The 144,179-nt window shown below is 42.4% G+C and overlaps 2 protein-coding genes across 5 annotated transcripts; one reads left to right on the forward strand and one right to left on the reverse strand.

Annotated features, from left to right (window-relative positions):
• Positions 1-8,971: 8,971 nt before the first annotated feature.
• On the forward strand, positions 8,972-70,917 carry Pfkp (phosphofructokinase, platelet). 3 transcript variants are annotated; one of them, XM_051194787.1, is made up of 22 exons: positions 8,972-9,241; positions 23,000-23,073; positions 34,481-34,558; positions 36,867-37,056; positions 38,700-38,865; positions 40,195-40,239; positions 40,486-40,594; positions 43,703-43,798; positions 45,482-45,574; positions 46,138-46,263; positions 47,669-47,733; positions 47,979-48,048; positions 48,276-48,422; positions 48,849-48,919; positions 51,551-51,638; positions 56,999-57,151; positions 61,674-61,838; positions 63,039-63,100; positions 63,569-63,680; positions 65,728-65,827; positions 69,584-69,686; positions 70,476-70,917. In XM_051194787.1, the coding sequence occupies exons 1-22, from the start codon at positions 9,130-9,132 to the stop codon at positions 70,630-70,632; spliced, it is 2,382 nt and encodes a 793-aa protein (XP_051050744.1). In that variant the 5' UTR covers positions 8,972-9,129; the 3' UTR covers positions 70,633-70,917. The 3 variants fall into 3 exon arrangements, with proteins under 3 accessions (XP_051050744.1, XP_051050743.1, XP_051050745.1); XM_051194786.1 differs by lacking the exon at positions 56,999-57,151 and adding an exon at positions 52,563-52,715 and having other exon boundaries at positions 8,980-9,241; XM_051194788.1 differs by lacking the exons at positions 23,000-23,073; positions 56,999-57,151 and adding an exon at positions 52,563-52,715 and having other exon boundaries at positions 9,150-9,241.
• A 1,562-nt stretch (positions 70,918-72,479) lies between these two features.
• Pitrm1 (pitrilysin metallopeptidase 1) lies at positions 72,480-102,296 on the reverse strand. Of its 2 annotated transcripts, none has more exons than XM_051194785.1 (27): positions 102,194-102,296; positions 100,701-100,800; positions 97,811-97,917; positions 97,208-97,363; positions 96,114-96,224; positions 95,933-96,029; positions 94,888-95,048; positions 93,686-93,812; positions 93,349-93,437; positions 91,913-92,041; positions 91,195-91,308; positions 90,676-90,772; positions 89,285-89,419; positions 87,936-88,074; positions 86,382-86,498; positions 83,960-84,092; positions 82,766-82,886; positions 82,576-82,652; positions 82,183-82,348; positions 80,773-80,873; positions 78,411-78,531; positions 77,335-77,406; positions 76,640-76,752; positions 74,618-74,743; positions 73,877-74,022; positions 72,964-73,066; positions 72,480-72,834 (listed from the first exon to the last, which is right to left on the reverse strand). In XM_051194785.1, the coding sequence occupies exons 1-27, from the start codon at positions 102,247-102,249 to the stop codon at positions 72,741-72,743; spliced, it is 3,108 nt and encodes a 1,035-aa protein (XP_051050742.1). In that variant the 5' UTR covers positions 102,250-102,296; the 3' UTR covers positions 72,480-72,740. The 2 variants fall into 2 exon arrangements, with proteins under 2 accessions (XP_051050742.1, XP_051050741.1); XM_051194784.1 differs by having other exon boundaries at positions 100,701-100,803.
• Between the last annotated feature and the right edge of the window lie 41,883 nt (positions 102,297-144,179).

Here is a 144,179-nt window from a genome sequence, read left to right on the forward strand (position 1 = left end):
CCACATACACACCAACAACAAAAATGGGCTCAGCAGGTTGTATTTATATATTTTACACAAACATACATACACACATATATATGCATGTAACAATAATAATCAAAGAAAAGAAACTGTCAACTTGAGAATCAAGGAGAACATCGGAGGGGGTTGAGAGAGTGTAGCTGGGAAGGGGTGGAAGGGAGGGATGGGAAAATGCCCAGAGACATAACTTTATTTCAAAGAAAACTGCACTTTAAATTGTTTAAAAACCAAACAAACAAACAAAACCCAAAAACTATCTGCTGCTGAAGACAGTGGCCTGTGTTATTTTGTTATAGCAATCTGAGCTGAGTAACATAGTCCTGCTCTCCAGAGGTCTGGAGAAAAGGTTTTTACCTCCCATATAAGGAAGCCCAGCAAAAAATACAAGCTGACCTCGGTATCTCGATCCAGGCAGCCCACAGACAATGAGGCTGAAACCTCACCTATTACCAAAGCCCTAGGCCTTGCCTCTTCACTCATATTTTTCCTGTCATAAAAAACAACTTCAAACTTCAGGGGTGGAGGTGGGACACAGGTATATACCTGTAATCACAGCACCTGGACAGGAGGGCAATAAACTATAGGCTAGCCGAAGGTTGCATAAAATTATCCTGTCACAAAAACAAAAACAAACAAACAAACAAAAAACCCAGAAACAAAGCAGGCAGGCACCAGCATTGCATGCTTGGAATTCCAGCATGGAGGAGGCAAAGGGGATCCCTGGGGCTTGCTGATCCTTCAGTCCAGCTGAAGTGGAGAGCTCCAGTTTCAGTGAGAGACTCTACCTCAAAGAATAGGGTGGAGAGTGGTAGTAGAAAAAGACAGTGTTAACCTCTGCTCTTCACACTGGTGTGTGTACACACAAGCAAACAAGTATGTACACAGACACGGACACGCAAAAACAATAAAGAAGGAAGGAAATATACAAGATCAGTACTTGGAGGGGGAAAGCCTTGTAAACAGACAAAAGAGAATATTGAAACCATGTCAGGATTCTACCCACTCTTCATCTAGCATCATCTTCATGCCGCCACCCAGCCCCTACAGAAAACCAGGCCAACTGGCAGCTGCAGACCCCACCTCTGCAGAGCTGGCTTCCACTTCACAGTGCCTCTGCCAAGACGATGTGCAAATTCTGAGTCACGGGGAAGAGCAGCTGACAGTAGCAAGTTAGGGCTCAGACACTGGGCAGGGGAGAGTATTGCATGAGGATACTATTTAGTGCCCTTGCCACAGAAAGGCAGACATAGGAACAACAGCTTTGTGTGGACAGAAGACATATTCCACAGCGGTGAAGATACAAAACATTAGAATGAGAGGGTCCTAGGACATTGGAAGAGGATTTTTTTCAAAACCCATTTCTGAGTATAATAAAGAGAAGGGAGAACCCACCAGTAGACTCAGGGGTATCTTGTCTCTGTCCAGGTCAGAGCTCTACTGCTAAACACTTCCACATGCTCTGTCACTGTCTGGTTCTGTCACTAAGATGGCTCCATCATAAAAGCAGAAAACAGAACTGTGGGGAGGGACTAGAGACAGCTAGAGGAGGGACATAAGGAATAGCAGTGGGAGAGAAATTGACTTAGAGCAAACCATAGTGAAATAATGCTAGGTCAGAGGTAGAAGGTTTGTCTATATAATATATGATGACATCATGAAACTCATTACTTTATATGCCATAACACACACACACACACACACACACACACACACACACACACACAACCAAAATAACACGCGCCTGACAATGGTGGCACACCCTTTAATCCCAGCACTGGGAAGGCAGAGGCAGGCAGATCTCTGTGAGTTCTAGACCAGCCTGGTCTACAAGAGCTAGTTCCAGGACAGGTTCCAAAGCTATACCAAAAAAACCAAACCAAACCAAACCAACCAAACAAACAAACAAAAATCACAGACTGAGGATGTAGCTTAGTGGGTAGAATGCTTATCTGGTGATCCTGGCGGCCTGGATTCAATCCCAGGTACTAGATAAACTAGCTGTGTCAGCACAAGCCTTTAATCCTTGCACTTGGGGGTGGAGGTAGAGACAGGAGGACCTGGAGTTAAAGGTAATTCTCCACTACCCTTTCTCTGCAGCTACATGGCAACAGGATGTTGCCTTAACTTCTGTATCACTTGATAACAAGATGATGGTGGTGGTGGTGGTGATGATTTTGGTAATGGTGAAGAAGTAAAAATTATTAAAATCAAGAATTTATAGAAGGCTCTAAAATACCCTTGTTGCTGTTGCTAAAAGCAGGTACTGATCCTATCAAGCTGAAGTTACTGACAAAAACTGACACAAGATAATATTAGTAACACAGGGAACTCTGGTGTTCTTGCACGTGACTTAATGCGGGGGTGGGAGGCAGTGTCAGGACTCAGGAAACCTTCCAATTCTGTTGCTCAACAGCTGAAGGTCCATCTATCAATTAGTCCTTCTTGTGGGCTATGTGAAGTATGATGATCTTACTGTAGTCTAGAAGGACACCATGCCTTAAGTAGCAGCTTCAGCAGGGAAATCTGTGATGACAACTGTGTTAGGGACAAACAGGAAGCAGGTGTCAGGGATTTGCAGAAGGGAGGTATTACATCTCAGAAGCCTTTGGTTGAAGGGGGCAAAAGTCTTATTTGAGAATAGCTCAAGGTGATTTCTGTTCAGATTCTTTTCTCCAGACACTGTCAGTAGCAGGGATTCCAAGTAGCACTTGGATGAAAACAGGGATTCCAAGTGACAACAGGGACCTTGGGTGATAAATCTGTTTTCTGGGAGATCATGCAGAACCAGATGACTTATTAAGGCCTGGAAAGAAATGTGCAAAATAAAAGAGAGAACAAATATTGAGGATTTCATGCTATAGGACCAGGAGAAAGTCAGCTTACAACATTCAAGCACTCTGTGTTGTGTTTTGTTTTGATATTGGCTCTTATGCAGTCCAGGCTAGTTTTGAACTTATTGTGTAGCTAAGGATGATCCTGAGATTTTTGACCTTCCTGCCTTCATCTTCTATACCTTCTGAGTGTAAAGTTACAGGTAAGCACATCAGTTTTTAGTCATTGCTAGAGATCAAACCCACAACTTCCTGCATGCAAGCCAAGCTCTCTACCCAGACCAAGCTATCACCACAACTTGTGTTCTATAGTCTTGAAGCTGACCTCTTATCCACTGTGAATCTGACCAGTTGCAATACTTCAGTCCACATTCTGAAAGCCTTCCCAGGACATTAACTGAGCTTTGGGCTGGCGTGGGTCTCCAGTGGCCAGGTTATTGGAAAGAGCCTGTGTAGGATGCCTACTGAGTCCTGAAATACAGCAGGCTGCTGCTCCCAGTGTGTTTCCCAAATGAGTTTCTGTCCAGAAAGCTCTGGGAGGTGGGAAGTGGGAATTAGTAACCCAGAGTAATAAAAATAGAATGTATCAAGAAATTTGGTTTCATTTATGGGGGACTTGGGTTGGGAGAGAGTTTTAAGAGAGAGTATTAAGAAAGTATCGTGCAAAACTGAAAATCTGAGAAAAGAGTAGAAGCAGGTAGATTTTTTTTTTCATTTTACTTGTTTAGAAAATCTACTGATGGCCTGTCAGGGAGACATTTCAGAGAAGCTGAATTTAGGTGTTTTTTCCAGAGGTTTCAGTGAGACTATATGGAAGGAAGAAGAATTGATGACTTTAAAATATTTCTATTATTAGAAATACAAAAATAGAATGGAAACTTGATTGGGGGAGGAAATTCTAGGAATTTTTGCTCCCTCTGTCTTTCTTCCTATGTTTTCTTTTTTCCCCTCTTTCTCCTCTCCCTTCCCTCTCTCTCTCTCTCCCTCTTCTCTCTGGCTACACTATGCAAATTTCCTCTGACATTCAAATAAATGCAGAAATTGTCTTTCCCTCCAGTTCTTAGTATGATTGGCAATAAGGCAATACACAGTGCTGTATGCAGTGCCCATCCATGGTCAGAACAGGGGATGATTCACCTCCCAAATGGGCCAGGTTGGCCAGACCCTCTCATCATGACCTTAGGCTGTGAAAGAAAAGTAGTTTCCAGAAAGGTTATGGGTTCTATGGCAGGTAGACAGATAGAGGACAAATCACAGGGACTCCAAAATACATTAAGTGACAAAAGTGATCTACAATTGATCCAGAGTAGCAGTAGCTCAGTGTTACAGGTATAAAGCCCTGAAGGAATGGCTCATTGTGGTAGAAAGCTTGAGAGAGAGAGAGAGAGAGAGAGAGAGAGAGAGAGAGAGAGGCACAGAGAGACAGAGACAGAGAGACGGGGAGGGGTGTGTGTGTGTGTGTGTGTGTGTGTGTGTGTGTGTGTGTGTGTAAGGATCAAGATAATCTGTTCCCAAGGAGAGTTCAAATTAAAACTTCTTAAGCCATAGAAACAGATAGAGCTATGAAGTGACCATTTGTCAAATAATACAACTCAAGGAAAGACAGAGGGATGAAATCAGAGCATGCCTCCAGGATTGGCCCCCACACTCAGAACAGAATTGTCTCCAAATCCAGAACTCACCATGGCTTGGCTCATAGTCCACCAGCTCTGAGGCTACCAGGGCATCCTAGCCACTGACAGAGAACTGGGATGTCCTCACTTGACCTCCACCCCCCCCCCATGGCTGGGCATTTGCTCTGTCCATTCTTAACTTCTCCTTTCTCATTTGCCATTCTCAGCAGCAGCAGTGGACAAGTGAATAGGGGTTTTGGGCAGAGGAAGAAGACTATGGCTTCTCACAGAATCCCTGAAAGCTTAGACTGAAACATGTTAAAATCCCCAGCTGGACCCAGGTACACTGGCATGTACCACTATCAGGAATATACATTTCTATAGATTGAAAAGGTCCTTTATTATAGCTTCGGTTGAAAAAAATGTAACTTACTTTCCAATAAATTTTCACTCTGCATTTTCTAAGTAACACCAGTTATTACCAAAATACCCAGTAGGCAGTCCTGAAAGAGCAAGTCCCTCCTTTTTACTTTAACACCTGCTCACTGCTGCTTCCTTGTTTCACTGGGTGCTGGAAGAAAAGGTAGTCTCTGTTAGTTGACGTAAGTACTAAGGCAAAGAAAAAGCTATTCTTCAAAATAGTCTTTAGCACACATCACTGATGCAATGGCCTAGAGAAATTAAAATAAGAAATGATCAGATGCTTTACAAAAATAATGTGATGTCTTGATTTCCTTTCATTCCAATTTCTAGATATTGTTTCAGTGCATCATAGACTTGCTTGAGAAACATCCAAACACATAACTTAAAGTTTAACAACTAAATAAGATGCAGGGGTCTTAAAGGAAATGGGTAGGGAAGGAGTGGGTTGAAGGAAAAATTTCTAGACTAGCACATGGTTTCCTTTCTTCCTAAACTTCCCTAGATTCTGAAGAAAAGGGATGAGGACATGAGGAGGAGGGAAAGGCAAGATGCCAGGGAGAGTGCCTGTATGGTGTCGGCTACAGAGGGGTCAAAAGTCCACCAGATGGTTGGAAGAGGAGGAACCAGGTCAGCAGGGTGGAGGCACAGTCTGGTTCCTAGGAAGTCTGGCCCACTGATGGGAGGGCAGAGCTGGGAGCCAAGGGGACTCTCCTTAGCAACCATAGCCTTTTATAATGCTTGTGTGGCTTACCCATGTTTGATGTGCCTGCACTGAGGCATGCAGGGTAACTCAAGTGAGGAGGGGAAGGATGGTGTTGAAGAAGAGGAAGCTTTGGAGTCCTGCCCCACCCTGCTCTTGTCTTCATCCCATCCTACATCGATTCTTTTAACCTGAAATGATTCCTACGTAAGAGAATATGGTGGTGGAGAAACACAAGTGGAAGATTCCAAGACTGGAAACTGATGTAAAAAGAAAGCCAGAAGTATCCCTAAATGTGTGAAATATCTTTAATAGTCCATAAAGAGCCACTGCCTGTGGAATGTGGTTGTCAGAGGCACAGATAAAGCCACATGTTGAGAGAATACATCTGCTTCTGCCAGGTGTATGCCAATCTATCTCCTCAGCCATGACCGGTGACATTTATAGGTAGAGCACCATTTCTCCTTTCCGTGAGAGATAAATGCACTAATCAATTCATTCATTCACTCCACTCATTCATTCAACATATGCTCATGGGTTGTCTGGATCCTGTTGGAGGATCCAGGACAACAGTTATGAATAACAAAGTCCACTGAGTTCATAGCACTTGGAGTCCAATGGAAAAAAACCTGCCAAAATCCAAAGTAAGCAGGTGCAGTGAACAAGAGGTATACATGACTGGCTAACTGGTCCTTTGGAGGAAAAGAAAACAGGCTTCTGTGTTGAAGCCAGTTTCCAAAAGGCCTATCCTGGAAGACCTCACAATGAAGGTCACCTTAATTAAGGCTCCAAGGCAAGTGTGGGAGAGGAGAGTTTCTGCAACAGAAAAGAGCAGGTACAGAGGCTGGATGGGCCTCAGGGAAGAGCAGGGACTGAGGGTCTTAGAAGAGTAACCAGGCCAGCCAAAGTGTCAGTGGATAGGGAAGCTGGATGCATTCCCAATAGGAGGGAAAGCTCTCACTCTGCGTGAACAGGCATCACTGGATCATGGACAAGGCCCTGAGCTTATTTTAACAGACAAAACAAAACAAATTTTTGCAAGTGTATATGTGTGCATTTTCATATATGTGCAGTTGCATGTGTGTTAGGGCTACCTCTGTTGAGTTAGTCCCTAGGATGTCCTCCACTTTGCTTTGGCTGACTGTCCTGAATGCCACCCCCCCCAATCTCTTTATTTCAGTCTCCCAGAGCTGGTACTACAATTTTGTGCCACTGTGCCCACATCTTTTGCACTGTGCTGGGGATAGAACTCAGGTCCTCATGTTCAAAAAGCAAGCACTTTAGTGCATTATCATTTTAACCCCTAAATTACATTTCAATGGATGCATGTTGACATCTGTGTTGAAGATACACAGTAGGAAGGTAGAGGAAGGGCAGGATGTAGGGACCAGAAAGTAAGCTGCTGCTTAGACTGGGGCACTAACACTTGTACAGTCCAGTTGGTAACATGGCAATGAGCAGACCACAACACTCCATGATGTCCTCATAGTCTTAAATGCCAGAACTTTACAATTACCCCCCAAGGCTTTGGCCTGTATATCTGGAATAATAGAAACACCAGAATGGAGATGAGGAAGCCCAAAGAAGGGTGTATGTACTGGGTATGAAGAAATATAAGCTTAGTCATGGTCATCACAGGTGTGAGGAGCCAATACCCAAAGCTTGCAGAGAGGAGAGAAAGAAGCTCTATCTTACGAGAACACAGCCAGAAGCCATGGGCACCCTTTGGGGGTCAAATGTCTCTTTCATAGGAGTCACATATCAGAGATCCTGCAAATGTGATAGTTATGTTATGATTCTTAACAGTAGCAAAGTTACAGTTATGAAATAGCAAAGAAAGTAATTTTATGGATGGAAACCACCACATGAGGATCTGTTTTAAAAGGTTGCAGCATTAGGAAGGTTGAGAGATATTGATTTAGAGTGTTGTCTGCTCTAGAAAGGCAGGTTTTAAAATTCCTGTAGCTCCCCCTTGGGCCATGAGCTACACACTGCCTTTGGAAGGTCAAGGGCATCCCACACTGCTTTCAAGGCACCTTTTAGAATGATACTCAGGAACAATCCATTATCAAGCCATCAGATTTGTGCCAGTGAATTTCACACTCATCAGAGTAATCTAGAGAACCTGTTCAAATATATATTTCCTGGCTGCTTTCTCAGAAGTTGGAAAGTGAGAGGAGTGACCTGATAATGGCCAACTTCCCCTGTTGATGATGGGAGTTTAGGAATTGCTCAATTGATTCTGGAAGGAAGAGATCAGACTTTATCCATCCTGTGTACAGCTGATTGTTTTTCCTCTAAATGTTTGATGCTTAGAGAGTGAGTTGGAAGATATGTGTGTCTCCATTCCCCCTCCAACTCCCCCCCCAGGGTTGTCCTAAAAGTAAAAAGACTAATTTACTTTCCTTGCATTGTCTTTTGCTTAGTTTTGTTATCTTGTTTCCCGCTTTTCTATGTATTCAACATGTGTCATTTGCACAGAAAGGAGGCTCAGTGCTGCCACCTCTTCTGAGGGCCATCCAGTTTGGCTGCTTCTGAGCTTTTATTCTTGGGGTGACTGCTGAAGGAACCTGCATGCCTTTCGAGATTAAGCTCCAAGACAGCACAGAAATTAGCAGGAAGTGGACCTCCAAAACAACTAATAATCAACTACAGGTTGGATATATCTATATTTTAGCATTTGTAGTTTCTAGTAGAACCTTCAGGTAAAGCAAGAACAGGGCATCCATTGGATGAGAAATATCTGTCTTATCACACCTGCCAAACCTTTCTTGTTGCATCTTTTTTGGGTTTCTTTGGAATTATCCAGAATCCAGGCTTGCCTGCTGAGGGTGTGTCTAAGAATGGCCTTCTGACCCTTTTCTACACCCAGTCCCTTCTCTACCATCAGCGACACAATTTGATCTATTCACACATCTTTCCTTCCTCATTTTGGAAGGGAGGTGAAACCTGGGCGATCCTGTAGATTCCGGACTCTGAACAAAAAGGCTGAAGCTCCCTGATCTTTCAGGCCAGGGAAAAATCCGGATGGAATCAAGGCTCGTGCCTCAGTTGGTGGAAAAATCTCTGGGCTTCTTCAACCGCCACCCTAACAGCTAGAGCAGGTTGGGTAATGGGCCCGCCACGAGCCTCGGCGCCCACGTGGTGGGCCCGCCGGCTCAGCGCCCACTTGCGGAAGCATCTCCACAGCTGCGTTGCCATCCACCGGCTCTACACCGGGCGATGATCCCTCTATCCCCTGTTGAGAGATGGCACATCCGACTCCACCTCTCAGGGCCAGCGGCGCCGCATCCTTATCACTTCGCGGTACCAGCCTACCCTCCACGTCCATCCTGCAGCTTGCTGGAATCCTAGACCCTAAAGGCCCCGCCCTTGCGAGAGCCCCGCCCCTTCCGCCGCCTATTGGCTCTCTGGAGGAGCGTGGGTGGCTCCTACAGATGCAGGCGGGGCAGCGGTTCCAAGGCTGGCACGCGTGGGCCAGGTCTTCACTGCTTACTGAGCACCGGAGCGGGAGCTGTCGGCATCTCTAGATCTCGCCATGGGCGACGAGGACTCCTCCAGCTCCAGTATCTCCTTACCGAAATACCTGGAGCACCTCTCTGGGGATGGCAAAGCTATCGGTGTCCTGACCAGCGGCGGAGATGCCCAAGGTGCGCGCCTATTGGCTCTCTAGACTGCCTCTTGGGCCGGGTGGAAGGGGAGGACGAACGGAGAGGGCTACAGAAGAGGTTAACCCGGGTGGGAAGAGAGGGAGAGCTGGGGAGAACCGTTCGGTGATGTGGAATTGGGAGAAAAGAAGAGGAAAGGGTTAAAATGACGTATGAGAGCCGAGGCGAACCGGTGACCCTGAGCAGAACAGCTAGCCCTAAGCTAGAACAACTGGGGTGCCAGAGTAGCGATCATAGATGGTGGAGTCCCATTGGCGAGTGAGGTGCAGAGGATGTAGTATATGGTTGAAGGATTCTTCATTCGCAAGATGAATAATTTTTCCATCCACAGGTTTTTTAATTGAGCTAGCCAATGGGGTCGTCTAGACTCTGGGTCTTATGATAGAGGCAGGTGTTCTTTCCTGAAATTAGGTACAGGGCGACTACTCAGATGCCACAGCATTCGCCCCACCCTAGTCTCTGGGCATCTAGAAAAAGCAGCGGGGTCCCCGCAGCACCTCCTGTCAAGTCCCGCCTCCCACGCGGCGTCCCTGCTGCTGCATTGCGGGAAGCACGGTTGGGGGCGCGCAGGGGTCCCTTTGGGTGTGGCGTTGACCCTCAGACAGCGCCTCGTGTTTTCACTAGGGTGATCCTTTAAAAGGTTTTCTGTCGCCTTCCTGCTCGAGACAAAACTGTAAACTAAAATGGGTCACTAGGCCCTCCCCGCCAGCCTCCCCAGGAAGGGAAATACCAGGAAGCGGGGACTCCGGGTCGGGACGTCACCGGCACTCACTCGAGCACCAGCTCCAATCTTCCCTTTTGTCCCAATGGCGAGGTTAATTTCAGAACTAAAGAGACCAGATTCCAGGATGCGTGAACTTGATAAACAATATTTAAGCTGTAAATGCGATGGGGGTGGCCACATCAAGCTCCCCCCTCCGGCCTCTCGATCATCTTCGTACACTTGAGGGAGACTGGGGTTCCCAGGCAGTGGAGATTCCAATGCTGATTACTAGATGGGGACACCGTCTAGAAGCATAAATGCTTTTCAAGCCTTGAGGTTAGCACCTACAGCAGACAGTTCCCTGAGCTGTGTTTTGCTTTTGCTTTTCCGTTCTTCCCTCTGCCCTAGGTGAGTCCAAATGTCACATTTTATTTTCCCTGGTTCTAAGCCAGCACAAGAAGGAAGGCTTAGGTTGGAGCCCGTTTTCCTTGCCTTCCGCCCACCCTACGGGTGACCTTCAGTTCGCCCTTGAGCGGGGCGGGGCCGGCGCCGGTGCCGCAGGTTGGGGCTTAGGGCACCGCCCCGCCCGGCTTGGGAGCCTACGTGATGCTGGGCCCGTCGCCTCCGGTGTGCTTAGGTCTCCCACACCGGCTCACATTCCTGTAGCTTCTGAGGCTCCTAGGTTCAGACTCACTGGAAACTGTGTCTGCCCAGCGAGGAGGGGTCCCCAGTGCTCTCCCTCCCATTATTTTAAAGGCGCCAATGGCAACATCAGTCACTCTAGGCACCGCACCAATCCTTCCTCCCCAAAAAGCAGGGTTGAAGCAGTATTAGTATTTTAGTAAGGAGATCCTCGTTACAAAACTTCTTCATGGAGGGCCGCTTTCCCAGAGACAGAGAATGTTATGATACACCGGAGCCTGAAAAAACAGCAAATTGAGATGTCAGACAGCCTCACCAGAGTTACCCAAATTTAAATGCCGGAAGACATCCATCTGTGGGGCAGCCAGGACAGCTAGTGGTTAGCACCAAGATGGAAGGGCTTCAAAGGTACTTGCATCCTTACACAGAACCATGCTAAAGCAAAGCAGGAAGTACTTTAGATCTTACCCTAGGTACCCAGAGAAGAAACTGCCACTACAGGAAGAGGCTTATGGCCCCCAGGGCTGCAAGCTGAGGTGGTAAACGGTTTTGTTTTAGAATTAACACTCCGGATCAACTAGAAATGATGGCTTATCCTTTTGAAATTCCTGTCCAAAAAAACGTCTCCTGAAATATTTAGCTTGTGTACAACTGTGTGAAATTCTAGGGTATTTGGCAGAAACTTCCATTTTCTTTTCTGCTTATCTTGGATCTACCACAGTCGAGAAGTAGGGAATCTGATTTTTAAATTCATTTGCTGTCTCTTCAGTGGAAAAAAAGATAGGTTCAGAGCCAAATTAAACATCCCTGGGTTACTATAGTGTCAGGTCCATGGAACATGGCAGATCTCCACTAAGTAGGGACATCCACTGTCTTGTCACACTTCAGCTATTCCTCGAGTCCTAGCCAGTTGAATGGGTACTCTGCCTGTTTTTTCTTAGAACTGTGTAAACAGCAATGCTTTGTTGTGATACATTTTTTTCCCTGGAAAATTCTCCTGAGTTGCTCAGAGGACTTAGCATTGCTAGTCCTGGAATGGATGGTGTTTATTGTACCCTTATTCTTTCACAATTTCATCTTGACTTCATCGGTTCCTGATTTTTTCCTGAGTCAAGGGTTTGCTCTTAGGGAGAGGTCAGGGGGCAAATTTAAATCTTATACTGACAGAATGATAGTATGATTTTTGTGCTGAAATGGCCAATATTTAGCACAGTACATATTCTGTCTTGCAGTTCTCATTTCTGTGCCTCAAGACATGATTCCCAAGATACCGAGGTACAAAAAGACACAACTTTAGTAACTTAGGCAAGGCCATGGGGCTCATACCTGGTGACAGCAGGATTTAAATGATGCTGTATGAAATCTCATTCCCAAATTCTCTTTACTGGACCATGTCTTCATGGGATCTCAGTAAGACTGGCTGAGTTATTGCTCAAAAGTGAATAGAGCCCAGCTTTCTCAAAAGTATACAGTATCTCCTCTTTGGGCAACTTTGTTAACAGAGCAGGTAAATGCTTTTTTTTTTTTTTTTTTTTTTTTTTTTTTTAAACAAAACAGCAGAAGACTTTCTTTTTCCAAAGGAATTTATATTGTATCATTATAAAATGAAACTGAAAATTCACCATTAATGTCACAGTAGCCTAAAATGAACTCCACATTGCTAGATAGGCAAGTTTATGATGACCAAGTGGTCACCTTCAGGCAGTATTACTTCCTGGATAAAAATGATTAATGATTTTAGGTATACTATGGCAGGATGCTGAGATGGCTCAGTGAGTAAATATGCCTGTTGCCAAGGCTGGTGAGTTCAATCCTGAGTCCCACGTGGTGGAAAGAGAAAACTGAGGACCGCAAACTGTCCTGTCCTCTGACTTCCACATGTGCACCGTGGTCTGTTCACACCCCTCCCACATACCCAAATAAACTAACGTATTAAGTTTTAAAAAAATGTGGCCTCCTTCGTCTGGTGTAAGGTGGCACTGAAATCAGTCAGAATTTATGGTACCTGTTTAGGGTAGGCTCAGTGGTTTAATTGTCTAAGGCGACATCAACATTAATACAATATTTACAAAATACGGTCTGAGATTCTCCAGGCTCTGTGGAAATGACTAGCCTTTAAAGACTGCTTATGTGGTAGGCTGAAGTACTCTTGGTGCCAAATTAACCCCATCTGATGCATGAGCCATTGACATTTCAGATGAACTGGTTTACTGAAGCTCATAGAGTGTCAGGGCCAGAACTTGTGACTGTAGATGGGATACGGATACAGTGTGCAGTTGACATAGTTCCCATTGCAACCATAGCCACAACGTGTGGCATGGAGGGAGGCAAACAATGTGATATTTGCTGGCTGCCTCCCACCTGGAATTCCCAGTGGAAAGTGACAGGGAGTAAATTTGACTTGTCTTAGATAACTTAAACCCTCACCAATCAAGATTACTTGTCCAGCCTTTGAGCAGTACCTAGCAACAACTAGTAATTGCAAAGAATTTTAAAATTAGAAGCCGGAGATGCCCACAGACTTGGCCTAGGTCTTGAGTTGGTTCCTCTCTTTTACACTTTCTCTCTGCCCTCAGTATTTGTGGATTTCACATTTGCAAATGCCGTCAAACATGGCTTGAGCATGTATTTCTAAAATATCCCTGACCTTGTTTCGCTGTCATTACTTCCCAATCAATACAGCATAATAATAACCATTTGCATTCCATTTGCAGAGATGCTTTAAGGCGTATGGGAGGATGTGCAAGGTTGTGTAAAAACTTTTGTCATTTTTATAGATGGACTTCTGAGTTCTTGGACTGCTTTCTGAAAGACCTAAGAATCAGAAAATATCAATGCAAGTCTACATCCATTCGACACCCAAATGAGAGCCCTGCTTGGGCCCTTTCTTCCATAGCTGTGCTTGTATGGGACACCAGAATATTCAAAAAAGATTTTGTGAAAAGAGCTGTGACCTCACACAGCTGCATGTGTGTCTATGTGTATGGACAAAGCTCAGAAGCACATGTGCTTGCTATCCTAAAACTCTGCTTATATGCTCTTTGAGTGAATCCTCCCAGGTTAAAATAATCATTAGATCAAAAACATAGGTTGAGCCTATCATAGAGGAGGGGCTTTGTATGATAGTGTTTGTTAGCTTGTTTGTTTTCTTGGTGCTGGGGATTAAACCAGAGCTTTGCTCATGCCACGAGAGTGGTCTCAATTGGGTTGTTCCCTAAGCCCCAGTGTATCATTTTCTATAAGGGCAGATATTTTCTGTGACATATATTCCTATGACCTTTTGGAAGCTAGATATTTTTGTTGACTTTCCAGAAGAAGTAAGTAAATGACATAAAAACCTGAGGCATGTTTTCCTCTGGTTACAGTGAACTCAGCTTTTGGTTGTGAAGAAGCCTTTTATCCAGGGAGTGGGGCTGTGAAGATTTGATGTATAGATTTGCTGTCAGAAGCCATCAGAATTAGAAATAAGGTCACCACATGTTGAAGACAGAAGTCAGAATACCACAATCACCACACAGTCATGATCAGTAGAGCCACAGGGATGGAGAGCAGGTGGCTGGTTGGATTCAGTAAATAGCTGAGTCATGTTTTGAATACATTCATCAACAAGCTTTGACTGCTCTTATATTTTTACTTGTTACCAAGTCCCTCTGAGGAGTCTGGATTCTTCTTCACAACCGGGCTTTGACACCTTGTATTTTCTTTGGAATACAGTAATTGTGCCTGTCTGGATGGATGAAGCTTTAGATTGGCAGAACAGTCTCCCTAGACTCAGACTTATCTGTAGGCCCTGTCTTCTATCTACTAGAAAGGCAACAGAGGCTTTCTCATTTGTAAGGTGAAACAGTCAGAATGTTCCATCTCCTTTCCTTTCCATACCCCCAGTCTGTGTTCCCCCACAACCCCGTATCTGCTAACATCCTCAGGCAGAAGTAGGATGCACAGCCAAAGAGGAAAGGCTGGACAGTTCTGGGCTTCTAACAGCACTGCCCTGGGAGGACCCATTCACTACCTTGTCCATCCTTGGTGGGTGTGCTTACAGCCACCTGGAAGATGCTGTGAAGATGCCCATGCTGATAGAGTAGGTCTGTGAAAGGCTGGAAATGTTCCCTAATATTCCCTCCATCCCCAGGTGTGTTATGGACCACACAAGATTCAGGAATTAATGGGGCTGTTGCTTGTAAACCCAGGCTCCCAGGAAATTTCCTTAATACATCAGCCTAGTGATCAGCATTGTGACTGAGAGGATTCCATAACTTAGGGTCCATTATCTAAAGATGTGACTAGAAATAATTGAAAGGGGTGGGCATGTAGTTGCCCCAAGCAGTCATTCTGTCCGGTGTTTTTCAAATCTGGATTACTTATATTCAGATTGTTTATGCTCTTATATGACCATTCCATTCCACCCAGGGACAAGTTGTGGAATATGAGAAGCCTTAGGTAGAATCGTGGAGTCCTTTATATCATTGTGAACCTTGAACCAATGGTCTGTGTTCTCAGAGGCAGCTTCCAGCTAAGAAGGAGCCTATACCAGGATGGAGGCAGGAGTGTGAGCTTTTTTTTTTTTTTTTTAACAAAGGCCGGCAGAACTTTGAAATGCCTGGAAGGAGCCATCAGGAAGTAGCCCAAGGCCAGGGAGTCAGAGCCCTCTTGGGGGATGGGAAGAAGTGGTCTTGGGTAGGTACTATTCAACACAGGCTATGTGTAGATTTAGAACTGGGGAGCCATGATGCCTCTGATAAATGTCACTCTGTGGATTGGAGCAGCAGAGAGTTCAGTGACTCAGAAGAAACAGGAGCAAGTCACAGATCGAGGCTTGAGGAGGCAGGGCAGAGCATGTGACTGATGGGATGTTACTGTGGACACAACAGCCTAGGAAGGGAGAGAAGGACTTTTGAGTAGGTTTGGACACAGGTAGGTATAGGAAGGCTTGTGAGAATACATTCTTTTCAATGTACTTGTAACAGCAACAAATAAATGTACTTGTAACAGTAACAAATAAATTGGGAGAAAAGAAGTCAGTGAAAAATTATCCAGTGTTTAATAAGGACCTAGTTATATAGCACACATTAATGAGTAGGTTTCAAGAGCATCTCTGTCCATTAAGAATAAGGTTTGAGCTGGACAAAACAGCCTTACAGACTACAGCCAGGATATCTGAATCTTCTTCGAATCCCCCAAGACAGTGCCCCTTACCAGCAGGAAGTAGTTTGGAAAGAACGACGCCCAAATTCCCAAATATTGTGTTTTGAGCTGGACAAAACAGCCCTACAGACTACAGCCAGGATATCTGAATCTTCTTCGAATCCCCCAAGACAGTGCCCCTTACCAGCAGGAAGTAGTTTGGAAAGAACGACGCCCAAATTCCCAAATATTGTGTATAAATGTTTGTTTTCATTTAATTGGACTGTTATATAAAATTAAATAAAATTAAAAAAAAGAAGAAGTACTATTTTAAAAAAAGTAAATATTGGCATATTTAACAATAAAAAAAAGAATAAGGTTTGAATTGGTAGCCTATATTTTGTAGGTAATTGTTGATATAGTAGCCATGTTAATCAAAGTAATGCAAAGAGGTGAGATAATTGTATGCGTAATTCAGTATTTTACAGCATAAGTATTACATTGGTTATCGATGCTTTCTTTTCTGAATTAAGACTGGAATCTGCTTGTATTGCCATTATAGAGCACATTTAAATTTGGGCAAGACACATGTGACCAGAAGGTATGTCTCAGGGGAAAGGAGAGACTGGAGATGAGAGGGGTGTTGCAAACTGCTCTGGCAGTCATGATGAGCTATTGTACATGTGCTGGCCGTCACAGCGTCCAACTGCACAAGACATGCACAAGGGTGGGCCCATCTACATTACATCATCCATGGGAGTGCAGCTCATAAGTCCCCCAGAGGAGTCACAGGCAATGAAAGTGTGTGTGTGTGGGGGGGGTGGGGATGCGGCAGGGATCATATTCTTCAGTGTTATAGCTACTGATACTTTGACCTTACTCAAGCAAATACCCACCCATCCATGTTCTTACAGAGATCTCTAATTAAATTTATCACACATGAAAAGTAGGAAAGGGAACTTGGGAAGGGCTTTGGTGAGAGAGGGAAGAGGATAAGAGATGATAGTGGGTGAGTATAGTTCCTTTGATCAAAGGCACACATACACACACTAAATTGGGAAAGAACTTATTTTTAAAAAGAACTCTACATGCTTGTATGGAAGCTATGAGTATAAGCAGGGATCAGGTGACAGTGGTCTTAGTATTTGCTGTGAACACTGGGACAGCTCACACTCTCAGAACCCTCTAGCTTTAGGGCCTATGTATTTTCCAGCTGTCTGCTTGGCTAACTTCTTCCATTTCAGTTTCTTTCTCAAACATGGTTCTTGAGCAAAGATCCTGGTTAACCACTACTGTGCTTCCTGAACCTTCCACGCACCCAGTACCTGTACCTGTACCCTGTACCACTCTGCTTGGCAGTTTTCTCCTTATCATCTTTTTTTTAATAGTAGCTCTAATAGTAGCCTTTTTAATAGTAGCTCTAATGTGTTTATTTGCTACTAATTTGTTTATTCAGTGTGTGTGTGTGTTTGTCTTTCTTTATGTGTGCATTCATGTGTGGGTGCTCTTGCTTGTGTGGAAACCTGTGAAAGACAGGGATGGACATCAGAGACCTTATCTAATCACTTCTTTACTCTGTTTTATAACATACCTTGAGCTTACTGATTCAGCTAGACTGGCTAACCCACAATTCCCCTCCACCTGTTTTCTTGGGCACTTCCCAGCACTGGGTTTTCATATGCATGCTGTTGTGTCCATCCTTTATCCACAGAACCATCAAATCAGCCCCTCATTCATTTATTTACTCCCTTGGCAGGTCAAATGCAGGGTCTCCAGATTGTCCTCTCCCATGGAGCTGAATTCCCACATCCTGTTGGTGGGCACTGTTGGTACTTAGATTACTGCTCTTTGCCCCCTCCTGTCTTCACTGAGCTCTAGAAGGCCAGGATCCCCTGCTGTTACATCAGCAAAGTCTCTCAACAGACCCTGGCAAAGAGTAGACAATCAATCCACATGTATGGGGTATATGTGATGGCCAGACAGATGAGGACATCCTTATAGATTTATCTGAACTCTTATGAGGTTGACTCTTGGACTTGAGGCCAGAGTATCTCCCAGCTTGATAATTGAGGGAGCTAGGCTTTTCCTGGGTTTTGTCCCTCCATCCACACCCCTTCCCTATCAACAGAGCTTAATGAGTAACTACGGTAGCAAGAATAACAGGGCATGCTTTATGTTACTTTTTAAAACAGATCTTTCTGTTTTATTTCTGTATATGTGTGTGCCTATGTGAATGAATGCCATATGTATGTGGGGGGGTTCCTATAATGGCCAGAAGATGGTGTAGGATCCCCAAAGCTAGAGTTACATGGGTGCTGGGAACCAAAATTTGGTCTTCTGGAAAAGTAGTACTCGTTCTTAATCACTGTGTCATCTCTCCAGCCCCTCAAGTTCATTTCTTTGACAAAGTAGTAGCCATCTTGAGCCACTTGGCTTTCTTTTTCCCCAGAGGTTTTAGCTGTAGGAAATTAATAAGAGAATGACTGTAAATACTGTGGACTAGAAATGTGCTGTCAAAGACTTAAGCTAGGAGATTGGTGCTCTCTTCTGATCTCAAAGATGGTGAAAGGATGAGCCCAAATAGTTGGATTTTATTAGACAGATTGTTTTTCTTGGTCTTGATTAGTTTTACTAGGAGATAGTTAATGTTTGTACTACTTTATGGTACATAGGTTTGTTACTAGGTACCGGTAGATCATGGGCAATGGTTGAATGAGTGTGCCTAGCTCTTAATAGTCTTTACTATGACTCACAGTTTAAGTGTAGCCAGAGTTTCAAAGTCAGCCTTTGCAAGAGGGGAGGTTGGCCTCATAGCAGGAGGTGAATAAAGATTTACCTAATGTTTCCTTGCACGGCCTTTGGATGAAAGACTCTGGCCTCAAGAAGAAGTGAGCTTGCTGCTATTTTGTCTCCCCTGTCCTTTAGTGAGAAGCTGCTAATGACATGTCCTCCCTTTTTTTCCATTGCACCTCTGTTCAATCACACACCCCACCTCACAGCAACACCACTGTCTCTATGTTTAATTAGTTTCAGTTCTATAAGAACACTGTCCCTATTACTGCAGTTAGGGCCAGTGCCGGGCTCTGGCAGCCCTGACAAAGTAGGCTCTGCCACCAGTCTGCAATATGTCAATTAAACACAAAAAGTAATAGTGAAAAGCAGAAAAAGGAGATTTACTCAGTGACCACACCAGAGAAGAGAAACAAAATGTTCATAAACTGCCCCACCTTACCCCAAGTCTATTGTCCAGGTCCTGAAACCTTCGGGGTTTAGGTGAATTTGAAGTCAAGAGTTAAAGTCCTGGTGACCATCAGTGACTTACCACTGTCAAGGCTACAGTCTGTCCGGCAAGGTGTTTTATTTTATTTTATTAAAGATCTTCAAGGCAGGGTTTCTCTGTTAGTCCTGGCTGTCCTGGAACTTACTTTGTAGACCAGGCAGACCTTGAACTCACAAAGATCCACACTCCTTCTGCCTCCAAAATGCTGGAGTTTAAAGGTGTGTGCCACCAAGCCCAGCTACTTGCAAGGTATTCTGACAATTTCTCATAACTATATGCATCTTCTTTTAAGAGAAAGCCTCACTCTGTCTGGCACTAAGCTCCAGCCCTTTCCTTTTCCCAGCATGAAATTCCTGGGGGGAAAATCCAGTTCCTTAGGGGGTTCATTGTTTCAGTAGTCAAATAGACACAGGGAGGGACAACAGTGTCTCCTTAGATTATCTTAATGCCTGTTCTAAACCTTTGGAGGAGGACTGGGCTGGGATTAGATTTCTTTCCAAACACTGCGATTATTGCTTGGTAGGAAGATGACATTTCCAAGGTGGAAACACTCAGGAAGGTTGTTTTGAGTCCTGGTCAGACCATAAAACCTAAACAAATGATTGAATGAGGACTATGCTGTAACTGTTCTGGGAAAAACAGTAGGCTGAGTGTAAGTGGAAACTCTTGAATCTGCTCTTTGTCCCAAATGACCAGGTGGTTGAGGACAAGGACAGCCCTAAGCAAAATGAGGAAACACAGATGTTCACCTAGGAGACTATAACCCGCAAGTTGTAAGGATACATGTCTACATATTGGTTTCTTTGTTTCCTCCTTGAGCCCTGTTCACCTCTTCCAGAACCTTCCTGGGGTTCATCTCACTCTGACTGCATTCCTTCAAAAGCAGAGCCTAAAATCTCTGTAGCAGTTGGCTGGGAATCTGGCCCAGTTAGGCAGTCTTCTGAAACTTGCCTTCCTAAAGCACAAGGGAAGCTTAAATCGCACCTTCTCATTTAATTAGTTTTGTTACACCCTGCTGGGCCTTCCAAGCCCTGGCTTTCTCATTCCTCCAGAGAGGTGTCAGGGCCTCAGCAGGCTTCCCTAGGAGGTTTCAGTCCATGCCAGCACTTTCCCTGTTTGGGGAGTAAAAAAGTGCTGCCTTTGAGGCAGTTAAGGCAATCCCACTCAAGGACGGGTTGGATCCCTAGTGTTTAACATTTTAAGACTAGTTTGCTAGTGACTGAAAGCCTCCAGGACATAGGGCTGCGCCTCTTCCTTCTGTGGCTGGCATGAGCATGGGAGGAATGCACACTCTCAGCCAGTACCCAGGAAACTCCTGAGGCAGCCTACAGCTGCCTCAGCCTGCCTTGTGCCTAGGGTCAGCTGCTGGAGAGCAGTCACACCTCTTTCCTGGGGAGTTAGAGGTCATCATGATAATCTCTGCAGGGGCAAGTGGTTTCGTGTTTCTTTTCAATCCTGGTATGGACCAGATTCCTGTCACTCTCTATAGCACTCAGCTTTCTCTTTTTCTCATCAGCCCCAGCCTTCAGCATCCTTCAGACTCTTCTTTTACACACACATTTTTCAAACCATCAAGGTTGTTCATGAGATCATGTTTCTGCGGGGGTGGGGTGTTGGGGGGGGACAACAATAACAACAAAACAACAACAAACACTCGTGGAAATGAAATCTTCAGAGAGGAGATGAACAAAAGGGTACAGGGCATCATTCCTTGGGGTTCTGCATCAACCCATTTTCCAGGGTTTGTACAGTTCAGCTACCTAGTGGTCTATTGATTACAAGTGGAGGACAAAGCCCCAGAACCACAGCCATTCTGCAGGAAGCAAGAAGTGCTGCTTTTATCCATGCAGCTAAAATGGAAGGGCAGACACACAGCTCACCCTTCCCATGGAGAGATGCAGGGGTTAGTCACACATAGCTGTGAATACAGAGGGGTGGACAGCTGTGTCTGGCAGGGAAAGAGGGAGACTGGAGAAGCAGAACTAGGAAGTTAATTAAAGAAGGGCTGGGGGGAGGGGGAGAGTATGGGTGGGGATGTTCCACAGATGTCACAGGGATGTCTCACTGTCACCAACTAGTAGGAGAATCCTCAGGATATGGCCAGGTGTTCCTCCCTCCCCCATGCTAGTTTGGTTATCCTTCCCATAGACCCTTTCAGAGGAGAAGCTTGGCATATGTGTTTATGTACACCTTAGCAAAAATAGTCATTCTCTTGGCAGAAAATTCTTCAAAGATTTTTGAGTTCAAGAACAAGGGTGAGACTCTGTAGGACAGCCGTTATGTGCCTTACCAAGTATTCTAAGGGGTAGGGGGTCTTACTTAAGAGCTAAAGTCAATGATACAGGATTCTTCAGCTCTTATGCCAAAGGGTAGTACCCAAATTAAGTCTTTAGCTTCTAAAATAAGACTTCAATGGAAAGCAAAATTGAGACTGTGGGTTTACACTATAAAGGCATGTGTATATTTCTAAGAGATTTGCAGAAGTGAAAGTGAAGGAAATGTATGGACATGCACCCATTTCTTGGAGGCCAGAGGTCAGAGGTGGAGTGCCTTCTTTAATTGTTCTCCACCTTCTTTTTGAGACAGGGTCTGTTACTGAATCTGGAGCTCATTGACTTGGAAAGGATAGTTAGCCCCCAAGTCACAGCAATCCTCCTGCCTTCATCTCTTCAGGAGTACACGCACACTGCTGTGGTTGGCTTTTTACATGGCTGGCAAGGATCAGAACTCAGGTCTTTGTGCTGTGAGGCAAACACTATGGATGGAGCCACTGTCCCAGTGCCTATTTTATTTTTGTACTTATTTAAGGATGCCACTTGTCACCCCTCAGCATTGTAGCATGCCTACTTTTGATGTTTGTTTCCCAATTTCAAAATACAAGACGGGAGATTTGGAGAGAATAGTAGCCTGGGAGGAACCCGGCTGAAAGCTCAGTTGCTCTTCATTCTGAGGCTGAGGACTACATCCTCTCTTGCCATGGTTACTCCTGCTTGTCCTCTTCTCCTGCTGGGCCTTCAAGTCTAAGCTAAGATGGGACAAGGTTCTCCAAGTGTGATGCCACTGGCAGGCTACAAAAGCAAGCTTTTAGCTTCCAGAACTGTTACCTCTGTGGAAAGTAAACTTGAGCTTCTGGCCTTGTATTCTAAAACATTGTACACTGCTGTTTTCCCATTAAGTGTGAAAAATGTTCCCGGTCTATCTTGAGGAAGTATGGAGATTTCTAGTAGGCTGGGTTGTTTTACCTTCTCTTCTAACAGACATGCCATGATTTGTTTTGTAGTTAAGACCATTGCCCATTATTTATTTATTTATTTGTTTGCTTGTTTGTTAACGTTTTTTCTCAAGACAGGGTTTCTCTGTGTAGCTGTGTAGCTTTGGATCCTGTCTTGAAACTTGCTCTGTAGATCAGGCTGACCTTGAACTCCAAGAGATCCTCCTGCCTCTGCCTCCCAAGTGCTGGGATTAAAGCCATGTGACCACTGCCTGGCCCATTGCCTATTTCTTTTAATCTCACTGATAGGTAGGGTTGAAATAACTATCCTACTTCTCAAGCCACAGACCCATTGCCCACTTCACAATTAATTTCTTTGAATTAGGCTATCAAATTTTCTTTAGTGATATCTGGAATTGCCTAAAATTTTGAATGGCAGGGCGCACATCTGTCATCAGAGCACTCAAGAGGCTAAGGAGTTGGGAACTCTACCTAGCCTCAAGCTAGACTCAAAAAGAGGAAAATCTACTGCAAATTGAGCAGTGGTATTCTGAACAAGACCAGGCGGCGGGCGGAAAAATCTTACTCCTTACATCCTCGGCTCTTTTATAATGTGAACCCAATTTTAGGTGGACCCCCATTTGCCGGGTACTCTCATTTCCAATTGTTGTTTGTATTCACTATCCTTGAGGTATGGGTCATAGTCCTGTCTCAGGAGGAAACAGAAGCACAGGCTACCCTCAAGCTCTCTACTGACACCTCCTCCCATTCCTTCCACAGGTATGAACGCTGCTGTCCGTGCTGTGGTGCGCATGGGAATATACGTGGGGGCCAAAGTGTACTTTGTATATGAGGTCAGTGCTTGCTTCCCATTTGTGTTTTCTCTGACTCAGAGCCCTGAGCTCACAGGTCTTTTACTCCTGCTGCCTGCCTTGGCTGAGCACCAGAAGTGAGGGGGGAAATGAGATAAGACGGCACAAAAGTCATGCTGGTATCAATTTCCTGGCCTTGATTGCAGGATTAATGATACTGACTGTGTTAACTGTGATCTGATGTCAAAGTATAATATGAGAAATGGAAAGATAGCCACTTCGAGCTTCCCATCATTAATATGAAGCTGAGGCCACTCTCTGGTGTCTGCTCATGTTTTAGCTTCACAGCCTCAAGTCTGTGGGATAAATGGAATTTTATTAGTGCAAAAATAAAAATGATGTCATGCATTTGCCTGGAAATGGATGCAACTGGAATTATCATGTTAAGCAAAATAGACTAGACTCAGAAAGACAAACACATTTGCTGTCCTGCCGATCTTAGATTTTAATGTGTGTGTGTGTGTGTGTGTGTGTGTGTGTGTGTGTGTGATATGAAACTAGGAAGGAGACTGTGGCAGGAAGAAAACCTAAAGGGGTAGAAGAAAGAGGGAAAAGAAGGTGATAAAATGATTTGAGGACAGAGAGGAGATAATGGGAGGGGCATAGCAAGGGGGAGGTGTAAGAGGATAGGAGGGAAAGAAGAGAATGAATGAGAAGAAATATGTGTGAAAATGCCATAATGAAATCTATTATGTCCTGTGTTCTACTAAAACTTAAGTGACAATTACTAAGTAAACTGAAACTGCTCTTTGTCTCTTGTTGAGGTCCTGGCAACTTAGGAAATATGTAGTATGTGTAGAGGAACCAATCGATATATATTAAGCCACTTTATTTTCAGAAGTATGAGAGAAAGCATTTTTGTTGTTTTTTTTTTTCTTTTTTGTTTCTTTCTTCTTTTCTTTTCTTTTCTTTTTTTTTTTTTTTTTTTTTTTTTTTTTTTTTTTTTTTTTTTTTGAGACAGAGTTTCTCTGTAGCTTTGTTCTGGAACTCACTTTGTAGACCAGGACCAGGCTAGCCTTGAACTCACAGAGGTCTGCCTCTTTCTGCCTCCCAAATGCTGGGATTAAAGGCATGTATCACCACCACCCAGCTTATTTTGGTTTTACATCTGTAAAATGCAGCTAAAATGGGAAAGGATTGTTTTCTAGATGATCAGTTCAGGGTTGAGAAGATGGGTCTGTTGGGTAAGAGCTTGTATAGAAGTTTCAGGACCTGACTGTGAATCTACAGAAGCCTTATAGAAGCCACTGTGGTCACACACATCTGTAATCCCATTAGTCCTATGACAAGGTTGGAGGCAGAGACTGGAGACTTGGTCTAGATGCTTAGGGGGTCAGTGTTAATGTCACAACATTGGTCTGTAGATAGTAGCATCAATCAGTTAAAAGCCAGGACCATTGTAATGGATACCTCTGGCTGAAGAGAAGCATTTTCTGAAAGCCCTCCAACCCTAATTCTCAACCCCACCCATTCCAGAAGAGGTCACATCAGATCCCTGCAGACAGGGCTCTGAATGCTGCTAGTTGGTTGTCTTAGGGTTTCTGCTACTATGAAGAACCACCATTATATGATCATGGCAACTCTTATAAGGAGAAGCATTTAATTAGGGTGGCTTAGATTTTCAGGGGTGCAGTCCATTATCATCATGGTGGAGAGAATCACTGTGCAGATCTTGATATGCAGGCAACAGGAAGTAGACTGTGACACTGGGCTTATTTTGAGCACTCAAAGTTCACCCCCACAATGACATAGTTGCTTCAATAACTCCACACCTACTACAACTAGGCCACTCCTCCTAATTGTACCACTCTCTCTGAGAATACCAGGGCCAATTACATTCAAACTACCACATTGGTGCTTACGAAAGCATCTTTCATTTTGTGAAATATTGCACCTATATTCCTTTGCTCATGTGTTTATCGTTTGCTTGGAAAAGGTTTCCCTGACCTTTGTGTTTTAATTTGCTTTGCAAAATCTGTGCCTGTGTGGTATTTGTTTATTACATTTGGGCAGGCTGAAAACAATAGTTCTAACCCTTGGTCCATTCAGGCTGTTTTAATATTTACTGTTTGGAGCATGTGAAGGCCAAAATCTCCTTGTGAATTTCCATGCCTGGGCCTCCGATCCTGATCTTGCCATCCCTTGCTCTGCTCCATGAGGTGTCAGTATCAGTGCACATTAGGATCATTGCTACACAGAACATGAGCCCTCCTCCTTCTCCTCTTCCTCCTTGCCTTAGAGTTTGCATTTGTGTGTCAGGGTCTCCGGAGGGAGGACACTGATTTATCCATTGGGCTTCAAGGGTCACCACCATGTTTCACCTGGATCTTTCCATTGTTCTTTTTATTCCATTTCAGAGCTTGCATGTGAACACAGAGGTAGGTTCTCTCCCCCCTCCCCCACCCTCTCTGCTGCTCTCTCCTGCCTTGAGCCTTGAGAAAGAACTATGCATTCTGATCTGAGAGCAGTTCCTAATTAGCAAATGTGGCTTTAATGAGCTCTTTGGGGTTGGAGCAGATCCAGATGAGGTTTCTTGTTAAAATTAGCAGCAGTTTCAAATTTGCTAGCAACTTCAAGTCTATAGAATGCTCTCCCAGGAGCCCGTGTGATTTGCACACAGGCCACAGCCAGTGTTCTTTGCTCTTTCCGCATGCTGCTTAGCACCTACGAAAGGAGAAAGTTCCCCATGAGTCACTGCTTTGATCTTGCTGGTGGCTCTGGATGGTGTATGAGGTTAAGGGGGAAGTTACTTCTGTTATTTCATAGTCAAACTGAATCCTCCACCCAACAGTTAGTGTTCTCAGCGTCCTTTGCAGGGCCAGAAAGAGCTCAGCCCTGCAACTCCCAAGCCTAGCTGGGGGTGACTTAGACCCAAGGACATTTACCTTTTCTTGGAGACATTTTTGATGATCTCATTATTAGAGGGAAGGTTGTTCCTGACATCCAGATGGTAGATACAGGATCCTGCCTAATACATTTTAAACCCAATGAGGAAGCCCTTAACCTTGAAAAATCAGTTGGCCACATGTGTCAGGTCAAATAATGTTGAGAAGCCTACTATTCCTGAAGAGCCATGCAAAATGGAGGTTTCTCTCCCATCCACCTGCCAGTTCCAGAATAAACACTCAGAGGCTTAATATTGATTAAAATTGTTTGGCCAATGGCTCAGACATATTTCTGACTAGCTCTCACAATGAAATAAACCCATTTTTACTAATCTATATATCACCATGTGGCTGTGACTTACTGGTAATGTTCTTATCCTTTTGGCAGCAACATAGCCTCTCCCTGACTCCACCTTCTTACTGTCAGTATCTCTGTTTGGATTTCCTGCCTAGTTATATTCTGCCCTGCCATAGGCCAAAACAGCTTTATTCATCGGCCAATAAAGGCAACACAATTGGCAGCACACAGGACAAATTACATCAGAACCCACTCTGTTTTGAGTGTTAGCTGGGGAAGTTAGTTGGCGATGACATGTTGGCTGTGTGAGGTTTTAACCTGTGCTAGAGATTGATTAAAGCCCTAGTGCTTTCTCAGATGCTTCCCTTTGTGAAATTGTTGTGCATTGGGTGTCTGTCCTTTATTCTCATCCTGTCTTATGATTATCTGAGTTCTGCTGATAACTAGCTATCTCCAGACCTGTGTCTACCAAATTCTGCACATTTACAAATTAAAGAGCTGTTAGGGAGAGCATCTTATGGTCCTACAATGAAAGCCTTTTGATCTTTGAAGTTCACCAGATTCATGCTCTACACTATTGTTTTTAGAGTTCTCTAGAGAAGCAGAACCAACAATATGTAATTATAAGACAGAGCTTATTAGATTGCCCTACACACTCATAGGCTCCCTCTGGCTGGTGAGATGGAGGAAATGAGTAGATGTCCAGTCTAAGGAGCTGGAAGCCTCGGTATAAAAGAGAGGCCAGTGATGCTGTAGGCCTTGGTACAAATCTAAGATTCTTTCTTTAGTAGCAATAAGTATTACTGTAGTTAAATCAATTGGGAGTATAGATGTAAAACTTCTGCTTCTGTAATTTTAAAATCCAAAAAGAACTGGGAAATCTAAGATTTCACCTCACTTGCTTGACAGCAAAGTCCTGATGCCCTAAAACAAAGCTGAGTATAATCCCAGCTCAGTCTGCCTGGTGTGAGGGCTGTACCTTTTAGTCTAGAAACTGACACCTACAGGGATGGCCTCCACTGAGTCCCTGATCACCTCAGGTCACATTTGTGGTCTTACCCACATTGCTTTTGAGAATGCAAGAATCCTAGCATACCTCTTCCAGGGATTAGGTAAGGGATTGTGTATCTCCAACAGGCAGCCAGTGCCTGGGAATGAAAGAGTAACCCTTTGACCCTGTGTCCTCATTTGAGCTATGGGAGTAATTTTTGTGCTGGGTATGATGGGGACAGGAAAGCTTCAGGAGTTCAGAGTCATCCTTGATTACCTAGTGAGTTCCAAGCCACCCTGCGCTACATAAAATCTTGCCTCAGAACCCCTAAGAGAAAAAGAATTGGGGGTTGGGGGGTGGGATGAGGGTAGGGGGAAAAATAGAAAAGGAGGACGAAAACAGAAATCTTCTGTCTCTCCCTCACTGGTAAAAAATGTGTGGAAGAGCTTTGAGTACTAACCCTAAAGGGTCTGTTTGCTGGCTGGTTGCAGGATAAGAAGACACGCTTGCCTTTGACTCCATTAGTTTGTGGCCAGGCACAGAACTGAGGCATGGGACTGAAGTGTACTCCTGGGCTTTCTGGGAATCATGAGTTGTCTAATATTCAGGCTTCTTTATTAACCTCACTTAGCACTTTGAGTTTGGGATGGGTTATCAGGGGTGGGGAATGGGAGTTCTGCATATTATAGAACTGTACCCACTAGTTGCCAGAGGCACCCCTTCCCTTAATCATTGTCTTAATCTTCCCTTAAAGATTGTCTCCAGCTGGTACTGTTCCCTGGAGGCACAATCCCTCTCATTAGGGACTGCTATTCTCAACCTATTTGACTTGAATTTAAAAGGTGCCCGGTATTATGTTTTTAAGCCTCATTTAGTGATTCATAATAGCATGATTGTTCTTGTATACTCTTGTTTCTCAGTTTGTCTAGAACTTTCAGTGTTACCAGCAGCTTAGAACAGTTAAAGGATTAGTATTAATTAAACAATGGGTTCTCCTTCCCTTCCTTTACTCTCTCCTCCTGTTTCTCCTCCTTTGTCCTACTCCCCTCCTCATCTTCATCCTCATCCTCATCCTCCTGCTCCTCTTTCCCCTTTCCCCCATTTCTTCTGAAAATGTGTGAAAAATGTATGAACCTGAAAACTCTGGTATTTGTGGCAAAAGCCTGGCGCCTGCTTAGGCTGAGCTCTTTTGTCTAACTGCTATTTGAAGGCTTGTAGATCTGGGTCAGGCCTACGTGGAATGCATATGGAGCCCTTAGGCTCCAATCCAGGAGAGATGGGAAGGGTTGGTTGGTGGGTTAACCCAGTTTTTTTTTTTTTTTTTTTTCTTCTATGTAGTGAGCTAATTATTCATTACTTTCTTTTTTAACTGTTCTTAAGTGGGTTCTTTCCTTAACAGCCCACAGAAAGCCATAGTTCCTCAGTAGTGACAGGGAAGATTATACCCAAAGCAGGCTGCCCTGGATTAGGTGGGTCAAACCTAAGATGGGATAAAGTGAAATTAAACCTGTCCCTCCCATCATGGCTGAAGAAGACAGGCTTCTCGTTTTTTTTAGTTTAGTATATGGGTTTATTGTCCTATTGTTAAAGGTTTCCTCCAGGTTTTAAAAGAACCATTCCTAGAGATCTTTGCAAAAAAAGGTAACCTTAATGTCTTTTGTCTTTAAATAATAAAGGATTTAAAAGTTTGATATTGTACATGGGCAGCCATTTATAAATGCTGTCCAAGCTCATATCTCAGTCCTTACTGTGAACAAAGGCCAGAATTCTTACCTTTTTAGCAGCTAATCTTCTTGTTATTCTAAATTTTAATTCCAAATTGGAAATGTGTTAGATGTAAAGAAACAAGGAAGAGGAGAATTGATACTGCCATGTCCTCTCAGATCTACCCAAATGATACCTTTGTCACCTTCCCTGTGGCTCCAGAGGCCTGAGGGTCTCTGCTGTCCTTGTCATCTCCAGTTGACATGTCTATTTCTGGTTTCCACCAGACTGTCATTTTGGCTTCTCCTGTTTCAGGCCCTGAGCACTATAGCCTGACTTAATATTCTGGTAAAGGCAGTTTGGGGTTGGAATGTGGCACAGGTGGTAGAATGCATCAAGCTATCAAGCTTGACCTTTGGTACCCAACACAGCACACTTGGAAGAGTCCCTGTGATCCCAGCATTTGGGAGGTGGAGGTAGGAACAACAAGAGCTAAGGGCATCCTCCAAGTTCCAGGTTGTTCTGGGATGTAGGAGACTGTCCCCAAAAGAAATCATAAAATAGAAATATAAAAGCCCAGGGTATTAAAGGAAAGAAGGTTGTAGGGTAACAAGTTGGTTGGCAGCATTTTTTTTTTTCCTTCCTGACAGATATTTCTTCACACCCCTGCCTTTGCTAAAGGAATGATGACTCTTGTTCCCAGAAAGAATGCTCTCCCAACCCCTGGTGTTTAAAAGTGAGAAATGCTAAGCTGTGATAGAAAAATCCATGAAACCCTGGTCTAGCCTCTGCTCTTTTTTATGCTGAAGTGTGAGTTCTTGTCACGTGCTGTAATCTGGATCATACTTTCCCTCTTGAGATGCTTGGACAGTGCCAGCTGTGAAGATTCCTTGACTTGAAAACAGGCCACAGTATTAGTGCTGACTTTTTTTGAACAACTCTTGGTTGTTCATTGCTGTCATCAAACACCACTCTTTCTCTTCTGATGCTGGCTTCTACTTTCCCCACCAAAGTTTCAAAATTCAAGCAATGCTACCCCCCATGTCATTTAAGCACATCACTAGAATTTTTAACATAACTGTTTGCGTGCATTTGAACTTCCTGAATACCCAAACTAGTCAACCACTATATCTGCCTAAGACTAATAGCAGTGGCATTTGAGGGTGGAGTTGTGTTGCATCACCACATGCTGTCTCCTGTAGGCTGTTCAACAGCACACTGTACTAACATGCATGACTCTTAACTACACTGGTTGACTTACACTGATTTAGAGGCCAATTCATATGATCAGTGTTTGCTCCTTTCACGGGAACACTTTACAGTATGTCTTGGGTCATGATAATTATTGCTAAAGCTATGCTGGGTCTTACATTCAATTTACATTCCATTTCTGACCAGATAATCCCTACAGCCATCAATGTCATGACCACAGTTTCAGACAGTTTAAACTTACAACATTGTTAAATTACAAAAGAGGATGGACTCTCTCCACTCACTATTGCCATCTCCATTGTCACCATGGTAGTCACAGTGAGGCTGAGTGAGTTCCCACTGAGAACATTGGTGTAGAGTTGACTGTTATCCTGTAGGAAGGCTGACCTGCCTCCCTCTTGCTGTGACAGTTAGGTTTATAGTGTTCTTGGAATTGTTCACTGTTAACTTTGGCTAATGCCAGGGGATCAATCAGTGTATTAGGTGTTTCTCAGCTCCAGGTACAGGACTATACAATGGTTTGCCATGTTCTAACCTGTTTCAGAGCTGACCCAGCCTTAGCAAGAACAAGTTCTGTGCTTCTTTTTCTATAGGAATTTTCCATGAAGTAATTAACTCACTGAGCACATTTTTTAAAATGGGATGACTGTAAAGTTCTTTAGTTCAGAGCTTTGGGAGAGACGTGATCAGAGCTCTCCAGGTCCGGGAAGGAAACACTGTACATTCTCAGGTTCTGCAAGTGCCTTTCCTGTGGGCAAAATCAAGCCAAGGCCCTGAATTTGAAAAATCACTGGGGGTAACCCTGGAGTAGTAATCTATAATTCCATTGGTCAGAAGCTGAGACAGGAAGATACCCAGGAATCTGAGGCCAGCTTGGCCTCCAGACAAGTTTGGGCTGCAGAGTGAGATCTTGTCTTGGAAGAAAATGAGGGTGGGGCTAGAGAGATGGCCAGTACTTGCTTGTATGTGCAGGATTTCAGGACTGACCACATGGTATTGGATAACCAGTTTGGGAGCTCTTCCCTGGGGAAGACTACATCTACTTTCAGCACTCCTTAGTTGTCTATATATAGTTCTTTGTGTAGGGTTCTGGTCTTATTAGATTTCTCTCTTTTGTGGTAGCATGCCTATTGAAATCATATACACACTAGTATATAGAGGTTAAGCAGGTTATATTTATATATTTAAGGATATTCATAGACATACACACACATACAGACATCTAGAAAACAATAGAAGGGGTGTATGGGAAAGGTTGGAAGGAGGAAGAGGAAGGAGGAAAATGAAGAAATTGTAACTTATATGTATTTAAATTAAAAAAAAAACTCACATAGTTCTTGCTACTCTACTCTTACAGAGGGTTGCGGTTCAGTTCCTAACACCTACTCCAGTAGGTTCCCAACTGCTCTTAACTCCAGATGCAAGAGATCTGATGCCATCTTCTGGCTTATAAGAGTACCTGTACACATATGATACACACACACACATAAAAATAGAACAAAATCTTAAAAATAAAGAAAAATGATGGGCAGTGGTGATGTACACTTTTAATCCCAGTACTCAGGAAGCAGAGGCAGGTGGGTCTCTGTGAGTTCAAGGCTAGCCTGGTTTACAGAGCTAGTACCATGACAGCCAGGGCTACACAGAAAAACCCTGTCTCAAACCAAAAAGAAGGAAAGAAATCCGTAGACATAGAGAGCTTTTGTTTTGTCTCCTTTTTTTTTTTTTTTTTTGGTGATCAGCTAGTTTTGATCAATGAGTTTTACTAATATAAATATTTACTAATATAAACATTCATAGAATATAAAACTAGATAACCACCTGGAACCTCTCTACATGCCTACCTGCAAGGTTTTTGTTTATTTGTTTTTGTTTTGTTTTTTTTTGTAGAGAAATCCAGGAATTCATATTAAAACAGTACCCTGTAGATGAGATGAAACTGACCATAGATCTATCCAACAATAAGAAAAAGGTCCAGTTTAATATGAGATAGTAATTTCCCATATGGCCTTTTTATTTTGGAAAAAAAAAAAAAAAAGATCATTTTCAAAACTACCTGTGAGTGGGCCGGGTGGTACTTTGTTTTTTGAGGAGTAACTAAACATGGTAGCCACAAGGTCCCCTAAATATAGCACTGCATTCCTTCAGGATCAGTTGGAGCCACTGATAACCAGTCTGGCAATGTTCACTATAATTGAGAGCCAGTGACCTGTGTTTTCATGGGAGTGAATGACCTAATAAGAGAAGTTTTGGTGGAGGCTGGGTCTAAAAGAGCCAGCCAGGGGTCTCTTAGTTTTATTCTCCAAAGTAAAGTAAACAAAGCTGGTAGCATTTCCTTGGTTAAGAATTTAGTGTGACTTTAAAAGGTTCAGTGGTTTGCTTTTCTTAGGTGAGTCATAAAACTGGCTTTGAAGCTAGAGTACAAAATGGAATTTTAGAAAATGCTTTGGCTACATTTGTATTTTGCCTTCTGTTTCAATAGAGAAAAAAATGATCTAACTTTCCACATGATAATACATTAGTTCTAATTTGGTAATCTCTTCTTTTTAGTAAGAAGCAGCTTAAAACTGCAGGTGGCAGCTATTTTTCTGCTGTGATGTGAGCACAATGACTTTGCAAACTAAAGAATGAGTCATTTCCTAGCAAGTCACCACGTGTACGGTGGAGTGGAAGCTTCAAATGCAATAGTAATTGAGTCATTCTAATTTCATTTTTTAAAATTGCTTCCTTCACCATACATAGCTAGACTATGCAAAATATTTAAATTATTGTCCCCAAGTACTTTTAATTGGGTTAAGGCTTGTAGAACATTTTCCTTGTTTTCTAAAGTAGAAAAATTCTTTGTAAAAACAAACAAACAAAATTTAAAGTATCGCATCGTTATTTGGGGCTGGGCTAGCACATAGGAAGCCCTGAATTCAGTCTCTAGCAGCAAATAAAACTGGGTGTGCCAGTGCAGGGCACGCCTCTAACCCCCAGTACTTGGGGGCTAGGGGTAGAAACATCAGAGGTTGAAGGTCATTCTCAGCTGCACAGAAAGTTCAAGACCAATATGAGCTGTATTGGCCTTTGTATCAACAAACAAACAAAATATAATCTTTAAATTAAAACAATAAGAGGAAAGGGAACATTTTTGTTCACTGTGTGGCATAATTAAATAGTAAAACAGCCTGTAGTGGTTGGGAAGCAGTTCTGTCAGTGTGGATGCTGCAAGATTACTGTGGACTGTGATGCTACAAAACATTTACCGAATCCAGCTCTGAGACAGTCTCAGGATGCTTTTGACTTCCAGATATTCCAGAAGAAACATTGCCAAATTCATTTTATGAGACCAGAGTTACACAAACCAGGAAAAGGTGCAAGGAAGAGAATTACAGACCATTTCCCCTGTGGACATAGATGAAAAACCTCATGCAAACCAAGTCCAAGAGTACATCAAAAAGATCACCCACCATGCTCGAGTAGGCTTTATCCCATAGATGCAGGAATGGCCCAACTGAAACACACACGCATACATGATCATCTCATTAGATGCTGAAAAAGCCTTTGACAAAATCCAACATCCCTTCATGATAAAACTCTTGGAAAGATCAGGGATACAAGGGACATACCTACACATAATAAAGGCAATTTGTAGCACGCCTACAGCCAACATCAAATTAAATGGAGAAACTGAAAGCAATTCCACTAAAATCAGGAACAAGACAGGGCTTGTTCTCTTCTCCAGTGTATAAGCTGTGGCCATCTTCTCTCCTTAGCCCTCTTATTTTATCCTACCATTGAATGCCAGACCTTATTGCAATGGTCTGTTTTGTGGGAGCTTGGCCAGTCCTCATGTTACATTGTGTCAAAGCTCTTCAGTGACTCCCTGTCCTGGTCTTTTGAGAGTGCTCCTGAGTATGGCTTTGGCTCTGGCTACACCTTTCTCTGTTTTCTTTCTGGCTGAGAAGCTTGTGAATTTGGATGAAGACACTGGCTCTCTAGGTAGAATCCATTTCATCATAGTGGGAACTAGGATCTGACATAGACCCAGCATGCACTCAGGCTACTGTTCTACTTGCTTGTTTCCTTCTCTTCCAAGTTTTGTAGAAATGAAGGAAGTTTTTCTTTCTTTATTTTTAAACCATGGTTTACTACTTTTAGCCAACACTTGCATTGCACTGTCTTCTAATAGTAATGGTCACTTTGAAAACTAGGTTCATTGTCACATGTGTTTCTGTTTTATATAAGTTTGTGGGTCTATTAATGTATAATAAAGTATGGCTCCTTTTTAATAGATGTTTATTTTTCCTCACCCAGGGTTACCAAGGCATGGTGGATGGAGGCTCCAATATTGTTGAAGCCAACTGGGAGAGTGTCTCTAGCATTTTGCAAGTGGTAGGTGCCATACCGCTCTTTGTTTTTCTATATTAAGATTAATTTGAAACACTTTAATTTAAAACATTTTATGCTTAAGCCTCAGTAAGTTCTAAAGTGAGTTCCCATCCTAGCTAATTATAAATTATAATTAGTTCATTGTTTTAAACTAATTATAAAGACAGAAGACACCCATTGCTTACTGTGAACCATAGTTTTCTTGTCTCTGTGACAACTGTCTGATTGAAGGAACCCAAGTTCCTTCATTTGGTTCATGGTTCAGTGGATATAGTAGCTGAGAGGCTGAGTAGTTGAGTTGGGGTAGGGGGTTGCTTATGGCCTAGCTTGTAACAGGGAGATTCTTGCATGGCTTCTCACACCTTGCCAGATCAGAAACTGAGAGCTGGGGTCAGAAGCCAAGATGGTCATCACCTTCAAAGATTACCCCAGCAACTCACTTGGACTTCAGCCAGTCTCAAAGCAGTTACAATTCTTCCCAAGCATCACTGCTTGAGGACCAAGGGTTAGACCAAAACTGCCTGTGGGATATACTTCCCATTCAATCTACAATATGGGTCATTATTTTCTTTTTTAATTTTGTGTGTGTGTGTGTGTGTGTGTGTGCGCGCGCGCGCGTGTGCGTGCATATGTTTGCACCTGTGCACAGAAAATGATGTTGGATCTCTTGGAACCAGAGTGTCAGCTATTTTTTACAATACCTGGTTTGTTACATGGGAGCTTGTTACATGAGGACCAGAATCCTCATGATTATACAGCAAGTAGTTTTAACCACTGAGTCATCTTACAGGACCTTTCATTAAGTCTTAAAAACATCAACATGACCTTAACTCAGGAAGTATCCTTGAAATACAAACTTGTATGCCTCAGCCTCAGCTACTGTTCATTGTGTTACTTATGGTATTTTTTTTTCCCCAAGAGTAGAGGAATGTAGAGGTTACTTGGGTTTGCTAGTGCTATGTTCATTGGCAAATCTCTGTGCCCACTGGGTTTTTACATATCCCTTGGCATTGAATAAAACAAAGCTGGGGGAAGATTGTGCCTGGCAGCCCTTAGGGCTGTGGATTTAACAGGGACACTTCATCTGTGCTCTAGCTTGAAGCAGACACAGCTAATTTCTGCCTTGTGCACAAAGAAGAGGTAATTGCTACTTCAGGCAACACAGTTGCTTGCTTTGAATTTAAAAGAAATCTGTCCAGGGAACTTATGCCTCATACACTCCTGGAACATTTGGATTAAGAAAGGGTCCAAATTAGTTGAGAAATAAAGAGATGATGTAGGAAGAAAAGACCATAAAAAGAACTTTATTTTTGGCTTGAGCTCCTAAAACCTAAGGATTAATTTCTGACTCATCTTGTCTTGTCCTTTGTTTTTACTTAACTTTTTCCCCCCTCCTTGGGATTTTTTGAGACAGGGTTTCTCCATAGACCAGGCTGACCACTCACTCAGAGATCTGCCTGCCTCATCTCCTGTGTGCTAGGATTAAAGGCATCTGCCACCACCACCTGACTTGAATACTTTTTAATATAAGTAAACTTGGTAAATTCACTCTGAAGGTGCTAAGGGGGTGTGCACTGTAACAAAGTATCAAAGACTCTGAGATTGCTCTTGGGAATTTATTAGATTTGCTACATACCTGAAAAAACAGTGAAGGGCATTTTGGGCTATCCATAATTAGACAGAATAATGCTTTCAAGACTTCTACTCATTACCAACACAGGACATTCTCATTCTGCTGTTGTGATAGAGGTTGCAAAATAGGAAATGCTATTGTGGTTGTGAATGACAGGTTTACTGAGAGGCATAGGTTAACTCTCACCCTTGGATAGAGTCCTGGTCCTCCAGGGTCACTCCAGGACTATGAGTTTAAAATGAAATCATGGAAACTATACACTTTTTATATTCCTTTGGTTCATTGATCTGACTCATAGGACAGCCAGATCACTGTCAGGAGGCAGGACTGGTAATGGCTGATATCCAGTGGAGTGCTGACACATCTTTCCTTCTGTGTGTACCTGGTTCAGTTCCTCCCCTTTTGGGCCAGCTCTAACTCAAACAAGCTGCAGTAACCCTATAGACACTTGGGCTGTCCCTTTCAGCTGAAGGCTGGCATTAGTCTTCCATGGGCATCAGGCTAGTGTGTTTCTTCATGGATTTCCAGGGTGGAACTAAAGTGAGGGACTCAGGCTTTGACTGATGGCAGAGATGAAAATGAGGAAAACACGTGGAACGTTCTGCATAAATAGTGGATCCATGCCTGTGCTGATCGATCGGGCTTCCTGTCATTGAGCATGATTTATGTCCCCTCCAGGGTGGGACGATCATCGGGAGTGCCCGTTGCCAAGCCTTTCGCTCCCGGGAAGGGCGTCTGAAAGCTGCCTGTAACTTGGTGCGTTTGGGCATCACCAACCTGTGCGTCATCGGTGGGGACGGAAGTCTCACGGGAGCCAACATCTTCCGGAAGGAGTGGAATGGACTTCTGGAAGAGCTGGTTCAGAATGGTACGGTTTCTGTTTCTGTTTCCGCTGCCTTTCTCTGAGTTGCCTGCTTCACATTTCCCTGTCGGCACTTTTCAGGAGTGTTAGTGCCTTCTTTAAAAGAATACACTTCTTTAAAAAGTTACTTATAATTGGCACGGGCATACATACTTTTGAGTCAGCCTTTTATTTTTTATTTGAATTTAGTTTTTGAGACATGATCTCACTATATAGACCAGACTGGCCTTGAACTCACAGAGATAGGTAGACACACATGTACTGGCCTCCTGAATGCTGGGGATTAAAAAGGTGTGCACCACCACACCCGGTGCCATTTCATTTTCAGCTGTAGCCAAATTGTGGCTGTGGTTTTATTTCAGGATTTGGCAGCACAGGATTTAAACCGGCATCGCAGATGGGAGCAGTAATAACATCAAGCCCCATCTGTCCTCGGTCTATGGACTCCTCATGGCAGCACTCATGTACACCCTCATTTTCTAAATGAGGAGACTCAGAGGAAGCCAAGCAGCTGTGACCATGGTCTGGGTACATACCAGCCCTAGGGTGCCAATATCCACACTTCCAGCCATTACGCTGCATTCCCCCTGCTATGCTGGACGTTCCGGACTTAAGCTGTTATAAGAGTTTATTTAGAAGATGCTGATCTGCTTTTACTCATTTTTATTTTAAATCAGTGTTGTGCTGTTTAGGAATGGATGTCTGAGAACTCCATGTGAATTGTTGTCGCTATCTCGTTAATGCTGTTAATATATAATTCCAGTCCTATGTCAAGTATAACCAGCAAGAATGTGTTGCTCAAACAATAGCTCATGAACATTGGAAGCTTTAGATAAAGCATATGTCCTCAAATTTCATTTAAAAAAAAAAAAACCATCAAAATCTGTCTCTGTGAATTTGAACCTAGCCTGGTTTACAGAGGGAGTTATAGGGTGGCTAAAACCACACAGAGAAACCTGTCTCAAAAAAAAAAAAAACAAAAAAAACAAAAAAACAAAACAAAAAAAAAAAAAACAAACAAACAAATCTATTAAGGAAATAGAGCAGAGAGATCTTACTCCATGTTTTCATTTACCAGCCCATTGGTGACCGTGGCTAAAGGCCTAGAAACACTCCCTCACCCCAATTCTACTCCCAAACTATTCTAATTTCATCTGTGTAGAGCTACAAGACCAAGTGTATTTATCCTGTGAGGTGTGCTAGGTGCACAGGTACTAACTAGTTCCATAGGCATCTTTAAGAAATCAATATGAAGGTGACAATATATTTCTAAAGTACTTAATTATGAAATTATAATGTGTCCTCATTGAAAATCATTATCATCCAAAGCTACTGCTAACAAACATTTTAAAGTTTTTATCTTAAATTGAAAACTTTGGAGATTTATTTATTTATTTATTTATTTTTATACTTCAGTGTTCTTGCTTGATGTCCAGGGCCAATTAATATTTTGTGTAATTCCTTCTGTCTTCCCCTGGTTTATCTTTCCTTCAGTGTGCTGATTGAGGGTTCTGGGGGCAATTAATTAAAAAAACAGCTTAACAGACTTGGCATCTATAGCATAGCCATAGTCTTTTACATCTGGTGGGGCACAAGGAAGCATGGCAGCTTCTCCTGGGTATGACGTGTGCTTCTTGTCTCCAATACAGGGGAGATCGATAAAGACGCAGCCCAGAAGCACTCTTACCTCAACGTGGTGGGTATGGTGGGCTCCATTGACAATGACTTCTGTGGCACAGACATGACCATTGGTACAGACTCGGCTCTGCACCGAATTATTGAAGTTATTGATGCCATCATGACCACTGCCCAGAGGTAAAATGACTCACAGAAACTAATAGGTTATTGCTGCTGGCTCCTGCCCATTCCCTAGATAACACATTAGTGTTATTCTCCATGTGCTTATGGGAGAGAAACTAGAAAACAGAAAGAAATAATGATAATACCTAAAGCCTGCCCCCTCCCTCCAAGGGTCTTTTCATGGCATAATAACAAAAGAGAGATTTAGTGAGTTTGGCACAATTGTTGGTGGAGTGAGACATTACAGTGTCACTTAGGACTCTCAGCTACAGATGAACTGGAGTGTGAATAGGACATTAACAGTTCATCTGCAGTGATGTAGACCCACGAGGAGGCATCACTAACAACTTTCTAGAGCATCACTGAGCCCTGGAAGCCTTTTCAGTTAAATCATGTGGAATACTATGTTGGGCAGGTGCCTTTTGCTTTGTGAGTTGGTAGCTTGATGCTTGGAACACTGGAACAAGCATTTTTGAAGGAGGCTGGGGCTTCATGAGTTCCTTTGTAAATATGTCTGGTTCTGAGCTGTCCTCTGTCCACTGAACTCTGTGACACTGGAAAATCACATCATCTCTCCAGGATAGGAAGGATGGCTCAGGGCAATTGGGGTTTTCCATTGCAAGGAAAGACAGTCACGTGTTGATGGAGCTGGTTTGTAGCATTCATGCTTATGTGCTTATGTAGATATAGGCAGCCTGTGGCTCTATTTTTCCCTCCTAAGACTAGAACTCCCAACTTCATGGCCTCTCCCGTTCTGAGATTACAGATATGAGTCTGACCAACCCATGGCTTTAAGAAGAATCCAGCTTAGTTCAAGGGTAATGCTTCTTAGAAAAAGGCACAGGAAATCACCTTAATAGTATAAAGGAGTCTTAGGGAACAAGTGATGGATGTAAAATATGCCACTAGCAGCAGTACCGAGGATGTGATTTAGTTCATATTGTGCTTGCCTAGCATTCAGAAAGCCCCTCAGTTTGATTTCCAGTTCCACACAGCTGGAGGTTATGGTGCATGCCTGTAGTCCTAGCATCTTGGATGTGGAGACAGAAGGATCAGAACTCTCTGTGTACTCACCCTTGGCTACACAGAGAGTTCAAGGTCAGTGTGGGATATATGAGAGCACATTTCAAGAAACAAAAAACCCCTAAATGCAGTTATTGCTGAAGCCTCATTTCTCCTTAGGTCTCAAGCACTAGCAGTAGAGCTTGCTTTTTGTAGAAAATGAGTCAGCTTTTGGAAGCTTGGTGCCAGCCATAGTTGAGAAAGAAGGCATTCTGTCTCTCTTGGCTGTAAATACACTTTCTTGCTTTGAGTGGTAACATATATCCTTTACCGCTTTTCCAGCCACCAGAGGACCTTCGTCCTGGAGGTGATGGGGAGACACTGTGGGTAGGTATCTGCAGACACCATCCTGGCAGGTACAACCTTAGTGGCATCTGTGTGAGTGTCCTATATTGTGCTGTGCATCATGCATTGAAACAGAGGGCAATTACACAAACTCCAAAAAGCTCCTACAGGATATCAAGGTCCAGAGCTGCCCAAGGTTGATTGATTCTGAGCATGGGTGGCACACCCACCAGCTTCGTAAGCAGGCTCCGTCTTCCCTGTGAGTAAATGACTCTTTCTCCCACACAGTTACTTGGCCTTGGGGAGTGCCTTGGCTTGCGGTGCCGACTGGGTGTTCCTTCCAGAGTCTCCTCCTGAGGAAGGCTGGGAAGAAAACATGTGCTTGAAACTCTCAGAGGTAATTGGGAGTCAGGATGTGTTGCTTGAGTAAGGATCCGCAAGGCCTTTTAGGGTGGCCAATTTGAATGGCTTCTTTTAAACACTTACTGCTCATAAAATGAGGTCAAGCCTGTTGCTGAGGTTCTACCAGCATAGGCTGTTCTTTTATGGTTCTCTCTGTCCAGTGTTGCCATGGAGAAACAGTTGGAACTGTTGACTGTCTTTCATCAAGTGGCTCTCACATCATGAGATGAAATCATGGTGGTTAAATGAAGTCAGGTTTACAGAGAACACTCTTGTTTGCCGTTTAAGACTTCCGCATCACTGGACTCTGTAATTATAAATATTGCTCCTCCCCCAATATAGGGTGAGGTGTTGTGACATTTCTTTCCACAGCGTGGGGACTTTTAGGATCTTCTTTTTCCTAAATACTTTTATTCATTATCCATGCTCCTCTCTTCTCCTGTCAGGAGTTTGTTCTATGTTGTCTTTCCCAGTACTTATTAGGGTAGGGTGAATAGCCCCCTATGAAGGCCTAATACAGTGTGTGTGGGGAGCCTCTTAAGAGCATGCATAGCTTTCAGGGCAGAGATACTAATAAGGATGTTACTCTTCTCTCCCTTAGTTTTGAAGCAATCTTATTGTTCTACAAGAAAATTATGTAAGCATTATATCACAGACAATTTTATTTATAACCAGCAAGCATATATGTGCTGTCTAGGAAAGACTGGAGGGGTGGGGGGGCAATAAAACCTTGTTTCCAAGTAACAGTCAAGGAGGAAAATAATGCAAGTCATGAACCAGATAGGTTTTGCTGAAATAAAATCTTACGTGAAATGCTATTGATTGAAGTTATATCATAGTGGATGGCCAAAGTGCAGCTATTGCCATTGGGAGGGAGTTTCCTCTGCTTTGGCGCTGCCTGATCTGGGGGACATTGGCAATATCCTTAGATGCCTGGCCTGGTGAGATGATAGGTGGTATTCCCATTTACTGGGAATACCCAAAGACTGGATTATCGCCACACAGAACACCTCTACTTCCTTAGAAGTCATATCTTGTCCCCTCATGTCTTTTTCCCACTTGCCTCATGCTTGATTGCTCAGTGAATTGTGTCACAAGCCACAGATCCATGGGCAATGATTCAGAGAACTGGAAGACTATAGGAATTTGACTGATAGGAAGTACACAGTCCGTCTATGTGGTCAGAATGGTCATTCAGTTTCTAGATATTTTCTTTAAAGACTATTTCTTCATGTCACTCCATCTGAAAACCTCCATAGTCTCTAGACTTTATACACTGTGTTTTCCAGTAAGACAAGACCAGGATACATAGCTTTCTATTCCTGCAAGTTTTGGCTGAGTTAGGGCAGAAATGTTTGATATCTTTGTAGCTGTCATTAGTTTTTTTGGGTCACCAATACAATACTGCAAGATGTTTACCCAACATTTTAGAGATTACATAGCCTAAGAAACAATCTTTATAATATTCATTTAAGTGTAAATGTATACAGAATTCCTTTTCCTGGATATTGGCTGTACCACTAATAGGATAGCAAATAATCTCACCTTTCTTTGTCCAAAGGTGCTCCTCTCTTACATGGGAAAATTATATTCTTAGTGATTTGTGAAGGTCAGTGGATCAATTAATTTCAGTCTAGACATAAACATGGAAGCCCTCATTAAGTTGTAGTGGCATGATGCCTCTCTTCCTACTTAAATACTGAGGATTCCATTGTTGGTGTGTGCATTCCCCATGTATGTATGTTCCTGTGTGCAGGTAGACATATGTATGAAATTGTAGTTTGTTTCTCTGTTCCCATGGTGAAACAAACACTGGACCAAAATGAACTTTGGGAGAGAAGGGTTTACTTTAGCATACTTTGGCATGATCTAGTGGAGCTGGGGCAGAAACTCAAGGCAGGAACCTGGAGGCTGGAACTGACGCAGACACCATGGAGGGATGCTGCTTACTGATTTGCTTCCTCGGAATCATATTCAGCTATGTTTCTTATGTAGATCAGGCCCACCTGCTCAGGAATGTAAGGGATGTCATTGCCCACAGTGGGCATAGCCCTCCTTCCTCAACTAGCAATCAAGAAAATGTCTTTTGGTCTTGTTCTTCAGACACTGCCTACCTTTCTTTTTCCTTTTGGGGACAATCACTGATTGTTAAATCCTGGGGATCTACCTTCTGCCTCCACTTCCCTAGATCTAGAGTTACAAGCTTGCCCCATTAGTTGCCTCCATTAAAAAAAAAAAAAAAAACAAAAAACATAAACAACAACAACAAAACAAAAACATGCTCTCGGAATCAAATTCAGGTTCTTGTGCTTAAAAGGCAATTATTTCACCAAAAGAGCAATTTTTGCAGGTCACAGATCCCATTGTCTTTTAACCAGTTCAGAATACTGTGTTTTGTGGCTAAAGCACACCTCTTTAGCATATCATGTTTATCGGAATTGTCCTTCCAGTACTTTTTCAAGCAACGCTTTATACTTTTAAAAAGGTGTTTCATACCAGCATATTGTTCAAAGTATGGCACATTTCATAGCAATTATAAACAAGAGCAAAATCTTTATTTCTATATAGCCTTGGTGCCACATACCTCGGATCCATATCAGCATGTTACTTGCTGCCCCCTTCAGACACAGCCAGGGCCCCACACACTAATCGCTGACCTTGTCTAAGGAATCATATTTTTTGGTTGGAACTTTATAGAAAGCAAATCCATTGAAAATGAGCTAACCTACTGCATGATATAGTTGCCATGCACACTTTGGTTTATTTTAGCCTTGAGTGACCTTGTGAGCTAATGTATGATAGTGTTGTATTAGAGTGAGTTCATAAGACATTGTACTAGAGTGTGTCCATACACCCCACCTTAACTGGAACTACCTGGGGCCAAGTTCGAATGTGTACTTGTAATGTTCCTAGACTACTAACTCTCTCAACACTCACAACAGCACCTTTCACCTACTTTGGGGGTTACTGAGAAACACTCAAGTTAGGCAATGCTTTCTACCTGGAAAGAAGCTATTGGCATTTAGGATGAATTTCTCTGGGTTTGTTTTAATTAAAAAACAGATTATAAATTTTAGGAGTTTGAATTTTCTGTTTTCCTTAGAACCGTGCCCAAAAAAAGAGGCTGAATATTATCATCGTGTCTGAAGGAGCAATCGATAGCCAAAATAGACCAATCAGCTCTGAGAAAATCAAGGAGGTAAGCATGTGTGAAGCCTTACTTTTGCTCTGCTATCCAGCTGGACATAAGAGTTATCAGCATGATGGACAGGACTTAGATTTATAATATTAACTCAACTTTTATAGCATGGAGAGCATGAAGCTTAAGAACTCTGGACAGCCAGCATTTCTTGTGTCTTGTGGTCCTAATGGCTCCATAAGTAACAATAGAGGAAGGACAGTTGAGTGGATAAGCATGCTCTTGGGTTAGAAAGGACTGGCCCTTAAGCAGACTTTGTACTGAAGGTACTTGGCAGCCAGCACAGTCTGGGGAGAGCTTCACTGTTTGGAATGATAGACAAGGAGATGTCCAATTTTCCCTCTAGTTTCCTTCTAACCTGGAGCATCAGCTGATCACATTCCCATCAATAAAACTGCCTAGTTGGCTGTGAGTCACTGATTCCTCATGGCCCTGAGAAAAGGCAGGGTCTGGCAGGCTGCTGCTCTTCTACTCCTTCAGGCTGGTGCTTACCAGTCTCTACAAGACTTTGACATATCACTAGGATCTCAGAATCACTGAGGAATCATACACTAGGCTGTCTTGTTCCAGCTCTGAGTCAGGGCCCACAGGCATTAATAATCTGGTTTTACAAGTTTTCTTTCTTTCTTCCTTCCTTCCTTCCTTCCTTCCTTCCTTCCTTCCTTCCTTCCTTCCTTTCTTCCTTCCTTCCTTCCTTCCCCCCTTCCTCCCTCCCCCTCTCTTTCTTACTTTTTTAAAATTCTTTCTAATTAGCCCATGCTGGACTCAAACTGGCCATCCTCCTGTCTCCTCCTCCCAAATGTTAGAATTGCAGGTGTGACCACCATACCATGTCTTACTCATTGTCTTTTCCATGCAGTGCTTATGACTGGAGCCCATGAACTCATGTTTCCTCCAAGTGCTTTACCATTGAGCCAACCCCCCCCCACCAAGTTATTTAATGAGCCAGGCTCATTTTTTATTGACTCCAGTACCAGATCTGCACCTCAGCATTAAATCATCAGTAGGTGCTAGTAAGAGATATTCAACAGTATTTGCTGATAGCTCTCTGTGAAAACAGGGCAGGGGTTTTTTCTTTCTCACTGAAATAGAATTAAACTGAACTCCAGCAATATGGGATCAAGAAGTGTGAACAGATGGATGTAGGTGGCTCTATGATATATATGGTCAGAAAGTAACCAGCCAGCACTGCTGTTGGCATGGGGCTGAATTGCCTGGGTTAGTCTCTTCACAGTTAGCTGTACACCATCAAGGGAAATGCTTCTAATATAAATAATGCTTGAAATACAGCTACTTCAGGCAGCATTTTTGTAGAGAAGTCCGTGTTGGCAGATTCTTGTCCATAACACCCAAACTCAGGATGCTGAGGCAGGAGGATTATTAAGTTCAAGGCCAACCTGGACTGTGTATACTTCTTCCAGGGATCAAAACAAACAAACAACAGCAACGTCAAAAAGATTTTACTTTACAGTGAAACCATTATTTGAAATAATAAATTTTACAATTGTCTATAGCTGCTATTACAAGGGGAAATGAAAACAACGGTCAATTTTAACTTTTACATCCGAAGACCAGCTAAAGTTCCCTTTCTCAGTGCCAGCATCTATGACCACACCTAGTTTGATAAAGCCACAGTGAGGTTTGTTTAGTTCTCTGTTTTCTGATGGACATCTTTCTCCACAGCTTGTGGTGAAGCAGCTGGGCTTCGACACCAGGGTGACCATTCTTGGACATGTGCAACGAGGAGGGACCCCTTCTGCATTTGACAGGATTTTGGTAAATGGAGATGGAAAGTACTGGACATTATCATGAGACCTCCTAGCAAGATATTTAGAAACACTAGTTTATTAGGGAGCCTGACCAGCAGCTTCATCCCTCGAGACAATCGTGGCCCATGTCCTCATTTAAAGGTCCTTTGAGACTCATTGACGTAGGATGATTTCCTGAGCTGAGGTCACAGCTGACGTGCGATGTCAGTATGTCTACTGATAGGGAAGGCCTGGGTGCCAGAAGAGTAAAACCCAGGATGTAGGAATGTGGTATCTCAAGTGTAAGCTTCCAGAACCTAACCCAAGAGGACAGCAGGTGTCCTGAGTCCAAACACTAAGTTCTCAGTATTACCTGGTAGTTATTACTGGAGTTAAAATCTTTTTTGTTACAGAGATGAATAGAGATGAGCAAGACAGAAGCAGGGTCAACCCCTGATTGAATCATTGTTTCACAGCATAGAAAGCAGATAGAGAGTGAACCCTGGGGTGGTGTCTGGCTATGCACACAGTGCCTCTTGAGCATAGGATGAAGGCCTTACTATCTTTAGTGTTTGTGGTCATCATTTGCAGGCCAGCCGCATGGGGGTGGAAGCTGTCATTGCCTTGCTGGAGGCTACCCCTGAGACCCCGGCCTGTGTGGTATCATTGAGAGGAAACCATGCTGTGCGCCTGCCTCTGGTGGAGTGTGTGCAATTGGTGAGCTCGGGTATGGGTGGGCATGGACATTGGATAGGCTACCTGTAGGAACAAGTGGGTGCTTCAAATTGTGTGGTCTGCTTAGGACTCAGTGGAGTAGTGGGAATGATGTGCCCTGTGGATGATGGCAGCAGGCTTTCTGTATCACTGTCTTGTGTGTAAAAGCATCTCCATCATTTGCTTCTTTTCTTTTGCCACCCATGAGGCACTTCCAGTGGTCACATCTCCCAATGATGAGTCTTTTTATCTTCTCCACCAAGAACTGATAAAGAGTCTGTGACCTACAGTCACAGAGGGTCCAAGTAGCTCCTGTGCACCAGGAGCAGCAAGGCTGAGATCAGGAAAATGGTTCTGCCAGGAACTGGTGCTGTATGTGTGACATACCTAAGTTATTCCCAGTAATGTTGAGATAAGCCCACTCTTTCAGGTGTGTCTACTGATAAATGAAAGAAAAATGGATTCTGCTTTTCAATTCAGTTTCTCAGTAGATGTAGTGACAACAGGGCTTACTGCATCAGAAACTGCTATTTTCATTTTTCCAATTTTTTTTCTTCATGAAATGTGGCAATATTTAGGCTTTTGGATGATCCTGACATGTATGCCTTTTATAACACAAACACACACACACACACACACACACACACACACACACACACACACACACAGAGCATGTCAAGGGACTTGTTGAAAAGTAACCTTAACTTCATTCCGAGATATGGATGAAAATGGTATATATTCATATGTGTGGTGATCTATGTCTGTGTGCATGTTTGCATATGCAAAGATAGGTGTGTGTATGTGTGTTCCTGTTTATTTTTGAGGAGGGAAGGACGAAGTAGAGGCTGAAACTGTGTGAGAGGCAATAGGTTTAAAAGGTCAAAGCCATGAACCATATTTGGTAGATTTCTTTGGAGCTTCTTGCTCACCCCTATGTCTGTGTTCACTGTGGACAATGGGTCACTTGTAACTTGCCTGATAGTCAAATAATCACTAGAGGTTTCATTAATAAACAGTCACAGGGAGCCACTTGCAGTTGGGATGTTTATCCCTGAGCTCTGTGTTGGAGCTCCCTCCATCCCTCTGTTCCCCTTGGGTACAGGAGATCTGCTGCAGTCCTCAGTGAGGCAGTGAGCCAGCTGTTTTCTTTTTCCTTAACTGAGCTGAGTTGAGCATTAATTAGATCTTCTCCCAGAAGACTCATTTCCAGGAACGTGGCCTTAGATTCTGAGACCATGACCAGCAAGAGTTCCTGCACCCCCTTTTCTTCTGGGCTCTACCCTCACAGATGGGTACTGCCATGTCAGCTGTCAATTTGGGGCCAGTAACAATCCAATGGGGTGAGACTGTGAAAGTTGAGCCATAGAGCATCTAATGCTTGATTTATTCTTTATCACCTTTTTTAAAGACCCAGGATGTACAAAAGGCAATGGATGAGAGGAGATTTAAAGATGCTGTACAACTCCGAGGGAGGTGAGTTATTGTGAATAAAACTCTATTAGAAATTTAGGTCCTTGTTTGGTGATTGAGACTGTACTTAGTCTTAATATAAAACTTTAAAAGTTTGGCCAAAAAAGATGAGTCAGCAGTTTAGAGAACAACCTGAGATCTATTCCCAGTTATAATTGCTGTAACTCCAGCTTGAAGGAAATTGGATGCCCTCTTCTGTCCTCCACAAATCCATATTAAATTAAAACTAAATAGTCATTTTTCTTTAGGAGTTTTGAGGGAAACCTGAAGACCTACAAGCGTCTTGCCATGAAGTTGCATGAAGACAAGATCTCCAAGGTAGGTAGCCAGCTTCCTTCAATGACGCAGTCTTCTGAGTGGCCCGGAGACCTTTTTACCCCATACTCTGCTCAATGCGGATCCATGAAAACTTATCTTCACCTTTCCATTGTGACCTTAATGGTCACCTCCTGCCAAAATTGACACAGTATGGCCTCTTATAAGTGTGCAGCAAATGGGAGCTTGCACTCATGTGATGACTTGACAGTGCCCCTTTCTGTTTTCAGAGCAATTGCAATGTGGCTGTCATCAATGTGGGGGCACCTGCAGCTGGAATGAATGCAGCTGTGCGCTCTGCTGTTCGAGTCGGGATTGCAGATGGTCACAGGATGTTTGCCGTCTATGATGGCTTTGATGGCTTCGCCAAAGGCCAAGTGAGTCTCCCCAGGAGTCCCTAGGGAAGTGAGAATATTCTTGCACATGCAGAGGCCAGACTCCCTACAGCAACTAATTCAGGACTGTGGTGGTGGTGGTGTGAGCATATCAGTAACTAAGTTGAGGGGTTAACTTCTGCTTAGGAATTCTGCCCCTAAGTCAGGTTCTAAACCTGACTAAAGCTCAAGTGTCATAAATTTTCAGATTTGCTCAAAAGACACCAAGGCATGGTGATTTGATCACACTCACTTCGCAGGCTGTTAAGTTTGGATGGCATGGGCAAAGTGTATGGTTATACCACACATTAGAACTCTCTGAAGCCTTAATAATATGAGAGAACTCAGAGCTGTGAGCTGTTTTCAGAGCCTTCTATTCCTGCCCTTTTTTCCTCATTTCAACTGGTTTGCTCTGTGTTTGAAATTTAGGTAAAAGAAATCACCTGGGGAGATGTTGGAGGTTGGACTGGACAAGGAGGATCCATTCTTGGGACAAAACGGTAATTTCTAAATTTCAACTCTTGGATAAGTTCTGTCTATTTTATTTTCATCTTATGTGTATGAATGTTTTGCCTGTATGTATGTCTGTGCACCATGTGAGAGGATCATCTGGAATGGGAATTAAAGATGGTTGTGAGCTGCCATGTGGTTTTGGGGAACCAAAACTCAGTCCTCTGCAAGAGCAGCAAGTGTTCTTAACTGTTGAATAATCCAACAATCTTTAACAAAGGAGGGAGAAGCAACTCCTGAGGCAGTGGCTAGATAAATGTAGAGTGTTTAGGTGCCTTTTGAATGTTTCCTGTAATGAATACCCTGAATACTTGTCTGCCATTGCCCGGGGAACTTAATCATATTTTAGGCAGCTCAGTGCTAGGAAAGGGAGGCAGAATGGGACAGATATCTACTACACTGGCTAGAGTCTTTGTTTACCATCTATGAGGTCTTAGGTTCAATCCCCAGTACTCTTAAGTAAGAGGTCAAGTACTTGATGAACTTTCCATTAATTCATATTTTCATGGTCATGAGAATGAGTGATTATGAAGCTGCCATAAACTATGCTATTATTTGAGAGAAGTGTGATGTGTCTAAATGTAACAGAACTGAGCAGCACAGTGATTCCAAGCTAAGTTGCATAGCTGAAGAAATTACCTGAGTATTTTTAAAGTAAAGTCATGTATTTTCTGACTTATAAAATCCTTCAGTTATACATATAGCCGGGATTAAGGCATTTTAACAAAGTGTGTTATGTTGGGTCCAACCCTGTTTTATCTTTGGTTATTTCCAGAACGCAAGTATTAATACCAGCCATTATTGTAACTTACTTTTTTTTTTTTTTTTTTTTTTTTTTTTGGCATGGAAGGAAAGTAGTTTTTAGGTAGTGGACTCTATGTCATTGTGGCATTTTAGCCTGAGAAGTCTCAAGCCAACATTTTTGGCTCACTTCAAAATCAGGGTTCTGGTGCCAGCTAGACAGGTGGGATTCTACATGGTGGCTTCCTAGCCATCTGGATTGTTTCCTTAGTGCCATGGCATTGGTGCTTTGGATGGCAAAGCCCCATTAGACTGATGGTTATGCAGATAGACTCCCCTAGGCAGAGAGGTTGATCCCCTGCAAGCCCAGGTGTACTTCTTGTAAAGGAACCTGAGCATCACTCTTGAGCACTGTGGGAGTGAGCTGACAGCTTGACACACTTGCTGCAGATACCAGGTTTGCCCTGTGGGTATATCCACTTCTCTGTTATAGTTTTCCATATTCTATTTCCAATATCTGTTTCCATATTCCAGTAGCTTACATGTCTACCAACAGTATAAATAACTTCATTTTCTCCTCTAAGCATGAAAGAAAGGTTAGAGGTGGTTGTCAGGTGAAATATTAGAATATGTCAGTTTCCTCTGCTTAGTGGTATCCCTGCTGACTGTGTCATTTAAAGTGGGTGACAGTATAGAAGAGGAATCTGATTGGATGTGGTTTTGAGAGAAATTAAATTGTTATATATATATATGTGTGTGTGTGTGTGTGTGTGTATGTATTTGGAAAGTGGAAATTTCTATGTAAACAATTTCTGTTAATATTATAAGCTAGCTGGGTGGTTGTGGCATGCACAGCTAAACCCTTTAATCCCAGCACTGAGAAGTCAGAGGCAGATAGATCTTTGTGAGTTAGAGGCCACCCTGGTCTACACAGTGAGTTCTAGGATAGCCAAGGCTACACAGAGAAATTCTGTCTCAAACAAACAAACAACAACAACAACAACAACAAAAAACCAAAAAAAAAAAAATGTAAGCTAATGTGTATTTTGTTTTTCCTCATGAACTGGTGTAATTCTTTATAAGGAGTAAGGTTTTTCCTCCCACCGCTTGGTCTTGTCCTGCCGCCGCGCCATCCCCAAATAACGCACAGTGACTCTGTATTTGATATGCTGTTGGCCAGTTACTTGTTTCTTATCGGCTAGCTCTGTCTTAATTATTAACCCATTTCTATGTATTTCCACGTGGTCTAACCAGTGAGAGGCGGCTGGCGGTTCTGCCTTCTCCTGACTCTCCATCTTGACTCTTCCTTACTACCTCCTCTTTCCTCCTAGTCCCGCCTATCTTGCTTTCCTATTGGCCAACAGTGCTTTATTCATTAAACCAGTATGAGAAACATATTTACAGAATCACATCTCCCATCAATTCTTTTTGATTTTTTTGAGCTTAGTCTGTTTTGGAATTCACTTTGTCGCCTACAGTGTAGGCTGGTCTTGAACTCAACAATCCTCCTGCCTCCACCTTGATTGTTTCAATTGCTGGTATGTACTGCCACACCTTGTTGAGGCAGTATACGTCTTCTGGGGTAGCATTATTTCTCTCTGCCTCTTTGCTTTTATTTTTGGTGGTGTGGATTGAACTTAGCACTTTGCACATGTTAGCCAAATATTCTACTGCTCTTTGGGGACCTGATACCTTGCCACTCCTGCCTTGAATGCTCATTCTCCAGGACTCTAGTGTCATAGGTGTTGTCTGTCCCTTACATACCACAGAGTTCAGACAGGTGGGAGATGGGAGACAAGACCCAAATGGATGGGTAGATAATTTTCAAGAAGTCTGCCAGCTTTGAGTGTCCTCTCACCTTCTTGCCTGTCTGTCTTCAGCACCCTACCTGGAACGTACTTGGAGAAGATTGCTGAACAGATTCGTTCCCACCGTATCAACGCACTTCTGATTATTGGCGGATTTGAGGTATGTTATTGTCTCTCTTCCCCCACCCCCCTGTTGGCTTTGGAGGTGTGATTGGTAGCCTCCTGTTTGCTTCACATACACCTGGTCTTATTGACTATTCCTCAAGAACTATGATTTTAATACCCAACCCAGTCACCCTGTAATGCAGAATGGGAGGATAGTGATGTGTAGCACAAGACTGGTCCCTTTCTGATAAAGTAAATTAACAGGGCCAGTATAAGATTGCTATCAATGTGTAGATATAATTCCATACTTGGTGTTTGAAATACACTGACGATCTAGAAAGGAAGCTGGTTATATGGTTCATTTTTCTCGTCACATTTTTAGGAAATCATTACATTAGACTGTAATCCTTATTTATTTTTTGTTTTAAAAGGTTTATCTATATATTATTTATAAAAAGTTCTGTCTGCATATGTTCCGGCATGCCAGAAGAGGGCACCCGATCTCATTAGAGACAGTTGTGAGCCACCATGGGTTGCTGGGAATTGACGTTAGGACCTCTCAAAGAGCTACCAGTCTCTTAACCTCTGAGCCATCTTTCTAGCCCTGTAGTCCTTAATTATTATATCCTATTCAATGGGCATGAGTCTCACAGAAACCTTGATTTACTTGTAAATTTACTTCTTACTTGTAAGAACTTCACATAACCAGACTCAAATTTGTAAGAAAGTTGTTTAGTCTTACTACTATATGCTAATACCATAGCTCCCCTTTGTGCCTAGGAAGTTGCTTGTCCTTGCCTGTGCTCTTAACTTGCCTGTGTTGACTTTTTTAGTAGTGCCTGGTCTCCTTACTGTACCCTGTGCACCTTGGTGACAGTGGCTCCTCAAGACTCTCCCATGCTTGCTCATTCTCGGTCCCACAGTGTCCATGTCCCCTTCTCCTTCCTTGGCCCCATAATCACACACGCTTATCTGACAGGCCTACCTGGGACTCCTAGAGCTGGCAGCTGCCCGGGAGAAACACGAGGCGTTCTGTATCCCTATGGTTATGGTTCCTGCTACTGTCTCCAACAATGTGCCGGGTTCCGATTTCAGCATCGGGGCAGACACAGCTCTGAACACTATCACAGACGTAAGTGCGCGTGTGCCAGCAAAGCAGGTGCAGCTGATGCTAACCCAAGGCCTGGACCCTTTTATCTACCAGTGCACTAGAAGTAGCCTTTTACCAGCCACCAATTGGATGCCTAAGTACTTTTGTTTGTTTCAGGAAAGCACAGTTTGAAAGTTCTTTTGGACTCTGAAAGTCCTCGATCTGTTTCCTCCCACCCCAAATTTTTCCAAGCCCTCCCCCAAACAGTTGCTAGCTTGGTGTCTCTCCATTTCCAAGACCTGTGGAGTGACAGCCCATCCTGACTCAAGCAGTGCTAGAGCACTCACTGTTTTCTGCTCTGATACCCAACTAAATTTAGTGTTTCTGCCTGAATGTAATTTCCTTTCAGCCTGTAGCCTCTTATTGCAGTTAAATCCTGTGTCCAATTTTCTCTACTTGATGTTTAAGGGTAGAAATTTGAACTAAGTATTTCATAATGTTATTTTCTGAACCACCTGTTGGCACTTCACTGGATTTTTGGCTATGGATGTTACTGTTTTCCCCCTTTTATAAATTGCCAATCTTAAGTCAAAAATATTGATGCCTGCTTATTATTTTTCATTTTGCAGTAAATAATCAAATATACACATACATTTTTGTGTTACAATTGTAAATTATACTTGTTAATTCCTATGGGAGTTTAAGATCACTAAGTCAGAATTCCAAAAATTTCACTAACTCATAAGCTGTTTTTCCTGGGACATCTAATTCTTACACATATTTTTGTAGGGTTTTGATCATTCTTAGGCTCTTGACACCAAACTCATTTCTAGTACTGGTAGATAAAAGCCCCAATGCTTTTCCAATAAATCACAGAGTGGTAAGTAACAGTAATGCTTAACGCTCATTTCTTGCTTCTCTGAATGTCAGAAATGTTCATTGGTCTGTTTACTGCAGCCATGTGCCTGGTGTCTCCTGGAAGCAACATCTGTTTTATTTATTTTCGATCACTAACTTCTCCCTTCTGTGTTGCATGTGCTGTCTGGTGGCTGTTGCTATTGCTGTTGCTGGATTTGGGCTCTTAATGGATCTTCCTTTGTGAATGGAAAGAAAGGTGTCTGTCACAAAATGGATCGGGACCCAGGGCTTTGTGTTTCCCAGATGCTTCATGACAGTCTATAATTTACTTAGGAGGAATTTACAGGGGAAGCAATTAGAGTGTCTTTTTCCAGGCTCCTTGTCATCTAATTAAAAGGTAGCTTACAGGCACATCTGACCAGTAGGCTGTGGATAGTATGTGCCCTGGAGTAGATGTGAATGTGGCCTAGCCAAAAAGACTCATGAAGTCATTTGAAATACTTTGGGAATTATTTTTGCCAGTTATTTTTGGAAACTCTTGAGTGTGAATTTTGTATATGGCAGTATCCTGTCAAAACGTTGAAAGGTTGTACACTCCTGCATACTGCCATTTGCAGTTAGTGGGAGCCTGTGCACATGGCAGCCAAGGTGGGTATTCATCTCCATGTGGATATGCAGTGTGCACTGTCAGGCACAAAGGAAAGATCCTCTCTTTTTATTATAATATCCCCATATGTATTATTCTCAGCTCCCATGCTTGTAATTGTTTTGTCCCAGGCTTGAATATATGTTATACGCATAGTGTTGAAATTTGAAACTCAAAATAGAGAGGAGGGGAAAAAGTTTTCTACCCCCTCTGCCTTTTACTTCCCTTAGAGGGATTTTGTGATGGTTTTTCTTTATTTTCTTCTCGTATTCATTTGAGTTTCTCAAAGCCAGTGGCATTATGTGAGAAGGAAAACTGAATGGTAGGTAGGTAGCCATTCCTGGAGGCTTCAGGCTTGCTGATGTGTGGTAAGTAGGTGTGTATGTGTGGTCTTTGTGGCCTATTGCTTCTGAGGTTCCAGAGAGCTGGGTCAGCTTGGTTCTGTGACTTCAAGGTGGGTGGCTGAAGTTGGGCCGTTGAGGATAACATCAGTGAAGGCTGCCATTGCTCTGTAGCTGATAGGTGAGTGAGGATGAGAAAACAAGCTGGAGTCCCTGTGTGTAACCTGTAGGCCAAAGGACTAGAATGTGAAAAGACCTGAAGGTAAAATGAAAGTTAATTCTGATAGTTGGAAGTTGGACCCGAATTAGGCTAGTCTGGCCACAAAAATGAAAGGAGGTGGACACTGTGTCTATTGAAAGAGGACATGAGGAGACTACCCTAAACTCCCCCTGCCTCCCGCTGCTGCATCTAGGAAGCTCCTGTGTAGAGCTGGTGGGGAGTTGAGAGCAGTTGCCTAACCTTTCAGTGGAACTTAAAACACGTGTCCTGAAGAACAGGTATCCACCAAGTCACTTGTTTCTCTACACTCATCTGTTTCTAGAGGATAACGGCCTCTTATTGGACCCTGGATAACATCTAAGCTTACCATCCATGGCTGTCTCCAAGAACCAACTCTTTCTTAGGTTTGGAGGGGCAGGCACTTCTCAGCTTTGGGTGGTTATGCATCTAGTGGACATCTGCATAGATGAAGGAGAGAGGAATCACTAACATGTAGTGGGTGGGGTCAAGAATGCTGTTCACTGCTTTACTGTGTTGGGGACAGTCTCAGAATGTCCACTACCTGGAAGTGAGAAAATCCAAGCTTGTCCAATTTGATTGAACAACATCATTGCCCCTGAGTATTAATCATTGTCTCCACTAATCACCCCTCCATGCCAGTAATGGTACTAACCCTCTCCATTGGCACCTGCCCTCCTCATACACCCCTGACCCTACCTCACCCACAGGGAAGACTGGTCTGCCAGGCATGTTGCCTACATCCCTCTTTGACTCCAGTGGGAGGCTTCTCAATGACACAACTTCTTTCTGTATGTGTTGTTCCCAATAAATACTTAGCTATCAGCAAATGGAAACTCTTAGAAAGTTCTGAGGAGCCTAGCAAATGTGTGGGGGCACCGACCAGTGGGTGTACCCAGGTAACTTTGATATAAGGTACTGTTTTGAATGCAATCAATTGTAACAGCTACAACCTTAGCAAGAAATGGTTGAGCACATGGAGAATAGTGAAAAGACTCAAAGCCAATGGGGGAAGGGGCGGGGAGGGTTGGTTGTGGTGGAAACAAGGGAAATCCTGTCACTGGCCAGTGCTGGCGGCTCTGTCTGACCTTTAGACTGATCACTCTAAGGACTAACTTAACACAGGTCCATGACCCACTGTCCAGAATCCTTGGAGCACACTGGTTTCAAATCTCAGGATGATTTGCTTTCAGAGAGATGGTATAGAACATACATTTATTGCCTCCTTGTCGGGAGGCAGAGTCCTGTGCTACATTCTAGCAGTAATTCTGCAGCAACCTGACTATACTAAGAAAGATAAATAAGATTTATGAATCAGACTTGCCACCCACAATGGTCTAAAAGTACCCTACCTTACTCGGGGCTGCCTGGATTTAGGAACTGTGGGTGAGTAGACCTGTATCCTACAACTAACCTGGCTTTAATACCTGAGGCAGGCATTTGAAACCTCTGTATATATACCAGCTAGTAGACCTCTTTACAACAGAGGCAGACATTTCTAGTTATCCTTCTGAAGCAGTGGCTGAGGTTCCAAATGATCTACCTTGCTTCATATAAGCACTGTCAAAGGCCCAGCAAGGATGGTCCCTCCAGGAGGGAGACAGGAATTTCTAATGGGGAGCAGAGGGACACACAGAATCCACCGTGGGTTCTGTGGTAGACCTGCAGGTAATGTAAAGTGCATGTCTCTTTTCCTGTTAGCATTTGGCAGTGGTGCAGTGCTGCATTGGTGATATCAGTCATTAGATGTCATGCTTGCAGCCATAGGCTTCTCCCTACACTCCATCCTGAACTAAAGAAGTGTTGGGGCTTGCTTTGTGCTTAAATAGCCCAACTTCATTTTTCTTTCCCCATCTCCACTGTAATACCAGGAAAGGGACAACTGTTCCATCTAATGACTAACCCATGATGCACCTCTTTCCTCTCGGCCTGATTCCTGCTTTGCTGCCTGCTTTGCACCGCCTTGACTCTGCCATTTGTATCTTCTTCCTGCGGGACAAGAAGGACAAGGCTGAGAGATAGATGCACCTAGTAGCCCGTGAATAGTTGTGGCATGCCCTGCGTCTATTCAGATGCCAACCCAGGCCTCTCATGGGCTCTGCTGACCCATGTGGACCAGCTAGCTTCCTTCTGGTTACTTGGTTCCCTCCCTGTCACATTCCCTGGAGTTGCCATCTGTGCTCAGTGACTTGGCAAGTGATGTACTGACACCCCTCTAACTGCCATGGCCCTGCTGCTTCAGGCTTTCCATGGTGCAGCCATGATGGCTGATGCTCGAAACAGCCACACGGAGTTTTGCATCCCAATGTGCGTTTTGCCTGCCACTGTTAGTAACAATGTCCCCGGCTCAGATTTATCTATCGGTACTGACACTGGCCTGAATGTGATTGTCCAGGTAAGAGACCTTCCGCTTCTACTCACATTTTGCTTTGTCTTAATGGTATTTTTCTTCTACCCTAAAGCTGCTTGTCAGTTCCAGCTCTCAACTTGCGCTCTTTAACTTTTGCCTGTCTGACCTTAATTAGAACTTGAAAGAGAAACCTGTTCATGTTTTTCAGAAGGAATAAGCCAAATGTATCTTTACCATTTGGCCACATTTTTTTGATAATAGGATAGTGTTTCCTTGTTTCTCACGGTGAGCACCTTTTTTTTTTATTAACGCAAGATAAAATATTCTATGCCGGCCTCTCCATAGTGTATATGTATCATCTGAATGGGAGAGCTTCGGACATCACTTCTGGTAAGGTCAGCTGGTTCTTCTGTCCAACTTCCCATTGTTAGAGTTTTGATGTTGAGGAGGCTTAGGGAACAAGTTGCAGGAGTGAGCGAGCACAAAGGATTGAATCTAGATGTCCTGTAACCAAGTATAAGAGGTCTCAGATTAAACACTGTCAAACAAAGGAAGCTGCCAGCCATTGCTTGGCAAGACTTCCTGGTATGATGAGAGGCACTGCAGGACATAGTCACTCTCTGAGAGGAAAGTGGCTTTAATTACCACACACTGTGTGTGTGTGTGGGTGGTGTGGGGGAGTGAGGGGAGGGATGGAGCAGCTGGTGCTTCAGGCATGATGCTGGTATCTACATTGTAACACAGGTAATGAACTGAACTCACTAGGTGCTGCTGAGACAGGAGGATGTCTGCTAGCTCCAAAGTCCTTTGCTGCAGGTAGTGGTTATTCAACAGCAGGAAGGATAGTGGTCAAACATGTGGGGTGAACCTCTCACCATGCTCAACTCCTCCTACCTCCAACTGACTTCTTGCCTAAGATGTTCAAATCCAATCTGGATCTAGAGCAGTGGTTCTCACGCTGTGGTTCATGGCCTCCATGGGACTCACTTATTAGATATCCTACATAGCAGACATTTACATTATGATTCATAACAGCAAAAATACAGTTATGAAGTAGCAATGAAATAATTTTATGGTTGGTAGTCACCACAACATGAAGAACTGTATTGGGATTATAGCATTAGGAAGGTTGAGTACCACTGCTCTAAAGTTTGCAGTGAGTTCTAACTGTTGGAGAGATTCCTTAGATTCCAAGTTCTTTCTTCTAGGTTAAATTACATTGTTGGAAAAGGGGGAGGTGCCCAGTTGGGTCAAGCCTCTGAATTCACCACTAAGATGTTAGCATGGAGCTCAAACTGGTTGGCATACCCTAGAGATCTCTCTTGAACCTGTCTATTGGTATAGCTCATGAGCAGTGTGGAAGTTTGCCAGGCCATCACTCTCCCTCACTGGAATTTAATTTCTTTGGGTGTTAAATAGAATCACAGATACACCTTTAAACTGAATGCCTTTGTGTTCAGGCATAGTCTGAGCTTTCCCTTCTAAACACCTCTGTGGACAGTGATATCACAGGCAGAAGTCCTAGATCATCCAACATGCTATAGCCTTCTGCCTTGGACACTGGCTTCACTGACCGGGAAATGAGCATCAGTCATTTCTCTGCCAGCACATAGTAGGACAGGGTTCCCCATGCCCATTGCCAAGCTCCTTTCCTATCTGGCTACCTGAGTTCTTCAGTGAGTATTTTAAAGAGATACCAGTTATGGGGTCAGGGGCAAAGTGGAGAAGGAACCTCTTAACATATAAGATGTGACTGCTCTCATATTAACCCCTATAAAATATATCGATTTCTCTTAAAAAGAATTATCTCTGTGATCGACTCTGTCTTATTGTCTTACCTTTCTTACATTTGGGAAAGACAGTATGTGTAGCAGAGTGGTCATGATGTTTGAGTGGTAGCTTGACATTATTCTTCTAGAAGGACTCCTCCCAGTGGCCTTCCCCAGAGGAATCACCACCATGTACCCTTGGAGCTCCACGAACTTGTCCATGAGACATTTATTCTAGCATAAGAGGCAAGAACCCTAAATGGTTCCTGCTCTCAGCCAGAAGTCAGGGAGGCCCCTTAGCACACAGCAGATGGTATTGGTAGGCTAGCCCTTTCCATGTCAGTAATTGCTTTTAGTAATTGAGTAAGACATGGCTAGGATGGCTTACTATTTTTAGAAGACTGAAGTCTTCAGATACAATCAGAGTAATGACAGAGTATAGGAGTATATGTAAGCTCCAGGCAGAGGCAGACCATTCTAAACCCCTGCCTTTGATTTTCCAGCCAGTGGCAAAAAGAAAGCCTGGGCTTTTCTTCCATGTCAGGTATGGTCTAATCAGTTTCTGTTTATTTCATCAATAATCTGTTTGGATCAGAGCTCAGACCTCTGTATAAATGGGCCTTGTGTCAAAAGGTTTCTTTCGTAGTAATGTTCTTGTATCGTCAAGTGACTACAGCGTAGTTCTTTGGATAAGTGGGCATCAGGAAGGGAATATGGGGAAGATTAAATTGAAAGAATAACCCATGTGGTTTTGCTCCCCTCGGAACTTGCCACCTGCCTCAGCGTAGCCATTCAGATCTGCAGCTTTCTTTCACCTTGCAGGGTGGCTTTGTAACAAAGTCCATACTGGGGCCTCTCAGTATTTGTATGTCCTAGAGAGAGGCTCAGTGCAACATTGATCCCTATTCCATCATTAACTCTCTCTTGCTAGGGAACTCAGGGCTTCCCACCCACCAAAGCATATATTAAATACTTTTGGGCAGGATGATTTACAAGAGACATTGCAGATTGGAATGCTTTTCATAAAACTTGTGTTTGTCTTAAACACAGTCAGTTAAATATAACTCAAAACAATCATGTAAAAGTGTTCAAAGACTCACTTTCTGCCCTCACTAAAGATATTGTGACTGTTAGAATCCCAGAGGCCCTTCTCCCATCATGATGTCACTGTCCTCTTAGCGCTGGACTCTAGGTAGGTCAAGTAGCTCCTGTACATTTATTTAGAGTTAAGCATCTACTGTGTTGCAGGCATAGCTGGCTGTGGAGGATAGTGGGGTGGTATTAGCCCAGGCCAAGGTTCCTGTCCTTAAAGGAATGGCATCAGAGAGGAGGAAAAACCCAAATCTAATAAGCACACATTGCAGGAAGATGTACTCAGTCATGAGTCCCTAACAGAGGGATTATCCAGTCCTGGAGGTCACACAGTGTCTTCCTGAGGAAATGATTTTTTAACTGGGGCACAGGTCGCAGATAAGAGAGCAGGAAATTGCCTGAATGTGTTTCCTGTGGTTTTAGTACTAAATGGCTACACACATGATGTGTTAACATAATGCCCATTTTCTCACAGCTGTCAGGGACAGGAGTCAGGGAACTGAAGTCAAGGAGCGAGCTCCAGGAGAGAGGCTGTCTTGGTGGCTACTTTCCGGACCTGCATCCCTGGCAGGCCATGACTCCTGACCTCTCTTGATCTTCTCAGCCAGCATGAAGTTTCTCACTCTTTTGTATAGTAGCCTGTTTCTGTACCCTGGCTTCCTTTGTCACCTTTATAGTGACACACAATGGCATTCAATGCTCTCAGATAATCCAAAATAATCCCATCTGAAGACCTTTCACTTATTGTATAAGAATGCTCACGGTGTTTCAGGGAGTATGAATGGAATCCCTTTGGTTACTTCTGTGTACAGTTTCCTACAGTGTTCCTGGAGTCTACTGTGTGTGAAGGTCCCATGGAGGTTTAGAGAGCAGCATATTCCTGAGTTAGGACAGCAAATTGAACTGGGATTGGACAGGGTGCTGAGGATTGGCAGGACTTCAAATTACATAGGAAGGCATTTGACACATACTTAAAAGTTCAGAGCTGGAGGGTTTGGAAGAGGGCAAGGACACAATTTGGTTGGATTGCATATTTGAATCTCAGTTTCCTGGGTATAGAACACATGCAGGGAATGAAGGGAGAGGCTTTCACTGATTTCTGAGGAAATAAATGGCATCTACACAGGTGCTGTGGATATGAGGCAGTGGGTAGTTTTTCAGTGTGTAACTTGATGCCAATGCTTGGTAGGTGTGTCTGGAAGCATTTGTCCACGAAGCTGTTCTCTGTGGACAGAGGTACCCTTATGAAACACCCAAGGATATACCTAATACAAATAAAACCTCTGTTACCACAAAGAGCTTTGCACAACAAAACGACATCAGAAAAGATAGCATCTAGGACACCAGGTAATCAATGTCCCCATGGGAATATAAATTCATACCAGCTAAATATTGACTTGCAAAAGTTCTTCCAGCGAGGACATATTCAGAGAGCAAAGCAAGTGAGCTGACTTGAGAGACTACTCTGCAGGGTAATGGCCCAGCCAGACCTCCACCACAGGTGATCACAGAGATTCTACCTCCCAGGCTGCCTCTAAGTACTTTCATCTACTGCTCCTCTCTGTACCCAATGCTTGCTACTGCATGCTCAGGTTTGGTGGAGGAAAATATAGCTTGTGTGGAGAGCAGGCCCCGGGCTGGTGCACATGTGGCACTAGCCAAGGTTCTGCATTCAAATGACGGATGATCTCCTTGTCTGTGACCAGACATGTGACCGAATCAAACAGTCAGCCAGTGGGACCAAGCGCCGGGTGTTCATCATTGAAACGATGGGCGGATACTGTGGCTACCTGGCCAACATGGGAGGACTTGCTTCAGGAGCCGATGCTGCCTACATCTTTGAAGAACCATTTGATATCAGAGATTTACAGGTGTGTCAATGCGTGCATGACTCTGAGAGCACTTCATTTAACAGTGCTAAGTAAAGAAACCTTATTTCCTAACTCCCCATTGGTTTTTTTGAAGGCTGGAGATGGTGCTATAAATCATTGAAAGCTGTTTGTTCTTTCAGCTGTCATTTCAAAATCCAGATATTTGTACTTGAGTCTTAGGAGCTCTTTGCATGGGTGGACCGTGACTAGATAATGTTGAGGCTCCTCTTTGTGTGTGAAAGTATTTTACACATAGGAGTATTTTGCCAGTATGTATGTATGTATGTGCACACCTCATGGGCCAGAAAAGGGTTTCAGATTCCCTGTAATTGGACTTAAGAATGGTTGTGAACCACCATGTAGGTGCCGAGAATAGAAGCTGGGTCCTCTCCAAGAACTGAAAGTGCTCTTAAGGGGTCTTAACCCTCCCTCTCTGTATATTTATTTTTAAATGTTCATTCTTATACCAATGTTTGGTGTAAGTCACTCTTTGTGTTTAATGGGACCTGCTATTTTAAAAATAGCATCCCTTAGGCCTTTAAAAACATTGTCATTGTGCTGCTTTTGTTTCCCAGGTGAAAGCAACTTGAGGGAAAAAGTGCTTATTTCATTGGTAGTTCCAGGTTACGGTCCATCATTACAGGGAAGTCAAAGCAGCTGGAACTTGAAGCTGCTAGCTACCGGCACAGTCAAGAACTCAGAGAACAAATGCATGTGTGCTAGCCATCAGCTTACTTTCTCTTGTTCGTAGTTCAGAGTCCCCTTCCTAGTGTGAGTCTTCCCTCCTCAGTTAACATCAAGATAGGTCCTTATAGACATAGCCTGATAAATGTCAGAGATTCTTAGGCGGCTGATGATTGTGACAGGTTGACAATGGAAACTAACCATCATACTTACGAACATTAGGCAAATGTATAGAGTAAATATTTTAAGAGGGAAAACTAGTTGGGGATGGGGCAGTATTCATTTACTAATGCATATGCCCAGGAGCAAAGCCCCAGCTCTTAACACATTCCATATTTATCTGATTTACTATCAGTACCATCATATTTCCCCATTACCTACTATATTCCCGTGTACTGTAATACCCCCATAAAGCCGCTGACTATGTTTAATACAAGGTGTTATATTCTAGTGTAAATGGTGTTACAGAGGTGTCCAAGAAGTGTACTAATTGACTAATACAACACTCTTTTCTAGTCTAATGTGGAACACTTGAGGGACAAAATGAAGACCAGCATCCAGAGGGGCCTTGTACTCAGGTAATGGAAAGCATTTGCATTCTTTCATTTTAGATAATGGCTTCTTGGGCAGAAGCTGTCATGTGATCTAAACCCCAGCAGTGTCTTTACTTTGCCACTGATTCTATGAATTCTGAAGAAACACAGGTATAGACATGAGTTGTTTAAAAGTCAAAAACAAAAAACAAACAAAAAGACACCACCAAAAGACAGTGTTCCTTTAAATAAAGGACAATCTTTTATAGTCTACTATTGCTCTATAGTCTACAAGTTGCTATTTTCAAGACATCTGCCACTTAAGCCCTCATGGCCTTCAGGAAGAAAGGGAAATATACAGAGTCTGGGTTGGGGTAGAGGTGAAGAAGGCTGGTGTGGCAAGTGCCTGGGCATCTTGAGCCTGGAACAGTCAGGCTGGATGGTGCTGTTCTCTAAAAAGCCCGCCCCTCTCTACAGCCTTGAGTAAACCTGACTCCTTCACACTTGTTTCAGAAATGAAAGCTGCAATGTCAACTATACCACTGACTTCATTTACCAGCTCTACTCAGAGGAAGGCAAAGGAGTGTTTGACTGCAGGAAAAACGTGCTGGGCCACATGCAGCAGGTAGGCTGAGTTCTTCTGTGTTCTCTGAGCCTCCAGGGGTCCCCTTTAGAATGGTGCCATTCTGTGGGAAGTGAGCATAAGTAAATTCTGAAATTGTTGTTAAGTATCCAACATTTTTAGTCCTACCAAATGCCATCATCTTTAGGATGCTCTGTCTTCTGTGATAGCTGGGGTTTATGGGAAGTGCTTAGCAGTTTTACTCATGGTCATGATCAAATAGTTGACAAAAAGCTTGGGATTCAGTTGCTCCTTTGTTCTTTATTTGCTGACCTGTGTGCAATGTAGGGAATGTTTGTCTTCACTCGTGTGTGTGTGTGTGTGTGTGTGTGTTGCTCATGTATGTATGTGCACTGCTGTGGTTTGAGTAGATCTGGCCCCCATAGATTCATGTGTGTTTGAATGTTTGGCCTATAAAAAAGTAGCACTATTGGGAGGTCTGGCCTTGTTGGAGGAAGTGTGCCACTGTGGAGGTGGGCTTTGAGGTCTCCTATTAATCTCATATGTATTAATGTAGGAAGGATTTATGTTGGCTGTTGGAGAGTTTGAAGCAGCTGGTCACTTTGAATCCATAGTCTGGAGGCAGAGAGCAATCAGAAGTGGGGCTGGGCTAAGAGACATCAACTGAGCTTCCTCAGTGACTGACCTACTTCCTCCAGTTAGTCTATCTCAAGCTCCCCTCCCCACCCATTAGGGGACCAAATGTTCCAAGTCACAAGCCTTTCTGGGAGATTCCACACTTAAACCACAGCGGAATTTTTAAGGAAAAACTATCAGATTCCATGTAGACAAGAAACTGGTCAATGGAAATAATCTGGTTACTTTGTTGAATTATATGAGACCAGCAATATTTATTTGACATTTTCACCAAATCAAGATCATTTGGAATATAGAAGTCCTTCTTAGAATAATGACAATCTTTTTTTCATTGTCTTTTTTTTTTTTTTTAAATACTCTCAGCTTGTGACAAATGATTGTGCCTAGGTGACAGGGCTGGAGGTCAGCTTGGGAGTCAGTGGTCCCCTTGTTCCTTATTTGCTGGCCTGTGTGCAATGTAGGGGATTTTTTGTCTTCATCCATTTGTGTGTGTGTATTGCTCATGTATGTAGATGCATTGTGGTGGTTTGAGTAGATATGGTCCCCATAGATTCTTGTGTGTTGGAATGCTTGTTCTGTAGAGAGTGGCACTATTAGGAGGTGTGACCTTGTTGGAGGAAGTATGTTGCTGGGGAGGTGGTCTTTGAGATCTCTGTAGAAATCTCAGCTCCTTCTCTAGTACCATGTCTGCTTGCTTGCCACTCTCTGTGATGATAATGAACTAAACATCTGAACTGTAAGCTGGCCCCCAATTAAATGTTTTCATTTATAAGAGTTGCTGTGGTCATGGTGACTCTTCACAGCAATAAAACACTAAGACATGCACCCTTTTTCCTTTGTGGTATGTATGTATGTACATGTGTGTCTATTGTATGTGGGGCTGGGGAGATGGCTCAGTGGATAACAGCCCTTGCACTGTAAGAATGAAGACCAGAATGTGAATCTCCAGCACCCACATGATAACCAGGCATGGTTGCACATGCCTGTAACCCCAACACTGCAATGTGAGATAGACAGATTGAGAAAACCAGCTGGCCAGGTAGATTTGCCTGAATGGGGAGCTGGCAGTTATTGTTGGAAAGCCATAGAGGTAGACACCTGGTATCTTGCTCTGCCCACTGCGTGTGCATGTGGAGATGCATACACCTGCATTCTCACATGTCTGCTTCACATAGACAGAGGCACAAAGAGATAGAGACAGGAAGAGTGATAGCTTACTTGTTTAGTTGAGAACACTACCAGGTTGTGTAGCAGGCTGAGGTAAGACTCCAAGACTCACAGACCTGCTCCCTTCTTGTCCTATGAATGTGAAACCAAACCACATTTGCAGATTTGCAGTTCTGAATGACACATAGATCCTGTTAAGTTATGGTGTTATTTGATTATTATTATTTTTTTTAAATCTGGAAAAATTGCTGTGTGATTAACATTTCATATATCTTGCTCACCATAGGGCGGAGCACCGTCTCCCTTCGATAGAAACTTTGGGACGAAAATCTCTGCCAGAGCTATGGACTGGATCACAGAGAAACTGAAGGGGTCCCAGGGCACAGGTAGGAGTCAGTGGGGAGAATAGGTGCACAGCGTGAGATACCTTAGCTTTCTCACTGGGAACCCTGTGTTATAAAAGCTATGGTGTTTTTCCTCCTTTAAATCTGCAATTGAGATGCCCAGCATGAGTTCCCAGGATTATAATTAAATAAACATAATTAATAAAAATAAATGTTTTATTTTTGCTGTTACCAATGTGTGACAAGCAGCTTGGTAGTATTCTTTTTAGCCAGAAGATTGCTGGGCACACATTGCTTGTCATTAGCAAGACTGTAAAATGTATCTTTTATTTATCTCTATGGTATCATGAAACTCACTTAAGGTCCTTTTACTTAGGCTGTATTATAACAGTTGTTCATTGATGTGATTCATAGACAGCTTTAACATAGGGTGAGAAATAAGCACAACTGCCTGGGAGGTCTCTGTCCTATTTTCCTCCTTCCAACCCTAAACATTGGTATTTTGTTTTATTTTTTTAGTCTCTCATACAGTACTTCCTGATGACAATGCTCCCTTTCTTCCCCCTCTTCCCTCTTCTTCTCCAGATCCACTCTTCTTCCATTTCCCTTCAGAAAAGAGCAGGTCCCCCAGGGATATCGTCTGAACATGGCATACATAGCAAGATGCAATAAACTAGGCACAAACCCTCATATCAAGGCTCGGTGAGGAAACGCACTGAGGAAAATTTTCCCAAGAGCAGGCAAAAGAGTCAGAGACATCTCCCACCTCCACTTTTAGGAGTTCCACAAAAACACCAAGCTAACAACCAAAAGATAGACAGACAGACAGACAGATATGCAGAGGACCTAGTGCAGCAGACTCATGTAGGCTCAGTGCTTGCTGCTTCAGTCTCTGTGAGCCCCTTTGAGCCCTGCTTAGTTGATTCTGTGGGTCTTGTTCAATCCCTCTGGCTTCTACAGTTCTTTCCCCCCTTTCTTCTGAAGGATTCCCCAAGTTCTAAGGGGAGGGACTTGATGGAGATTTCCAATTTGGGCTCTCTCCACCTGATGTTTGGCTGTGGTCTTACACACTGTGTTTCTTCAATATCTTATTCTCTCCTCTAGAGCTAACCTTGGAATTTTATGGTAACCATTCCTTTGATTTCTTCTGGATTCTCAAATGTCACTATGTAAAGTGAATATATCTTTAATGTGTAACTCAGGACAGCATTCTAGGTTGTATGAAAGGTGTGTTTTTGTGATGGTCTTGTTCACACACTGAGGAACACAAGTGATGGAACTGCTAACCTCTAAAACCAGCTAACCCTTGGTTTCTCCAAGTTTCTTGACTCAATATGCTGTGGTATCTGGGGTCTCTTCCTCCCCTCCCCCCCCCCCCCCACCTAACCCAGATGTATGCTCAGCATAGGATCTAAGACAGTCTCAGCCTCTTCTCACTCACAGGCACACCAGTCTCCTTTATGTCCACCAGGCCCATGACTGACACCCAGACTTCTTTTTTTTTAAAATAATAATTTTATTTGGAAAAAATAAGCCCGGCCTCCAACACCCAGACGTCTCAGATGTTCTAATTCTTTCGGGTAGGATACTTGTTTTGGTGATGGAAAACATCTGCCAGCTGTTTTCCCACTGGTATTTCCCACAGGGTCATTTGAAAATGAGGAGGGCAGGGCTTCCCTCACAGTCTGTGTAACATGGGAGTTTAGCTTTCAGGATGTTTGGTAGACCCTTCCTGGGAAGCCAGCTGTCAAAACCTCTGGTTTCCCTTTGTGGAAAGATGTTAAGTGCTAAATGGATTTCGTATCTGCTTAAGGAAACAACACACTTTTTTTTTTTTTTCTTGGATAAGTTTTGTAACATGTTTTCTAGCTACTTTAAAATCATTTACATTGTCAAAAACTTTGCATGAAACTTTTCATACTATTCCCTTGTAAGGTCTGCTGTTTTAGATCCTGTTCCCTTTTCATAGTGACTATCTGCACCAGAGCTTTGGGCACCCCCTTCCCACCTCACGCTTCTTTATCAGTCATACTAGGCGTATTTTCATCAGAATAGAACTATACAATGATCAACATGTGGGTCACAAAATTGGCACTCTGCAAAACGGATAGAAATAGTTCCAACCGACTTTTAGTGTTTTCAAAATCCTGACTCTGGCTTTTTTTTTTTTTTTTTTTTTTTTCTCTTGATAATTTTTCTACATCACTCCATACTCTCGTTCTTCTTTTCTGCCTAGATTTTCTTTCCCAGTTTGTCCTTGAGCATGTATTATTAAAGTGACATCTTGGTATTTGAGCATATTTTCTTTTTCTTATTTTACATATCGATCCTAGTTCCCTCTCACTCCCTCTTTCCTTCTCTTCCACCCTCCCATGTCCCCCAACCACCCTCCTATCCCACCCACCCTCCACTCCATATGTAGGATGATGCCTTCCAGGAGGGGTCATCTAAATCTGTCATTTGGAGTAGGGACTAGACCCTCCCTCCTGCCTCTAAGTTCAGGGAGTATCCCTCCATGGGGAACATGCTCCCAAAGTCCTTTGTGTAGGCCTTCTAACTGAGACCCATGTTCAGGGGGTCTGAGTCGGTGGAGGCCCATTAGCTCCTCCTGTTCAGGTCATCTGTCTCTGTGGGTTTCTCTAGCCTGGTCTTGTCCTCCCTCTCTGCATCGGGATTCAAGTTTGGCTCAGTGTTTAGCTGTGGGGTTTGCTTCTGTTTCCATCAGCTACTAGATGAGGGCTCTATGATGGTGGATAAGTTAGCTGTTGATCTCATTATCAGGGAAGGGCATTTAAGGTAGCCTTTCCACTGTTTCTCAAATTTTTAGTTGAGGTCAGTCTTGTAGGTCTCTAGACATTTCTCTAGAGTTAGTTTTCTCTTGAAACCTATAATGGCCCCCTCTTTTATGGTCTCTCTCTCTCTTATTCTCTCGTTTATTCCTCCTCAATCTTCTTAGTCCAACATGCTTTCCTATCCTCCCCTTCTCTTTCTCCTAGCCCCCTCTTCACTCACTGCCAGCCCCCCTATTCCCAATATGCTCAGGAGATCTTGTTCCTTTCCCCTTCTGTGAGGAACTTTGTATGGATCTCCTACAATCCTCCTTGTATCCTAATTTCTCGCGGTGGAACATTTTTTCTTATTATACCATTTAGTGGAGTACTTGATGAGCACTCTACAAAATGTTCCTTTGCAAGGTATGAGAGACTGCTCAGAAGTTAAGAGCACTGGCTGCTCTTCCAGAGGTCCTGAGTTTAATCCCCAGCAACCACACGATGGCTCACATCCATCTATTATACGATTGGGTGCCCTCTTCTGACATGCAGACATACATGCAGGTAGAACACTGTATAGATAATAAAATGCTCATTTCCAGGAACCTCTCCCACTGGAGGCGAATATGCAGAAGATGTACTGTATGGGAAGCAGGTAAAGGGCTCCTTTTTGGGTGTGTGACATAAAGAAGGCCCCAGCACAATCTAGGCCTCTTTGTACCCCATCTTGGAGGAATCATGAAGGTACCTAAGAAGACAGAGCTCAAAGACCTGGGACATGTTTGCAGTCTAGGAAGGAACCTGGTCCTAGAAGTCCCCTCAAGGGACTGGACTGTTTTTCAGGAGTACTCCATACCCCCATTGGGCTTTGCACTGAGCGGTGCTCTTCAGAAGGCCTCTGAAGAGCTGCAGTTCTTCCTCCAATACAGATATGTTCTCCGACGGTTTCTCGCCCTTCACTGTTTTTCCTATGCTGTTAAATGTGCTCACTCAATATGCTGAGTATTTCTTATTTTAACTTTCACAGGGAAAAAATATGTTAGCGATGATTCCATTTGTGTCCTGGGAATAAGCAAAAGAGACCTCCTGTTTCAACCAGTGGTAGAACTGAGGGAAAAAGCTGATTTAGAGTAAGTCCATGAAATATTCCTTATCTGAATCTCCTCATGAGAAGGGATGAGAACTAGCAGCTCTGAGGACAGCTTACCAGTGCTACTCAGCTTACTGTATGGAACTCACTCACTGAACTGTTTTCGTTGACATATGAGCATTTCCAAAGCTAGTTGTGTGTGTGTGTGTGTGTGTGTGTGTGTGTGTGTGTGTGTGTGTAAAGCTAGGGCAGATGTTTTCGATCAAAATAGAAGAGTTGGTTTGAATTGGCCTGTGGAAATTGCTCTATGCAGTGGAGTGTGGTGGATGCAGTGGCCTGCAATCCCAGCACTGAGTCTGATTCAGGGCAATCCTAAATACAAGGTCAGATTGGACAACATGGTGAGACTGCTTCAAAACACTAAATATATAAAAGGCTGAACATAGCTGGTGGTAAACCACTTACCTAGTTGTACTGGGTCCTAGGCTCAATCTCTAGTGACACAGATGTATATACACATATATACATACACATACAGGCACACACGTACACACACACACACACACACAGTATGGTGGTGATACTTGTCATCCTAGCATTCACTTGATAAACTAAAGGACTGCATGTTTAGTTTGTACTGGGCTACATAGTAAGACCTTGTCTTGAAATTAAAAACAGTTGCCATAACACCCCAAATTTCTTCAGGTGACCACAAAGCTCATCTTTTTTTGGGGAGGCTATTCAAACAACCCCCCCCCCAGCAGTCTGTAGCAGTAGGAAATTGTTTTCCAGTTCACACTTAATACTTGATGGTTTGTCTTTCTGCCAGGCACCGGATCCCCAAGGAACAGTGGTGGCTGAAACTGCGCCCTCTCATGAAGATCTTGGCCAAGTACAAGGCAAGCTATGATGTGTCCGATTCAGGCAAGCTGGAGCCCTTGCAACAAAACCAGGACACTGCCTATGGAGAACCAGCAGCCATCTGATCAAGCATGCTATCTATCTATCACCTGACCTACACACCTGTCTAAGGAAGCCTGTAAAATTCCCCAGGGACCATGCTTTTTGTAACATAGTTATTTATCAGCGCTTTATGCTAGTATTGTTGACCAAGTATCGTCAGCAGTAATAATCAGAGAGCACCAGTTGCCATAACCACTGAGAAATGAAACCCAGCCTCATGTGCTTGATCAGTTTTCTACTGTACCGGGTACTGTCTTGTACATTACCATGTGTGTATCTTGTAGAATTAAACATTTGGTTACAACTCCCATGCTACGCACATTGTTTTAAATAGGAGTCTCAAACCTCATAATGCTTTTTCCTTGACACCAAGGGTTTGGTTTCCTCAGCAGTTTTGTGAACAGAGGCTAGCTAGCAACATCTCCTTAGATACTTCGGGGCAGGTGTAGATAGACTATGCAAATGCAGAGTCATGAAAGGAGGGGAGAGAGGAATGCTATGATAAACAAACACCAGCTTAGTGCTGTTAAGTGATTGTGGAACTTCTCTGTGGCTGTACCGAAAGGGGTGGGTCAGAGGACCAGAGTTTGATGCCCACAACCCATTAAATAAGGAAGGTGTACCAGCAGAGACAGGCAGATAGATTCTCTTGCGTACTGGCTAGTCCTAGCCTGCTTAGTGAGCTCCAGGCCAGTGAGACACCCTATGTCAAAACACAAAGCAAAACAAATCAAACCATGGTGGATGATGCTTGATGAAGGACACCACAGGAAGTCTGATGACCTCTGACCTCCACATTACCTTCTCTCTCACATGCTCCATCCCTCACCCCCACCTCTGACATACAGTGCTTGTCTGGGACCTGTGCTTGTCTGGCTCTGACACTGATGATCAGGTAGGTGGAGAACATTAACTCCTGGGTTACGATTTCAGTTATTTAAGTGTACATCTCTACTCTTTGCTAGTTGTTCTTGTAAAATGAGATCAATTATAGAATGTTAAAATGACAAGTATGAACCGCGATACATGCCTTGTATTCTCAATTTCAGCCCTAGTTGTACACTAAAGCCAGCAAGGGAAGGGGGGTGGGGTGGGTTGCAGGACAATTGACATCAGCTTCTTTAAAAGTGGTGGTTCTGAGTGGAACTTGGACTTTCACCCTCTAAAAGACTCTAATAACTTACTGTAAGGGTTAATGATGGGGTCCTAGCCAATAGCCCCTCCACACCCTAAACTAATGAGTAATCTTCAGGGCAAAGCACCCCTGCCTCTTGTCCCTAGTCTGGGTGTTCTTAACTTCTACCTAAGACATCCTCTAGATATCTACAAAGCAGTAATGTGAGAAATTTTATAGAGGAAAGGGGTTTGAGAATAAAATAATAAAAGAGACACTCATTAAAGACAGAGGACGAAGCTTGAGTTAACACTATCACAACTAGCTCTCGAGGTGGGTGCTTGCTGGAGAGCCCCGTGAGACTCAAATCTGCACTTCAGGCCTATGGTGTGATCACACATACACCATGCAGACTTCTATATTTGTTCTTTGTTCCTTCTAAAATATGATTTATTCTATGTGTATGAATGTTTGCCTGCATGTATGCCCATGCACCAAATGCATGCAGTGCCCATAGAATCGAGAAGAGGATAGCAGATTCTCAGAAACAAGTTACAGATGGTTGTGAGATGCTGTATGGGCTCTAGAAACCCAACACTAGTCTCGTACAAAATCAGCAAGTACTCTTAGCTGCTGAGCTATTTCTCCAAATGAATATTAATATTCATTCTCCCCCCCCCTTTTTTTTTAAAGAATGAAGGCCCAAACACTAATTTTAAAGTAGTAAAGTGTTGTTTAAAATGACTAACACCTAAGTAGGTCAGAGTTGACTTTTATTTTTAAAATAAATGTTCTAGGCTTAGTAACATTTCAGAATTTTAATTTGTTCACCTTTGTCATTGACTGCATATTTTTAACGAATTTCTTCATGATCACAGTATTTCCTTAAGAGTTTCTGCCCAACTTATGAGTCAATAAACATCTTTGGTCAGAATTTTAATATAACTATGATTTTTGGAACATCAACATAAAGCTTAGTTTTTAAGAGCCTCTGATTTCTTACATATGCAAGACTCATTATCTTATGATCCAGGATGGGTCTTTGGCAATTTTTGAGTTCTCTGGTCCAAGTATAGCCAGGCCGTGTGTGCTCTTCCCGACGCCAAGGTACCTACAAGGGAGATGGCACATTGGACGATTTTCTAGTTGAAACATTTTTCGTGGTCAACAGGGAAGCCGTCACCTTTCAGAGTTTCCCTTCCCCAAGCTGACACAGGAAGCCAGGGCACACAATACTCACTTGTGGCTCACAGAGGTCAGTTTGTCATGGCTGACAGCAAAGAGCTGTTCCCGGTATGCCTGCTTCATCTCATCAGAGAGGCCATACAAGAAATGGTCCATTCCTAAAAGTTAAACCACAGGTTATATCTAGGGAGATGACTTGCACAGGGGCCTCTGTGCTCAAAGTACAGTGGAACACTCATGTCACTTTATGGTATGTTCTTCAATCAAAAGGGTTACATGGGCAAGAGAGAACAAACCTGCCACCCACCTCTATAAAATGGTACTGAACCCATTATAAACTCCCCTTTTCAGAGTACGGATAAAGAACCAATATAGGTCACATGGGTAACAGTATCACAAATAAAAGCCACACCAATAATGATGCACCAATGTTGTGCTATGTCAAAATGTCTTCCTTTACCCAAACTAGCTATCAGATCCCCTGGGAGCTAAGCTGTAAGTGGGTATGGACTGCAAGAGTCAGATGCTAAGACCCAAACCCAGATGTCTTTTTGCAAGAGCAATAACCACTCTTATTTGCTGAGCCATGTTTCATTCCACCCACCTTGGTTTTTGAGGGAGACCCTTCTTCACGGGCCTGGAGCTCACCATGTAGTGTATGCTGGCTGTGTGGCTGCAGAGCCTCAAGGATCTACCTGTCCTCAACTTTGCAGTGTTGGGATTACAAAGTACCTACCACCCTGCCTTGCTTTTTACATGGATTCAATGCAGGTCTGATCTGCTGCTAATAAGTACTTTACTGATGAAGCTGTTTTTAGTGTGAACACACAGGACAGAGATGGGAGACACTGGAAGAACACAGTTTTTACTGTGTTTCATTCATATGAGTCAGAGACACATTACTAAGAAAACTGCCTGGAATTCTGCCCCAGGAAACCATGGAGCTAGGTTACTAGGATTTAAAATACCTTTATCCGATGGAGCAACAGGAGAATCTACAGCAGAGAAAACAGAAAGTTTGGCTTCATCGATGTCCTGCTGTGTGAACTTTCCAGATTTAGCCCAGTCTATGGCCTTCCCAAAAGATTGGAGTGTTTCTACGGAGTTTGGATCCCTGGGAACCCAAAAGAGCCAATACTGAAGCATTATATATGGGCTGGGGGAAGGTGAGGGGGTGGGGAGGTGGGAGGTGGGAGGGGTTGGTGTCCATGATAATCATGTGGGTTTAACAGCTCTAATTTCTTTCTGATAGTCAAAGTCTCTGGAGAAATGTAAATCTAACCCAGGAAGGCTCATGACACACTTCTATATTTAATACCACAGTCACCTGCTTAACTCACTGCTCAACTGTGACTTCATCTAGAGGGAAAGTCACATGGATGGTGGTGGTGGGGGGGTTGGGAATACCATGCATTACAGAAGAGCAGTGGAGATGACACACGTTAAACTAGCTCTTACTTCCACACGACGCAGAATGATCCAGAAATGAGCTAGAGTTGGGGGAATTCCTAGAGTACTTCCTTGTGCCTATAGCTTCTCTTGGCTTTTTAGGCTCGCCATCAAGGACCTGAAGATTTGTCAGTGGGACTCTTCCCTGACTAAAGCAGAGGTTACATCTGCTTTAGTTCACAGTAATTGCACTAATGTTCACACAGGATGGTGACATTGTGATTAACAGAGCTGGGAAACATGACAACCCAGAAACTCACCTGTAAGAGTAAAGTGTGAAAATCCCACTGTGGCTGAGTTTAGCACCTCCACCATAAGCACCTCCCTTTTCTCGAATTTCTGTATGCAAGAATTTAGCTGTCATTAAACGGGCGAGGATCTTAAGGCTGAAATGAAGGGAGTGAAAAAAAAAGTTAGAGCATGCCTCAAGTACAGCATACAAACCAGTGTCAAGAAATAAATAGGGTGCATAGCTGAAAAGGAAAATAAAGTCTGGTTAGGTTGTAAGGTCTGACACAGGCACTGTGACTCCTCTATCAGGGAGGGCCTTGCTAAAGTAGGGCCCCTCGTTTCCAGAACCCCTTGCTTTCAGAGACGGATCAGTTTAGGTTGCTGCCACTTCAGGGCTTCAGACAGCCTGCCGTTCTCCTTGGGGATCTGTCCCTCTGTAGGACTCGAGGGTGCACTATCCATGTACCACTATCTGCTACTTTCAAAATTTCCCTGCAGCTCTCCCACGCTGTACGCCATGCCACCTAGATGGCTAATATCGACTGTCAAACTGAGGAGACACGTATGCGAAGGAGTTTTTAGACTGTCTTTAGCGCAGTGCGAAGACTGAACCTGAATGTGGGCAGCACCGTCCCATGGGCTGGGGACCAGACTGTATAAAAGAGTGTGAACTGAGCACCAGCATCCCCTGCTCTCTGCTTCCTGGCTGTGGACACAACATGAGCTGCTTCAGCTCCTGCAGCCATGGTGTCCTCATCCTGACAGAATGTACCTTCCAACCGTGAACCATAACAAACCTTCCCTTCTGTAGTGACTATCTTGCTTTTTTTTTCCTGGTGGCTTTATGGCCTTAACATCCTTGCTGATATTCTTCAGGGTGATGCGCACACATGCGTGCTGTATGTGTGTGTGTGTGTGTGTGTGTGTGTGTGTGTGTATGTGTGTGTCGCAAATGAGCAAAGTAAGTTGATCACTTTGAAGGGCATTTAGGGGTGTAAGTATGCTGCTGTACACAGGACTCCTTGGGGATATAAACAGTTCACAACAGTAACTGCATATAAAACTAGGCATTTTATTCATAAAGGTGCTGTTTATAGAACACTGGTGGGGTGTGCTTTGTTCTGCATATGAGCTGTTGCTGACTGGTACAGTCAGAGCATGCAGGTGACCGATTGGTACAATGTACACAGGGTCCAGTGTGTGAAGCTAGTGCAGAAACTTTGTGAGTACAAAGCATCCCTCACCCCTATTCCACTTACCTGCAGACCTGTGTGTGTGTGGGGGGAGTGTAGGCCAGAAATCAATGGAGAGTATCTCCCTCGCTCAGTCTCTGTATTACAAATCACATCAGAAAATTGTCATGTGCTGCCCTGCATTTGCTGAGAGCTGACTGGGCACAGGGCAGGTTCCCTTGTCTTAGACTTGAGAATGTTTAACTTAAGTATCCTCTAAGTTCTAGTGTCCTGGGGCAGGCTACTCCCTCTCCCCAAACCCTGTGACAAGGACAAAAGAGAACAGTTCAAAGGGCATTACGTATCACACAAAGGGATAACACTGCCAATTGAGTCTGGACTCTAACAGCTTTAGCAGTGTTTATTCAGTAACTTCTGTTGCATATTGTGAGTCTAGATTTGATACTCTGCTACCAACTGCTTGTTCTTTGTTCTTTTACTTCTAATTTCTATATGCTATTTATTAAACTCATTCATTTGTAACTGAAAGTTCAGTTATCATGGCCATTCTTCTGGCAGAATGTTCTTTATTGTTGAAAGTAGGGTTTCTCACTGAGCCCAGAGTACACTGATCTAGCTAGACTGGTTGGTCAATGAGCTCCGGAAGTCTGCTGTCTCTGCCTCTGTGACACTGGGGTTATAGATGCCACCACATCTGGCTTTTCCATGGGTACTGGGAATCTCACCTCAGGTCTTTGCACTCTACCAACAAAGCCGTCTCCCCAGCCAGTCTTCCTTCTACCTTCTAGCATGCTGGACGAACAATTTTACTGAGATCTAGATGTGAGAGAGGGGGTGCACTTCCACCCCTCCTCCTACCTGGCATGATCGGGATCAGCATAGGGGACAGTTCTGACACACTCGCCAACGTAATTCACAGGGAAGGGCAGCACAAAATGTGTCTTCATCTGGCACGGTTTGAAGGTGGGGTCCTGAGGGGCAGAGACAGGCCTGTGGGTCTGCACAACCAAATGTGGCCCACAGGTAGAAATGCCGGTCGGCACGTTCTCGGCATGGTCTTCTTCATGGGAGTCAGTACAGAGGTTCACATAACAGTACACTTATAAACTAACAAGAAACACTCTGCGTTTGGTCAAGGTGCATTAAAATGTGATTACTATTAAACTGAAAGCATTCCAGATTGCAGCTGATTGTCCAGGAACACATTAAACTGCTATACTCTATAAAAGCCAGACCAAGCAGCATACAAAGGGCCCAATGCCACTGCCTAACTGCGGCAGCTGCTGTAACTCAAGCAGCATAGACTACATTAAAATGAAGGTAAACTAAGAAGTGATGAGACCATTTGGCAGAAGAAGTAGAGGCTTATTAAGGACTATGACACCCATTGTGAGCTTTCTCAGGAGAAAAGGATCAGAGTGGCAATGGTAAGGGATAGTGAGTTCCCAAGACGAAGGTTGCACTCAGTCCCTGAAAGGCCCCACCAGAAGAACGCTGACCATCAGAGTGTGCTGGGTCACGCAGCAAGGAGGCCGACTGCCTGTGTCACTTACTGTTATCAGCTTTCGGATGATCTGGGAGCCGTTAACATGCGCACCACCATCACGACCATTGTGGGTAGGTTTCTGAAAATACAGTGTCCAAGAGTGAAGAGAAACATCCTTGAAATCATTATGAAGGTATGAATGTTGTAAAGTTCACAGAGTTCCTTACATGGGTTAGCTAAGGCAGACAGGCTTCATGTAAAGAAGTGAAATTTTAAGCATGTTTTTCAAATAGTCAATGAAGTAAGCTACTTAATAGTCATAAAAGTGTATTTCAGAGTCAGTCAGATGACTCAATGGACCTGGACCTGAAAGATGGAAAAAGACAACCGGACTCCTACAAGCACACTCATGCTCTCTCTCTCTCTCTCTCTCACACACACACACACACACCACACACACACACCACCCACCCACACACACGGGGGGGGGGGGAGGGAGAAGAGAGAGACAGAGAGAAATGTAATAGCAACAACAATAAAAATGATGGCCAAAATATCTCTGTGTAGTTTCCAAAGCATGAGGTTAGGGGAACATGACAGAGGGCTGGAGCAGTGGGTCACCTCCGTGTGGTCTCTATTCACAGGGTGGCGAGGAGGAAAAAGACACAGGGAGACCAAGTGACAAATGGAAGAAGGGACACATGAACCACAGTGTCAGCCTTCTGCAGTGACAAGTGAGGCTTCTAGAGATTCAGACTCAAGAACAAAACAAACCTTTGGAAATCAATTGAACTGGTAAGATTATCTATCATCCACAAGTACCCAAGAATAAAATCACAGTGAAAAGGCTTTTACCAACTTGTATCTGATTCCAAGCCTAACAAAATGCAGGAAACAACTGAACCAGATCAAGGTTTTTGGCTCTTTTTTGTACTACTACATCCTAGGCCAAAGTCTGTTCTCCCCTATCGGGAGAAAGCACTAACAGAAGTACATGGTATAGGGTTGAAGACCAAACCACAGGTCTGAATTCACTAGGCTGATTAAGTCACTCATTCCTCCCATGCACTTATCTCCCCAAATATAACTATAAGGACATCAGTATCTCATGCTATTGAGAATAGGTGACATGGCTTCTGTTACCTCAACAATATGTGGGCGGACAGGTTTCCTTTCCTTTTTGCTGCGGCCAACATTTCTAAGGAAGTTTTCCACCTCTTTCTCTGCCTGAGGCATCTGCTGAGGGGTGGCATTAACTGAGCATCTGCAGAGAAGAATCGTGTACATGTAAAACTATCTAACCAAAAAAAAAAAAAAAAATTTTTTTTACTAACTTAACACATTTTTGCATAAATGACACAGAAATGTGAAGTGATTAGCATAGTTTTTCTTATAAAATACCAAAATTAGATAAACAAATAAAAATGTTCAAAAGGAAGAGCATTCAGATGTAGAACTCAACAGCTGTTTCATTCTCTAGAGTGGCTCACCACCAGTGTGGTTGATGTGCCTGCCTTACATGTCACTGCCTCACAGCTGTTAAAACAAACACTTTCTGAAGAGCATGAACACTAACAGCTTCCAATGCCTTCAGCTTTCTAACAAAGAGCAGAAAACTTACAAAAAAAAAAAAAAAAAAAAAAAAAGACTATCCACAAAAGAATTCTACAGTCTAAAATGACAAACTTGTTGCTAAAGCAGAGAATTAAGAACAAAAATTGTGTATACATATCTTACATGTACTGCGTATAGGCACATGTGTACAGGATGGAGGCCAAAAGATATTGGATTCTCTGGAGCTAGAGTTACAGGCAGTTGTGAGCTGCTCAGTGTCAGTGCTGAGAACTGAACTCCAGTCCTCTGCAATAGTAGCAAATGCTCTTAACTGCTGAGCCATCTCTCTGGCCCCATAAATCAGAAATTGTAGAACATTGCAAAACATCCTTTTACAAATCATTGTAAAACATCCTTTTACAAAACTCCAAACTCCAGAGAATCACAAAGATTATGCATGCTTCCCCCTTTTGGTGTTACAATCACAGCAGTCACTCTTAATACTATGGATGGGCTCTATCTAGACTCACTGCTTGCAACTATTATCAATTTTATTGCATATAAGAAACTCACAAAGGCAGTTTTATGGAGAAGGAAACAGACACTTTAAGTGAAGTTCCCCAGGCTGTTCTTGGGTGTTATGATGAATGCTGGCTAACCTAGTCTAGGATGTGAGGGTAAACATAGGAGGAAGCCAGCATAGGGTATAGGTGAGTGCTAGGATGTAAAAATGAATCTTGGAGGAAGTTAGCCTGGGATGTAAGAACAAATACTGGGCCAGGCTGATCTTCAGCATTATGGTGAATGATGAACTAAAGCCTGGGGTGTAGGGGTAACCACTGAATTCATCTGGCCTGAGGTGAAAGGGAAGGAAGTGCAAGCCAGGCCCACAAGACACTGAAGGCTGGAGCACTGATAAGACACTGAAGGCTGGAGCACTGATGACAACTAGGCCCCACTCCTGCCAGCTAGTCTGCCCTGAGGTACCTACCTGTTAGTGATTCTCAAGAACTGCCTGGAGAAGCGTACCAGGAATCTACACAAAACATCTTTCATTACACATGTTCTTGTTAGTCATCAGTGAGTACCAAATCAATATTAGTGGTAGCAAGACACTGCAAGCAAACTACAGAGTCTTCATTTTTATTCATGCTCAAGCCTGAGTATGTAAAACTAATTTTAATGTGCACAAAATGCTACAAGACACTAGTTGTCCTGGCTAGTTTTATGACACAAGCTAGAGTCAACTGAAATGAGAAAACCTCAACTGAGAAAAAGCCCTCCATAAGATCCAGCTGTAAGGCAATTTCCTAATTAGTGACTATTGGGGGAGGCCCAGTCTACTGTGGGTGGTCTCATTCTTGGGCTGGTGGTCCAGGTTCTGTAAGAAAGCAGGTTAAGCAAGCCTTGATCAGCAAGCCAGAAAGGAGCACCCTTCATGGACTTATCAGTCCTTGCCTCCAGCTCCTGCCCGGTTTGAGTTCCTGTCTTGACTTCCTTCAGTGGACTGTGACACTGGATATACAAGCCAAATAAAGCCTTTCCTCCTCCTTTTGGTCATGGCATTTCATCACAGCAACAAAAACCCTAATAGGATGCCAGTCTTGAGCAAGATAACCTTCACTAGGTCTCATCAATCCCTTTTTATGAAATACTTAGTTTTAAAAGCAACTTTTCAGTTGGTAGCCTACATCTACTTTGCAGTTCTAGACTTAAGTCAGTTGCTTTTTCCTCCACTTCACCCAGTTTTTATTAAATGCTATTCTTTTCGTTTCCACAAAACATTATTTTGAAGTACAGAAGCAATCCTGTAACTTGACACCCACACCGCCACACTTTCTGTTTCAAAGATAAATTCAGGTAATTACACATCTTCAAATAAAAAATACTGGAAAATGACACCTTGAGAGATGGTGTGAGTCATCTGCTTGGGAACAATTGGGGTACCCACCTCATGTTATCACAGTTTAGTAGGTATTTCTTGATGCGGGGGAGTTTTCTCAGGATGGGCTTGATGTCTGTCATTTCTGCAATTCTTTTCATCAACCTCACCTGAACCAAAGGAGACAGACACCGAGTCAGACCACACTGACAGCCAACACACTGCACAATTCAAACAGATTGTAGGTGACAACCATGGTGGCTGGGATGAGACATGTACCTGAACACTTGGTCCCCTGATGGTGGTGCTATTTGGGGGAGATTATAGATCCCCTTGGAAGTGCAGCCTTACCGGAGGGGGAGGGGATGATATGTTACTGGGGGTGGGCTTCCTGTTCTCTCTCTGCTTGTGGCCTCTGTTTCTGTCTCCTGTTGCCATGCCTACCCTACCATCATGGACTCTATCCCTCTGGAACCACAAACTAAAATAGATCTCTTCCTTAAATTGCCTTTGGTTATGGTATTTTATTACAGCAGCAGGAAAATAACTAACATAAGAGTTTTTGTGATTCTCTAGAATTTGGCAGTTACAAAAAGTATGTTTGCTGAGCACAGCAATTTTTTTTTTTTTTTTTTTTTTTTTTGTAATTTCAATGTTAGTAGTGATTTTTTGAGTTTCATGTTGTCTGTTTCTTCTCTGAATAGGTCTGAAATGCAAACATCCCTAATACAGGTCCTGACTGACCACTGGATATGTCCTGGCTCTGTGTGGGCATGTGTTTTTAAGGCCAGCATAATTTGGGTTGTGCTGAGGGAATGTACAGAACAAAGAGGAAAGTGAATCCAAACAAACACTTTCCTCCGTGAAGTTTGGGAATTAGGAATCAGAATTAAGCCAGGCAGTGATGGTGAATGACTTTATCCCAGAACTCAGGAGGCAGAGGCAGGTAAATACCTGAGTTCGAGGCCAGCCTGATCTACAGAAGTGAGTTCCAGGACAGTCAAGGATACACAGAGAAACCCTGTCTGTGTATGCAAAACCAAACAAAACAAAGTAACACAAATCAGAATTAAGTTAGAAGTTAGCCTGCTGGTTTCGGTGTCGGTGTCTGTGCACATCTATGTATTTTTGTGGCCATGTGTACAAACATGCAAACATGCATGTGTGGAGGCCAGAGGACAACTTCAGCTGTCATTCTTTAGGATCCACCCACTTTTTTTTTTTTTTTTTTTTTTTTTTTTAAATGAGACAGTCTTTCAGTGTCCTGAGACTCCCAAAGTAGGCTTGGCTGACTGGCCAGCAATCTTCAGGGATCCACCAACTCTCGCTTCTTGGCACTGGTATTACAAGTGTAAGCCATCAAACCGGGCTTTTAGAGAGTTAGCTTTCTGAGATACAATCATTTATTACCAGAGAACATTGTCAATTTCAGGAAGCCTTGCTCATCCAGAACAAGCACCTGCCCTGGCGGGTGCCCACCTGATCCATCCCACCGAAGGTTTCTTGCAAGTCTCCTGAAGGTGTGAGCGTCTTGCTCGCTCTGAGGGATGCATAGAGATGCCCTGAGTCCGGAATGCCATTGGAAAGCTCCTGAGCACTCATCTTCACCAACACTTTGAAGTGCTCTTCTTCTTCAAAGCATGGGCTGCAAAACACAGGGAAGTCTTGGAGATCACCCCAGATCCACTTTGATACCATAGCAAAGTTTTTGCAGAATAAGGCAGTAGCTTTCAATTTTTCCTATGTGCTTAGGAATTAATAACAAGTAAAATCAGGCTATACTTGATAAGTGAAGAGAATATCTTGGCAAAGCACTTCAGAATTAGATACATCCAACTCCCACTTATTAATATAAGGCACAAGTAGAGTTACTTGTTAAATATTTCACTCCACAGATGCATCATGTCCGGCAGGTTCCGTTCCAGGCAGAGAGACGAAAATAGCACACCCTACACCACCAATGAAAAATACAAAAGATGAAATTAATCGTGGTACCATTAAAAATAAGGACACTGTAGAGACAAGCCCTTGACTACAAGCATGATGGAGAGTGGAAGGCTACCTGCTCATAGGTATCCAGCTGTGAGTCATCAGGGAGCACATGCGGTGAAACGGTCATGCCTCCAGTCTTCAACTCAATCTGCTGGGCTTGCTCTCTGTAGTCCAGGATGCCACAACCCAGTCTGATGAGCAAAGAAGTACTGAGTTACCAGAGCTGCCCGTCATTTTCAAAAACCGTACAGGTTATACATGTGGACTCATAACCACAGCTCTTTGTATCTCCTGTATACTTCATGGTCCCTGAGCACATGTTAGCATAAACTTCTACACATCTCATGTTCCCACTCAGAGGTACAAATCCACTTCTCCATTTGGAACTCATGCCCAGCATCCGGGTTGCCAGACACCAGCAGTTAGTGTTAGCTGCTAATGATAACAGGACGATTACACTTTTATAGCCTTGAGCTCATACAGCTTTTGTGAGTGCTCCCTTCCCCCTAAATATTTTCACACTTATTTCATTTGCTCAAATATCAGTCAATGCAGTTGGAGGGACCTGAGAATTATGTGCAGAAATTCTCTGTGTACTGATGTCCTAAGAAGAAATGTTATCAATATGAGCAAAGAGCACTACTATGAGCTGTCCCTGGAAACTGATTTTAAATACAAACACTGGGAGCTTTGTTTAGAATTGTGGAGAGTTGGAACAGAGCTTCCTGAAACTCAAAGAGGCATTTTCCATGCAGGCCAATCCTCAGCCAGCACACAGGCTCCAGAGTGTATGCTGGACAGTGGGGTGGGACCCAGCCACTGTGCATGGTGGTTTGAGTTTCCTCTACTTTTTCTTTTATTCTATTGTTTTATATGTATAAGTAGTTGACTGTATGGATGTCCTGGTGTCTGTAGAGACCAGAGGAAGACATCAGAATCCCTGGAACTGGATTTACAGATAGTTGTGAGCCACCATGTGGGTGCTGGGAATAGAACCCGGGGCCTCTAGAAAAGCATCAAGTGCTGCTGGGCCATCTCTCTAGCCTTAGTTTCCCTTTACTGTCCTATAACAGGAGACAATTGCATCCTGCAAATGTCAAGAAAAACACCATGTACAATTTCTAATCTGTGGGGGAAAACAGCCAGTGCAGAGTTAGCACAGGAGAAAAGCAGAGATGGAGATGAGGGCACACAAACACACACACACACTGTAAAAAATATGTTGAACAACATGGATACGCATCTATTATGATCTACAACTCACTTGGTCAGCACACTGCAGAAGAGAGGCACATAGGGCCTCAGTTCCTCTGGAAGGGTGTTTAAGCTGGAAAAGGCTCGGAAATACACCATGCCATTGGTAGGCTGGGGGCAGTACTGCACAGGGATGTCCCCAGCTGGAAAACAAAAACAATCCTTTGGTTTCATTCATTAAATTGGAATGGATCTGTCATTGTTTTGAAGCAGGGTCTCATTTACATAAGGCTGTCCTCAAACAAATGTTTATGGAAGGATGGCCTTAAGCTCTTGGCTCTTCCTGCTGGGATTACAGATGGGGCCCTCACACCTGCTCTAAGTGGTGGTGCTGGGAATGGAACCCAGGACTCCATACATGCTGGGTGAGCTCTCTACCAACTGAGCTACATCTCCAGTCCCTAATCATTCTTTAAGAAATCACACTACAGCTTTTCAAGGATGAAGGTTTAAGACCTGGAAGAACATAGAAGCATGGCGTTCATTTCCTATAGCTGACACACGTTTCCTCGCTGCACTTCCATTTTAGTATGAAATGGAGATAGTGCGGCGGAAGGTAGTCCCTGCTTGCAAAAGCACTGGGATGGAAAATAATCATGTTCTTTGGATTTCACCGCTAATTTCAGCAGCATCTCACTGTCAGGTTCATCTGTATCTTTCCTTCAGCAACATGGTTAAGTCCACCTTGATAGCCATTCCCACAACATCTGACTCCACTGCTGTAGCTCTATTTGCTGCTGGTCCTCCTATCCGACCCTTCAGGAGCAGAGTATAACACTCTGTCCTCCACAAGCCCCCATCATGACCATAGGGCATCTCCCCAGAGGGGTAGGTTTTCTGGATTCTGTTTTATGCATCAATTCCCAGCAAAGGGCCCTACACTGAAAGAAGAATGAAAGCATTTGTTCATGATTGATTTATTGTCTCTCTTTCTTGAGATTCACTTGTAAATGAAAATGTAAGAGGAGTTGGGGTGACCACTCAGTGGTTAAAATGCTTGCCTCACAAGCATGGGCGCCAGAGTTTGTGTCTCCAGACATCCATGTAAAATGTCTTAGCAACCCTCTTGGAATTTTAGCCTTGAAGGCTGGAGATGGGGTTCCCTGGAAGAAGCTGTCTAGCAAGACTAGCCATATCAGTTAACTCTGGGTTTGATTGAGAGACCCTGCCTCAATAAATAAATCACAGGGTCAATGGAGAATGATTCCCAGTGTCAACTTCCAAGTGCTCATGCCCCCAACATGTGTACTCAACCACATCCACTTACATCCAGAATCACACACAGCCATACCCACACATGAAAATAATGTCCAGGAGTTCTCATCCCCTCCTGCCTCTCCCTCTCAGCTGAATATACAACCTATACAAACAAATTAGACATGGCAAGTGAGATAACCATTGTTAAAATACGAAAGGCAGGTTAGAGAAAGCCCACAGGAAACAGTGTTTCTACCCTGGGGCTGTCACCCAGTGCTTGCCTAGCATACAGGAGGCTTTTGGTTTCAAAAATCCCATTGTCCACAGTGCCTTAAAGCCCACCTCTGGTTGGATTCACAAAAAAAAACTACCCATGCCACTCACAAGTTCATATGGTAACATATTCCAGGAAAATGCTATTCCAGAGACAAGAGTTTCTCATGCCACCAACCATAAGCAAAGAGAAAACCAAAAACTGAGATCTCATAGCAGTGAGAGAAAAGGCCAACAACAGCATTCCCAGACCCCATCCTTTCTTTCCTTCTCAGTACCTAACTTTGCCAGGTGTTTATCTCCCTCCCCCACATCCTCTAGATGTGAGGGAGGGGCTCAGAGAATTCCGACAGTCTTCACAAGCCATTCTGAATTGAACCACAGGGAAACGAATACCCTCACCTGATTCCAGGAGCAATGAATTCCCTCAACACCATCAAATCTACTTATAGGAAGAAAACAAAGCTGCTTACTGAATAAAGAAGCCTGTCATCATTAAAATCAAAATAATTGGCAAAGAGTGGGGAAAAGCTCAGTTGTTGAAAACAAGGGCCTGAGTGTGATCCTCACAATCCACTTAAAGAAAATAAGTCAGGAGTGGAGACGCACGCACACTGGTCATTCCTAAGTTGGGAGATGGAGACAGATCACCGGCCTAGCTGAACTGCAAAACCCCAAGTCCCAGTGAGTGACACTGTGCTAACAGTGTCTTGAAAAATCAGGTGGATTGTACTTGAGCAGTCAGCAACAAGATTGGCCTTTGGCCTACATGTACTCACGCATGCACACACACCAAACAATAATACTTCGCAAGGCATATATATAAACAGCAGGGCTATATAAACAGGTTGCTCACTCAGATGTTTTTCGGGAAACATCCAAAACCTAACCCCGAATGTTTGCAAACTGCTTCTTATATAATCAAAGAACCCAGGCACCCACGAGAAGGACTTGATAGTGACCTGCGAGGGCGATGTCAAACTTGGTGAAAGGCATGATGGGCTCAATATCAGAGACTTTTAATGCAGGGAGACAGGAGGCATCTTGAGGTTTACTTTGCTGAGTCCGTAATTCTAAACCTAATGTGGAAAAAAGGAAATGAAAATGAAAACCAAACAACCCTGATTGAAAGTTTTAGGGTGTTATGTTCTTGGTCTGCTATTCTTCACTATATAAGATCTAAAGAAAGCCACTGATGCCACAGGTAGAGAGAATGTGATCATCAAAATATATAATGTGGTTGCCACATCGTACCTAGGCCACCTGATATGACTGCACCACTCTGCAACTACTCCAGCACCCCAACTGCCCTTGCTTGTATACACTTAGTCAACACTTAAAACACTCAGCTATTTTTCTTTTTCCTTTCCTCTAATAAAAAGGTTCCCGTGGTAAGGACTTCAGACCTTACCATGGTCGTCAGACACCAAAAACCATGGATGTGAACTTAATAAAACTTTTCCCACTGCCAGACATCTTTTAGCTCCCAATACTGGAGCTCTCGCTTTAAAGCCCACTACATGAAACAGCCATTAAAGGCACCAGCACTGTGCCTACTTTATGTGAGCTCTGAGGAGAATCTGCACAGAAAAAAGCACCTTCCATGACCTGAGCATCATCACTAACATCTTGAACTACTGCTCTGCTTTAACTTTCAACTTGACACAACCCAGAATCACCAGAAAGAGAGTCTCAATGAGAATTTTCTATCCAGGCTGGACTTGGGTATGTCTGTGAGGGATTGTCTTAATAGAGTTAACCGAGGTGGGGAGATCCACCCTGAATGTAGGTGGCACCACTTCATGAGCTGGGCTCTGAACTGCCTAATAATGAAGAAAGCTAGCTGAGCACAAGCCAAGTAGGTGAGTGGGCATACATGCTGTATTCTCTGCATGCTGATCTTGACTATGGACACGGTGTGATAGACGTTTCACATTCCTGTCACCTTAACTACCCTATGAAGGGTGGCCCGTAACCCTCAACCCTGAACTGAAACAAATGAACTATGACGTCAATTTTCTGATATGGACAAATGTCATGGTTGGAACCCATCATGACATATCTGAAGTCTGTACGTGTCCATAAAATACCTTGCCTCTAGCTATTAGGAGTAAGCATTAAGACAGGTACATGGCCTTTAAAACAAGCAAAACTGTCCTATTGTCAAGTATTGGGTCCCTGTTTCTTAAGGTGGGTGGGTGGGTGGGTGGGTGGAGAGGCAGACAGGCACAATGGCCTTCAGCTGAGAACTACTGCTGATGTAATTAACTACATTCCCTGGCCTGGAGGTCCAAGCCTCTAATCCCAGCTACCCAAAGGCAGGAAGATGGAAAGTTCAAGGTAAGTGTTGAGCCCTTATCTCAAACAGTGAAGAGACAAGAGTCAGAGCTTAGTGGGAGTGCCCTTGCCTAGCTCCCACAGCACCCTGAGTTCATGCCCCAGGAACACAAGGCCATCATAGGAACTAGATGCATCACATCAAATCAAGTAAGCCACATCACCCCAATGCCTCTGACCTTTCTGATAGATCTGCTGCTTGTCCGCCTGCGAGAGCGAATTCACCTTTTGCTCTAGCTTTTCAGTCTCCATTTGCGTTTGTTTCTCATAATATTTGTCATCTGGTTTCATGGATAAAGTCAGCTTGTGCTGATTGTTCTGCAGGAACCATGGCAATAACAACCCAGATTAAAACAAGAACGAGTGAAATTAAATCAAACAAACTAAAACATCTGAGAGCAGTGTGCACTTGGGCTTACGGTTCCATTTACCCACATCTCAGATAATGAGAACTTTGTTAGGGTTGTTTGGCAGCTATGTGCATACAGGCCATATGAAACACTCATACCTGCTATATGCTCAGAGCATGAGCCATAAATAGATGCTGTTACTATAATTGCGCCAACTGTAACCAAAGAAAACCTGCACTTTCTAATATGAATTATTTTAAAGATAAGAGAACTCAAAATTAATTTTTATCTAGTATATGAATTTCCAAAAGGCTTGACCTATAATCTTTTGCTTGTTTGTTTTGAGAAAGTGTCTCAGGTAGCCCATGCTGGCCTCAAACTTACTACATAGCCAGGAATGACCCTGGACTCCTGATCCTCCTGCCACTGCTTCCCCAGGGCTGGAATTACAGGCATGTGCTATCATGTCCTTTTGTGGAACAACACTTACAATTCATAGGTTCATAAATTAAGTGAACGAAACAGATGTTGACCAAATATACAAGAGAAATGGCAGGTGTTCTTAGCATGCTTCTGTTATTTACTTCAACAAGTAAGCATGCGTACACAATGCCCAACAAAGTAAGGATGTGGATCAGACTTAAATAAGAACTCCCAGCAGCTGGATGTGGTGAGGCAGAGGCAGGAAGGCTAAGAAGCCAGCTTGGGTGTGCATGCCAGGACTTCAATCTAAGTGTATATATTGGGGGGGGGGGGGTGTATAATGGACACAGAGAAATCATAGGTCCAATGATCACATTCCTCGTCCCAAACAATGGCAATTCTTATGAAAAAGCTATCATTTAAAATAGGTAACAGTGTGACCCTCAAAAATTAAATAGAGTACAACAGAAAACACACAGCCAAGTACAATTTGCTAGAAAGCAGGGTGAAACAGGCATCAATAACTCATTCTATACGCTGTAATAAACCAAATATTGAACTTGCATTATAATCTCAAAAACAGAATTTAAGGTGTATAAGCACCTTAAATTTTTTATTATACACACACACATACATATGTAACAGGAACTGACTAACATAGATTATGATCTTCACATTTTTCAATAATTTGACATTTTTCAATATTCTGAATCTAACTACCAAGTCATAGACAGAAGACTCTCCAATTTTCTTACCTTAAAATATTGCTCTACTTTTTCTTGTAAAAATTTTGGATTTTCTTTAAGGCACTGCCTAAATTTAGTCAGCTGATTTCCCATCTGCAGGAGTTCCACAGGGTCCCCATCGTGATTCCAGCAAGAGGCTATATACTACAACAAAGAAATTTAAATGTACAATACAGTGTTATCACCTCAGAAAAGCTAGGCTACCTCAGTAAAAATCAAAGGCATGACAGTCTATTATGATACCAGTGTCTGCTTAAACACACCATGGGTGAGGGGTAGGGATATAGTTCAGTTTGTACAGCACTTGTCTGTTATGTCCAAGGTCCTATGTTCAATCCCTATCAGCCTCCATTCTCAAGACAGAACTGTTTATAACAAAGTTTGAGTCATTATTTGATTGGATAAAGACCTATTTGCTCTATTTTGTTTATGATATATATTAGCTACATAAATAAATCTATTTCATATGAAAACATAATACCCCCCAAATAGCCAATTAAGGGGCTGGGGAGATAGTTTAGATGGTGAAGTACTTGCTTTGCAGGCATATTCTTCTGTACTTAGTTTCCAGAACCCACATTAAAAAGAAAGAAGCCAAGCATGGTGCTACATGGTGGTAAGGCAGAGATAGGTGGGTCCCTGTGGTTCACTATCTAGCCAGCCTCACCTACTTGGTGAGAGGCCAGTGAAAGACTCTGTCTTAAGGAAGAAATGGTGGACAGTAGCTGAAGAGCAACATCTGATGTTGCTCCCCTAGTCTGTACATAGACATCCAGATACACACACACACACCATCATATACACATACACTTTGCACACTTAGATACATATTCACAGGCAAGTGAAACAAGACTAATAGCCAACTAAAGAAGCCAATCAACGAATATTAAAAAGAGGTAGCAAGGTGCTCAGCAATAAAGAGAGCTACTGCTCCTGCAGAGGACCCAAGTTCAGTTTCCAGGGGAACCAATGCTGTCTTCTGGCCTCCAAAGGCTCCTGCATGCACACAGTGCACATTTAAGAAAAGTCTTTAAAAAGAAAGAAACACTGAATCATAAGTATGTTTGAAAATGATCTGAAACTAAATCATAAGTACATCTGTGTTTCATGAAAATCAGTTACCAATGTTAATCAATATACTCAGTGCTGTCAAGAGCCACAGCTCTGATAAGTAGCAGGGGCACTACTGTAACCCTCACATCCAGAAGGCTGAAACAGAACTGAGCTTGGGGCTACATGGGAGGGCCTTGTTTCAAATAAAAATAAAAATTAAAAAAAAAAAAAAAGTTAAAAAAAGAATAAACAACACACCAATAAAAAATAAACCCAGAAAGAACTACTACTTCTAAAATTAATATCAAAACCAAAGGGAAAGCATAGGTAGTATGGAGATCACATACTGATGTCAGGGCCAGGCCAAAGCTGGTAGACTGATGCTTCATTTGGATTTCAATTTTATGAAGCAAAGCTTCAATCCGATCATCTTCAAACCCTTTCCTGGAAAAAAAAAAAAAACACACACACACACAAATTAACAAGTGAGATGCTGTGAAGAAAGAGAGGTCTCAAAAGCACATGGTGGCTGAGGTAATATTGAAACAATTAAATAAGTGATATATAAGGACAGACTATATGAGGAGGAACAAGGGGTAGGACATAAAGATGGAAGAAGAGAAATAAGAACGCACACACATATATATGTATATGTATATATGAAAATGTCACACCACCCATTATTTTGCATGATAAAAAAAAATCGAGAATAAAAGCCAGATATATAAATAAATTGAACCAACACATGTCACACATTACATTGCTAGGAGGTTGGCAGTACTAGCAATGGAGATGGTTCAGTTTCCTTCCCACAGAACATTCATGAGGGGAAGATGGAAGTGGGTCATCATGACCCTCGTACGTACTCAATAACTTCTTCAATTGTCCTGTCTACGAGCTCTCTGACTGTCTTGACGTCTTTCTCTGCAATCCCTTGGAGGCCAACACTGAAGTAAGCCTCCCGTGTGTAGCCATTATATCTAGAATACAAAAGCCAACAATGCATCAGCAGCCAAGCACTTTCATTCACTGACACACCACACTAAAGACTTCTAACTCATGATCCCACTACAGACCACATTAAAGCAATGCACTAAAGTAACGGTCTCAGACACTTGCTTTTCATAGCTACTCAAATGTACAATCAGGGCCTTTTCAATATTTCTAAAAGTAAGTACTACTTAAGCTTTTCCAATATGGCAAAACAATCCTGGAAACAGTGAACTGCTGAGTTTTACAACATCTTAGTTATTTTAAGGAATACTTAATGATATGAATTTTAAAACACAAAGTGGTATTTATGTCAACTACCAATAAATCGAGGTCTTGGAACACCGACAGGCCTGTAGTGCCAGTTATCCCACAGGCTGAGGCAGTGGGAATGAAAATGCAAGGCCAACCTGGGCAAATCAGGCAATCAATCAAACTATCAGGCCAGTCAATCAGATTAACTAAATCAATCATGTCAATTTCCATCAAAGCAATCAATTCACCCTCCCATCAACTACATCACACCCTATCCATATCAGTAAGTCACACCAACGAACCGAGTCAATCAAATCCAACCGAAGAAGTGTAACTTACCCAACATCGGGAGAAAAGTCTGTGCCAAGTCCAGATTCAATCAAAGCTTTGTAAAAGGGGGAATTGGGCCCAGCAATCAGGAGGGAAGACAGAAGGTTCAACGTGAAGGCTTCAAATGTGTCAGTGATGCTTCATTGAGGGGTTGGGGAGGGAGAATAAGGGTGGGTAAGAAGGGAACACAAAGGAAAATTGCTGGTGGCTATATATGTTTTCTTTTTTAAAGATGTCTGCATAAACAGGTTTATTATGCATGTTTGTAGTTACACACATATACCTGACAGCCAACCTCATGTGTCAATCCTTGGGTTCTATCCAGCTTGCTTTTGGAGACAGCCTCTCTTATTTTTGTAGAAGGTTCTGATGCTGCTAAGCTGGCTGGACAATGAGCCCTGAGGATCACTATATCTTCACTCCCTGCCCCAAGCACTGAGATTACAAGTCTGTGTCACCATGCTCAGCACTGAAGTCATGGGATTGAACTCAGGTCCTCATGTCCTATGTAATGAGCAATTTGCTAATGGAGCCTTCTCTATAGCCCTAAGGGCTTTTAAAGACATTTAAAACTACTCTTAAATGAGCATCTGCTTCTCCAACCAAGCCTAAGTTCTCCTAGAAATTCTTGAATTTTTATTTTAATAATTGTATAGGATGGGGGGGTGGTTCATTACCAGAAAATTAATTTAGTTCCACATCAAATGCTACCACAAGATGGTCTGCCATGTCTTTGGACAGAGTGTAGATTCAGCAACAGGATTGTGTCCGCACTGTAAGAGACTGTGGAGTTATGACCAGCAGCCCTGTCCTTCCTTTCTGAAATGCTCTCAGGGCATGAGTGTGAGTGAGGCTGCTCTTCAGCAGGTTTGTTTGTGACATATTCTCTTGAGGATAATGTTCACAGGACACTTATACCTGGAGTGGACCAGTAAACCCTCAAAGCTCAACAAGCCCTCTGATTCATATTAATGAATCAATTAACATCATATATATTAAGTAGGGAACGGGATGAGGTCAACTGGTAGAGTACTAGTCTAGCACACATGAAACCCTGGCTTCATTTCCCAGCACTGCACTAAAATCAGGAGCTGTGGCCCATACTTGTCATCACAGCATTTGAGAGGCAGAGGCAGGAAGAGCTGATTTCAAGGCCATCCTTAACTACATAGCTAGTTGCAAGGCAGACTGAACTGCAGAGACCCTGTGTGAATGTGTGTGCATATGTATATACAACAAGAAAATTATTGGCTGGCAGAATTGATTTTCCCAACCCCATTTGTTATATTAAAAACTTCACATTTGTTCTCTATTCTTAAAACGTGATTGATTCCTGGATCCTCCTACCTGTCCATTAAATTACTCCAGATGGGTGAATTAACTAGCCTTCTAATCTGCCTTTTGTCTTCCTGTCTGCCAGCAGAAAGTTTACAACACATACTTACTCAGGTAAGAGGAAGCTAACGCTCACAGTTGTTTGTTTAGAGGCATCTGTAGCTAATGAGTCTGGACCACATGTTATATGGAATTCTCTCTGCAAAATGACATGATACTTTTAGGCAGGCACTGGGCATGAACCAACCATAAATTATCTGGACATGTAAACCCATTGCAGTAAGTCAACTTCTAACAAATAACCACTCCCTCAGTCTTGAAAAGCTCTGAAACACTGCATACCCCAGGACAACTTCTCAAAATATTAGTACTACATTGTTCAAGTCTTTGTTCTAATACATTTAACAGGCAGGTAACAACACTGACAAAACTGGACGGGGCACTCACAGGCTTGTCCCAGTGCTGCTGGGCTGGCACTGCTGTACTCTGCTCCATTTTCTGAAATTTACTCAGGGCTTCTTCGTGGATTTGTTTCAGGTGCTGTTCCAGCTGAAAATTGCCATAAGTGAAGAATCTAAGGATTTAAGGGAACATAGCACCTTATTTGCTTGGAATGGACATGGAAGGATTTTGCATGAGAAGGAAGGTACAGGGTGGGTGTATACCAGCTAATCTCCCCATGAATGTAAGCTGCATACAGGGATATTTTTTGTTTTGAGGCAGTCTAACTACACACAGCAAACATGAAGACTTGGTTACGTGTAACAAAAATGATTTGATTTTACTTTGAACCTGCTGTAAAGGCATTGCAAAAAAAAAAAAAAAAAAAAAAAAAAATGAGTTCCTATGAGATACAATGTGTACCAGAATGTACTGAAGATTGGCAGTCCCAAATCAGGAATTTCATAAAATTCAACTTTAGGCTACAATTACCAGACTGCACATTTTTAATATAACACACTTATGTAATCATCTGAGAAAAACCTACAAATATTAGGGGCAATCTTTCTTTTCTATTAAAAGCTACCATTTAAAGTACAAGTATTAGCCTATTATGGTGGTACATGCCTTTAGTCCCAGCATTTAGTAAGCAGAAGCAGGTGGATATCTACGAGTTCAAGGCCACTTGATCTGCATCGTAGATCTAGGCCAGCCAGAGCTACACAGTGAGACCTTGTCTCAAAAAAAACACAAACAAAAATACAATATATACAAAAATACACACAACAACTAACCAACCGAGCAAAAAAACTAAATAAAGTTCAATTATTACCATTCACCATTTACAGAACACTTCAGTCTGCCAAAGACAACAGAAGGCTTCATGAACATTAGTCCCAGAGTGGACACCACCATTCACAATCTATGAGTAATAAGGCTGTGGCTCAGACCAGGATGGGGAACTGGGACTCCAGCAGAGGTGACTCTAAAGGTAGTTTGCCAACTGAGAGTTATGGCTGAAGGTGTTTACAGTGATGCCCCAATGAGATCCAGAGGTGAAGGAAAGCAACACAATCTCACCCAGAGCTACAAATTTGTTTGGCAAACATATATTCCTCCAATGGGAAGCCACATGACTCAATGTAAGAACTGTAAGAATGCAAGCAGGTCAACTATTGGTCCATCCTCAACTCTACACCCAACACTACCTGGCATTGCTCGGGTGATAGTGAGTGGCGTGGAACTGTTTCAGCTGCTCCCACGTGAGCTCTGGGATGCACAGTGGGTCCCCTCCAGAGACCACAGAGTACGTGTGGTCAGGAAGAAGCTTGTTCTGGAGGTGCTGGGAGAATATCCTCTCATTGTCTGTCTTGAAATTGAAAAGAAGTAAGTTAATGGAAATACTTGCAAATGAAATGCCACCCTAGGGCCACAGGACTATAGTTTAACTTAGCATTCAAGTTATTCTTAATCTGTGGACCCCAGAACTGACTCTCTTAGAAGCACAGTTTGAAGTCAGAGAAAGGGCATGGTGAGAAAAGGATGTGTATGCAAGAACTCCTTGGTCCACTAACTATACAGACACAAGGATGTTACTCCCATGGAGAGTCATGAACAAAATGATACCAACTGAAGTATGAAAGATAACGAATTTACTATTCCAAGAGGCCATAAGAATTAGAGATTGTCCTGGTATATATAAACCACCTCATGTGCTTCCAAAAGAGTAGGCCAGGCCAGGACCGGCCTTCACATCCCAGGTCATGTATAATGATAAGTGGCCCCAGACAATTTAAGGAGTAAGGTGAGAATATTAAATAACCACAGGTCTCCTATATACCAAGTGAATACACATTACACAATCTTACAAAGGTGGGCTGGGGGGAAGGCTCAGTGGTTAAAGAACTTGGTGCAAAAGTATGACCACACAAATTTAAATCCCGAGAACACACATGAAGCTGGATGTGATAGTGACCCTCTGTAAACACAGCACTCCCTTAGCAAGATGGGAGGTGGAAAAAGGACAATGTGCAGAAGTTCCTGAGCTAGACTTCCTGGTGCGAAGAGCAAGAGAACCCACCTCAAACAAGATGGAAGGCGAACATAAACACCTTACACTGTCCTCTTACCTGCACACACACCTTGGCATGCTACAGCCTGTACTCACGTATGAACATGCTTTGTACAAATACATACTTTTTTTTTTTAAACAAAGATAGTTTTAATACAGCAGAAATGAGGAAGAATACTTACAAACGCTCCTTTCATCTCATTAAAGACGACTCCTTTAAAGATCAAGGGAGTCTGAGGGTCACTTGGATTCTCATGTTCTAGTCGCCATCCTTCCTGCCTACATAAACAACAAATGGGTAAATAAAAATACAGTAGTGAGCCCACTACTAAAGTCTATATCAAATAACTGCTCATAACATACCAAAAGTCCAGTTCCCTCAAGCATGGGAAGAAAGTTGCATCCAAATATACTGAGAGGAGGTTCTGAAAGTCTTTGGGGTTTTGTGTGGAAAATGGATACATCGTATAATCGCTGGCTGGGGAGGAAAGAAGAGCAATATTTTAGAATATATGAAATGCTTCCAGAACGTCATGACTTTGAAGTCTCACTTCTTGACATCCTTCACTATTTAACTCCTGTGGAAACTGAAGGGCTAGCACCACAGTTGGCAACTGCTCAGCGCATCACTCTGAGCCTTAACCTTTCCCAAACTCCATGTTGTCTCTGAACAGACACTAGCACCAGCCCTTCAGTGACTTTCCCTGCACTTTGATTTGATCGACTGCCTGACTTGGATGCTTCACTGGTTCAACTGATAAGATTGATTTAAGTTAAGCAATACAGACATTAATCACAACATTATAGATGCTATATGGATATCCCCAATTTTATTTTGAAATATATCAGAAAAAAACTCCATACTACTGTGCTGAAACTCCAGTTTTCATTTACTTACTTGTTAATTGTGTGTGTGTGTGTGTGTGTGTGTGTGTGTGTGTGCGTGCGTGCACCTGAGTGCACACACACATGCCTGTATGACTGTGGAGACCATTGGTTGATGTTGATACTTTTGTCAGTCACTCTCTGCCTTATATTTTGACACAGGGTCTTGCACAGAATCTGGAGCTCACCAACTCAGCTAGATTGACTGGCTAGAAAAAAAACAAAGATCCTCCAGCCTCCATCTCTCCTGCATTAGGATTGCGGGTACACACCCCTATGCCTGGCTTTTGTGTGGGAGTCCTGGAGTTCTGATCTTGGGTTCTTGCCCTCACACTTTGTAGCAAGCACTTTATCAACCGAGCCATATCCCCAGCCCCCTAGTACTCCCATTTTTATAATCTAAGCAAGATGTAGCTTTCCTAAAATAATTGAGTTTCTAACATTTCTCACCTTGTCCAGGGATGGATAAAAATGATTCTATCACATTAAGTCCTCTTTTGCTCTTGGAAAATAATTTGATTTACCCACTTAGATCTGGTAGACCAGCACGGTTTTGATTCAGGATGTCAGACCTACCTGTGAAGGCATTCATAAATGTGGACAGTGACCTGTTGAGCATTTTGAAGAAAGGATCTCTGCATGGGTACTTCTGAGAACCGCAGAGAACAGTATGCTCAAGAACATGGGGCACTCCAGTGCTGTCCATCGGGGTCGTGCGGAACTGTACACTAAGGGAAGGGAAAGATGACAGCCAGGTGACGAGGGGTTAGCCAAGATTCTCTAACAGAATTCCTACCTATGGTCACCAAATCATTAAAAATAACCATCCTCATGTCACAATCTTTTGATAAAATACTTTCTGACTATAATGACTATACTGTAAAATTTCAATGTATCTAGGTGATAGAATCCTTAGATGAATTCATATACTCTTCCTTTGTGAAAAAAGGGGAAGAGGTGGAAATAGATTCCCACTCTACAGCCCAGTCTGACATGGAACTCACTATGTAGCTTAGTCCCACCTAGGACTTACCGAAATCCTCCTGCTCCTCCTACTATGTTTACTGGAGAGCCACCATGCCCCAGAAGGCTTACTTTTTCCTAACATTTCAGGGTATATGGTAGATGTGTTAGACAGAGACATTCAGGAACATGCTCTTCAGGGGATCACACACCTGAATAAGTTGTTTTTGTCTTCCCTCGCCAGGTGCAGGTATCTGGCTCCTGTGTTGTCATGGCTGAGCTTTACTGCTGTTAGGAACAGTTCAGGGACAGGAGTGACCTGGGGAGAGAAGGACAGTGTGAGCACACTGACACAGCATGGCTGCTTTCAACACAGGAGAGCCAGCCTCTGTGTGTGTGTGTGTGTGTAAGTCCATGCACAAGTGTGTGGAGGTCAGAGGACAACTTCGGTGACATTCCTTAGGAGCAGTCCACCTTGTTTTTTTGATACAAAATCTCACTGCTCTGGAATTTGTCAAGTAGGCTAGGCTGACTGGCCAGTGAGCACTAGGCATCTACCTGTCTCTCCCTTTCTGTTAGGGAACTGCAGCTGTAAGCCACCATTCCTGGTTATCTGTTTTAACACGGATTCTGGGTATCAACGTAGGTCATCTTGTAAGTATTTCACCAACTAAGTTACTTCCCCTGGCCAAGAAGAGACTGACTGTCCTGTCTTAAACTAGATGCCAGGAAGCCAGCATTTCAGACCTGGTACAGACAGACCATCATATCCAAATCCTGAACTCACAAACAAGAAAATTAAGACTCAACTAAAGCCTGATAAGAATGCATGCTGTTTCTGGTCTTAATTAAATTACTTATTCTTTGTCCATCATTTTCCAAGCATGTTACATACAAACTGCACATTACCATCCATTCCCATTCCCACATTTACAGATGAAAACAGCTGAGCCTCAGAGTTAATGACCACTGTGGCATGATCCACCTGGCGTCCATGTTCTTTCTACTGAACTATGTCATAAATGCCTACAATAAAAATGAGTAACTCCCCACTCCTCAGGGAGGGAGCAGAAGCAGAGAGAGATGGAGGAATGATCTCTTACTTGAGTGAGTCTCTAAAGACCTTGATATAAATGAAAGTATTCCATCTGGGGAGATAAGTAAGACAGTAAAGTGCTTACTGAGCAAACATAAGGGCCTAAGTTTGACCCCCTGCATCCACAAAAAGTGAGATACAACAGTGTATGTCTGTAATCACAGCATCAAGGAGGCAGAACAGGACAACTTTTGAAGTTCCCTGGTAAGCCAGACAGTCTAACAAAATCAGCAAACTCCACGTTCAGTGAGAGATCCTGTTTCCAGGCTGTGGATGTAATTCAGTTGGCAGAGGATTCGCCATGTATGAAGTTCCGAGTTCCATTTTCATTACCTTATGAAACAGAGTGAGAGAAGTTGAAGGCTGTCCTTGACTGTACTATATCTTTGAGGCCAGCCAGGATTACATGAAAACCTGCCTAAAAAAAGTAAAGTATGATTGAGGAAGATACCCCCAAGGAAGAACTCTGGCATCCACAGGGACACAGACATGCACATACACAGTGTCCTATCATACTTCCATATCAGCTGGTCCTCTTTCATTCAATCACAAGCCATTCATTCTATGATAACTATACCATTATCCTACTCTCTTCTCAGATTGTAAGCTGTCCACATCTCTAAAGAAAGTTATTGGCAAAACTACAATTTTAGAACCAAGTCTCCAGAGTCTAACTTAGGGGCCCAAATGCACAAATGGCATAAAGAAAGCAGGCTCTTGATACTCCTGTAGTTACAGCTGGCTTCATATTCTTGAATTTACTCAGAGAGATGCTTAGTACTGAAAACCAGGAGATAATGTGAAGCCTGTCCAACAACAGCTTTCAGGGCAAATGTTTTCAAACAAGAATTACCATTTCTCCCAACTTTCTCTTTATTTTTTGAAACTGGAAAAGACTACACCATTCTGAACAAGGTCTTCATCACTAGCAACTTGTTCTACAAATCCACATTCCTCTGCACGGCCTTTTAGAGAGTTCACAATGCTCTCTCACCATATTTTTTTTTTTTTTTTTTTTCCTTTCTGACTCACCACTCCAAGATCTATCCCAGAACTAAATCTCCAGTTTCATTGGCCTTGGTTATATGTGCATGCTTACTAAATTCTGCCTTTTGTTGCAGCCTCATGAAGCTTTCTAGCTCACAGGCGCTGCCTTCTTGTATTTGTTAAATACAAGCACAGTACAAATCCTGTGACCAAAAACTTGACATGTGGAATTTCTTTCATATATGTGTAAGTGTATTTAAGAAAGGGTATGCATGCATGCATGTATGTATACCTGTCATGAGACAGTATATTTCAAGCTGGCCATGAACTGACTAAATATCCAAAAGTGACCCTGAACTCCTGATCCTCCCGCCTACACCTTTCATTTATAGGCACAGACCACCAAACAAGTTTTCATATGGTGCTAGGGATCAAACCCAGGGCTTTTGGATCCGAGACATTCTACAAAGTGAGCTACATCCCCTGCACAAATTTTTCAATAATTACACTGAATAAATAAGTAACATGAGGTAATAGAAAGACAAGAAAAAGAAACAACAAAACCTATTTTTTTCATGTAAATCAAGAAGATACTAGTATACCATCTTTTCTTTGTGATTCCAAGACCAAATAGATAAAAAGGTTCTATGTAAGTCTAGAGACAACTGTACCTGAGGACAGAATATGAAGGAGGACACATAGGGGGCAGCAAACAGCATTTGTACTGAACTCAGTGAATGATGAGGCTTGGTTGTAGAAATGTCAGTGTGTTTGACTACAAAAGCCCTACTTTGGTGATTGGGGGAGGTGTCATTTTCTAATATCTGAAATGACTGAGGCTTTGAAGGGTATGATTAAGACCAGGCCATTATTTCATTTGTAAGCCACCTAGAGTGCCTGCCCCAAGTCAGGAAGCTCACCAGGTCCTGTCTACTCCAAGAGATCCCATCTGCTGGCGGGAGCTGAATGTGGACCAACCTTTATTGATAAAGAACATGGCAAAATAGATGGGTGGGTACCTGCTTTACAGTGAACCCATGGATCTTTTCGCCAACTTTATACTGTAGAGCTCGCTCACAGGCTTGATCACTCTTCTCCCTCCATACTTTGTGGTGTACCCTGCTGAGTTTAAAGAAAGTTCTCAAAGTTAGTGAATTTCCTGGATACTTGTTTGGTTAATTATCTCAGTGACATATGTAAATGATCCCATAGGATAAAGATAACTAAGTAAAGGGAACTTGTACCCTGCATCTTCTAAGATCTCAGACATTTCAAAAGACTAGTTTCTAGTTATGTTCTTTCTGTTTTCACCTTGAGCAGAAACAAAAGCACAAGGCCTTTTAAAAAGACAGCACAAGAGTATCATGTGACCAAGTAAGCTTACTGTAGGAATGTACATAGATAATAAAAAGAAAAACAGCAAATACAGTTTAAGTCTGATGGGAATGACTACCCAAAAGAGATAAAAGTTAGAACCTTGTCAAGGGCAATTTTGCCAAGTAATGATGACATCACTTGAAATAGTTATGTTCTCAAACTGTATGCTTAGGAAGTTTTCTATATAAAAGCTCAGAAATATCTCCCTTAAAGGTTATATGGACAGGAGGAAAAGAAAACAACAGCAATAAACAAACCCAAAACCCCACCATTTCAGTCATTGGCAGTATCAGGGAGATATGCTAAAATCAACTGGTTTTCCTTTCTGACAGAAAATTCTAGATTATGGGTAGAAATTTTAAGAAACTTGGTCATCAGAAAAGGATCTGCAAGACAGCACTGAGACAAAAAGTGCTCACTCACTTTATATTCTGGTAACAACGCTTTTAAAGCCCACACCCCCACAGAAACCTACAGCCCCACATCTCCTCACCTAGACTAACAGCAGTTTGGGTGACTATAAAATAAGGGGTTGGATTAGCATGAAAGCTAAACACTTTTAAAAAGCATCTTTACTTTTCCATAAATTGAGTCACTACAAAATGTTCAGCTCCAGGAGGCACAATTTAAAAAAACACCAGCTTGTCATGGTGGGTGCAAATCTATTAATGAGAGCCATAAACTGCCTCTTTTATTACACAGTTAAAATCCACATCAAAGCCCATGTTTACTTCAAACAGCCTTGGTAACCCACACTCAGGACCACCCACTCGCTCTGGGATTACCAAAGGTCCAAGAAGGGAAAGTGGGTCAGGACAATGCCCTGGACCCCCCCTTAGGACACCGTTGTTACCCCAACTCTGGTAGCTGGGACAGCAGCTTCTTGGGGAGAGCGTGCTGTGCCACAAGTCGGTGATGGAAGGACTACTGGACAGGCTCTGTTGGAAGTATGGATTCTTGGTTTGGGGAGCCAAGAAGAGAGTTTGGGGGTACTTGAGGTACGCGCAAGAAATTCTGGGATTCAGGAGCTCAAGAGGGGTCTGTTACCCGTGCCCAGGGATGGCAGAGACCCGAAGTCTCTCGTACCGGTCCTGCCCTTCCCATCCGCTGTTGCCACCCATACATATTGTCTCACCTGCAGCTCAGTCGCTGTAGAGTGCACAGTCCCGGACGACCGCTGAAGCGCCACATGGCATGTGACCAGTTTGGGGCAAATGTGAGAGCTGCCTTTAACCTGACGCACGGCGCGGGGCGGGGAGCGACCTCGAGACTCTCATTGGACAGGCTGCATGGAGACGTCGTCTGCAATAGGCTGGAGGGGAGAAAGGCGGTTCCTCCTGCCATGGGGCGGAGCGAAGTGCGGGGCGGGTGATGGGCGGGTGATAAGTGACTGGCGGGCCGCAGAGGATAACCAATGGGAGGAGGGCGGGAAGGAAGCAGAGTTAGGGCGGGACGTGGCGGTGGCGAGTGGTAGGTTCATTGCTGCAAGAGCCCAGTCCGTAGAAACGAGAAGGGGAGCCTTTGCTAATGAAGAGCTTGATGTGGGTATGGAGCACAGCGTAGACAAGTGAGGGGCGAAGGGTACTTGGGCAGGTGAGTGCCTGACTAGAGGAGTTGGGGCGGGGGTGGGTGGGCGCAAGAGCCGGGGGAGGGTCTTGTGCAGATTAGGCGGTGGAGCTTTGCTAATGAGGAGCGGGTCCTAGGCAGATAAGGGGCGGGTTAGATGCAGGTGCAAGTGAAGGAGGACCTAGCTTTTGCTGTTTGCAGACCAAGTAGATGCAGATAAGGGGTGGGGCATATGCTGGTGAGCAGTCCTGGAGAAGCGCGGCACATTAGCACATGAGGGGGCGGAGCATGGTGCCGGAGTGTCTGGAGCGAGGGGGTGTGAATCTTGAAATACTCTTTGGTTCATTCAAATGAAACTGAATCTGCTTCGCCCACCCGTAGTACTAGAATGACAGATGAAAAGTTTCCAGATGGATACCTTTCCGGTGTCTCAGCCTCTTGAAGTTGTGACTTCAAGGATGCCCCACTGGACTGTAGCCGCGTCCTAATTCCATGATGTTACCATTAGAAATGGTCTTCTCACAGATAATCCCCAACACACCCTAGACAGTTCAGAGCTCCAGCAGGGGCATGTGGTTCACTGCATCTGTTCTTCTCGTTCCTCTGTTCATTTCGAGTGTAGAAGGGAGACACTAGTGTGGCTTAGGGTGTGCAAAGTCCCCACAGACCCTTCTCAGAACCAGGAGACCTAAGGAGGTCAGTACCTGAGTGGGCTAGGTCCACTCCTGTGAGTTGGAAGGGGCATCTGGTTTTTAACAAACCTAGGAAGTGTTTGTATGGGACTAGGAAAATGAGAGGACATTTCAGACCTCAGTTTCTTTTGTTTTAAATTTATTTATTTATTTATCAGACCAATCCCAGTTCTCTCTCCCTCCCCTCCTCCCACTCCCCTCCCTACCCGCTCCTCAAAGAGGTTAAGGCCTCCCATAGGAAGTCAACGAAGTCTGTCCCATCACCACGTTGAGGCAGGACTAAGCCCCCCATACACATACCCATGCATAGGCTGAGCAAGGTGTCTCTCCCACAAACTCAGTTCATACACTACAGTTGGATCCTGGTCCCACTGCCAGTGACCCCATAAACTGCCCAAACCACACTATAGTCACCTCCATTCAGGGGACTACCTAGATCAGTCCTATTGAGGTTCCCTAGTTGTAAGTCCAGAGTCAGTGAGCTTCCACTAGTTCCGGTCAGCAGTTTCTGTGCGGTTCCCCATCCTGGTCTTAACCCCTTCGTTCATATTATCACTGCTTTCTTTTTTACAATTGGACTGCAGGAGCTCAGCCCAGTGCTTAGTTGTGGATCTTTGCATCTGCTTCCATCCATTACAGATGAAGGTTCTGTGATGACAATTAAGGTAGTGCTCAATCTGATTACAGGGGAAGGCCAGTTCAGGCACCCTCTCCGTTAATGCTTAGGGTCTTAGTTGGGGTCATCTTTATGTATTCCTGGGAATTTCCCTAGTGCCAGGTTTCTTCCTAACTGTCCTATCAAGATATTTCTTTCCTTGCTCTCCCTCTCTGTCCTTTCCCCAACTCAACCATCCCATTCACTCCTGTTCTTCTCCCCACTCCCATTCCTGCCTCTCCTCTCCCCTTCCCCTGCCTCCTTTGTCCCCCTCCCCCACGTTTCCAATTTACTAAGGGGAACTTGTCCATTTCCCCTTCCAAAGGGGATCCATGTCTGTCTCTTTTAGGGTCCTCTTTGTTACCTAGTTTCTCTGGGGCTGTGGCCTGTAGGCTGGCTGTCCTTTGTTTTATGTCTAATATTCACTTATGAGTGAGAACATACTATATTTGTCTTTCTGAGTCTGGGTTACACAAGGAAGGATGCTTTCTGTCCATTTGCCTGCACATTTCAAGATGTTCTTGCTTTTTACTGCTGAGTGGTATTCCATTATCCATTCTTCAGTCGAGGGGTATCTAGGTTGTTTCCAGTTTCTGCCTATTACAAGTAATGCTGTTATGAGCATATCTGAGCAAATGTCCTTGTGGTGTGAGTGTGCATCCTTTGTGTATATACCCAAAAGTCAGACCTCAGTTTCTTTAGCTTTGCTTCTTCCCTTCACTCCTCTTCTTGACCCATGGCCCATTCATGCAAACAGATGCTAAAGACAACTGCTAATAGATAGGTCGAATCTGTTTAGACATATAAAGGCTCCAACTTAAACATGAAAGGTGATATACTATGTTCAACAGCCATAGGACAGCTACTCCAGTCTCTCCACAGTGCAACCCAGACTGTACCTTCTTGTTGATGAACTCAAACGAACCTTGACTAAGGTGAGAATAGGAAGGTACAGGTGCCTACAAACACACTGTATTCCTTTCTTCTAAGGAGGATTGGAGTGATGCATCTTAATGAGGCTTCACATGGACTCTATGATCTTGATGGAGGCAGCTGGGTATTATTAACCCTGTTGTGAATGCTCGGGACTCAGAGGCTCTGGGGTATTATTGTGTTTTCTGTTCTCTAAGGGATAGATACTATATAAATCCAGTAATTACCACTTACTAGTATGTTCCCACATGACACAACCTCACTAAGGATAACCTAGATACACACCCAATCAGAATTTATAAATACTTATCCCAAGTAACATTTGACCTAATATTAAGACTTGTGTATAAGGTAAACAATTATTCATAAAACAATTGCAGTGTAGAAATGGAACCATGAACTACAATTTTCTATATTATAAAATGTAGGTTCTATATCACAGTGCAAATCATTATTTTAGTAAGGTTAGCAAGCGAGTTATTTTTAGTATTATGGGTTATAACCCAGGGGGATAATCAAATGAGTTTCTAGAGGTTTGTTTGTGATGCCACCAGAAGGTATGGGAATCTGGACCCCAAATCTAGACCTGGGAGAAAAGGCTTTTTACAGGTAATCAATCCTCAAAAGAAAGCATTAGGGGTAGACAGTACTCCTTTATGGCAGACACTCACAAGAAAACATAATGTGAAGATAGATAACAGTTAGAATGATGCTTCTATAAGGCAAGAAATGTCAAGAAATTCCAGCAAGCCACCAGAAGCTAAGACAGACACAAGGATTCTGACATAGCCTCAGAAGTAAACCCCGGAAGACTCTTTGACTTGAGACCCATCCTTTGTACGGCATTTGGTGATTAGAGATCATCATCTGGGGTATCTATAGCCTCTCTGATCAAGAGGACAAGTAGCTTACTGGAGATGTAGGGCATTGGAGATGGGGCTCATTACACCTTGGATCTGACCCCAATTTGGAGACTAAATGCCAAAATATTGATTATCCTTTTAGCTCTCTCATCTCTTGGATTTGGTTTGCAAGCTTTTGTTGGTGAACACTTGGAAGTTTTACAGAAGGTGTAATGGATTTTAGTTTATCTTTTGGAGGTAACATTGAAGTAGTGTTTAAATAAAAACAAACAGATTTTTTTTAATGAATCCTGATTTTAGTAATATTTTGGTTTTGTCTTGATTTTGTTTTTTAATGACAGGGTTTCTCTGTGTAGCCTTGGCTGTCCTAGAACTCATTCAAGACTAGACTGACCTTCAACTCACAGTGACCTGCCTTTGCCACCTGAGTGCTGGGACTAAAGGCATGTGTCACCGCCACTGCCTGGCTGAGACTCAGTCTTTTATGTAGATGCAATTTTAACAAATCTTGAAAAAAAATATGAAATCTTTGTTCTTTAGGTCTGCTCTTGTAAATATTACTACAAGCAGATCAATATCTTAGGCAAACTTTATTGTTTTCAATAAAAGGCAGATTTTAGTTTTATATCAGTGACCTGAATTTTGACCTGAGGAATTCTCATAACATTTACTCCTGGCACATGGAACATCTTTGAGTCTTATCTTTTGCAAACCTTTTGTGACCTTTTGTAATGTGCTTAAGCTTTCTGATTTTGCATTCCTCTTTTTCATTTTTAAAAAATCCAGCAATTTTTTCTCAAGTCAAACTTTATGTAAAATTGTTTGTTACCTGAAGTATATTTTCTTCCCTTTTTAACCTTCCTTACCAAAAACTGTATCCTTATATTTATATTTTTTGAGACCCCCCCTCCATGCTCACTGGTTTCCTTTTATTTTGTAATATCACGAGACTGAACGACATAACAAAAGAAATGTGCAATGTTGATTACAACACTAAGTTCAACTTCCAGTTTTATCTTTCTATCCACTGAATATTGTTCATGAAGAAATCTAAATTAGGAGCAGCAGAGCATGACAGCACACACCTATTGTCTCAGAACTTGAGGGGTGGAGGCAGGAAGATCAGGACTTAAGGACAGCCTCAACTACATGGTGAGTTTGAGACCATCTTGGGCTACATGAGACCCTGTTGCTAAACCTGTTCCAAATTAAGATAATTTGAACTAGGACCAGTTATGCATATACACCCCGGTAAGCCCAGCACTTAAGAGGCTTAATATTGTGAGTTTGAAGCCACCCTGAGACACTGAATGAGACCAAATAAAGGGAGAAAATAAAAGATAAATTCAAATTAGTTAGGTTGATTAGATTTTCTTCCTGCTTCTAAATATGTTCGTGATATCTACTCCTTGTGTATAGTGTATATGTGTGCATATTCATGTGCGAGCACACACCTGCATGTTTGTTTGTGAACTTGTTTGTGGAGGCTAGAGGTTGATGCTGTGTGTCTTTGTCACTTGTTACCCACTTTATTTTTTGAGACAGAGTCTTTCACTGAACCAGGAGCTCACTGATTTGACTAGGTCAGTGGTCCCTAGGCTTCCTCCTGGCTCAGCTTTCACAGATCAGTGTGCCTCATTTTGTTTACGGATTCAACACATCAAGGCTAATTTTATTTTAAGAATATCATACCATTTAATTCTATATAAAACATCTCCATTTTCTACCTCTACACCCCTTCCTATCCTCCCTCTGTTCCTTCTCTTTTTTCTTCTCCTCTTCATACTCCTATCTCCAATACTGGGAATGAAACCCAGGATCACATGCTAAACAAGTACTGTATCACTGAACTATATTTCTAACCACCATCATTACAATCTTAACTTGTCTTTGCTATAGAATCATAGGTTCTTGGGATTAGGATGCAGGCATATTTGGGTTGCTATTCTGTCTACTATAGTGACTCAGGGGTAAAATAAAAATCTATTTCTTGTGAAATACAAGAATATCTTTTCAAAAGAAAATATTAGAATCTAGGATGGTATAGCACGCTTGTAATTCTAGCTCTCAGGAGGCTAGAGGTTTGTTAGTGCAACAAGAGTACTATGGCGTTGATTTATTGTTAAAAAATGAAACAGATTCGAGGGGCAGTGGTAGCATATGCCTTTAATCCCAGCACTTGAAAGGCAGGTGGATCTCAGTGAGTTTGAGGCTAGCCTGGTCTACAAAGTGAGTTCCAGGACAGCCAGGACTGTTACACAGAGAAAACCTGTCTCAAAGAACCCCCCTCAAAAAACTAATCCTCCTCTCCAAGAAATAATCCAAAAAAGATAGTCTTTTGGGGGTTAAGGAGATGGATCAGCTGAGTTTGATTCCCATGACATAAAAGCCCCATAAAATAGTAAGCATCTGTAATTCCATAACTCTTATACTGAGATGGTACATGAAGACAAGAGAATACCCAGGAATCTGGTTGGCCAGCTATTTTAGAGTATACAGCATGGCACAAACAAGAGACCCTGCCTCAACAAAGTAGAACAAGAAAACCTGGAAACAGTTGTCCTGTGACCTCCACTACCACACCACGGATCACACATGTTCCTGTCATCACACACACACACACACACACACACACACACACTTTTTGAAAGGTAGTCCTTTATTCCAATTGATATTTTTTTTTTTTACAGGTTTCCCTCCAAACTTCCTTGTCCAGTTTTATGTACTGTACAGAGCAGATGTGCAAGTTGTTTGTATTTTCAGAAGAAAAATCTGTAGTATTTTAGCTTATTTGCATGAAGGGGGAATTTTGATATGTTAGACACAAAAAGAAAAATGGATATAACAATTTAACACAATGTAGACACTAATTTTTGGAGCGTGGAAACCCAAAATCTGTCTGTAATAAAGAGAAAAATTGTGTCCATACAAGAGGATAGAAGACAAAAAGGAACACATCTGATGGCAGTTATGCACTGTTTTATGCATTATTGTGTGTGGAGTGAGATAGAGAATAATTAGTCTAAAGTCCTTTTAGTACAAACAGGCCACAGGCAACATCATCTTTACAGGACACAAAGCCTGAAGGGAGAAAAGCTGTTTTTGTTACTTCTGAGACTCTTCTGAGAAGAGTCTTTTAATGATTCAGAAAACATAATTTAAATAGATCATGCCAACACACCTCCCAAAAACTGTTATTGTTAAAATTATTGCTTTCTTGATAATATTGAAATCACTAAGGATATATTTGGGGTTGAGCCCAATAATTCTGTGTCAAAGAATAAGGCCAAAGACACAGACTTCTCATCCCTCTACATCTAGTCTGAAGGAATAAGAGGAAGAATAATCCTATGTTAGTATCAAGGTCTTCAAGGAGATTTGAGTGTGGTGATGGCTGATTTGGAGGTGAGAAGCCCTAGAGTTAAACATGAGATCATAGTTCAAAGAGGAGAGAGAAACCAGTCAAGCATGAACTTAAGTAGCTCCTGGGGGATTTCTGCAAACCACTTTTGTTTATTCATTCATCAGCCCTCCTTCCATCCCCAAACAAGCATGTCATAGCCAGTAAGAGAACTAGATTTTTAAACAGATGCCTGGAGTTCAGGATATTTGGATTCATGAACAAACCTCTAAATTTGTATCTTTTCCTTTTTTTTTTGGGGGGGGGGAGGTGTTCAAGACAGGGTTTCTAAATGTGTATCTTTTCAAATGTATTTTTAGAGAAATGAAGTGTGTGTTTTGAAGGGGGTACTTTGGGTACTGAGTTCTTAGGAAGGTGAAGGAGATATATGTAAGCCCAATATTTAGAGGAAATAAATATGCCGTGAATGGATCTGAATGTACTTTCTTGGTTACTATTGTAATTGGTTTGGATCAGCTAATTGGTGATCTAATTAATTGCTTCATAAGGGCAATGTTCTTCAAATTTATCCCAGCAGAGTTCATTTACTGCATGGTAGATATTGAGCTGCTCAGTAGTTGCACCCTGCCTTTAGAGATGAATGTACTTAATTTAAACACGATTACTTGTTCATGATCCATCATTGAGATGAAACTGGATTTCAAAATGTTTGATTGCTCTTTCAATAGACCTGGCCTTTAGTGATATGCAATCTAAATATGCAAACTTCGTGAAAGGAGCACTCCAAACTATCCAGGAAGCCTCATATGGATGAGACTATGTTTGTGTCACTGTGCAGAGGTGGCCCAGATCTGTGCTATGTAAGATCAACAAGAAAGAAATCTGAAAAAGAGTGCTAAAAGTAAGATTTTATAAATTGAGTGACTGAGTTAAACAGCCACAGAAGTAAAATTTGCAAAATATAAAATCACATTGAATTTTAACAAAATTCCATTTTCTTTCTTTTTCATGTGTATAGGTGTTTGTTTGCATGTACGCATGTGTGCCATGTGCATGTAGTGTCCATGGAGGTCATAATACCTGGAGTTAGAGTTACAGACAATTAATTGTGGGCTGCCATGTAGGTGCTGGGAACTGAACTGGGGTCCTCTGCAAAAACAGCAAGTGCTCTCCACCACTGAGCCACCTTTCCAGCTTCTGACATTTTCTTTAAATCGAAGATAAAGGTGAAAGTTTTTATACTAGAAATTACCTTATTTTTTCCTTTATTTTTCTAAACTTGAATTTGTTTTAATTTCCTAGTAACTACTGTATTTTGAAAAAGCACCACTCCACTAGGACAGAAATGAAAACTATGAAAGAACAAAACCACTTTGGCATATTCATTCACCAGCTCTCCATCCATAGTCCAAAGTAGGCATGTTGGCCTCAGGTAGAGGACTAAATTTCACACCCAAGTTTGAAATAGATGCCTGAGTTTAGGGCATTTTACTTCATAAGCTATACATCATGGCTTTTCAAATGTATTTCTAGAGACATGAAATACTTATCCTGGTTTTGAGGAGGGGTTTTAAATACTTGAGTAATTAGGAAATACTCACTGATATATTGGAAGTGTGCATTTTTCAACAGACTTCCATGCTGCCTGACACAAAGCCCCATGATATATTATGAAGCTAGACTATGCTACCCATGACACTCATGACACACAGGACTTTCAAAAACCTGAAAGACCTTTCAGCTTCCAAGAGCGGAAGCAAGACTTTTCTTTGGCAAGGTAAATTATTTACTTTACACACTTTAAGTTTTAGTATAGCTTTTTTAACATTTGAAATTATTATTTTATTTTATTACTGTATGGGTATGGTGATTTTGCCTGCCTATATGACTGTATTCCACGTGTAAGCCTGGTAGCTGCAGAAGTCTGAAGAAGGTATCAGATCCCATGGAACTAGAGTTATAGGGTTGTGAGACACGCTATGGATGTTCTGGGAATTGCATGTGGGTCCTCTGAAAGAGCATCCAATGCTCTTAACCACTGAGCCATCTCTCCATCCCCTTATACAAATATTTTTAAGTTTCAAAGGCATTTTGATTGAATAACACAACTGCTCTACAGTTGCTCAGAGTGAAAGACTAAATAAGCAACACTCTTGTGATTAATTAAGGTTAATTATCAACCTGAGAGAATCTGAAGCTATTAGGGAAATTCACCACTGCTCATGTGTGTGATTATGTTAGAAAACCCACCCATTAAGGGCAGCACCATTTGTGACGATGCTCTTGGACTGTATAAGTTGAGAACTAGACATGCATACATACATTGCTTAGTTCTTCTGACTGTGGACATAGTATGGCCAGCTGCTTCTTGATGCTGCTGCCCTGATTTCCTTGCCAGGATGGACTGGACCTCAGACTGTGAGCTAAAATAAACATTTCTTTCATAACTTGCTTTTGTTACTTGACTGAATTCTATTTAACAAAATTTAATCTTGAATTTCTATAAAGGCTTCAAAATGTATTTCTTTAAAATGATTGCACATGTCAGACAAACCAATTACAGACTCTTCCGTATCCACAGCCTCTCCCCAGAACACAGCCACAATTCATTCAGTCTCTGCTGGGAGGCCAGACTTAGTCAATGACAATGTTTAAAAACTTGGGCCATTGTAGCCTGTTCCCAGGCTTGTTTTCAATCTATGATTTGACCTGATGCCCTAAGTTTTGAGCAAGTACTTCAAATGAAGTTATTGGCTGAGCCAATCATAAGCCCACTCCAAGTATTTACAATGGAAATCAAAGGAAGACTAAATAAATGAAATGAACAAGTGTGTGTCAAGCTACAGAGTAGGTGAGTTCCCTTAATAACAGAGCTGCAGAGTCTCTCTTTATGGCCCCTTGGGTACTGAATACATCTGTCTTCAATAAAAGCACACTCTCCTATGAGTTTTAATATTCTGAGTTTCATTGCCTCCACACATGCTCGCAATGACCCTTTCCTGCCTGGCTTTGCTGAGTGATGAGTGACCCTTCACTTATTGCAATCTACTTTGGAGATTGAACCAGCCCTCAGGGTCAGTCCTGAATCATGGCTGACACACAGAACTTACATCATACTCATTTTGAATGAGTAGTGTTGAAATATTTTCCAAATGAAGATAGTTAATTCATCATTCCCCCTATGAAACCTTGGCAAATAAATATAACAAAATAGCTTAATGCTTTTAAAAGATATAAATGGTAGGTCTACTTTAATGTTAATCACATGATATGTGATCCTTATGTTTGATTTGATTATTATTTTATTTCCCAGTGATCCTAAATATGATAGATTATTTTATCTCTTTTTTAAGAGATGTTTCCCAGAATTCAAGAATGAATATTTATGCTTATTAAGTGGTTGATAAGTAATTAACAGATTACATAAAATCAAGTATAGGAGACTAGCACTAATAAAACTGGAAATAATTTAATGAAATATTAGTAAAGAAAAATTGAAAAAAGACTGGCCCATAAACGGTATTCATCTCCTTTCTTGTTTCACAAATAAACTGTTCTTTCTCAGATTTTTGGCAGGTGTTTTGCTGGTGTCACTTGAACATCAATAAGTGTTGTCATACAAGGCCATGAACAGAATTGTAACTCTAAATTATAGTTAGAAGGCAGTAGCAGAGTGTACTTCAGTAAACACAGGTGAGGAGGTCAACTGCATTTTCTTCTACTGCTGAGCTAGCTAGTTGTACAATTTCTCTGGGCTTCAGTTCACTTTGTATAACATAAAAGAGGCCCAGACAGACCTCTAAAATCTCCTTCCTTTCTAAAATGTTAGTCTATGAGTTAATTCTACGTAACAGATGGTTAATATTGTCAACTTGGCAGGACCTAGAATCACCTAGTAGGCAAACCTCTAAGCCCATCAGTGATGGAGGTTGCAGATTGGATTAACTGAGGTGGGAGGGCATACCCTAAATATGGGTGGCACCGTCCTATGGGCTGGCGTTCTAGACTGAATAAAAGGAAGACAGTGAGCTGAGCACCAGCATGCATCTCTCATTGCTTCTTAGATGCAGATGCAATGTGATCAGCTGTCTTACTCCATCATCATGTTCTTCCACCATTATTGATAGTGTTGTCAAACTGACTCAGAACCAGCCCTTCATTCTTTAAGTTGCTCTTCTCAGGCATTCTGTCAAAGTAAGGAGAAGGGTAATTGATATAAACACAAGCTCACCAACAAGCATTCCTTCTTCAAAACCTGTGCATATCAGCATAGAATAAATCCTGTGTCCCATTCCCCTCCCCCTCCCATGTCCTCATCTTGCCCCCAGGATGTTACTTTCACCTCAGGTTGTGTTGTAAAACTAGTTAGCATACTGAGAAATGGACTTCACAGAACACGGGGGTGTTTTTTTATGTAGTTATGTTTGTAACCCTTAGAATGACAACTTTGATCTAAGGTTCCATTTCCCTCTCTGTACCTCTCTGCGGCTTCACACACACTAGGCGAAAATTCCACCATGAGGCTATACCCCCACTTCTCTCTTTTTTATTAATTTTTTTTTTTCAAAAAACAAGACAGGGTCGCCTTCAATCCATTCTGTAGCCCAGGCTATCTTCAACTTGGTGATTCTCCTGTCTAATTACCCAAACACCTGGGATTATAGGTCTGTGCCCCAAGACCCAGCAATAATTATTCTCATGCTTACCATTTTATTTATGATTTTTACATGTGCATATAATGTTGAAATATACATATTTCTTGTTTTACCTGACTTTAACTTTACAAAATGATATTGTATGTGAGATAAATTTGGGGAACCTGGTTTTCTAATGAATATTCCATAGTTGATCTGTGTTCACATGGCTGCACATTAAATTCTTAATAGAATTATCAATGAGTTATATGAAAGTGAATTAAATTTACACTTTAAGTTGTGAAAGACAGCTACAGAAAAATCTCCATGGTACTAAGACAGAAGCCAGATTTAGTGTAACACCACAATAACAAGCAGTGAGAGCAGTTTTGTGTGATTATATCCTTGATGAATTTGCATATACACTGTGAATTTTATTAACAAAGCAAATCATGTATATTCCTGAGAGAGGAGCAGATAAGACAGAGTTGCATGCAGTCCAAGCTAGCCATAAACTCACTATATAGCCATGGATAGCCACAGACTCATCCTCCTCCCTCAAAACTCCTGAATGTTGAGATTACAGCCATGTGCTATCATGTCAAGCTTAATTTGTAGTCATTTATTTCTTCCTTTGACTGGTAAAATAATCTCATCCTTCATGTTTTCACATTGCCATGAACTGATATAACCACTAGATGGCCGTCTTCTCCTTCTTACTATTTCCTTGGCAATGATTCTGCTTTTGAGTAAATACATCCTTTACAAGGCTTATTTATTTTTCACTAAAATTGCTTTTATGACAGGGATTCAAGCTTACAACCACTTCATACAGCTGGGTTGGCATTTTAAGAGGCATAAGCGAAGCGAAGCAAATGTCACTGTAAATAGATGGGAAGTGAAGGGGAGTTTTTAAACAATGAGTTTCTGCCATGTGGCATTACTTGGTTTTCTGCATTATGTAAATAAATGCACAGCACTCATGTTTCTGGCAGGGAAGTCCTGGATGAGGAGTCTGGAGTGGACATGAATCGGTTTTGCCTGACGACATTCATTAGAGCTTCTCACTGTTTTTTCTGTGCCATCTCCTCTTTTTCCTCTGCCATCCACACTCTCTAGTCATGTCATTTATCTGGAGTCCCATTTTATCCCCTTAACTACAGCCATTGGTTAAACAAACAAACAAATCTCTCAAGCCACACCAGTAGAGACTTGTTTCTAGATTTTTTTTTCTTTTGAGAGGAACCTATAATAATTGAATTTTTTCATTTCTTTTTTCACCACCCAGAGACAATCCCTGGCCAATATGTTTATATTTCCACATTTTCTCTAGAGTTTCCAATATTACATTTATTTTTGATGGAGCAAAGTGCACTTTACATTGTGAGTGTGTGGAGGTCACCAGATAATGTGTAGAAATCAATTCTGTCTTTCCATCATGTGCATTCCAGGGTTCAAAACTCAGGCCATCAGCCTGGAGGCAAACACCTTTACCTGATGAGCCATCTAGCTGGCCCCTTTCCACATTTTTCTATGTGTGCGTATATAAAGATATATACAAAACATTTTGATCAAAATGCATTTTTCACATTATGTTCAGCTAGGATTTCTATTATATCTATTCTTCTACTTCATTATTTTGTCTTATTGTGAGTCAAGATCTCATGTATCCCTGGCCGGCCTTAAACTCACTATGTAACCAAGAACCTTGTACACAGGGTCCTCATGCTTCTGGAATGACAGATGAGCACCACCCAAGTTAGTGTGTTACTGGGCATCGAACCCAGATTCCCTTGTAGGCAGATGAGCTGAGCCATACCTCTAGCCTGAACATACATGTGTGTACTTTTAAAATTAAACTTGTTCTTTGAATTTATGTATAGTGCATCCTGATTACACCCTCTCCTACTCTCTCTTTCCTTCTTCCTTCCTTATTAACACCCCTCTATTACCCTGTCACCCCCAACTGCCTGCGAGACTGTGGCCCACTACGTTTACTCTGGGCCATCTGCTTGACCTTTGTTTGGAAGTATTCATTGGAGTCTGGGTCTTTCCAGTGATTCTGCTTCTCCCAGGATTTATCATTAGCCAATAGTTCAGCTGGAAGGGGAATGGGCTTCCTTGGCTCCACCCCCATAGGGACTGACTGTTGATGGACACATTCGCGTGCAGATCCAGTACAGGCAAGCACACCTGCTGTGAGATCATGATTGATGTGACTCAGTTTTATCCAGAAGACAGCACTTCACAGCCCTTTGGCCTATGCTCCAGCCCTTCCATTCACTCCTTCCACCATCTTTCTCCCTTCATCTCTCCAAGCTTGAGTGGGGGTGGTACGCATGTCTTGTTTAGGATGGAACACTCAGCCCACTTATAAACAAATTTCATCTTGGTTTCACTTCTGTTCTGACTACATCACAATTCCCGTAAAGTAACTAATCTCTTAGAATACTTCGTCCAGAGATGTAAACTTTAATATTCAAAATTGCTTTTTTTTTCTAGTAAATCTACTAACTCAAAGTTTAAGCTTGTAGTTTCTTGATTTTCTCTCTCTTCTAATGATTACCCTTTGAGAAGAAACACCTCAAATTGCATTTCTTTTTGGAGCAGACCTTTAATTGAGCAACTTAAGAGAGTTTGAGCTCTTTTGATTAACAACATGCACTGAAGGTAAATGAAGCAGTCGTATCTCCCCCTTCTGGCTATCTCCTGTCACTGCAGGCTGGGCAGACCAATGACAGTAGGTTAAGTTTCACATGGGTCAGGAAGGAAACATTCTTCTGTGACCATTGTTCTGTTTGTACTTCAGAATCCATCTCAAACACTCAAATGAATGTGAGTTTAAATGTTATGCTGTGTCTTTGAGAGAGTTGTGAACTCCCCAACAAAACAAAAAAATAGAAAACCTATAATGATGAATTGGTTCATTATTAAGGATTAACACAAAAAATTAAAAATTGGGTACTCTGTAAGTAAAATTTGATTTGGGTTAACACTTTGGTGCTTAAAGTGTTCCTATTAATGAAAGAAGTTTGGTAATTTTTATTTCTTGGTTTTGAACCCTATTAAAATGGCAAGTGAAATCTTTAGCAACACATTTGAATTTTTATTATTCCATTGTTAATATTGTCTCATTTTCGCTTAACTATACTTCTTTATTTTTAAATGCAAAAATCAAACCTTGTAATATAAGACTACCTGTACTGGTTTGAATGAGAAACATTTTCCACAGGCTCACTTTTCTGGACCAGTTGGTGGCACTGTTTGGGGAGCTTATAGGACAGTCTTGCTGGAGGAAGTACACTGGACACAGGCTCTGAAGTTCTATAGCCCTGCTTCATTTCTGGTTTACTCTTCTTGCTTAGGGTTTGTGTGCATGCATTCAGGTGCGTGTGCGATTCAGGTGTGTGTGTGTGTGTGTGTGTGTGTGTGTGTGTGTGTGTGTGTGTGATATAGATGTCTCATTCAAGGCCAAATACTCAATAGACTATTATTCTCTTTGGCCAGTTATGAGTCTCTATATTAACTGCTGACCACTGTAGAGGGAAGCTTCTTGGGTTAAGGTTGAGGGCAGCGTCGATCTATTGGTACAACCATAAATATTTAGAAAGCAGGTTGACATCATGTCAGTTAACAACACATCTATAGTAGGTTCCCTCCGAGTACCTGACCTCCCAACTCATGGACTTTTGACCAGGTTTATAGTACCAGGCTTGAGTTCCTTCACATGGATCAGGCATTAAATCCAACCCTAAAGAAGCTGTTTATCTTTATAACCTTCAAGCCATGATTGTGTGAGTACCAGCTTCAAGATTTAAATAGAGGCTGACATATATTCATAAAATATCATCTCACAACCACAGAAATGCACATTGGGACACAGGCCATGGCACTAGGCTTCCGAAGAAGTCCACATATCCCAACACAACTTGGGCTTTTAGATTTACAACACTTCATCTCTGCTTAATCTCAAGCCAGTCTTAATCAGTGAGAATTAAGTATCCCATATGCTCAAATTCAGCCTCTTTGCAGGAAATTCAGTTCACAGTTGGAATCCAGTTCCATCACTGAGATTGCAAGACTGATGGGAGATGTTATTCTGTAAATATGTTTCTCATACTGGTTAATGAATAAAGTACTGTTGGCTAATAGGAAAGGAAGATAGGAGGGATTAGGAGACAAGGAGGAAAGAGGAAGGAGAAGGGGGAGTCAAGATGGAGAGTCTGGAGAGAGCAGGACACCAGCCAGCTCTTTGGTAAGACCACGTAAATGTAGGTTAACAGAAATGGGTTAATACTTAAGACAGAGCTAGCCGATAAGAAACTAGTACCTGGCCAACAGCATTATATCTAATACAGAGTCTTTGTGTGTTAATTGGGGCTGGCGCGGTGGTGGGACAAAACAAGCGGCAGAGGAAAAACCATACTTCTTACACAAGACTCTTATTAAGTTCCTTTACTCTTGTGATTTAGTTTCCATTGTACCAAACCGGAATGGTGCTAAGAGTTCCTAACTCAAGGGTCTTTCCAAAGACTGATAGGTAGATGCTTATAAAATGCTCAGCACAGGCTAGGGATGACATGGTCATAAATGATAGTTACGGTGAATGTCTTTGTATTTCTCGGTGACTCTCTGACAGTCTTCATTTCCCCTCTGTCTGGGTAAAGTCACCAACAGTTGGTCAGGACTGCTTTGGCTCCTCTACACAGTATCCCATTCTCTTTCCTTCCAGCTCTCTGCTCATTGTGAAGTGTTGCACAATGTCTGCAGTACTCATTGCCACTGCTCCTGGCAGTTGTCACATTGAACTGATCATTTTAGTTGGCACTGAGAAATGAACACTGCTTACCTGGGCACCACATCAGATGCCAATCTGGAAGCCAACTACTAAAAATCAACTTAATGCATGACTGCTTTATAAAATGCCCAGTGTGCCAAGAATCTATTCATTAAATTTACACATTTATTGTGTCTTTGAAACTAGATTACCCCAAATCATCCCAAATCATGACCTACCCCTGGCTGAGGTAAGGTCTTTCTTGTCTTCTCTGTGCTGTGTCCTCAGGGTAGGGGGCTTGAGTTTCTTGGTGATTCTCCTTTCTCTGATTCCTATCTTACAATAGGAATGCTGGAGTTACACACACACACACACACACACACACACACACACAGACACACACACACACACACAACTACATCCTCATCCAGCTTCATACAAAGTTTTTAAACTGATACACTACAGGAAGCTGTGTCCCTGCTTGGTCTGCTGGACACTTTGGAGTGCATATGTATTCTCACCTTGGCTTTCTCACCTTATTTATTTATTTATTTATTTATTTAGAGACAGGGCTTCTCTGTGTGGGCTCTGGATGTTCTGGAACTTGGTCTATAGACCAGGCTAGCCTTGAACTCACAGAGATCTGCCTGCCTCTGCCTCCTGAGCGCTGGGATTAAATGTATGCAACACGTCCACCACCCAGCTAGGCTTTCTCACTTCCTAAAATCTTGACTACTCCCTCATTCTAGGTGTGCCCACATATGAATTCTTTTCCTTTGGGCCCAAAAACCAAGGCTGCTGCTCTAGTTGCAACCAGAGAGAATGCAGAAGGAGTCATCTGTCTTGATCCATCACACCATGTATATAGCCTGCTAGAGTAGCTACCATTGCTTGGGTCATGAGGCAAAGGCAAGTGCAAGTGTTGATGCCATTCGCCTTGTTTCTATGCCAGCTTCTTTCTCTTTCTCAGTTAAGTGACATAGGAGCCGTACATAGTCTCGCCTTTAGGTGGTCCTTCAAAACCTTCCTAGTAAACACCAGGGCTCTCTTGTACTGTGCTGCCAACAGAGAATACTAGGAACTGTATTAGTTTGTTTCTCTATCACTGTGACAAAACACCACAGCTGTGTCTGTGGGTTTCTCCTGCCTGTTCTTGACCCCTTTGCTCATCACTTCTTCCTCTCTGCAACTGGATTCCAGGAGTTTGGCCTAGTGTTTAGCTGTGGGTGTCTACTTCTGCTTCTATCAGCTACTGGATGAAGGCTCTAAGTTGGCATATAAGGTAGTCATCCATCTCATTATCAGGAAGGGCATTTAAGGTAGCCTCTCCACTATTTCTTAGATTGTTAGTTGGGGTCATCCTTGTAGGTCTCTGAGCATTTCCCTAGTGCCAGATTTCTGTTTAAACTTATAATGGCTCCCTCTGTTAAGGTATCTCTTTTCTTGCTGTCCTCTATTCTTCCCTGACTCAATCTTCCTGCTCCTTCTTGTTTTCCTCTCCCCCTCTCTTCTCCCCTACTTTTTCTCCTAACTCCTTCTCCCCTCATTGCTCCCTCCACCCCCTAGATTCCAATTTGTTCAGGAGATCTTGTTCTTTTCCCCTCTGTGGAGGACCATGTATGTCCCTCTTAGGGTCCTCCTTATTTCCTAGCTTCTCTGGCATTGTGAATTGTAGGCTGGGGATCATTTGCTTTATGTCTAAAAACCATACATGAGTGAGTACATACCTTGTTTGTCTTTTTGTGACTGGGTTTCCTTACTCAGGATGGTTTCTTCTAGTTCCATCCATTTGCCTGCAAATTTCAAGATTCCATTTTTTTTTTTTTTCCTACTGAGTAGTACTACATTGTGTAAATGGACCACATTTTCTTTATCCATTCTTCAGTTGAGGGGCATCTAGGTTGTTTCAAGGTTCTAGCTTACAAATAATGCTTCTATGAACATAGTTGAACAGATGTCTTTGTTGCATGGATGTGCCCCTTTTGTATATAGGCCTAACCTAAGAGTGGGATTGCCAGGTCCTGAGGTAGACTGATTCCCCTATACCTGGGGAACCACCATACCGATTTACAAAATGGCTGTACAAATTTGCCACCAGCACTGGAGGAGTATTCCTCTTTCTCCACATCCTTTCCAGCATATACTATCATTGGTGTTTATAATTTTAGCCATTCTGACAGGAGTAAGAAGGTATCTCAGAGTTGTTTTGATTTGCATTTCTCTGATGTCTAAGGATGTTGAGCACTTTCTTAAGTGTCTTTCAGCCATTTTGGATTTCTCTATTGAGAATTCTCTTTTAAGTTCTGTACCCCACTTTTTAATAGGGTTATTTGTATTTTGATGACTCGTTTCTTGAGTTCTTTGTATATTTTAGAAATCAGCCCTCTATATGACAAACTTTGAGTCCAATCTATAAAAGAAATATCTCAGATACAAGCACAGGTTAGCCTACATGTAAATTTTGAAAGTATTTTTCAAGAGATCTGAAAGGCAATAATATTTTGATCATTATATGATCCTCCCAATCAGCTGGAGTGATTCCTTCTATACCTGAGACACTGGCATGCCCCCAGAGGAGAGTCAGAAGCATGTAAACATGCCCGACTCTGGATGAGGGGCATCTCTCAAAGCTTCAGTGAGTCCCAATGCCAGCCAAACCTGTTTCTGCTTCTCTCAAGCACTTTTTTTTTTAAATTTACCTTGTCTCCCTATCATCAGCATAAACCCTACTTCCCAGAATAGCCAGTCTTGTAAAACATAAAGATGAAAAACACATAGTACTGAGGTTTGTTCTTTTCTTAAAAATCTTTGTTTTTGATCCCAAGTTAGATTAGAGTTAGAGACAATAATGAGAAGGTTTCTTCTGAGTAGCAATAGCAGAATTATCAGGAAACCCTTGATCATAAGAAGATACAGCAGTAGCAAGAGCCAAATTCAGACATTGTCATCACTGATTGGAGAATGAGGGCAAGCATAGAGTGAACACCAAGTTAGACGTGATAAAATATCTCAGAGATGATATGCAAGGGAAGTTTGTCTCAAGGCTTCAGTAGGATTTCAGAGAGGATAACATGCAGGCAGGAGTGGCTCTATCCTTGGCAGTGGGAGCAGCTGGGTAGAGCTTCTCACGTCATAGTGATCATAAAGGTAGATAGGAAGCAGGTGGTAGCCTGGAGCAAGCCTGGACCTTCAAAGGATGGCTATAGTGACTGTCCGCCTGCTATCAAGGTTTTTCCTCTCTAGCATTTCCAATGGACCCATCAGATTGGATGGGGGATTTAAACACATGAGCCCGTGTGGGACATTTCACCTTCAATCCATCAGAAACACTTTCCCTGAGGGGCAGACAGACAAATCCCCAGGGAAGGCGGATAATTGTCCCTGTAATTTTACCTCTGCTAACTGGAATTTCCCTGTCTATCCTGCCCCATAGGTAGAGGATGAGCAAAGGAAATGTAGCAAATGATATCCTAGGGAGACTTTTGAGATAAATATATTTTGAGTTTTATTATTAAAAATAAATCTTCTTAATAGAAGGTACAGTCTTTAAAAGCATACCAACTCACATGTTCCACTATGATCCAGGGAAGTACATTGTATCATCATATTAAAGCACTGGTTGTTAGGTCAGATTAAGTTTTTGAAACACCAGTTTGAGTTAATGACTGAAATTCTGTACCTATCTCCCAGATCTTTTTCTCTCCCAACCATAAGGGTATGAATAAAAAGCCTTAAATGCCATGAGCATGAAGGTAAGATTCAGTAAAAAGGAAATGAATACTGGGTTCCTTGGGACAGCAACCTGTTTAATCCATAATAGGTACTGTAAGCATAGCAGGCTAAGGCAGGAAGATGGTGAATTCCAGGTCAACCTGTGCTTCAGAGAAAGATCCAGTTGAAAAAAAAACAGAAACCAGAAACAAAACAAACACCCGCAATCAAAAAACCTACTGAGACTCAAAATACACTTCTGTGGTTAGGTACAGGGTATTCCAGCAAGCACGTGCAGTCAACATTTCAAAAATTGTTCATGGCTCACAGATGTGCTTCGAAACAGTGAAACCACTCTCCAGACCCCAGCATCAGAATGGCTAGGCAGTAGCCAGCTTACTGCCCTGTGCTACTAGTTCACACAAATCACAACAATGACTTTTTATAATTTTGTTGTAGAGTTGAGCTTTGCTTACCAAAACTGTTTCAGGATGGAAATCTCAAGATGTTCAATTGTAAATGGACTTGAAACCTCCTAAAATTAGCTATGCACATTCATATTTTCCTGAGGATAGAGTCAAATAGATTGAAAACATTCTCTGTTAAAAAAGAAAGGGAGGGAGGGAGAGAGAGAGAGAGAGAGAGAGAGAGAGAGAGAGAGAGAGAGAGAGAGAGAGAGAGAGAGGAAGAAAGCAAGCAAGCAAGCCAGCCAGCCCGCCCAGGGGGATTCTGGTGGGAATTCCAGACAACAAAGGAGAACTGACTTTCTGACCAATGTCTGCCCAGTCATCCCCGCCTACTTTCAGTAAGAACAGTGGCAAAGGAATGTGAAGCACCACCTACTGGTGGCCAGAAAACAGGAAGGCTTGAAAGATGTTTGAATTTTTCATGATGCTGGGGACCTTGGTTCATTTTTTTTTTTTTTAATTGAAAAAGGAAGTTAGTTAATTCACCAAAGGATAGAGGGTGCTTGCATAGAGCTGGAGGCATGCGTTCTCTGAGTGGGCCCCTTCTCTGGAAACCCCAGCTCAGAGAAGTTCAGTCATTCCTCTTTAGGAGAGATGTTGACTTAGCTCTTTATCTTGGTCAAATCTGGGCTTGTGATCTGTTATAAATATTTCGAAAATGGAAAAGGAAATACTAGAATACCTTTGGGAAAAAATTGGGGCATACTAGCCAAGATGACTGTACATGTTCAGGAAGGGTTATAAAGAAGAAAGAAAACATTGTGGAAGAAGTATTTAATAAATCTCAGCTCAATCTTAAATTGGCATTTGTGATTGTTACATGCATCAGGTAGGGTTTAGAAGCTAGTTTGAGCATGAGATGTATATGTGACTTCTTTGTCTTCTGTGTGTGGCTTTCTGACCACAGCTTCTTGTGGTATTAGATACAATGTGGTATGTGACTTTTCTTTGGAAAGCATGAACAAACATCCGATTACCCCAGATAAGTCACTGACAACAAACCAATCCCACCCAAGGATATTTTTTTTAACTTCCTTTCTTCAGTAGCATACACAGTAACTTCCAGTACCAGAATCACTAGTCCGTAGGTTGATGCTTCTAGTAAGACACGAGCTCAATGGCATATATAAGTGGTATCTTCAGCAACAGGGCCTTACTGTCATGTTGTTGAGGGTAAACAACAGCATTGACAATAGCCTGTGAACCAGTAAATTTATTGGGATTGCTTACAGGAGTATGGTTGAGGGTTTCCTTACGGGACCACGAATGACTTAAAGGTAGATGCATCACAGAAAAGTTCATGTAACATGGCTGATGCCAAAGGAAGGTTGTGTTCAAGCAGCTGTCAAGTAGCTCAGCCAGTGGAGCAGTTTTCTCTCCTAAGCATTTGCAATTGCTTCTGTAACTTTGGAGAAAAGCCTTGTGACTCTTGTGTTTAAGTAGGCTTTGGAGACTTGTGAGTTTTGTTTATGTCTCAAGTTTTATGAGAAGGACTGAATGGTATAGTTACAAACAATGTAGTAATACAATAAAATTCTTGTGCATAGTTACAACAGTTGCACACTGAAAACACTGAATTCAGGTTCTGACTATTTAATCACACCTTCTTGAGGTATTAAATACAATGCCTTAGTTGAAGTTTCCTGTGTTTGGCTGTGAACCCAGTGAGGCATGTGTCATTAAAAAGTATTCCCCAATCCCCAGTATCACCATTGTAATCTTCTGTGATATTCGATCACACTGTGAACCCTGAGATTGTGTTATTTACTGGAAAAACCTGTTTCTAGGTGTGGTGTGGCCCAGTCCTAGCATACACCTTTAATTCAAGAACTTTCTGTTTGAATATTGTATAGAGGATTAAATAAGGTCAATCATAGGTCAAGAGGTAGAACAAGCAACCAGTTGACAGAAAAAACAAACAGACAGAGTTTTGCTTGAGGTGGCATAGGAGAGACTCCCTTTCTGGGCTGTCAGCAGAGGAGGAATGTCAGCCAGGTGCTTTCTCTGCCTCTCTGAGATAGGAGATTCTCACCTCAAAAACTCCCAAGTCTTTATTGATAACATTGAATGATAGAGACTTAGTTAAAAAGACTGCATGGAATAATCCTTTGTTATCTTGCATGAATAGGTGTATAAAAGGTATATTTTTAGTTTGTATTATGTCACCATTTTTGAAATCTAAAACTCCGTACTTCATGAAATGTACACTCTGGTCAAATCAAAGTCTCTCTGCAAATATTTCCTGTCATTGGTCATTCATCCTGGTGTGTCACTGCATTTCTGGTCACATGGAAGTCTTTTACTTTTCTTGAGTGCTTCAGGCTTGGTCATTGCTGGTCCATTCTGTGTGTGCTGAGTCAGATTGTGCAGCACTTCCCAAGATTTTCTCAAGTCCTATTCTAGTGTTCCACCCAGGTCAGTGAGTCAACGACTTGGAGTGTTGTGCATCAATAAAGTGCATCTTCTTGTTGAAGGCTCCCTTGAGTCATCGCTCAGGTCAGGATTCTAAGACTATGGTTTTCTTAGCCATAATTTGTCATTAGAATCTTCCATTTCTTCTTCTAATTTTGGGGTCTAGGGACTGAACCAAGGACTCACACATGCTCAGCCAGAGCTCTTCCACAGAGCTGCATCTCTAATATGTGTTGAATTTCACATCTTTTCACTAAATTGCTCAGGCTGGCCTTGACATTACTTTGTGTATCAGGTAGGCTTTTGTCTTGTCACCCTTCTGCCACAGTTGGCTGAATAATTGGGCAAATCCTTGATTTTTATTTTACCACTCTATTTTTAACCCCCCCTCCATCCTCCCAGTCCTCTCCCCAATCTCCCCTCTGCCTTCTCCCATCCACTTCTCTTCCTTTTCAGAAAAGGGCAAGCCTTTCATGGACATCAACTAAATATGGCATATCAAGTTGTATAAGGAAGTATTTGATCTTAATTTAGTTTTATTTCTATATACTTTTTCATGTTCTCTGTTCCTGCAATATGTATCTGAGGAATGTCTCTGACTTGCTTTTTCTGAAATAAGACTGTACTGGGTTCCACAATTCAGATGCAAGTCACAGAAATGGGAGATTATATGTCACCTTTCTGAAGCTATTTCCTCCAAGGATACAGTTGGCTGCATGACAGTTATGAACACAGGGACAAGATGCCAAGATTGTGGTCTGTTCTCTTATTCTCTATGGCTAAGCCATTTCCCACAGATAGAGGAAATTGATTTCTTCCCTAAAAGGAGTTCTCATTGACTATAAAAAAAAATAGTGTGCAGAGAGTTTGACTGAGAAATGCAATGTGACAGGATGTCACACATTGATCACAAGACTGTGGAAACAGAAGAGGGCTAAAGAATGACAGATGTAGGGTCTGCAGGGTCTGCATCTTTGCCCCAGGTTTTGGACTTGGATTGTGGCTCTCAAAATTCACACATATTTCAAAGTTGCTTCAGTCATTAAAGAGAAAACATTCTAAGACCAACCCCTCAAATGTGGGCCATGTTTTCATTTTATTACAACATTCTTTGGGCTATCTGTACTACAGACATAAAGATCTAGGGTGACATTGGTCCAGCACACATTCAAGGCTGGTCTTCAACTCATTTTGTAGTTCAGGCTGGCCTTGAACTTGGAATTCTGTTTGAGAAAGTAGGCCTGTGCCACTGAGCTTAACTAAAAAAAAAAAAAAAAGAATATTATTGATGCAGTAATTTTTCTTCCTTCTTCCTTTTTTCCCCTTTGGTATTTTAATTTAGATGCTTTCATGCTCAGAGAGGATCTTTAGGATTCTAGGATCATCAAACAACCCAGGGATCAAAGGATGAAGGCCATCTTTACAGTACTAGAGGAGAGATAAAAGATAACTTCAGAGCTGTCATCAAAGACAGGAGAAGAAAACCCCAAACTGAACACAACCAGGGCTCTGAGCCTGGTACATGTGAGCACTTAGTTTGCTGAGCAAACTAAGCCTAAGCCTCCATCTTCTCATGTGATGTACACTGACCACTGACCTAAGGTCTGGCTTCTGTCCTGGTTCATTTTTTTCATCTTGATACAAACTACAGTCATCTAGGGAAGAGGGAGCTACCTTCATCACACTCATCACACTAGCCAGTGGGCGTGTCTGTGGGGGCCTTTTCTTGATTCTTGAGTGATGTGGAAGGGCCCAGCCCATTATAAGTGGTGTCACCCCTAGGCAGATAGGGCTGGAATGCATAAGAAAGTAGGCTGAACAAGGTAGGGGATCAAGCCAGTAAGCAGTATTTCTTCATGTTCTCTGCCTGAGTTCATGTCCTCAATGATGGACCGGATGTGGGCATGTTATCCAAATAAATCCTTACATTCTCCAAGTTGGGTTTGATGATGGTGTTTTATCATAACAACAGATGACAAACAGGACAGCTTCCAAAGACATGGAAGCCACTGCTCCCTGTGTCTCCCATGCCTTGCACATCTTGTAAGTCATGGTTGTCCTTTCTCTGGACTGTGGCTTGCAGGATGAGTGCAGGGAGCTGCTGTAGGAGGTAGAGATTGTCTAGCCTCAGCTGAATGTTCTCCTTTGTAAGAGTTGCCATGGTCATGGTGTCTCTTCACAGCAATAGAAACCTTAACTAAAACAGTCCCCAAATATTCAAATACTGACACTCTTGTGGCTGCTTTTTTTTTTTTTTTTTTAAAGGAAGCGTCTCTGACACAGGCCTTGTGCCATCTTCTCTTTTTTCATTGTTGACTCATCATAAAGTGTCTGTGTGTCTCAGCTTTGGGTGGCAGGCTACACCTTTTCCTTCCCATGGTGTCAGGGGGTAGAGTGCCTTTGAAAACTTTCTAAGGGTGGTTCAGAGGGGTTCAAATGTGACCAGGTACTGCCCCAATGTGCTTTTGTTTTACTCACATGCATGTTTTAGATAAGCCAGACCTCTGATGGGTGGAAGCTGGTCACACTCCCCTCTGTGACATTGCATGACATACTATCTATTGTCATGTATTATATAACTCCACAATGCTATAGAGATCACCTTTCCATTACTGTGACAAAATACCTGAGAAAAATAAACTTAAAAGATAAAAACTCTCATTAGGTCTCATAGGAAGTTTCATCCTGTGGTCCCACTGCTTTGGGGTCTGAGGCAGATCATGGTAGGAATATGAGGCAGAGGAAGCTGTGCCTTTCATGATGACCAGGATGCCTAGAGACTGGCAAGAATGGTGAGGTCCCAATATTCCTTTTAAGGACACACCCCAGTGACCTAACTTCCTGCCCAAAGGCACCTCTCCCTAATAGTCCCACCATTCCAATAGCAGCAATTGCTAGGGACTAAGCCTGTAACACATGAGGCTTGAAGGGACTTTCTTTCCTTCTTTCTCCTTCCCTTCCCTTTTTTCTCCCTCCCTTTGTTCTTCCCTCCCTTCCTCCCTCCCACTGTCCCTCCCTCTCTCCTTTCCTTTCTTCATTTATTCTCTGTGTATGTGTTCAGGAGTGTACCTATGTATGCCATCCAACTGTCTCCTTCTGTTATTTTCCATCTCAGGTTTTGGAGCAGGGTCTGTCACTGAACCTAGAGGTCACTAGATGAGCTGACCACCAAGGAACCATGATTTACTTGTCTCTGCTGCTTCAGTGCTGGCATTGCAAGTACATGCACCACACCTAGCTTTTTTTTTTTTTTTTACACAGATTCTTGAGGCTCAAAACCATATCCTAATGCTTACACAGCAAGCAATTTTCTGATCTAGCCACTTCCCCAGCACTTTGGGGGATTTATAAGATGCAAACCATTGAAGGGGGACTTTCCCTGAGATGACCTGGATCTTGCCCAGATCCATCAGTAAATGGAGCATTACAAACTGACAGTATTATGTGAGGGATACTGATTTACTCCATAGAATTAGATGCAGTTGAAAGCACAATTAGTGAAATAAATAAGTTGCCCATGTTACAGAGGAGGACATTCCACACAGGAGAATATTTAAATTTCCCTCTTACTGTTGCCTTTCAAAACTGACTCTGATCTCCTCTTCAACCCAGTTAAAGCTGCTTCAGCTGAATCCCAGTTCCTATGGACATTTATTGAACCCAAATGGGTCTGGCCTGAGAGAAAATGAAATTCTCAGGGTTGAGTCACAAGTCTCTGTTGCCTTTTGTGTGATGCCTGTGGGAGCCTGTGGGGGGGGGGTGTCCAGAATACAGTATGATGGAACCCAGGCTCAAATCCCCCTGTGTATACAAAGGAGTTAGTGTACTTTGTAAGGAGTGTGGTTTTTCCACCCGCTGCCTGGTCTTGTCCTGCTGCCATGCCAGCCCCAATTAACACACTGAGACTCTGTATTTGATATAATTCTGTTGGCCCGTTACTTGTTTCTTATTGGCTAGCTCTGTCTTAATTATTAACCCATTTCTATGTATTTCCACATGGTCTCCTTACCGGTGAGTGTGGCAGGTCTCCCCGGTACCTCCATGCTGACTCCCTACTACTTCCTCTTTCCTCCTCATCTCCTAGTCCCACCTATCTTAATTTCCTATTGGCCAACAGTGCTTTATTCATTAAACCAGTATGAGAAACATATATACATATTGACATCTCCCATCAGTACTTAGCTTGTCAGCCTGAAGGCTCAGGGCCTGTATCTGTCCTGAAGGCCCATCCTTCTGGGAGAGGAACTTAATGGGATGAAGATTTGGCAGTTTATAGATGACAGCTAATCAGAAAACTGAGAAATATTTTCATGTGGCCCAAGAGCTTCAGGATGTTACTTTGCCAGTTTCTGACCACATTCACTTGAGGGAGAGTGGCATAACCTATGTTCAGATGGCTGAGAGGTTCCTTAATAATGAAACCTTTTCTCTGGAATAAAGGGTTGTACAAGTGAGCTGGACTGTGATGTGCTGTACTCTGGGAAGCTAGAGATGTCTCAGAATAAAGAGCTCCTGAAGGTATAGTAGTATTGAAATTCCCTTGTCCAGTTGTAGAGGTACACATACTCACAAACACACTCATTAATATGGTCACAGACATAGGCACAAAACCTCAAAGACCAAGAGAAACATAGAAGCACATGGGAATACACACACACAGAACCACACACGCACATATATGCATAGACTCAGAGAAACGCAGACATGTATACACATACATAGACACATATAACCATATAACTAACACACACATTCATAGGCCAGAGAAACACTGAAGAACATTTTCATACATGCACAGACATACAACCTCAGTCACACACACACACATTCAGAGACATAAAATCAAAATGACATGCATATACTTACACACATAAGCACATTTTCACAGACACAGACACATGCATGCCCACAAAATCAGAAACACATCAATGTACTCACACAGGTAGACACATTATCACAGATACACACATGCACAAATACACAGATACATGCAGGCTTACCTACTAACAATAAACAATGAATGAGATGAATACAAACTTACTTTGGGACTGTAGAAAAAAAAAACCACTGTCATTTTTCGTGTAACAGTCAATTTTATGTGTCTCTAGTAATTAAATGCCATAAACCACGTCTACAAAACTTTTGAATTTTGAAGTGTCATCTTGGAAGAACCATTGTGACTTACAAAACTGTTAGCCCATGACTATTCTACACCAGGGAATATTGCGGATGTGGTTGTCCATTTTGTTGAATTTGCCCAGAGTATTTGTGAGCAAGAAAGACAGTTACAGGACAGGGGAACTTGAATAATAAAATGACCACAAACTAAGGTGACTCATCTTTATTATACCCCCCACTGTGTCTGTCTCAGGGCTCACAGAGTTCATGGGGACATATTGTAGCCAGGGCTGTGTAATTCCTTGAGAGTCACTCACCACTTGACAGCCTAGGGAGTACCCACCCTGCATCATGCATGTACAGTCAAATGCTCTGTTTCTGCCTGCCCCTATTCCTTACAGATTCCATTCTTCTGGTTATTTCCTTTTTTTTTTAAAAAAAAAAATGCTTTCAAGAGTTCCAGGTCCCAGAAAAGCAGGTGTGGAATTGTGCAGCTGTCTTAATGCTTCCTGAAGAAATAAATGCTCTCTCTTGGGTACACAGTGCTCTCTGTCCCCACAGCAATAGCTACCATTTCTCATGCCAATCCACTTCTCCATATGCTATAGCGCAATGGAGACTTCTTATTCTGAGCTGCAGGAGTTAGAGGTGACATCACTTGTAAATGTAAGAAGAGCAGTTGTCTGCAGTCTTTCATTGCATGGCTAAAATCTATCTACACCAGGGAGAACAATATGCTTTATTCAAAGTTCACACATTTGAAAATCAATTTGATACATAAAGCTAGCATCAAATTATTCAGCACATTTCAGATCACATATTTGGATATCTGATAGCCTAGGAAACTGGGCAGTTAAATTCCACCATCCCAGTCACTTCTTTAGTGGGCTTGAAAGTAGGTTTCCTCCAAAGTCTAAGCAGGCTGAGAGTTGGATTTGGCTTGTGATTCCCTAAGAGGTGAAACTTTGTAAGCCTCCCGAACTTGGATGTGAAGGACGGTGAGAGGACTCACTTGTACTGTGCTCACCATCAGCTTTGCAGTGACTGGCAGTGCAGCAGCAGCAGACAAACAGCATATGTTGAAGTGTGAAGTAAATCCCACGAAGTCAGAGGAAAGGGCATTTCCAGACAAAGAGAAAAGTGCATCTCCAAGGCTGTGTAGAATCCTCTGGGATGGCAGGACTGTGGGATTGCAATAGCAGTCTTTCCAGAGACAAAAAGTGCTTCAGGCTGGTTACAGAGCTCTCACAACTCTTCATATGACTTGTGGAGGATGGATGAATAATATATCTAGGTTGTTTCTGTGTACAGTTACATTTACCTCCAGCACAGCTTTGCATAGAGTGGCTATGATGATTTCCACTGATGACTGAGCAAAACAAAAAGGGCTGATCTTGAAACACTTCAAATTCATCCAAAGGACGCCAGCTGACCATCTGATCTTTCAAGCAAAGGACAAAGACTGAAAGATGGAGGTGGGTATCACATTTCACATTTCAAAGGTGTCAGGGAGTAGTTACTGAGTGGTAAGGGTTAGAGCCTAGACTCTGGAAGTCCTAGCCAACAGTCATGGCTGCCTGTCAACAGGTCAGTTTAACAGATGAGTATGTGGACAGCACAAAAGGACATTTACTCAGGGTGGCCAAGCTGGGAAAAGAAACAAAGAGGTCTAATGACCCCTAAGTCTGTCTTTGGAATTCTCATATGAGCTTTAAGTTTAAAAGGAGGACAAGTGATATGTATAACTATGCAGTCCTGACCAAAGTGTGGTTATGCCCATCACTGACTCATTACTGTTAGCTCTAGTTTCTACTGCAAGTTAGTTTGACAACTTGTCAGAACTGTAGGAAATCTTTGGGAAACAAGCTCCAGGCTTCAGACTTTTCCTTCCTTCATCATGAGATTCTTGGCAAAATCCCAATTCTTCAGAGTTCATTATTTCAGTAGTTTGGTAGCTAAAGGGATGGACACAAATGGCTCTCTCTAGAATGTCTTCCCTCCTGCCAGGAACAAGCTGGTTAAGAGGAGAAGATGATGGAAAGGTTGGGACTGTATCTAATTTTGAAAGCATGTGGAGAGTTTGGTGCAGGGATTCCAATAAGCTGTGTCTCTCCAGAGACAAAAAGTGCTGCAGGCTGGTTGCAAAGCCTCAGTAACTCACCATGTGACTTGGGCAGGATGGATGAACGATGTATCTTGTTTTGTGTACAATTTCATTTATGTCCCAGCACAGCACATTGCAGAGTAGCTAGGAATGATTACTACTCAGGAAACTGAAGCTGGGTGATCTTGAACACTTCAGATTCATTCAAAGGACCCCAGCCCATTGTCTGACCCTTCATGTGATGAGCAGAGGTTGGATGATGACAGGGGGTCTCACATCTAGAAGATGGGAGAAGTAGCTAGAAGGGGAAGGTGAGTTCCATATGGAGAACTTATCAAATTCTTGTTCAGAGGTATCACAGATGCCAAAAGCAACATCCCAGAGTCACAGGGCCAATGCTGTCACTCTTATTTTCTCTACTTTTCAGATGATTAACAACTTATTTTGAGTTTCAGTAAGTAATGACCTTCTAAAGCCAAGCCAGACTGAAGCGGGACACCTAACCTCTCTCCTTTCTTCTCTTGTTCCTTTCCCAAAAGCTCATAAAAGTCTGTTTGTGTTCTGAAAGAAAAGGCTTTTGGGGAGGGGTTAGTGGAACAGAAATAAAACCTGATGTCAGAGCCAAGTGCTAAGGCCAAAAAGTGATGTAAATTAGCACGAGTTTGGTCATTTAAAATCCAGCTCCCAGACTCATCCTTCATCCCAGCTCCACACAGTGAGCTCCAGTGTAATAAAGCAAGGATTTAAGCTGTCTTTCTCTGACATGTTTATGGGCTCCTGGTACATTGTCATTCTCTGTATTTCAAAGTCCTCGGCTGGCTGTCTTCATAGCAAAGCCAAGGACAGCATTCTTTTGAAAATTAAGCTACTTTAACTTCTCCTAGGATAGTGTTGGCCACTTGAGGTTAAGGCCTAGCAAGAAATGGCTGCAAGATTAGAGCCCCTATGTCTCCTTGGCTGTAATAGACAATGATCCGTTTTAGCATATACTTACCTGGCTTTTTAAGACTCTCCTGATCTCTCTGATAGGTTGTATCCTAAACACTTAGCTTCCCACATTTGTAGAGATAGTGTGTGCAAAGCCTTTGGATAAAGATTTTTCTTTTTTGGATAGTGGCTTCATGGTGACATTTCCATATAAATATATATTTATACATATGTGGTTATACTTTGTTCTTATTTGCCTCCATTATCTACCCTTTGCCATTTTTTTCATAATTTATTTACTCTTTTAAATTTCATTTTACATTCCAACCACAATTCTTCCTCCCACCCCTCTTCCTGCCCTCCCAAATAAACAAACATCTCCCCTCTAATTATCCCCCAAACTGTCACTCCTCTGTTTCCTGACTGTCCATCATGTATCCTTTATCATAGTGGCCTTGGGAGCTTCAGTGTGTCATACAGTATACTTGTTTGCCCAAACAGCTTTACTATAATGAATTGTTGGTCTGGTTCAAGGACTCTGGCTTCTGGTACACCTTCTGAGCCCTCATAGAAATGCCTCTCGGATATCCTGTTGTCCCAAGGAGACTGAGTCGTGGAGACTGGTCTGGTACCTTCATGTACTCCAGCAGGTCATAGATAGGGTCAATGATGGGGAGGACACTTGGTAGAACTGTGACTCTCTCCCCCAGGGAGCCTGGTGGTTCCACCCCCTCTTTTTTTTTTTTTTTAACCTACTGGTTTTCAGTTAGGATATTTTATCACAGCAGCAGAAATCAAGCTAGAATACCTTCATTTACCCCTATGAGTCCCCATTTCACTTTCATGACACATATATTCTATTACCCTCTGTTGGTTTTCAATTCTCCTTGTTTTTAGATATGGTCCAGCTGTGCCAGTCCTGGTTGTATGCCTGAAAAACTCTTAAGTCATCAGTATATCACTGTGATCTTAAGGAAGCACAGAGTAGAACAATGGTTGCCAGGGACTGTGGGAAGGAACGTGGTGGGGCTATTGCTTAATGTGTCCATAGTTTCAATCTGGGGATATGAAAGATCTACTGATAGATGTGGTGATGGCTGCACACTAATGTTATATGTCCTCTCTGGCTCTTAAACTCTTTCTACCTCATTTCTGCAGGGTTCCCCAGGACCTGAGTGGAAGAATTTGATGGAGACATCCTATTTAGGGCTGAGTCTTCCAAGGTCTGACTTTCTGCATGTTGTCTGACTGTGGGACACTTCTTCTGTTTCCATCTTATGCAGAAGAAAGCTTTTTTGATGATGGCTGAACAAAGTGTCCTCAATAACTATGAATGTAGCACAATTTCTTTAGGAGTCATTTTATTGCTGTAGTGGGTTAAGATTTTGTGTAGGCACCAGCTCAACTTCTCCATGTTCAATGAGTTGTGTAGATTTTGTTTTCAGCAAAAGCACCATGCTGTCAGTTTGTAAAGAGCAACCTATGGCCTTGGCAATAGTTTGTTTGGTGATTCCCCTAGGAACATTTTAGCCAACAACTCAATTAGATATAACTCATCCTGGTGCTGGAAGCTTTATTTTGTGACAAGAGATAGCCATTTGGGTTTCTTCTCATCAATTATTTGTTGATTTCATTTAGATTACCTTTATATATGTATATATTTTAGGAAGTTTCTTCCGTATTATGTTTCCATAATATCCCTCAAATAGCTTTTTTCTCCCCATATTTCCTTCTTCATTCGTTCTTCCTTCCCCCTTCCAATTTTATCCTCCTGTTCCAGCCCCTCATCTACCCATAAGTATCTATTTTCTTTCTCTTTCCTAGGGATATCTAATTGCCTGCAAATTGTATGATGTCACTCTTTCTTAACAGCTGAATAACATTCCATGCATGTATGTGCCACATTTTATTTATCTATTCTTTTGTTGGAGGACATCTAGGTTTTTTTCTAACTTCTGGATATTATAAATAGAGCAACAATGAACATGGTTTAGCAGTGAGATGAAGCATCTACCTCTACAGTAGGATGAAGCATCTTTTGGGTATATGCACAAGAGTGGTATAGCTGGATCTTGAGGTAGATCAATTCCCATCTTCCTGAGGAACCACAACACTGATTTACACAGTGGCAGTACAAGTTTACATTCCCACGATCGATGAATGAGTATTCCCCTAAGTCTACATCCCACCAGCATGAGTTGTCATTTGTTTTTGTCGATCTTAGCCATTCTGATAGGTGTGAGATGAAATCACAAAGCTGTTTTGATTTGCAGTTCCCTGATGACTCAGGTTGTTGAGCAATTCTTTAAAGATTCTGGGCACTTGAATGAGTTTCCTCTTTTGAGAGTTCTGTTTAGTTTTTTTTTTTTTAATCCCACTTTAATATTGGGATGTAGCATGAATTCTAAATGTTCTTAATAATGGAAACGTGGAGTCAGCTATCAGGGGGTAAAAGCTGAAGCATAAGAAAAGCAGAATGGCCACCTATACTCAGACCAAAGGGGGGGGGATCCTGTCCTTAGGCTGCCTCCTTAGACTGCATCCTTAGACTAACTGCTTCTCAGACTGCTTACTCAGATTGACTTTCCTCAGATTGCATTGAGCTCCTGTTTCCTCCCATTCCACTCTGTCCAACTATTTCTCTCCTGTCTCCAACTCCCCAGTGCTGGGATTAAAAAAGCATGTTATTCCACGTGCTGGGATAACCCTTGTGTGAACTGTTTCTCTTTTTAGACAGATTCAATCTCATGTTGCCCTGGGTGGCCTTGAACTCAAAGAGGTTCATCCTCCTCTGTCTCCCAAGTGTGTGCCACCACTGCCTGGCCTCTATAGCTAACTAGTGTGGCTAGATCTGCAACGCTGATCTTCAGGCAAGCTTTAATTGTAAGATCATAAACAAAATATTACCACATTGGAAAATTTTTTTTCTTGATATTTGGTGTTTTAAGTTCTTTATCTGTCTTGTATAATAGCCCTCTATCAGATGTACAGTTGGGAAATTTTTTTTCCCATTCTATATATAGCCTACTGCTTTAAATTTATTTTACATACCAACCACAGTTTCCCCTCTTCCCTCTCCTCCCACTCTCTTCCCTCCCTCCCATCCACTCCTCAGAAAGTGTAAGGCCTCCCATGAGAGTCAACAAAGCATGACATATCAAGTTGAGGCAAGACCAAGTTCCTCTCCACTGTATTATGTGTATCTTGTTTTATGTTGAGGTCTTTGATTCATTTCGAGTTGAGTTTGCTATAGACTCATCTAACCTGACCAGCACCATTTGTTGAAGCTGTTGTCTATTTTCCAGTGTGTAATTCTGGCTTCTTTATAAAATATTAGGTGTTCATAGATGTGTGGGTTTATGTCTGGATCTTCAATTCTATTCCATTGTTTAATGTATCTGTTTTTGTGCCAATATCATGGGTTTTTTTTTTTTTTAATCACTATAGCTCTGTAGTACAATTTGTGGTCAGGCATGGTGATTCTTCCAGCAGTTCTCTTATTGCTCAGGATTGAGTGTGTGTGTGTGTTTCTATATGAAGCTGAAAAATTGTCATTTCAAGATTATGAAGACTTGTTTTGGAATTTCGATGGGGATTGCACTGAATCTGTAGATTACTTTTGGTAGGATGACCATTTTCACTATATTAATCCTTCTGATACATGAGTATGGGAGATCTTTCCATCTTCTGATACCTTCTTCAACGAATAGTTTTATCATAAAGGTCTTTCACTTTGTTAGAGTTACCTCAAGATTATTTGAGGTTATTGTGAAAGGTGTTGTTTCTTATATCTCTTTCATGGTTTATTTGTCATTTATATATAGGGGGAACACTGATTTTTTTTCCTGAAAGTGCTTATCAGCTATAGAAGTTTCCTTGAGGAATTTTTTTGGGGGGGCATTACTCATGTACACTATCATATTATCTACAAATAAAGATACTTTAACTTCCTTTTCAATCTACATCCCTTTAATCTTCTTCAGTTATTTCATTACTCTAAGTTTTTAAGTACTGTATTGAGTAGGTATGGAGAGAATGGGAAACCTTGTCTTGTTCCTGATTTTAGTGGAATTGTTTTGATTTTTTCTTTCATTGAAGTTGATATTGACTATGGGCTTTGTGTCAACTGTTTTGATTATGTTTAAGTATGTCCTAATATCCCCCAGGACTTTTATGGTGAAGAGGTGATAGATTTTGTAAAAAGGTCTTTTCTGTATCAAATGATATGATCATGTGGTTTTGTCTTTTAGGTTTTTTATATGGTGGATTACTTTTATTGATGTATGTATGTTGAATCATCCCTGCATCTCAGGTATGAAGCCTACTTGATTGTGGTGAATGATCTCTTTGATGTGTTCTTGGATTCAGTTTGCAAATATTTTGTTGAGTATTTTTGCATTTATGTTCATATGGGAAATTGGTCTGTGATTCTCTTTCTTTAGTGGGTCTTTCTGTGGTGTAGGAATCAAAGTAATTGTTGCCTCATGAAACAAATTTGTCAATGCTCCTTCTCTTTCTATTTTGTGTAATAATTTGAGGAGTATTGACGTTAACTCTTTTTTGAAAGTCTAGTAGAATTATTTGCTAAAACCATGTGGTTCTGGCACTTTTTATTTTATTTTCTTGGTTGGGAGACTTTTAATAACAGCTTCTATTTCACAAGAGATTATGGGTTTTCATAAACAAATTGTTGAAAAAACAAAAGTTATATCACGTCAAAAGGAGGTTCTGAGTAGCTTCGCAAATGGTCCATAAAGGTAACTTTCAAAGTGCAATGTTTTTCTCTACTTCTCTCCTCTTCCTCCTCCTCTACTTCTTCTCCTTTTCTTTTTCTCCTTCTCTCTCTTTGGAGACAGGGTTTTTCTGTGTAGCTCTGGCTGTCTGACACCTTGTTCTTTAGAGAAGACTAGCCTCAAACTCAGAGTTCTGCTTGCCACTGAATCCCAAGTGCTGGGATTAATGTGTGCTACCTCCTGGTCTTACTTTCTCTTCTTAATGTAATCAGTAAAAATGAAGACACCTGAAAACGTACCATGAAGTGTGACTGTAGTGTAATAGCCATCCAGAGTTTAGCAGAATTTCACTATCAGGAAGCATTTGCTTTCTAGCTTCTTTAGGCTTTTTTTTTTTTTTTTTGGTAGTTATTTCTTTTTTTTAAATTTATTTTATATAACCAAGTCCATTTAAATGAAAACAAGCACTTATAGACAATATTTGGGAATTTGGGCATCATTCTTTCTAAACTACTTCCTGCTGGTAATGGGCGCTGTCATGGGGGGATTCTGAGAAGATGCAGAAATCCTGGCTGTAGTCTGTAAGGGTGCTTTGTTAAGCTGTTATGAATGTAGGATCACCTGGTACTCTGTTTCAGGTGGTGTGGCTTGATCAAACCACATTAGTCTGGAAGGAATCCACAGCTTTTCATTTTCTGTGGAAACAAAAGTAGAAATCCTTTCCCCCAGTAACTTGTCCTTGAACTTAAATTTTGGAGTCAAAGCATTTTTTTTTATTTAATTTATTATTTTACGTGTCGATCCCAGTTCCCTCTCCCTCCCTCTTTTTCTTCCTCCCTTGCTCCCTCCTTCCCTCCCTCCCTTTTACCCTCTCTACCCTCTCTATAGGACCCGGCAATCCCCCTCTTAGGCATATACCCAAATGATCCACATCCATGCAACAAAGACATCTGCTAAACTATGTTCATAGCAGCACTATTTGTAATAGCAAGAACTTGGAAGCAACCTAGATGCCCCTCAATTGAAGAATAGATAATGAAGATGTGGCACATCTACACAATGGAATACTACTCTGCAGAAAAAAAAATAATGGTATCTTGAAATTCCCAGGCAAGTGGATGGCACTTGAAGAAACCATCCTGAATGAGGTAACCCAGTCACAAAAAGAGGAACATAGTATGTACTCACTCATATATGGATTTTAGACCTAGATCAAAGGATCACCAGCCTATAATTCACACCACCAGAGGAACTAGGATACAAGGTGTATTCTAAGAGATTCATATAAAGTCCCTCACAGAACCGGGAAGGGACATGTCCCCCAGAGCACAGGGGAAGTGGGGGGGCAGCGAATGGAGAGAGAAGTAGGAGAAAACGAGGGGGAGGAAAGGAAAACACCTGTGACTAGGAAGATTGAGGCCGGTTAGGAATAGAAGACAGGAAAGAGGGAGAGAGAGAGAGAGAGAGAGAGAGAGAGAGAGAGAGAGAGAGAGAGAGAGAGAGAGAGAGAATATAAAAGAGGGAGCCAATATTGGTTTGAAGATAAAATTGAACACAAGGAAAGGTCTAGAGAACTACAAGACTGCTGCCAACTAACAATTTGAGCATCCGTGGAAAGACTACCATAAATGCCCTTCCCAGAGAGTGAGATCAACAACTAACTTATTCATGGAGCCCTCAACTAATGCCTGTTGGAAACAGGAGCAAACACCCATACATAAACACTGAGTCGAAGTAGAACCCAGATGCAGAGGGAGAGGACAAGACCGGGTGGCAGAAACACATAGAGACAGCAGCTTACCTGAACAAGGAGGAGCTAATGGGCCACCAGACTGATAGCTGGGGAGCCAGAATGGGACTGACTCAGGCACCTCTGAATATGGGTCTCAGCCAGAAGGACTGAGCAGTCTAAGGGACCTCAGACAGTGGAGCCAGGATGTATCCCTGGTGCACAAAAGGACTTTGCGAACACATCCCCCATGGAGGGATAACTGCCTTAACTTAGAGACAGGAGAGAAGCCCTAGTCCCTACTTCACATGACCTGTCAGATCTACATTACTACAACTGGATGGCATTCCCCTACATATGGAATTGGGGTATGGGAATGGGAGGGGAGGGTGGTTAGCATTCTTTAGGCCTTTGTGATGGCTTATTTCAAATTTCATTCACTGGGCTGGAGAGATAGATGGATCAGTCATTAAGAGCACAGGTTGTTCTTCCAGAGGTTTTGAGTTCAATTCCCAGCCATCACATGGTGGCTCACAACCATCGACAGTGGGTTCTGATGACCTCTTCTGGAAATTAGGCATACATGCAGATAAGCACTCAATATCACTCAAATGTCATTTACTGTTATTTGGAATTCTTTGTCTATCTGCATGTTCTAAGTGCCTGTGTGGGTTAGCATTGCAGACATCTGTGACTATTAGTTTCCTGTGGATATTAATCTGAGATAGTCTTTGTCAATGATCAGTCAATCCATTTTTCATTTATTATTTATCTCTACCTATAATATTTATGTTAATTATCTATCCATCTATCATCTGTCTATTATCTATCACCTATGCATCTACCTATCTATCTAATCTTTCATATCCATCCATCCATCCATCCATCTATCCAGTGAGATGAGGTTAGGTCCAGGTAGGATAGTTGTACATTCTCTCTCTATAAATCATTTATTGTATATTATTTATTATTTGGCATGATCTATAATCTCAATATCTGTTAACTTACGCAAGTTTATTGAGGCACACTTGACAAATAATGATAGGTGTATAATGTGATATTTGAATATACATATGTATTGTGAAATGATTGCCACAGCAAAGCTATTCAACATACCCAGTATCCATCACGTCAGCTACATTCAACATGCTGTACTTTATATATCCAAACTTATTCCTGTCTGAATAACCAAAATGTTGATAAATGCATAATCAGTGCACATACATCATTCAGTAAAAGGAATTAAATCCTTGCCTATGATTCAGCATCACATTGACAAACTCTTATGTCTAGTTGACTGAGTATTGATTCAGTTTTAACCAGTTGTTGCAGCTATTTTAATATAGACTTTATGGTCAAGATCTGAAATATACACATTTGAGAGATAGCATCGGCCTTCTGGTTATAAAAGTACTTCCTTAAATTTTTGTTTTTTTCACTAGGCAAAGGACATTTTCTCTGTACTAGCTACCCTTCTGATTACTGTGACAAAACTCCTGATGGAAACAACTGAAGGAAGTGAGAGTTTACTTAGGTTCATAGTTGAAATACTCTACCATGGCAGAGAAGTCATGATGTCCAGCACTAACTATGGCCAGCATGGTTCAGGCTGTGGCAGCAGAAGCACTGGTCACATAGTGTCTACACGGGAAGCAGAGAGAAATGAAGGCTGGATGTCCCATTGTCCTCTCTCTCCCTCTCTTGCTCTCTGTCTCTCATGTTTTTGTGTGTGTTGGACTCCAGCCTATGGAATGGTGCCACCTACATTCTTAGGGGTTACCAGAGGTGTGTCTACCAGGTGGTTCTTAATACAGTCAGGTTGACAATGAAAATTATCCATCACAGTCTCACATAATTCATTATAAAGATGTGATACATTTTTTTAAAGTTTAATTAACTGTTGTCACATAAAAATGTCCAAACCATACAATTTAAAGCTTGAAGCACCTTTGACTGAATAAATAAAAACTACTGTCTTTGGCCAAACTTCAGTTTATGGAACTCAGTATGTATATGCATCTTTCTTAATGCACAGAATGTTATGGAAATGATAATTGAACTCAAGTCACCTAAGATTATTATTCTAATTTTGTTTTCTTTGGCTTCCATCTGTTTGAAATGAAAACCAAAACAGATGCTTTATCGAATGGCAGCAGGAAGCAGAAGGAATTCATATATTATACTCTCAATGCTGTTTACATAGAAGAAATATACAGGAGACTGGAGTGGTCAGATTGAAAACATAATTCAGTTGAAGACTGAGCTTAGGCAGTTTCACACCTTGAACAGCATCTTGGTACTGAATTACAGCTTCTCCAGCTCACTGAATTGTATGTACTGTCTTTCCCAACACAGAAGGATAGATCTAAAGATTTTAAAAAAATAAACAAACAAGAATTCCCATACTAAAGCTGGAAAATTTACCCACTTGTCACCACCAAGAGAAATTGTTGTAATCAACAAGCAAATTCTCACAGGTATTTAAGTGGGTATGAAGGTGAAATGGGTTTATCATTTTGAATTGCATTGGAGTGAGATCCTTTTGTCTCAGAATTATGAAAACAATAAATTATTCAAATACATTAATTCAGAATTCAATCACATTAGGGCTCATTCAATCAGTCTTTCATTAATAATGGTACATTAAATGAAATGCAAATGCTAAGAAGCAATGCTAATCATGAAGTCACAAATCTCTGCAAAAGGAGCATCCGGGAACTTGGTTAATTAATTTAAGTTCATTCAATCTGTTAACTGAGGACTGCTTTGGGTGTCTATCAGGTGTCAATCATAGGAACGAATGTTCTTTAAGTTTAATCAAAAACTTTAAGACACTACCTCAGAGTATAGAATCTACAGTGCACAACCCTGTAAAGAACCACATTTAGAGCCTGTGCTCTCCTGATCTTTGGGCCCCATCACATGCCCTCTGCCTGAGGTGAGTCTGGGACCAGTCCAGGATGAATATCCACACATCCCTCCCAGGGAACTCCCTGGGTTAGCTCTGCATTTCGTTCCCCCCTATAACCTTGGCCTGAGTGGTTCAGTCCTGGTACTCTGGTCTATACACCACCTACAGCCCCCTTCCCATCATCCTTGGCACTCCTGGGCCCACTGCTCCCAGTGAGTGTTTGGCCAGAACATGGATCCAACACCCCCACCATCTCCTTGGAGCTTCCTGGGCTGGCTCTGTGCATACTGGAGCCTCTTCTCCATGCAGGACCATCTGGAGCCTCTTCTCCATGCAGGACCATCTGGAGCCAGCACTCACCTGATATTTGGGCTCCATCACATGCCCTCTGCTTGAGTTCTTGAGACCATGGTAAGCCCGCCTTCCCCACGTCATTGGCTCTACTATGGCCTATGCTTGAGAGACCTCCAAGAGAGCTCAGATTATCCAGAGTTATAGACATTTAATCCCTGATCCACCTACACACACCAGGAGAGCAGGGGACATACACACACACACACACACACACACACACACACACACACACACAGAGAGAGAGAGAGAGAGAGAGAGAGAGAGAGAGAGAGAGACTCCACCTGTACCCACTGGAAGTAGCAATGGGAAGATGGCAATACAAGAAAACACCCAACAACAGAAAGACCAGTATGACACTACCAGAATCAAGGGACCCTATACCAACTAGGCCTGAACACACCAAAGGAGGTGAAGCAGAAGAGAATTACTTAAAAAAAATAACTTCATAAAAAAGATAGAGGCCTTCAAAGATGATATGAGAGAGAAAACAAGCAAAAAATTGGAAGAAATAGAGGAAAGACCAAGCAAAAAAATGCAAGAAATGAACAAATCTCTTAAAGAATGTAAGGAAAGCCAAGAAAAGACAATCAAACAGATGAAGGAAATAATTCAAACAGTTCAAGACCTGAAAACTGAAATAGAGACAATAAAGAAAACACAAACTGAGGGGATGCTGGAAATAGAAAAACTGGGTAAATGATCAGGAACTACGCATGCAAGCATAACCAACAGAATACAAGAGATGGAAGGGAATCTCAGGCTCTTAAGATAAACTAGAGGAAATAGACTCATTGACCAAAGAAAATCTTAAATCCAACAAATCCTTAACACAAAACATCTAGGAAATATGGAACACCGTGAAAAGGCCAAACCTAAAAATAATAAGCATAGAAGAAGGCAAAGAAGCCCAGCTCAAAGGTGTAGAAAACATATTCAACAAAATCATTGAAGAAAATTTTCCCAATCTGAAGAAAGACATGCATATTGAACACCCAATAAACTGGACCAAAAAACAAAACAAAACAAAAAACCCAACAAACAAACAAAAAACAAAACAAAAAACAAACAACAGTAGCAAACACACACACAAACAAAAAGAAAAACAAACAAACAAAAAACTAACAGCCAACATCAAACTGAAGGGAGAGAAGGTTAAGGCGATTCCTGTAAAATC

Source organism: Phodopus roborovskii, unplaced genomic scaffold (assembly GCF_943737965.1).
Source record: "Phodopus roborovskii unplaced genomic scaffold, PHOROB, whole genome shotgun sequence".
Classification (NCBI taxonomy): Eukaryota; Metazoa; Chordata; class Mammalia; order Rodentia; family Cricetidae; genus Phodopus; species Phodopus roborovskii.

Coding starts and splice junctions, on each gene's coding strand:
- Pfkp (XM_051194787.1), top strand. CDS start 9,130: ATGGGCGACGAGGACTCCTCCAGCTCCAGTATCTCCTTACCGAAATAC. Junction 9,242..22,999: donor CAGCGGCGGAGATGCCCAAG/GTGCGCGCCTAT, acceptor TTCCTTCCACAG/GTATGAACGCTGCTGTCCGT. Junction 63,681..65,727: donor TGCTGGGCCACATGCAGCAG/GTAGGCTGAGTT, acceptor TGCTCACCATAG/GGCGGAGCACCGTCTCCCTT.
- Pitrm1 (XM_051194784.1), bottom strand. CDS start 102,249: ATGTGGCGCTTCAGCGGTCGTCCGGGACTGTGCACTCTACAGCGACTG. Junction 84,093..86,381: donor GTTTGACATCGCCCTCGCAG/GTCACTATCAAG, acceptor TTTGTTTTCCAG/CTGGGGACATCCCTGTGCAG. Junction 72,835..72,963: donor CTGACCTCTGTGAGCCACAA/GTGAGTATTGTG, acceptor TCTCCCTTGTAG/GTACCTTGGCGTCGGGAAGA.